This window comes from Anoplophora glabripennis, unplaced genomic scaffold (genome assembly GCF_000390285.2).
Source record: "Anoplophora glabripennis isolate ALB-LARVAE unplaced genomic scaffold, Agla_2.0 scaffold1169, whole genome shotgun sequence".
NCBI classification, from domain to species: Eukaryota; Metazoa; Arthropoda; class Insecta; order Coleoptera; family Cerambycidae; genus Anoplophora; species Anoplophora glabripennis.
The window spans coordinates 1-108,394 of NW_019417242.1; the positions used below are offsets into that span (position 1 = coordinate 1).

Sequence of the window (108,394 nt, forward strand, 5' to 3'; positions counted from 1 at the left end):
AGGGTGTTTCCACCTTTGAGTAAGGGATAGAGCCTAGCCCTGGTGCTCCTCGCTCGCGCCAGCGTCTCCACGATATGCGGTTTCCACGTGAGACACTGGTCCATTGTCACACCCAGGTATCATGTTTGTCGATTCCAGGAGATGGGTTCCTGGGATAGTGTCAGTCTGTCGAGGTAATTAAATTATGGTTTTAAGACGCCGATTTTATTCAAAAGCTCACAGTCTACCTGTCTACTAATCTAAATTTTCCTAAGTCTGTGCTCTGTGGTTGTAGGTTATGTTTATTATTGTTTGGAATTTCTCCATATAAAAAAGAAACAAAATGCAACCAGGAAACTCCAAAGAAATATTTTGTAGACTGTGTCTTAGGATTATAACCAATAGAAATTGCGAAATAACAGGAGAAGCCATAAGAAAGGTTCTGGAAGTAGTTTTGCCGAATCTGGTAAGATTAAGTTAATATTTTCACTTGTATAGGGTAGCTCATTATGCTATTTTTAATTACGAAAATATTGCAGAACTTGTAGGATAGCGATAAACATGTGATGTGTAAAGCGTGCTCTGTAAAATTATGGGCAGCCTTTAATTTTAAATCGACATGTATGATTACGGAGGGTATTACTGTTCCTTATGTTAATGCCAATAAAACTTCAAAGGTTGACTTAAAGGAAGTTTATCTAAGGGAGAAAGGAAATATTCATTTAATCGATATATCGAAAAATCACAGAATTTGTCGATTATGTATTCAGTTGGTGACATATGGATTTGTGTCACTAAATAAAGTGGATGTTGACATAATCAAAACATGTATACCACAAGTTGGAAGTATTTTTTAAAATGCGTCAGAAAAGCCATAAATGACTTCTATGTAAAATCTTATAAAATTATAAATTCATTGAAGTGGAAAATGATTTGAGGTTCAAGCTACATTAGGTTGTTTTTACAACAGTATTAAACTGTTTTTAAATTATCAGATGTACTTGGCCCCTTAAAATGTCATATAGGCACTTTGTCCACAACAAATGGATAAATCGGATAACCTCGCTATTTTTGTCGGTAATTCTGAATTTCATAAAGAAATTCATGAATATTGGAACATATTCACAATGTAAGACAATATTTTATGGAATTCTTTATGAAGTTCAGAATTTTGTACAAAATTAGTGAGGTTAAGTTGTATGTTCGTATTTTTATTTCAGCTTGTTCTTATAAAGAGTGATACTTTAACTGGCAAAGCAGGATTTTTTTTTCATGTTATCTAATTAAAAAAATAATTCTCAACTTATTGAAGGAAATGTGTTCATTTTCAATTTGTTTTTTTTACCATAACCGGTTTGCAAAATTGATAGTAGCTTTTTCGTATCAGAGTTTCACAAAGTTTAGGACAGTGTAAAATGGAACCCATTATGAATAAATTGATGGGTATTTAATATTATCTTATTTTAAATTTAAGGCAAATTTGAAAGTTTGACATGATCCCAAGAGTATTTTTTTGTGTGTTTGAAATTTATGTTTCAGTCATTTTTCTTCTCTTAAAAAACAATATTTTGTAGAACATCACTGCTATCAAGGATCCTATTATATGCAGTTCGTGCTTTGATTCGCTGCGTACTCATGGTGGATTTTTAAAGAACTCCCTTAATGCTAACGAAAATTATAACAATACAGATGAGCAGTTTTGTATAAAAACTGAAAAGACTGAAATAAAACTGGAAGAAGAAAGCCAGGATGCACAAGAGAAATATGAATGTGATGAAAACCAGTCTTATATTAAATGTGAAGATATTGAGATAAAAGTAGATGAAGAGGCTCAAAATAGGTAAATTTTGAAATTTAGTTTTTTTACGTAAAGGAAGCAATCAACTTGAAAAGAAAAGTTTTCTATTCTCTTTATTCAATTTGTCAAATCACGTTGATTTATTTTTATTCCATTTGAAACGTTTAATTTTTTAGTGACTCTTATGTCTTATACGATGAATCAGTTGAGGGAGAAAAGAAGTGCACCTCAGAAGACTTGGGAAAAACAATGACTAAATGTGTACTTAAATATGAGACAGGATTAAATGAAAACTGTACAACATCGATGTTTGGTCACAACATCGAAGTATCCAAAAGTATCCAATATGACCCTTTACTAGACAAGCGAATCTACCAATGTGATAAATGTAAATTTAAAACTAAATTTAAAGCTAATCTAAAAAGACATCGGTTAATGCACAAAAATACTTCAGTGCAAATTTACAGGTGTGATACGTGCTACTATGAAACTAAACTGAAGTATCGTTTAAAAATGCATCAGTTATCACACAAGGACCCTTCAGAAATCCAAATGTACAAGTGTGATACTTGCGATTTTGAAACCAAATATAAGGGGCATCTAAAAGTGCATCAGATAACGCACAAAAAACCTTCGGAAATCCAAATGTACGAGTGTGATACATGTAGTTATAAAGCTAAATATAAAAGTAATTTAAACAGTCATCAGTTGATTCATAAAGACCCTTCAGAAATACAAATGTGGAAGTGTGATATTTGCGGTTTTGAAAATAAACTCAAGAGTCAATTGAAAAGACATCAGTTATCACACAAAGACCCTTCGGAAATCCAAATGCACAATTGTGATACATGTAGTTATGAAGCTAAACATAAGAGTCTTCTGAAAAGGCATCAGTTATTGCACAAAGACCCTTCAGATATACAAATGTGGAAGTGTGATAAGTGTAGTTTTGCAACTAAATACAAATGTCGATTGAGAAGCCATCAGTTATCACACAAAAACCCTTTAGAAATCCAAATGTACAAATGTGACACTTGCACTTATAAAACTAAGTATAAGTATATTTTAGACAGGCATCAGCTAATGCACACAAGTATTTCAAACATCCAAATGTACAAATGTGATACTTGTGTCTATGAAACTAAATATCAGCATCGCATAAAATATCATGAGTTAATGCACAAACGCACTTTGGAAGTCCAGATTTACAAGTGTGATATATGTAGTTATGAATCTAAATATAAGAAAGCTCTAAAAGTGCATCAGACAACACACCAGAACACTACAGAAATCAAAGTACAAGTGTAATGTATGCAGTTGAAAACCCTTTATTTTCCTTCCTTGGACTACGGTGATGAACTGAACAATTTGAAGAATTAATGTATCTTTCAGCATTTAAATGTCTTAAGACAGAGTATAACTAAGGCAATTATACTGTTTGTTCTGTCTTATTCGCCTAAAAAAAATAATTATTTTTTTATATTAGAAAATAATTTATGTTAATCAGATTCATATTTTCATTTATTTCTTGTTAATTTTTTAAAACATCAAACATTTTTTAATTTGAAACATAAATTAGCTTTATTTGCAATTAGTAAGGTATCTACACACCAACATTGGATAATACGTAATAAACCACGTGAAAATTTTTAATTTTTTTAAAACAATATATAAAATATGATGACATTAAAATAACACATCGTCATACAAATGCAATTTGTATTATTCATTAAATTATTTTTCATTAGTTTGACAGTCTACTTGATTAAAAAAAATTATTTACAGTTACAAACATATCTACATACCAATATTAGTTGATATTTAATAAATGAAAGTTGGTTTAAATACACATCATTTATATTTGTTTTGTGCATAGATACTCAACAAATTGTTGACACTCCACCTAACTTTTTATTCGGTTTTAAATAAAAAAAACAAACCTGTGAATATAATGATTGTTGAAGAGTTAGATTAAGAAATATTTATTTTTTTGTGTAGATATATTTCTTTATTCGATATTTATTTAAAAAATCTAATATTTCTATTTTTTTGTTACATTGTTACTGAAATATATTTTTTCTACTTGCTAAAACAGACTTTTAGTACACTTACCTGTCCAATACTGGTTCGATTCAAAATTTATTAAAAAAAAAAAAAATTCTAATCTTCGAGTCAATTTCATTATTTAAAATTTGATGTAAAAAAGCTTCAGTCTAACTTTTTTCAAAAAATTAGTAGTTTTCTTGGCAAGAAATAAAATATACACATCCATTTCCAAATAAATTATCTGAGGGGTTATTAGGTGAAACAGTCAAGTAGGCTGTTGTCAAAGACATGATGTGACATGACAAATGTCATTGTTTTCCCTCAAGACTTATAAGATATTTAATGTTTTTAACTAAATGCGAAATGTTTATATTTTAATGATTTATTAAAGAGATAAATTTATCAATATCTTGATGTATTTCATCTCATTTAATAAGTAAAAAATTTTAATAAAAAAAAAGTAATTTTTAAGGTTATCGTCAACCGTATAACTGGTGAAGTCAAATTGCAGTAGATCATTTGCATCTCTGTAACTAGAGTCCAGTTAGTAATCACTGCATTGGCTTTATTTAAGAGAGTGGCGACAGTACTGTACCCACTTTTTAAATGGTTGTGATCACGTGGTACACGCCGCCATTAGCTGTTGAAACTTTCCAACTGTGTCTATTATAGCAGGCAAGGGTAACTTTTAAAATTTTTCTTATGAAAATTATATTTCTGCATTTTGCAGTGATACATCATCTGAAGATCCCAGCGCTCTACTCAATAAGTTAATGAAAAATGTATGGAAAATTACTTAAAATAAACTTTTTATATAAAAAATATGCTGCTTAACAAAAAAAGGATACAAATTTCTCTTAACTGCACGATTGTCCCACAACTGTCTAGAAAATGTTTTTTATATTTCCAAAAGACAAAAAGATAACCACCAATGCTATACCGTTAAAATATCAGAATCACTTCTGTGAATTTATTGATATGATTAAAATCGGTCCTAGGCATCAATATCATACAGTAGAATTACCAGACAGTTTATAAAAAAGTGTCATTTAATCATTAAATTCGCGTGTTAAACTAGTATAATATTGCTGGATATATAATAAAAAGTATAAAAAAATTAAAAAGCCATTTGAAATTATATTTACAAAATTTTCTTATAGGTATTCAGCGTTTTAAATCAAAAACATTGTTTTTATCATGAGTGTTTATTTTTTTATAGAATTATAGAAAATATATTCGGAAAATGTCTAAAGTACGGGAACAAAATATAGATCTAAAACAGTTTTTTATTGACTATATGACAAAAATTTAAGCTCCTATTGTTAATAATTGTAACATATTAAAAAACAAGAAAAATAGCAAGTAAGAAATTTCAGGAGAAAACGGTAGTATATTGTGTACCTAATAGTAAAAGCAATACCTGAAGGACAATGCAAATTGTTGGCCCAGGCGTTAGCTAAGGACAACAATCATCGAGTCCCTAAATGCGCTTTTACTACGAAGTATACATCCTACTATTTTTTCTGAAATCGCGAACAATATTAATTAAATAATATGACCTAAGAAATTTGTTTGAAATTGTTTTTTTGATAATAATAATTGTTTATTTATTGTTGGAATAAAAGTCAAATTCGTTTTAATACCTATAAATGCTAAAATATATTAAAAATGGACAGTGGTGGTGATGTTCGCGAATTTCACCTGCCTTTCGAAAATTCTCCCGCCACGATGACGAAGAAGCCCTGATTTCCACCAATGCGAGAGAAAATAAGACAAAAATTTTCGCCGATCTTTCCAAAAATGGCCAAAATGAGAACGTCACAGGACTTCCAAAGTCGCACGCGTTAGAGACATTCCATACGACAGCCGTACCATGGCCCGTTCCATAGAGTACGCGTGCCATGGCACGGGGTCGTGTGAAATTTTAACAAAAATGCCTATCTATGACATAGCAAATCGTCGGTTTGCAAAAGACAGTTTGACTTTCGGACGAAAACCACAAAATTACACCAAAAACTCGTCAAACAAATGACAGACAATACACCCCGGACACGCGCGCAGACACACACTACATATACGCACAGAGAAGCGTAAAAATACATGGCGGAATCCTCCAGACAAAAAATCTGACCAAACAAACTATAAAAACAATCACAAACACCAAACATGCGCCCCCCGACACCCAAACCCTCCACAAGCGCCCTACAAAACACTCCATAAAACACACAAAAACAAACAGACAAAACCAAACAAGTCTCCCCCGGTAATCTTGCGAAAGCAAGAACGGTGGACACAAGTACAGAAACTACTCACGACAAGTTAACTACACAAAAGCCAAACTAAACTAAAGACGGTATAGCCAATACCCAAACACTCCATACTAATTAAAATGATTTTCAGCCCTTCAACCTCTAAGCGACGTCCCTGTAGTTTCAAAACTCCAAAAATTAGGTGCATCAGGGTCAAAGCGGGAGCAATCTTTGGGGGGGGGAGCTTTCGTTTTGGCAAATAGTACCTATTAGCAACTAATGTCAGTTCAGAGTAGCTCTAAGTTGCTATTAGCGCTACTATTGTTGCCAAATCGAAAGACCCTGAGTGACAGTTATATTTTTATCAAATCGAACACAACACAGGGTTTTATACTCTGAATTGTCAATAGATGCTAATCTAATACCAAAAGCACCTATGGTTTCTGCCTATTTCTGCGTGGGCTACTGGGTTAACCATAAAAGAAGAAGAAGAGAATATTAAATGAGGACAATGAGGTTATAGAATAGATTTATGGAATAATTCTCTAGAGAATGTTAGGTTTAGAAAATTCGGTATTGCTAATCAAAAGAAAAAATGCAATCTGAAAATATGACAAAATCATGCAGATTATGTCTAAATACTGTATATGACACAAACCTCCAGGTAATAGGAGGACTCATAACAGACGTTCTAGAATTTGTTTTGCCGAATGTGGTAAGATCAAGTTAGATTACCCACTTTTGTGCGTGGATTTAGTCAAATTGTTTTAGTAATAAGTGTAAACAACAATAAGCGTAAATATATAAATAATTATTATAAATCATAACGAAGTGACATATTTGGATACTGATTCTGTGTAAATTATTAATAACCACACTTTTATTCAAGCTTATAATCACTATTAAAAATCTGTATAATTATCACGAGTAAATGTTACATCAGTGTTAGAACCATTGCAAACAGTCATACGCGCTGGTTTAAAAAGTATTGTTAGACAATGTGAAACATTTTTAACATTTCATTGTAATCTGAAGTTTTGTAACAGGTACCCAGCTTTACAATAATACATGAAAAAAAAAACAAAAACGAATATCATAAATAAAAATATGTTTTGAAATCAATGTTTTCTGTTATTAAACATTTTTCCTTTGTATTTTAGAAACACTTCATAAAGTATGGCAAATTATCTACATTAGTTTTAAAGTTTGAAAATGTACAAAAATTTCATCGTTACAGGAATTCCAAGCTTTTGGTGCCATCTGCACGAACTGGCAATCCTGGTATTTATGCTTATTACTAAAACAAGCTGACCAACCCCACTTAATCTGTAGTGTTATTCGCATGCCTATATATGTATGCAATTATGAACCCTGTTTCAGAATTTGGAGGAAGAGTATAAATATTTCATATGTAAAGCATGTACCGTAAAATTATTGGCTGCCTTTAATTTTAAGTCGTCGTGTATGGATACTGAGGATATTATTTTTTCCCATATTAATGCCAGTAAAGGGTCATCGGTTGACATAAAGGATGTTTATTTAAAAGAGAAGGGGAATATTAAGTTAATCGATATATCAGAAAATCAAAGAATTTGTCGATTATGTTTACAATTGGTAACTTACGGATTTGTGTCATTACAAGAAGTTGACGTAATCGATATTTATATACCACAACTTGTAAGAATGAATGTCAAAGTCAAATTGTTTTTTTTTTCTTAGAAGAGAACAATAGGTATTCTGACAGAAATTAACACCAACATTTTTTTTTTATTGTAGAACATCAGCGCTACCAGGGATCCTGTTATATGTGGATCATGTTTTCATTCGGTTCATATGCATGGCAGTTTTTTAAAGAACTGCCTTGATGCGCAGGAAAAATATAAGTATGCTGATAGGAAGACTTATGTTAATTCTGAGGAGATTGAAATAAAACTGGAAGATGATCTGGTTGCACGGGAAAAATATGAAAATGTTGATAAACAGTCTTACGTTAAAACTGAAGAACTTGAAGTAAAACAAGAAGGTGGACCGGGTGCGCAAGAGAAATATAGGAATATCAATAGGCAGTCTCGTATTGAATCTGAAGAGATTGAGATAAAAATAGAGAAAGATAATCGGGATGGGTAGGGAAATATTAGCATTACTCTCATCTCTTTTAAGAAATAATTACCAATTTTTTAATTAACTCTTAAGTTTTAAAATTGAAATTTCAGTTTGTCTAACAATGTAGTACAATATTTACATAATTAATTTAATTTTATTAGCACTTCCATGATTTGATTAAAAATGCAAGATTTTTACTGGTATCATAATCAGATTTGTTAAAGAATTGTATAGGTTTAGAAATGTATACAAATCTCTCATAAATGATAACAAGCCACATGACCACCGAGCTTAGGCAACCAACACTTCACCACTGGTATTATCAACTAAAAATTCCTAAATCTTAGCGTCACCAATATTAATGGTTCGTTTACAATGAACAATAACAAACTGCTGCGTTTACACTCGAGATAATGCGATCGCTGATTGATTGTATAGAATCTCGTGAAAAATTACACCAATCTCAGAATGTTATGTTTTAATATTATCTTGATCTTATTGTTTTAATCTTTCTGAAATTTAACTGCATGAAGGAAATAAAATTACTCTTCCAAATAAAAGGTCATGTGGCTTATTATCATTTATCTCTGTATAAGAATATATAACCAACAGTTTTAATTTTTTCAGCAATTTGTCATACTACTTACATGATGAAACAATTGAAAACATAAAGAGTTCAGAAGACATAAAAGAAGTAATGAGTGAAGATATGTATAAATATGAAACAGAATTTAATGAAAATTATAAAGTTCAAATACCCTCAAGCGAAAACTCTGGCTTTCAAAATCCAGAAACTTCATCAACAAACATGTGTGATGTCCATTGTCTTGATACAAGCTGCAGGAAAAATTTATATAGACAACAGTCAATAATAGATCTCTCAAAATTGAGAACATACACAAACGATATGTGTAGTTTTGAATATAAATTTAACAGTCATCCGAATATGCATCAGTTAATACACAATTCTTTAGAAATCCAAAGGTACAAGTGTGATATGTGCAGTTTCGAAACTAAGTTTAAGAATAATGTAAAATCGCATCAATTGGTACACAAAGATTCTTCAGAAATCCAAATGTACAAGTGTGATACTTGTACGTATGAAACTAAATACAAGAGTTACCTAAAAGTGCACCAGTTAACACACAAAAAGCCGTCGGAAATCCGAATGTACATGTGTGATATGTGTAATTATGGAGCTAAACGTAAAAGTCATCTAAAAGCGCATCAATTAATGTACAAAAATATTTCAGAAATCCATATGTACAAATGCGATATTTGCAGTTTTGAAACTAAACATAAAAGTTACCTGAAGGTGCATCAGTTAACGCACAAAGACCCTTCAGAACTCAAAATGTACAAATGTGATACATGCAGTTATGAAACGAAATGGAACAGTAACCTGAAAATGCACCAGTTAACGCACAAAGACCCTTCGGAGATCCAAATGTACAAGTGTGATATGTGTAGTTATGAAGCTAAATGTAAGAGTAAACTGAAAAAACATCAGTTATCACACAAAGACGCCTCAGAAACCCAAATGTACAAATGTGATATGTGTAGTTTTGAAACTAAATATAAGCGTGATGTAAAAAGGCACCAGTTAAAGCATAAAAATACTTCAGAAATCGAAATGTTCAAATGTGATTCTTGTACCTACAAAACTAAACATAAGAGATATCTAAAAGCACATCAGTTAACGCACAAAAAGTCCTCAGAAAACCAAATGTACAAGTGTGATACTTGCGATTTTGAAACCAAATATAAGGGTCATCTAAAAGTGCATCAGATAACGCACAAAAAACTTTTGTAAATTCAAATGTACTAGTGAGGTATGCGTAAATTACGAAATTAAATATAAGGATTTGAAAAATCACCATCATCAGGATTGTGGGATTGTGATACTTCCTTAAAGGGAACCGTTGAACTAGAAAAATTAGTTTCAATTAATATTAAAACATGGCAACAACTATATCATTTTATAAAATAAACAGAAAATAAACGAGGGAAGCTAGTTTTTTTGTTTTGTTTTATTTTATAATGATAAGATAACGCAACTTATTAAACTTATGGTTCCAGAGAAAGTAGTAAAGATTTATTTGTTTTACTTGAAATTAAATTGTATAAATTTCACTCAATAAAAAATCAAATTTTAATTCAAAAATATAAATATCCATTGGCATACATAAAAAAGTGATATGATAAAACAATTTTATTTCCTAAATTTGTATTTTGAATTTTATTTAAAATCATCTTTCTCTTACTGTCTTTTTTTCCAATTAAATATTCAATATCGACTTGCTCACAGTATATTCTGACTCGGTGTTAAGTGGACAGACAATATTTTGCAGGTGATATTTTTATTATATATCCCTTGTAGCAGTACGGGGTGTCTTGTGTTTGTTTCTGTCGACCAATATTGTGATATTGTACACAAATAAACAAAACATAGAGTAATAAAGTGTAGTTAAGTTGGTCTGTGTTATAGATTAATGCCTGTGAGGTATGTGTATGTGCTTGAAAAGACGGAGAATAATGATTTTATTATCCAATTCTTCACTAGTTTTTATATTTTGTGAGTTAAAACTATAAAAGAAGAAGAAGACAAACATTAATGAAAATTGGAGGAATGTGGTTATGGAATAATTGTTTACGTTCTTTTTCTTATCTGTGTAAACGTCGTTGTTTAGAACGTTTAGAATCCTGATCAAAAGAAAAAATGCAACCAGAAAAGTTGAAAGAAACATTTTGCAGGCTGTGTCTAAATACTATACGGGATATAAATTGCCAAGTAATAGAGGACGACATCATTGGCGTTCTAGAAAGTGTTTTGCTGAAACTGGTAAGATTCTTAGATAATTGATACTGGATAAATTTATTAAGATTGCTTTGATGTGTACACAGTGTGTTCGCGAATTGTATTAATTATATCTGTAAAATTTTTTATTTTTCAGTGTTTCTAAACATTTTTGCTTGTATTTAAACTTTGAAAATTTTTTGAACATCCTGTACAAATTTTTCGATTTATTTTTTGCTTCAAGACAAGCAGAAATTTTTACAAAGAATGACAAAAAAATAAAAATAAAAATTTTCGAGTATAATTTATACAATCTGGGAAATGCAGTATATCTTTAATTATGAATCTATTTCAGAACTTGGAGGAAAGATGTAGTCATTTCATGTGTAAGGAGTGTTCCGTAAAACTATTTGCTGCTTTTAATTTTAAGTCGACATTTATGAATACTGAGGATATTATTTTTTCTTATATTAATGCCAGTGAAGCGTCAGTAATTGATTTAAAAGAAGTTTATCGCAAGGAAAAAGGAAATATTAAGTTAATCGATATGTCCGAAGATCAAAAAATTTGCCGATTATGTTTTCAGATGACAAACGGATTTGTACCACTAAATGAAGTGGAGATTGACATAATTCGAACACATATACCAAAAGTAGTAAGTATACATAGATCAAAATATTTCTCAGGAAAATGTATACATATATAGTCAGCCCCATAAAAAAATTTTAATAATTTGTAAATGTCGCACTATTTTATTTATCTTGTTTCAATAGGTTTGTTCATTAGTGTGGCTCGAATCAGAGCTGCTGATAATAATTGACAAATTTACAAGTTAGAAGTTTGTTAAGTTTTAAACAGTAGTTAAATAAATTGAGGTTATGTTTATAGGTAGAATCTCAGACTAACAAATAAAGGGGACGCCGTTATTTACATTCGATAGTAAAGTGTTGATATATGTGTACATATTTACAAATATTGGTACTTGTGACGTCCTTGACGTTGCTACCAATGTTACATTTTTATCTTTATAGCTAGGTACAGTGTTCATTTTAATTGATTAACATACAAGGATATACCTCATTCTTGACCTCGACTTACAAATTAATTACTTTGTAATATGTATAAGACTACGACACTATTTTCTAGCAACTTGTTTTATAATTATAGATTCTCAGTATCCAAAAAAAAAATACATTATTGAAATTCCTAGCAATACAAACGCCGTAAGTGGCATCATTGCCATGTATTAAACGGTACTATAACGAACGCCATTTTTATAGTCTATTATTATGAAATTGATATTAGCCGAGTTCAGTGTTTTGTGTCTGTTTAAACTGTTTTTTTATTTAATTTCAATAAAAATGCCAAAGCGGTGTATAATATGCCAACAATTACAGGAAAGAGCCAAATATGTGCTACTTCTTTTCACAAGTAAGTTTGACATTGTTTCCATGGGCGTTCTTACAAGGGTGTAAGGTGTNGAATGCGGCCTCCCCTTTATTTATTACTCTGAGGGAAGAATTTTATTTTCAGTTTGAACATTAAAAACATATTATTTTCATTTCATTTAAATCATTTCCCTGTTTTCAACAAAATTATTTTCTTTATATAATTTAAGTAGTTTCTCTGCAAACATTTTAAATTCTTTCCAAAATCCTGACAAAAAATGCAGTAAAACCACAAAATAAAGTTCTTTTTATACTCAGTACTGAAGGCACTGATGTTATGATTCCTGCTCTATTGTGAAATATACCCCATTCTTATGTTTTTTTTATGATCTATAATAAGCTCTTAGGTACAAATGAATAAAATCAGGTCATTACTCTAACTTTTAATAAAGGAAATATGTGTTTTCAAATATTTTTTATTGTAGAACATCAATGCTACTAGGGATCCTGTTATATGCGGGTCATGTTTTGATTCGCTTCATACTTATCGCGGTTTTTTAAAAAACTGCCTTGAGGCACATGAAAAATATAAAAACGATAAACAGTCTTACATAAAAACTGAAGAGATTGAAATAAAACTGGAAGATGGTCAAGATGCTCAGGAGAAATATAATAACACTAATAAGCAATTTTATTTTAAATCTGAAGATATAGAAGTAAAGGTAGAAGATAATCAGGAAGGGTAAGGAAATATTTGGTCAATGCTTGAAATTTTTTGTTTTTGTTTTTGCTGTCGTGCTGACAGGTCGGGTACGAGTTAGATCAGTATGAAAAGGTCGGTGGTGGGAGAAATTGCGCCACCTGCTTGTTGATTATCTTTCTTCTGGCGCTCAAGTGTGGAAACTCTGACACTTGTATTCTTTCCAGCTTTTTGTTTTGTTTTGTGTACTTGATAGTGCCTTTATTTTTTACACAAGTTTATCCAATATTTGTCCAATCCGGCCCGAAGGACCAACTTTGTAGGGTTAATGAAACCCCTTTTGTTTGTGGACTGTATTTTTGGAATCAGATATAAATTCTGTTAAACTATATATATTTGGAGTGTATTTATTTAACAGGTCTGCAGGAGGTGTAGTGACTCCCATCGCGGACCTTTTCATACTGATCTGACCCGTCCTGACCTGTCAGTACAACAAAAACAAAAACAAGAAACATCAAACATTGACCAATATTAATAAATGTTGTACTTTTCAAATTTATTGTTTATTTCTTGTTTTTCAATAGTGAAGTATTTCCTAAACAGTGGTACGTAGGTTGCCACCATTTTTATTTTGGAAGGACAGTCATATTTGAGCTTCCATGTTTTTAAATTAGATGACAGATGAAATTTAATTTAATTTTTAGGAAAGTCACAATTATGAAAAAAATTACTTCACCCATTCCCTCACTAACCCCCCTCCCTCCTCCCCCCTCAGATTGGCAATGTAAACCAGGTTTAGTTTCTGTTTCTCTTAATGATTTTCTAAAACTTACTTTGATTTGTATTTGTGTGACTAAAAAAAATATAATTTATTTCAGTGATTTAAATTCCTGGGACTTAGGTGACGAAACAAATGAAAATAAAAAGATGTACGCTTCTCAAGATATAGAAGAAATAAAAAATGAATATATGCTTAAGTGCGAGACAGGGTTTGTTAATCATTTAAAAGGTCATCAATTAACACAGAAAGATCCTTTGAAAATCCAAATGCACAAGTGTGATGAATGTACTTACGAAACTAAACATAAGAGCCATTTGAAGAGACACCAGTTATTGCATAAAGACTCTTCAGAAATCCAAACATACAAGTGTGATATGTGTAATTTTGAAACTAAATATAAAGATGCCTTGAACAGGCATCATATAAAGCATAGAAATATTTCAAAAATTCAAATGTACACATGTGGTACATGCGGTTATGAAACTAAGCATAAGAGTTATCTGAAAAGTCATGAGCTAAAGCACAAAGACCCTTTGGATGTCCAAATGTACAAGTGTGATGAATGTAGTTATGAAACTAAACATAGGAGTCCCTGGACAAGACATATGTTAATACATAAAGATTCTTCAGAAATCCAAATGTACAAATGTGACACTTGTGCTTATGAAACTAAATATAAGAGTACTCTAAATGTACATCATTTAATACACAAAGACCCTTCTGAAATCCAAATGCACACATGTGATAAATGCAATTTTGAAACTAAATATAAGCGTGCTCTGGACAGGCATCACATAATGCACAGAAATATTTCAAAAATTCAAATATACAAGTGTGACACATGTAGTTATGAAACTAAGCAAAAGGGTAATCTGAAAAATCACTTAAAGCACCATTCGGAAATCCAAATGTTCAAGTGTGATGAATGTAGTTATGAAACTAAACAAAAGAGTCATTTGAAGAGGCATCAGTTACTGCACAAAAACTCTTCAGAAATCCAAATATATAAATGTGGTATGTGTAGTTTTGAATCTAAATATAAGGAAGCCCTGAGCAGGCATCAAATAGTGCATGGGAAAACTTCAGAAATCCAAATGTACATGTGTGATTCATGTGGTTATGAAACTAAACGTAAGGGTGATCTGAAAAGTCATCAGTTAAGGCATAGCGACCCTTCAGAAATCCAAATGTACAAGTGTGATCAATGTAGTTATGAAACTAAACATAAGAGTCATTTGAAAAGACATCAGTTATTGCACAAAGATTCTGAAAATGCAAATATGCAAGTGTGACGTGTAGTTACTAAATATAAAGATGCTCTAAACACACAACATAATTCACAGAAATATGTAAAAAAATACAAATGTACACATGTGATGTATGTAATTATAAAACCAAACATAAGATCTGTAAATATATCAGTTAAGGGACAAAGGTCCTTTGGAAATTCAATTGTACAAGTGGGACATACACAGTTAAATGCCAAATGAAGGAGTAGTTTGAAGAGGCATTTTTCAACACAAAGAGGAAACTCAAAATGTACACGTCTGATGTGTGTACTTACAAAACTAAATATAAATATGATGCAAATAGATATCAGTTAATGAACAAATATATACTGCAAGGTTAAACATAAGAAATATAAAAAAATCATCAGTAAATGCATGTAAAGTTTTCAGAAGTCCGAATGTACTGTCAGTAGAAGGCACAAATAACTTAAGCATTTTTATTCTTAACTTCATATATAGTATCAATATTTAAAAAAATAAAATAAACAAAAATTTAAAAATAAAGGAAATTTAAAAGTAAAACTTATTTTGACTCATCCTATCAAAGCATAAATAAATTATGAACTCTACAAAAAACCTTTCTATAAATGTTGCACAATTTTTCATATTCAGAACGGCCTTTGTGGAACCACACACATCACGTAAACACTCAATCCAGTTATCTTTCTTTAGAAGTGCTCAGATAAAATTGCATCCTGAACACTATACATCAGAGTGTCACTTTGAATGGAGGTCATATTTAACTGAAGGCTACTTTTGAACTTTAGAAACATGCAACAGAAGTTTGTTTTCTGAAATTCCCTTGTGAAAACATTTTTTTTAAACCTTTTTTTCGTAATTTTCATATCCCGTAAATAAGTAAATTTCCTCTGTTGCTGTCCAAACATGCAGTTGAGTTGTCTTCTTTGCATTTTCCCCTGTACCATTCACAGAATTCTACAGGTGATAAATCTAATTTCAACGCTTGTATTTTCTGAACAAGTTACAGCTATAATTCATGAAACTGCAATATTCGCCCTACAAGCATATAACATACTTGAAATCTTGTAGCTAATCTTCGTATATTAGCACTGGATCTTCCACGTCGTTTAAAATTTATAGTTCCAAGTTTCTCACTAAAAGTTTGCTCCCATCCAATATTTCTTAATTTTGTATGTTTTTTATAATATCACACAGAACCTCGAAAATAAAACAAAAATGTACCAGTGGTATCAAGGTCGTGAAAGGCTGGTGTTAATATTTAAAGTACCCAACGTACTTTTTTTCGGGTTATGAGCTGACTTATTTATCTGGACAGATACGGAATTAGTTTTCACTTAGCTAGCAATCTGACCTGCCTTTGTTGTTCTTGAGCTAGGTTCTATGGGGGCGGACACGTCAGAACCCTTAGGCCCGCCCTAATTATAACGGTTTTTGTTGGTTCTAAGGAGTGGGGTAGAAGGTCTTACTTGTGATGCCGTTGACTATTCGGCCCACCAAAATAAGTTTTTCCTTGCTGCTATTAATATGTTAGTAGTTTGATACATGGAGTAAAATAAATTAGTAAGTTAAACCTCTGCATATTTTATTAAAATGTTTGAATTTTCCTACTTTTTTTAATCTGTATTCTAAAATTCCCAATCTTATAACTGTAATAAAATAAACAAACAGGACCTTGATTTTTATTTCTGTTTATGGGTAAAGCTTGTTTTTCGTTTCAGAGTACATTTTATTTTATTTATTGGCTATATAACTTTTTTTTGTCAAGTGTGAAGAATATGTTCAGTGAAAAAATTTCATATAGCAACACACTTTCAGCGATGTTTTATAGTTCAGTCAATATGTATGCCAAGCCAAAAAAAGACTTTAAAGTAGGTACATGTGTTCCTAATTATAAAGTAATTTTTCAATTTTAATTGATAGATTTCATTTTATTATTTTTTTAGTAACTCATTTTTCGATTTAAAAAGAGAGCATATTTGAAAACTGAAACCTTCCCAAAATTACTATTTTTTTGCCTGCTAATTTTTGAAAAATTGTTTTAGCAATTTAACTAATATCTAATTAGGTATATCATGTTTTTGCCAAAAAATGACAAAAACGTAACAATTTTTGCTGTATTTCCATTTACATAAATTTTTATGTTTTATTCTTTTATTTTCTTAATTAAGTAATCGGTCATTTACTTTTTACACTTTCTTTGCAAGATTTTTAATATTAAAAAAATTGAAAATTTAATCCTAGTGTAAAGTGTGTAGAATAACGTATGGTTACTGAATTCCATATAGAAAAACAATTTATAATTTGTTTTTTACTTTTTGTTTTCATAACATACATCTACAAACCGGAACAGCCTGTATATTTAAACCAAAATTAATAACATGGATTTTAAAATTCACAACGAGCGCAGTTCGTTCCCTTATAGTACGCGAACGCGTCAAAAGAGGCACTAATGTAATGCGAATTGTCAGGTAAAGAAGAAGAAGAATTTTATAAATGCTGACTATGGCAAATAGATGTTTGTGTTATTGATTGTAGGTTATGAATGTTTTTATCTTTATGTGGAACATTTATAATAATTCCTGATCAAAATAGTAAAAAAATTCAACCAGGAAACATGGAAAAGACATTGTGCAGATTGTGTTTAAATACTATAAGCGATCCAATCTGCCAAGTAATAGATGAAGTCATAAGAGATGTTCTAGAAATTGTTTTGCCGAATTTGGTAAGATCAAATTATTAATATTACTTTTGTGTTTATATCATTTTGATATCTTTAATTTGTTCCAGAATTTGGAGGAAGAAGATAAACATTTCATGTGTAAAGCATGTTCTGTGAAATTATTTGCTGCTTTTAATTTTAAGTCAACATGTACGGATACCGAGAAGATTATTTGTTCTCATATTGATACCAATAAAGGATCAGTAGTTGATTTAAAAGAAGTTTATCTAAAGGAGGAGGGAAACATTATTATATCGGAAGATCAAAGGATTTGTCGATTATGTATACAATTGATAACAAACGGATTTGTGTCATTAAATGAAAAGAATGTTGATATAATTGATACATATATACTAAAATTTGTAAGTATATCTCTCAAAGTACTTGGATTATAACTGGAAGAAATATATTTCAAACACTCCTCGTCTTCTATAAAACTAAAAAATTCAATCAATGATGTCTTTTACATAACGTGAGTTCAAGAATTGTAAAGAAGTTTATAAAATATCAGTTTCAAACTTGACCAATATTTGTATATCATTATTTCACGTAATTTAAAAAAATTTAAAAGAAACGAATTTGGCAAACAGTTGTGACTTGCTAAACTATAAATAAATTATTATATTATTATTAACTATTAACAGAAATAGAACTAAGATCTTATACCTCCATCTTTCTCTTTTCCTTAATAATAGAGAGACGGAGACGAGTTATTTAAATAAGAAGTTTTCTGTAATAATATTTTCATGGTCTATTACGTCACAAGTTTGTTGACATGGTGTATGATTCGAATATAAATTTTTTAAATCAAATAAAAATTTGTATAGGCTGTTATTAAAAAAATTGCTTGTACAATTCGCAGGTATTTACTTATTGGGACATTGAACAATTTCTCGCTGTTTTCCAACAGATGGCATTACCAGAACTGCAAGCGTGCAGTTTAATACAGTAACGCACCTATAAAGAAGCGATATTAAGCAAGCTTGAAATTCATTGTATTATTTCCCCGAAGTATAAACTACTTTATTTTCATGTCCATATCGTAGAAGCCTTCAAATTCTTCTTACCTTCAAAATATGCCAATAGTACTTTCTCATTGACGTGTTTTACTTTCTTCTGTTCACCCCATTTCTCAAATTTTTCATAAGCCAAGTCATATACCGCTTTAGATTTTTAAACAATTTCTGCATTACTTTATTCAGAAGAAATCTGCAGTTGAAGGACACAGAATTCTTATTGAGAGTTACGGCGACTACAAAAAACAGCTAGGACTTATTCAACATCTCATTCCTTCCTTCATAAACCTGAAATTCTGTACATCTACTCCTGGAATCATACAATTGTGTAAATGTAAATGTCTTTTGTATTTTGTGAGAACTGAGAAATTATCAATATTTTTTTTCGTAGAACTTCAGCGCTACCGTGGATCCTGTTATATGCGGAACATGTTTTAACTCTATTCATACTCATGCTGGTTTTTTAAAGAACTGTATCGAAACACAGAAAAGATGTAAAAACATTGATAGACAGTATTGCGTTAAAATTGAAGATATTGAAATAAAACCGGAAAATGGTCGATGTACACAGGAGCAGTATGAAAGTATTGACATGCAGTCTGATATAAAACCCGAAGAAATTGAAATAAAAATAGAGGAAGATGATCAGGATTGGTAAGAAAATGCCCATAAAATTTTTAAATTTAAAATGTATTGCACAACTGCTTTTCAAATCTGCAGAAATCTGTTTTAATTTTTCAGTGATTCAACTTCATACTTGGGTAACAAAGCGACTCAAAACAAAAATATGTATACTTTTGAAGATATTACAGAAATAAAGAGTGAGTATATGTTCAAAAGTGAGACAGGATTTAATGAAGACTTTGCAACATCGACATCGGTTCAAAATGTTCAAACCACCAAAAGCGAAACGGCTGGATTTCACAAATACGATATAAATAAATCTGATAATGAGCTTGAAACGAATCTGATAAGGCATCAGTTAATACATGAAAATTCTTCAGAAGATAGTACATACGAGTGCCATATATATAAACATAAAAATCATTTGAAAGCGAGCGAGTTATTGCACAAAGACCTCTCGGAAATCCAAATGTGGGAGTGTGATGAGGGTAGTTTTGCAGCCAAACATAATGGTTACTTAACACACAGAAATATTTCTAAAATGCAAATGTACAAATGTGAAATGTGTACTTATGAAACCAAGATTAAATGGAATCTGAAATCGCATAAATTAAAACACAAAGACCCTTCAGAAATCCAGATGTGGAAGTGCGATAAGTGTAGTTTTCAAACTAAACAAAAGGCTTCATTGAAAACACATCAGTTAGTGCACGAAAATGTTTCTAATGTCCAAATGTTCAAATGTGATATTTGTACTTACAAAACTAAATATAAAAGTGATTTAAATAAGCATCAGTTTAAACATAAAGATTCTTCAGAAATACAGACGTACAAATGTGATACTTGTACCTACAGTACTAGGTATAAGAGACTTCTAAGAGATCATCAGTTAATGCACAAAAACCCTTCAGAAATCCAAATGTACAAGTGTGACACGTGCAGTTATGAAACTAAATATAAGTATCATCTAAAAGTGCATCAGGTAATACACAAAGACCCTTCAGAAATCCAAATGTACAAATGTGATGCTTGCACCTATGAAACCAAATATAAAAAAGGTCTGAGAGCTCATCAATTAACTCATAAAGATTCTTCAGAACTCCAAATGTGGAAGTGTGATATGTGCAGTTATGAAACTAAATATAAGCGTCGCCTAAAGGTGCATCAGGTAACTCACAAAGACGCTTCGGAAATCCAAATGTGGAAGTGTGATACTTGCAGTTTTGAAACTAAATATAAAAAAGGTCTAACAGATCACATGTTAAAGCACAAAGATCCTTCGGAAATCCAAATGTACAAATGTGATCTTTGTACATATGAAACTAAATACAAGAATTCTCTAAAATATCATCAATTAATACATAAAGATCCTTCAGAAATCAAAATGTACAAGTGTGAATCGTGTACTTATGAAGCTAAATACAAGGAGAATTTAAAAAAACACCAATTAAATCATTGTACAGGACGAAAGTGGGAAAGTTCTTCAAAAATCGTAGTGTTCAAATGTAAGGAATGTGTCTTCGAGGCCAAATATAAACAGCACATGAAAGTTCATATGTTAAAACACCAAGATGCCTCGTGTGTGCAAATGTACAAGTGCAATAAATGTGTTTTTCAGACAAGGTATAAATGCAGTTTGGTTAAGCACCAGTTAACACACAAAGACTGTTAGTTTCTTCTAACCCATTTAATGGGTCAATTCCGCTGTAAGGTATTCTCAGAATAGTAAATTATGCAGTCCTCAAAATGTCTCTGTAATGATCCTATTTACAAAAATGCAAATAAACTGCTGGAACTTCACCGAACACTGAATTGACTCTCAATCTAAAAAGTTTTTTGTTTACCTGCATATACAGGCTGTTACAAATTTGCTTCTTACTACAGGGATCTTGAAAACGGTAAGAGATACAAAGTAGCTTAAATGGGGGCAAAGTTGCATAATCAGGGGACCAACATAACACCTCTAAAAAATGAAGGCTAACGTGATTAGTTTTCGAATTGCATAATAAATTTTATATGTAATGTTTCATCTCTCCAGGACCATCATCAACTTCATTTTTTTAAATAAGACCTTGAAAATTTTATTATATTTGCAAATCTTCATGACACCCAATACTGTACTGCTCCAGCCCGAACCAGATTCAGTCGTTTTGTCTTGAGAAATGCATCTTCAATGTATTTGTTCCAAATTTATCTATTTTTTTTTCTAGATTTCTATGTTTATTGAAGTATCGTATTATAGTGTCGTTAGACCCTGTGAAATCCACCTAGTTATTTAAACTATTGCCATCACACGTTACAATAAAACATTATTAGAGTTTTAATCCCATGCTCATATATCGTTATTTCTAGGGTTCTCGAGTGCTCAAAATTCAAACAAATTTCAACCTAATTTTTTTCAGGATATTCATACAAATACATTGACATGCACTTTCACACGCGGTTACAGGTATAATAAATTCCGATCATATTAAACTTATCTTCATTTTCAACATTTGACAAAACAGAAACGTTTTTGAACATTTACTGTAATTTGTTAAAGTATAATATTCATTTGGCTTTTGGTTTTTCATATGCGTTTTTCAGAATTAATTTGTCATAATGAAATTAAAATTGTAATAATGTTTTAATTTTGAAACTTATCAAATTATGTATGACCAGGTGATGTGGATTAAAACTCTAATAATGTTTTATTGTAACGTGTGATGATAATAGTTTAAATAACTAGGTAGATTTCACAGGGTCTAACGACACTTAGAGTGTACGATAATTCAATAAACATAGAAATCTAAATAAAAAAATTGAGATATTTGGAACGAACAAATTTAAGATTAATTTTTCGAGACGAAACGTCTGAATCTGGTTCGGACTGATGCAGTACAGTATTGGGAGTCATGAAGGCCTGCAAAAAATGTAATTAAATTTTCAAGGTCATATTTAAAAAACGAAGTTGATGATGGTCCTAGAGAAACAAAACGTTACATGTAAAAATTGATTATGCCGTTCAATAGAGGGCAAGTAGTTGCCTTGAGAATGTTCTTCTTTTTTCAATATCACCTCAAACAAGGCTAAAATGAAACAAAAATGCATTTTCAAAATTTCGGTTTTTTTCAAATATTTCAAAAACTAATCATGTTAGCCTTGATTTTTTAGATGCATAATGTTGATCTGCCGATTACGAAACTTTGCCCCCATTTAAGCTACTTCGTATCTCTTACCGTTTCCGAGATCCCTGTAGTGAGAAGCGAATTTGTAGCAGCCTGTACTGTTTTGTATATAAAATTAGTTAATGTACATCAATAAAAGATAGTTTTTTTTTTTATATTTATTAATCATAAATATATAAACTTATTGGTAAATGCACTGCCTATTTATTTCTATAGTAGTGGTAAGTAAGCAGTCTGAACAAAAATTTTACAAAATTATTAGAAATAGACTTATAACTAGGTGCAAGATAGCACTGCGATAGATACATTTCTGTTGTTCTTTAAACTTCCGTTAGTTACAAGTAAATATAACAAAATTTATTTACATATTTGATGAGTGAATTAATCATTTCCTATAGGAAACCTTATCAGAATGTGTGCTAGAGACTATCTCATACATTTAAAATAGCTAACATCTTTTGGAACAACTTTAAATAATTTTAATACTAGTCATTTAATGGTGAGTTTTGATGTGGTTAGCCTATTCACTAATGTATCAGTAGCTAAGACATCAATTATTATCAAAAAATAAATTAGAAAATGATAACAATTTGGCAATTATTTTCTTATGGTGAAAGATGCGTCAAATTATTCTGTGAACTTGAATCTTTGCTGACTGCAAATTCTAAAAGATGAAGTAAGTATGTAATAATAGAATAAACATCATATGATATCCCTAGAAACAGACAGAAATAAAGAAATTTAAACTGTAAAAGCTATTAAAACAAAAAGTAAAAAATTTCAGAAGGCGAAAACAGTGAATTTTCGGAACGTTAATGGCCTTTTCAAAGTATATTATAATTATATATAAGTATATTTATATTAAGTGATGTGTTTTTGTATTTTGCATTTGTCAGCTTTTTCATTGTGAAATTTTTCGGTTGGGCAAAACTATTTTCATAAAAATAACCTGACCTATTTGGTGTAAGAGTTTATTATATTAATTTAAAAATTTTTCAGAAGTAGCAAATACCATAAAAAACTGTAATTTTAATATAAACAATTTTTAAATCCTATTTCACGTGTCATCTCTTTATTCTTTGTGCTTAATGATATTTTAATTATAAACGTGAAATATTTTGACTTGATTTGAGGTAGAGGCGACTTGAGCCCGTCAACCCCCCGCAGTCGACACCTATGGTGGATTAATTTTTGATAACGTGATGCCTCAAGTGAAATTAGTAACGAGAAAAAATGTATGCCTGGCTAAGTATACAATCGAGAGAGGTCATATTTATAGAAGAAGAAGAAGATTTTTTATTGTAGGATTTGTAGGTTATGTAATGATTGATTTTGAATTCCTCCTTACCACCTTGTTGGAAAACAAATAAGATAAAAAATGCATCCAAGCTACTTTAAAGAAATATTTTGTAGGCTGTGTCTTAACATATTAAGCGATAGAAAATGTGACATAATAGGAAAAGCCATAAGGAAACTTCTGGAAGTAGTTTTGCCAAACCTAGTAATATAAAAATACTAATATTTATAAAACCAATTTTTATGTCTTTAATTGCAAATATATTTCAGAATTTGGAAGAAGGAGATGAACACGTAATTTGTAAAGCATGCTCTGTAAAATTGTTCGCTGCCTTTAATTTTAAATCGACGTGTATAAATACCGAAGATATTATTTTTCGTTGTCTTAATTCCAATAAAGTGTCAGCGGTCGACTTAAAAGAAATTTATCTAAAGGAGAAGGGAAATGTTCACTTAACCGATATACCAGAAAATCTGAGAATTTGTCGATTGTGTATTCAGTTGGTGACGGATGGATTTGTGTCACTAAATGAAATAGACATTGGCATAATCAATACATATATACCCGAAGTTGTAAGTATATTTCAAAATACTACTTAGGAATTTTTCTCTTTGTCGGAATAGAGCTGCTTCCATAATTGTACAGGGTTCTTCACTAGTGACATATTAAATGTTTCAGAGAAACCAAAGACAATACGACCCTGAAATTTTTTTTACGTGGGTTATCAGATATGTTCTCTTCAATAAAAATAATGTTATCAACGTAGCACTTCCGGTTATACCGGAAGTAGCTGTCAACTTCGTTATTTTAAATAGAGCTCCCTATATATTATTGCATTATCAACAAGATAAATTAAAAATAAGTCAAAAATGTTAAAGCTTCCCTGTACCTAAATCTAATCGTTTTCGGGATAATAATCGACATTTTATAAAAAATTTTGACAGATGTAAACGTTTCGAAAATTCCTTATATCTTTCTTTGGTCTGGAAGCTTTCAGTTGCTTTTTCAAATACACAAAGAACAGCACTACCTTCTGCTATCCCATTTTTTATGTTACGTTTTGAAAACGTAAAACCGACAAAACTTTTTAAATTCAAATAGAACACAGTATTTTTTGCATCGTATTATAGAAAACCAAATTCTCTTTTCAGCGATATTGGCATTGTAGGGGTTACAGTTTCCATTTTCTCAGATATTTGCGATTTACTTACATTCTCGAGAATATTACGTTTAAAATACCATCAAATTAGCCTTGAAAGGCAAATATTGGTACCGTCATTCAGTATTCTATAAAAAATATAACCCCTATATCGCTGAAAAGAGAATTTGATTTTCTGTAATATTGTGCAAAAAAATAGAAGGTATTCCATTTGAATTTAAAAAGTTTTGTTGGTTTAAAGTTTTCAAAATGTAACGAAAAAAATGGGACACTTAATATAATTTTCTTCGGGTAATTTTGATAGCAGAAGGTAGTGCATCTTATATCCATTGTGAATACCGAAAAGCAAGTGAAAGCTTCCAGAACGAAGAAAGATATAAGGAATTTTCGAAACGGTTGCATCTGTCAAAATTTGTATAAAATAACGATTATCTCGAAAATACTTAGATTCAAGTACAGGAAAGCTTTGACATGTTTAACTTATTTTTAGTTTATTGTCGATAATGTAGTAATATATAGGGTGTTCCATTTAAATTAACGAAGATGACAGTTAGTTCCAGTATAACTGGAAGTGCTACATTGATGGCATTATTTTCATTGAAGAGAAAATTTCATATTGCCTTTGGTTCCTCTTAAACATTTAATAGGCTACTTACCGTGAAGAACCCTATATATAAAATGTTATATAGGGAAGCATAAAATATTTAAGAATATACATTTTCTCAAAAAAGTATCTGGAATTTGTCAAAAAACAATAAATTCACGTAATCATCAAAATTTATTTTGTCGCCTTTAAGATAGGCTTTTGAAGCAATACACTTCTGCCAATGAACAACCCAGTCATCAAAACATTGTTTAAATGCATATTCCGGTATGGACTTCTACTCCTTCAGCTATTTTTGTTTTATGGCCTTTATGAACACGAATCATTTTCCACGAAGTAGGGAATCCAGAAACATATATTGGATGTTCATTCTGCAGATCAGCAGATGGTGACACGGACATCGCTAATTTGAACTGTTTTGGAGATTGAAAATCGACAAAGAATTTCAAGGGTACATCGAAGATTCTCTTCAACAAAAAAACAAGATCGGGAAGAAAATTTTGCACGACAACAATGCTGACACCTCTACTACTTGTGTTAGGGTTACTACTGATGCTACTTTTACAGTTACAGTAGCAAATATTTATGGAATCGTGTCTCACAAAGAAAATGAGCCCCTCACGTTAGTTTTGATAGCGGAATCCAATTTCGTAATACAACTTTACATTTTAATATAAATACCACTAATGCAAACAATTAAAGGGTCAAAAGAATTTCCGAAATTTTTCTGTGATATTTAACAATGTATTTAGCTGAAAAATTGTCGTATCGGGAATTAAAAAAAAGCATTTTGAAGAAAAAATTTTTTTTTTCATCTTTTACACGAATTTTAAAAAACAGGGAAAAAGAAGGGTATTAATTTATGTTTTTTTAGGCTTTCTCACATTTTTACCGCAAATAACGTTAAAATTGATGAAAAAAAAAAATTCTAAAAAATTTGAAATTTTTCAAAGGTTTGTCTTGTTTTTTGGAAAACCTTCCAGACATTGAAGAAAAAAAAATCCAATTGTTTTCAACACGATTCGACTTTTTTGTCCTATGCTTCTGTTCATCAACTTTTAATTATATTAAAATTAAAGTTGATGATCCAAACCAGATTTCGACCCCGATTCATACTGTTTTTTGAGACAAATTTCTAATTAATTTTTGTGCAGTCTGTATACTAATCACTTAAAAAACAGTTCTTTTCAAAACTACCCTTTTTCTTCTGATTTTTTTTCCATTTTAATCATGATTATGAAGTGTTTAAGCTCAAAAAAGTAACCTTTAATTTTTTTCAAAAGTTTGACTGCATGAAATAAAGAAACGGTTCGCTATATCGAGATGAAACTTCATAGGGTTCTTCTGGGTATATGGAACTGTAAAACTCATGCTTAACATTAGTCATTTCGTGAATATTTCTAATTTAGCCATCAATTTTCTAAAAAACCATAAATTACCCTTTTTTCCTGTTTTTAAAAATTCGTGATGTAATGAACCGGTATTAATTTCCAGTTTTATGCAAGGCCGTGGGCCAGTTATTTATTTAATTAGTTTAATTAGGTGAGAGCAATTAACCGCGAGTCGAGCCGAAACCGTCCGCTGCCCCACTGTCGAGGGCCGCGCGCATAGTCCCACCACGACTCCTGCCTAGTCAAGGGGGGATTGAGACAATAAAACCAACGATTCCAGACTAAAATCCTCAGTTCGCTGCCAGAACTCGAAGAACTCCAACGCCAACCTGAGGACCACCCCGAGGACCTGAACACCGACCAGAGACCGCCACCCGATCCAAGGAGTTCGCTGCCAGAACTCGAAGAGCTCCAGTTCCAACACCAGCCCGAGGACCACCCCGAAGACCTGAAGACCGACCAGAGACCGCCACCCGACCCAAGGAGTTAGCCGCCAGAAGCAACCGTCCGGAATAAGTAAGCAAATTGTATTTTCCTATTCTCACTTGTCCTGCTATGGTACAAGTCTGGCCGTTTTGAACTCTGGCAAGACAGTACGACCACGGCGTTGTCGGCGAAGGTTTGGCTGGGTCACCCACCGCCCTCGTTCGACGAACGTTGTTAGTCACATCGACCGAACTGCTGGTTTGGCTGGGCCACCCACCGCCAGTGGAAGACGTTGAGTGCAGGTCCGTACGGCAGCAGCGTTATCGGCGACGGTTTGGCTGGGTCACCCACCGCCCTCGTTCGACAAACGTTGTGAGCCCCTTTACTGACACTGCTGGTTTGGCTGGGCCACCCACCGCCAGTAGAAGACGTGAAGGTGTCGAAGTGTACAGCAGCAGCGTTGTCGGCGAAGGTTTGGCTGGGCCACCCACCGCCCAAGCTAGATAAACGCTGTAGGGCACAATAACCGAAACTGCTGGTTTGGCTGGGCCACCCACCGCCAGTAGAAGACGTTGTGTGTCGGCTGTGCAACGACGGATAGACCCCCGAAGTTTGGCTGGGCCACCCACCGCTTCCGGGAGAAGTCTGTCGGCCGCCCCGCATTTGAACTCGCACCTCGTCCAGACTTTGCCTCCTGTTTACCAACAACATCATTTTCCTGATTACCGTTTGCTTATTTGTGCCTGATCTAAACCGCTTTGCTTGGCTTTTTCTCCTGGCTGGTCGCATTTCCGCTTAATTTCCGTCGCTTTGCTAGAAACTGCCGCCGATATTTATTTGTAGAATTAGAGTCACCCGTAATTATTTTTCTGTTTCAGAACCATTGGGAACAATTTATTTATTGCTCTAATTTATTAATCTTATTTTTCCCTTTCTAGCACCGACCGAAATTTAAAACCGAATATTATTCTGGCGTACCGTTTCGTAAAGTCTTAGATTGTTTATTAAATAAACCAAACGCCAAAGACTCCGTTTTCTACCGTACCGATTTTGTGTCCTGATCTTTTGACTAATTTGTATTTATTTACAGCTCCGAAAAACCGTATCGGCATTTTAAATCCGTCGTACAAATAATAATTGCTCTAACCAATTTTGTTATTCTTACACCGCTTGTAAAGTATTTTTACATTCCTGAATTTTAGTTAGTTATTTATTAATTGTAATTAGAATCTATTTTACTTTTGTTTGTTTGTTTCAATAGGCCTTGTTAATATAAAATAAACCTAGTAAATATAATTCCCGTTTGTATTCATTCTTAACGCCGACAAAGTTGATAAAATTCCGATCAGTAAAAAAGAGGTCCGCTTATCTTTTTGTGACCTACACTGATAAGACCGTTTATTTTGAAAGGAAAATAACACTACACTCAGAGAACTACTTTGCTTGAAATTAAGAGAAATATAACAGACCCCTGGAATTAAACTTTCTTCACTGCAGCTATCCCGAGTACTTACTCTAAACCGAGGGTAGGTTTCACGTGGAGTTTCCCCCACGTAACAGATTGGGAAACTGGCGCCCGAGACAAAAACCGAACAAAAAGATTCAATCCGGAGTACGTTCCTGTGACGTCACTCACCACCGCCGGCTGCCAACCACCGCTGCCGATAAACTAGTAGTCAAGGGTCGTCATAAAATTAGACGTCCAAATAGGGACGTCAGTGACGTCAATAAATCTAGTAAATTAGAATTCGCAATTGTGAATTAAGATTCCGTTTAGAGTTGGTAGTATACCGGGGGCAGCCACAAGTAACGTCTGAACCGAACCGTCACCACCGCAACATCAAAACCAAGTAAAGTATATAAAGTGTGTTACAAGAATTTGGCAACCGAGTAAAGTACGTTACAGTATACAAGAATGTTATAGAAAATTTATTCCAGTTTTCAAAACTGCCCTTCAATTCTCTGTACGACCATTTGTCGCTGAGATATCGATGATTGAAGACAAACGGATCCTTTTCCATTAAAAGTCTGATATTTCTATGAAAAATAGTCATATCGAAATTTTAAAAAAAGGAAATTGAAGGTAAATAAACAAGCTATCTGGTCCATCCAACGGCTTGGCTGAAAAAGAATCTTCCAAGTCCGTGGACTCAGAAAAAAAAAAACTATTTCCTAAAAAATTTTGACCAAAAGATCTAATTAGAATCTTGGAGCTTCAAAATGCTTTTTTTTAATTCCCGATACGACCATTTTTCACTTAAATACAGTCTGTCAAAAATGACGGAAAAATTTTGGAAATTCTTTTGACTCTTTTTTGCGTTAGTTAATTGTTTAATATTGTTTTCTTTAGTTAAATTATAATTAAATTTGATTTTCAGAAAAATTACTGTAACTTTCGTATTTCCCATTTTTTTAAAGAATTAATAACCGAGATAACAAATTCTTTTAGTTGTTACAATTTTTGATACTCTTTCTGTATATTTAATAATCTTAATTTCCCTAGATGCCTGTTATTTTTTTATTGTAGAATATCAGTGCGACCAAGGACCCTGTTATATGCAGGCCGTGTTTTGACTCGCTTCGCACTCATAGTGATTTTGTAAACAATTGCCTTGATGCACAGGAGAAATATAAAAGTGCGGATAAGCAGTTTGATATTAAATTTGAAAAGATTGATATAAAACTGGAAAAAGATTGTCAAGATGCGGAGGAGAAACATGAAAATATCGACATTCAGTCTTATATTAAGTCTGAGGAGATTGAAATAAAGATAGAGGAAGACGATCAGAATGGGTAAGGAAATAAGTTTAATTTTTTTTTAATTTATTTTTCCATGCGATTAATTTAATTTTGAGCAATTCGGATTTTTTTCAGATATTCCCTTTCGAACGACTCAGACCATGAGACAGTTGAACACGAAAAGAGATATACTTCTGAAGATACAGGAGAAGTAAATATTGAACGTACGCTTAAATGTGACTCGGGATTTATTGAATATCGCACAACATCAATGTTAGTTCAGAAGGTCCAGACGCCCAAAAGGGAAAACCTTAGATTTAAGAAACGAGAACCTTTAGAGGCACGATTATGCCGCTGTAATAAATGTAGTTATGAAACTAAGCTAGAAGTGAATCTCAGAAGGCATCAGTTAGCCCACAAAACTATACGTGTTGCAAACAGACGTAAGTTAAGGCATAAAAATATTCCGAAATTCCAAATGTACACGTGTGATACTTGTACCTACGAAACTAAATATAACGGACATCTAAGAAGGCATCAGTTGATGCACAAAGACCCTTTGAAATTCCACATGTACAAGTGCGATACTTGTACCTATGACACTAAATATAAAAGCGATTTAAATAAGCATCAATTTCAGAATCATAAAGATTCTTTAGAAACACAAACGTACAAGTGTGATACTTGCACCTACAAAACTAGGTTTAAGAGACTTCTGAGCGATCATCAGTTAATGCACAGAGACCCTTTGACGATCCAGATGTACAAGTGTGACACCTGCAGCTTTGAAACTAAACATATGGGACATTTAAGAAGGCATCGGTTAAGGCACAGGGATCCTCCGAAATCCAAACGTCCAAAGGTTGTTAAGAAACCAAATACAAGCGACGCGTAAAGTCCGAAACTGCCGACGAATGATCCTAGTTGTATTGTTGGTGTAATTTAATGCTAGCCGAGACATGTAACCCGTAATTATTGTTTCTGGCAATATCATCACTTAATACTGTTTTTTTAAGAACTATTTACAGTATTATCGTTTTTCGGGTGATTAGAAATCCTTGACTTGCGTTTGCCGTTCTCGGGCAAAGATCTGTGGGGGCGGACACGCTATTGGAACTCCTGGTGTTAATTTCGGTTCTTATTAGGTTTAAGGCTGCTCTAATTTTATCGCATTTAAAAAAAAACGGGTACTTTGTACAATATTAATTTATTTTTTATAAAACTAGTTCTGCAATAAAATAAATAAATTATCAACACACATAAACAAGTAAAATGTACCATTTTAAACTAATTCAATAAAAAAATAGCAGTTTTAGTTGGAAATATTTGCTAATGATAATTGTTCCTCCAAGTATTCCACTCTTTCTTTCAACTGCAGGTTCTCGGACGTCAACTTTTTGTTTTTATCTTGCTCTTCCTGTATCTCTGACTGTAACTCGGAATATGCCTCCTTGGCTTCTATTAGTGTTACTTTTAAATTGCTCTGGTCTTCCGTTAAATTCTTAATATTCTCTCTCAATTTCGGCACGACTTGGACCTCTTTTTCTAACCTTTCCATTTCAAATCTCACGTCGCGGAGCTCGCCCCGTAGGTTATTTATTTCACTATTTTGTTCCGATATAATTTTTTCGAGGTCCTCTTTCTCTTTCTTGAAAAGTTTCGATGGTGAATCCTCATCTTCGCTGGAACTGTCCACACTTATAACGTCCTCCTGGTCTAGGATATTGGAGTAATAGTTGACGAGTTTATTCGCTTCCTCCAGTTCTTTTTTCACTTCATTAATGGCCCTATCTTTGTCCTGAGTTAATCTGTCGATGAATTCTTTGTAAGAAGATATTATGTAGTCTCTTTCCATTTTTTGTTCGATTTTGAATTCCCTTCGCATGTTTTCGATTTCCGTGTACAAATCCGATATAATCTCTTTCAGTCTGTTCATTTCGATGTCCTTTTCGTCCTCCTCCTGGACTTCCTCTATGGCACCACCTTCCATGTATAGAGAAAATCGATTCTTCTTCTTTGGCTTTGTCAATTTGGGTTGATCTACCGATATTTCCTTCGCTATAGCTGAGAAATTCAATACGTGCTGTGATTCGTCGAACATGTCACGTGACGGGTTGATATTCACGATCATCATGATATTCTCCAGACCCATCAACGCTTTTTGAAATAATTGTGTGAGCTTCGATTCACGAAATGGTATTAATCGGTTGTCTTTTAGCTGTTGGGCAGATCTGATGTTGCTGATACATCGTCCTGTAGAAAAAAAACAAGATTAAAGTAGATGTACTGGTAATATCGGGTTAAATAGAGAAGGGCTTTATTTTTATTACCGTCTCCTACAAACTGCAAATTTATTAGTATTCCTACTTGTATATAATAAATATACATCTGTAAATCAATAAGTAAAAATTAAATATGCTGGTACATTTATTTTTTCAGCAAAATTTTTTGACAAAGTCCAAATTTTATGGCAGTTATGCACTTGATATTACATATTAGAAAAAAGTAAACAAAATCAGAACTCATTTTAGAATCAATCCTCAAAGGTCGCACTAGTGCGAATTCGCGTCACCGTTTCTTTTGAACAGCTGGCATTTCTCAGGTAGCATCTGCCGAGGGTTTCCCCCAGCATGATAATTCCTTCTACAGCCCAAACAGTCGAGCCGTACCACAGCTGGCCTCGGTCTGTTATTGTCGGCCAAACTAGAGTCTGAAAGGTGCGATCACTGCGAATTCACCTCATTTTACGTTTCGAATAGACTAGAATATTGTTCATTTAGCTATTGTTAATAATGTGAAACATTTTTTTTTTTTCATTAATTTAATTGTAACATGAATTTGTCAATATTTACGGATAATATTTTTATACAAAAGAGTGAAAAATAAACATGAATTTACAGAAAAAGAGCCAAAAATCACAACTTCAAAAAATGCTACCGGAAAAAATTTATAATATTTTATCAATATGGGGTATTTTTTTCTTAAAAATATACACTTTGAACTTCAAAATCCTTTTATTACTTTTTCTGTAGCCATTATTTATAAAAAGAAATACGAATTTAAAAAAGTTATTTTTCGAAAAAGATTTTTTTTTCAATCGCATTTTTTATTAACAAATTAATTTTTATTTCAAAAGTAATTACATCATTCGTTTTCTTGGAACCCCAGTTTTGATATAAATGCGTTGTTTTCCTTAACAAATAAAGAAGACCTAAAGGTTCAAAATTGACAAAATCCCAATTCGCATTAGGTGACCTTTAATTACGTTAAAAAAGCTCTACTAAATCGTAAAATGGTACAAGTAAAACTGGGCGTAAATTTTGCTGAATTAATTCACTTCGAATATTTTCCCAGAGAAAAGAATTAGATTCCACATGTCATAAAACCCCTGTATACCAACTTTAGTGATTCTCGTACAACAGGGTTCTGAGATATAAAAAAAGATTATTTTTTGGGGCAGATTTCAGGGGGCTGTAACTCCGAAAGAGGGGGCCAGTTGGCAAAAAGAAAAAATACGGGTCTCCTAAATTTGTCTTAAGAATCTATGACCAAATTTTGTTGCATGAATTTCGGGACACCCCGTATGTACAGGTATTTGTTTAAATATAAAATATTTTACAATTAACATTTTTAGTAATTTCCTATTTGCACCTCCAATTTCTATAAAAATCCCATATTCCTGGCTGAGAAATAGTCAAATTTCTGGCGTTTTTAGGTACTGAAGTCTTGAAAAGTAAAACGTGTAGAACAAAAGTAAGCACAAAAATAAAATCCTTGATGTTCTGTTTATTCATTGTTCAAATTTACTCAAATAAAAAAATAACTTAAAAAAAGCGTTTGTAAAACATGCGTTTGCTGTTATCCTAACCCCACATTTTAAGAATTATTTTCGCGTACTTATAAATAAAAGTAAACAAATTTTATATGTAGGACTAAGTAAGTAAATATTATAAGAATATTTACATATGAAGTTATATATAAAAAAGTTAGTATTTTCGTAGATTTCGGTATCTAAAACCTTGTTGGTATGACATAACATTCCTATTATTTGATAAGCTTTACATTATTCAGTTATTAAATGTTTGAAATTATTTGTATTTGTAAAAAAACACTATTTAAAGAATATGTCGCCTTTAATTATTCCTTAATTGTAATTAAATAAAATTTCCCTTATAAATATTTGTTAAATGAACAGAAATAGAAGTCAATTCAGTTTGCATCCTCAACTTTTGCCCACACTAATTTATATTGGCACAATACAGTTCAGGCTAGTCCAGTAGTTTATGGGTCTATGATTTGGACACACTTCAAAGAGTGACCCAAAAAAACCCAATTTTTCGCCCGTTTCCTGGACCTCAAGAATTCAATTCAAAAGTGGTCTAAATGATAGTTTAAAGCGATAGGGTGACCTCTTGTGTTATCTTAAGATTCTCAACAAATACAATCGGTAACATTTATAATGTAAAATGTTCCGTTCTTTTCGAATCTTCATTATATTTTTCCAAAAATATAGTACAAAAAAGTTATAAATGATTTTTGTAAACAATAATTTGCATTTTTGCTAAATATCTTTGATTTAACGATATTTTTATACTGAAAACAGCAAATCTTGATGGATTTATATATCCACTTAAAAGATATAGCAAACACTTAAAGAAGTCACTCGGTTTGGCAAGCAATCAGTTTTTTCAGCGTAAACCCTCACAACATGATGTTTTCTTAAAGAATATCTAATCTTGCATGCATGCAATAGAATCAATTTTAAAAAATCGTTAATATACATTTTGATTACTCAATTATTTTTTTCTTTCGTTATTAATCTTACATCCAAATTATCCTAGTTCAAAGTCCTTCGGATACAAGGTTTAGAGTATCTATTGAGATTTTGTAAGTCTCCAGAATAAAAATAGCAATTAATTGAATATTTTCAGCAAAAATCCTGATTTTTTTTGTAAAATCGGCAGTACCTCATTAAAACAAAGTGTTTGGTAAAATCTAATGGTAGATTCATAAAGAATGAAAGATTTTACATAGGAAATGGTACACTTTGCATATTTGAGAATCTTGAACACAATGAACAAGTGCGCCGAGAATGTTGGATTCATCTTGGCGTGATAAAGCCAATTAAGGGCGCCATATTCTTTAAATGGTGTTTTCCACAAAGACAAGTAATTTCAAACATTTAATAACTGAATAATTTAAAGCTTATCAAATAATAGGAATGTTATGTCATGCATCTGAGTATTTTCAAAGACGCTGCAGTAAAACGAATAAACAAGTGCAAAAAACGATCAAACCATCAAGGTTTTAGGTACTGAAATCTACGAAAATACTAACTTTTTTGGGTCACTGCGGATATAGTGTGATGCTGATTCTGAAAAAAATGGAAAGAACTAGACTAATTATTGTTATTTTGAAAATAAGGTTTTTAAAATAAAAAACAACATGGCTGATTTGTAATTTCATAAAAAACAATATTCTTATTTAACCCTTTTATAACATCCATTTTATATTTTAATTTTTTTCTCCCCTTTTTTCTAATGAGGCAAAAATTCAATGTGGCGTCCATAAAATAAACAAAAGTTAACGACTGCTGAGCGCCACATTTTTAGATATACGTTAATATTGACAACAAAAATTGATTCTTCACATCATTCCATATCAGACTACACATTTGTATCCTAAAATTTTGAAAAACAAGTGAAACACGATTAAAAAAAAATAGCATAAAAATCGGTTTCCTTCGAATATCTCCGGAACTATTCGGAATTTTCTAAATTGCACGTTCTTGCTCATTTAACCATTTATGTAAGTATCTCTTAAAATAAAAAGAATACCTGTATTGGACAATTAAAAAGTTGTATGCCTGTATATAATACAAAATATGTACTTGTCTCATTTAACATGACTAAAAACATATACCTTAAATTTAATTTCATCGGCATTATACAGTCTGTCCCATTTTTCAGGTTAACACCTCTGGAAATGTGGACTTTCCGCAAGCCAATTTTTTTACAGATAGTACCCTGAAAGTAAGTTATATTCTACTAATCATTTTATTGATGTAACAAAAGCCTGGCCTACTATGATTTTTTAAAAGGGTTGTTTTTCCAGAAAGTAGTATAAGGCATTTTTTTATCAAAAAGATAATATTACCAGGCTATTCAACACCCATCAAAATACCCATATAGCAAATTTGAACAACAAATGTCTATGGAGTGTTTTTTTATGTATTACCAAACATTATACAACTAAAAATTATAATAAGCAGGTCTAAGATTGCCATGAAAGTGAAAACAAGTACCAATCTGTATTTTTTCTTTATCCGATTGGTATTTGTTTTCACTTTCAGGGCAATCTTTGACCTGCTTATTATAATTTTTAGTTGTCTGTTTTTTCGAAGTTTGGCATCACAAAAAAACTGTCAACAGACATTTGTCGTTCCAATTTGATATATGAGTATTTTAATGGGTGTTGAATAACCTGGTAATATTATCTTTTTAATAAAAAAATGCCTAATACTACTTTCTAGAAAGACGACGCTTTTAAAAAATCGTAGTAGGCTTTTGTCACATCAATAAAACGTTTAGTAGAATATAACCTCCAACAGGGTTCTATTTGTAAAAAAATTGGCTTGCGGAAAGTCCACAGCATTCTCACATTTCCAGAGGTGTTAACCTGAAAAACGGGACACACTGGTTGTACCAGAATCACAACTGATTAATGACAACTATCAAAAAATAAATTTGTTAATTGCCAACGCCAGCTACCTACGATTAACACGTAGAATTTCATACGAGTCACGATATGCATTCGATCACATTTTGCCATTTTTCTCGAAAACATTGCGTTTTACGAAAAAAAATATCAAGATAAAAAAAAGTTTCTAAATTCAATAGATTTCTAGCGGACTTATAATTTTTAAGAAATTCAAATATTCCACCAAATTTTTTTGGATCCAAAGACAATACCATGAAAGTGTCTTAAGGGGGTTCCCCGCCGAAAAGCATAGCACTATCAGATTCCACATATCATAATACCCCTGTGCACCAAATTTAGTGATTCGCGTACAACACGGTTCCGAGATATAAACAAAAGACTATTCTTAAGGGTGGATGTCAGGGATTGCAACTCTGAAAGAGGGGGCCACTTGGCAAAAATAAAAAATACGGGTCCCCTAAATTTGTCTTAAGAATCTGCGACCAAATTTTGTTGCATTAATTTCGGGACACCCGGTATAGGAAAAACATCTAGGAAAAATTGAAGATCTATGAGTGAGTGGTGATATAAGACCCTATAACGTAAATTAAGTGTATGGACATCTGTGCGATAAGTTATTTTATTTATCAAATAGGAGGCCACTTGTAAGATAATAAAGCGTGAAATAATGCAACAGAGTTAGTACAGTCAGTCATTGAAGCTTTTCACCTCCGAATTCTTTGAAACTGAACCGATCAACTTGAAGTTTGGCAGATAGTTAGAGAAAAGGCCAATGAACATTAGTGACATGGCGCCGATTGACGCTTCTACCCTGTTGGGGGTTGACACCCTTTCTCGGGGGTGGAAAATTTTTTCAAAAATAACGCTGGAAATCGATAATCAAATTTTGAGCAAAAAAAGTTTTCGAAGAATTTTTTCGAAAAATCAATAGTTCTTTAGTTATTCACGATTGAAAACTTGGAATTTTGAGTGAAAAAAAAACACTTTTTCAAAGTATTTTTCGCGAATAACTCAAAAACTACGCATTTTATTAAAAAAAGTGTAATGAACAATAATGTAGCTTATAAATAAACAAAGAAAATCGTTTTTTAAAAAGTGTTGTACGTCTTATACAAAGTGAAATATGGTTAGTGGAAGGGGACTTGTTTTGGGGGAATACTCGAATCGATGTATTCAACGTCAAATAACGGAAAAAGGATTAATTTTACGTGTATAACGCTCCGGGAGTTTTTTGTAGTACTCAAAAAGGCCTTCAAAATGAGCACTTATAAAAGTTAATTAGAGCAACATTAAAGGAGTTATCGTCAAAAACAGATGGGTTGTTCATATTTTTTAAGGAAAAATGAGTAGTGAACGCTGTACCATTTCCATCAGAATTAAAATTAATCGTAGACGACCCTTTACAATTAGTTTTGCTTTAGTGTTTTTCATACGGTCCTGAAGTTAGACCGGTTTATAATGCGTATTTTTTGAATAATGTACGGTAAAAGTTGAAAACGTACTTTTTCATTACTAAAAAAAAATTGTCTTATTTATATAATAACTCTGAAACTACGAAAGATACGTAAAAAATGATAGACAACAAAAATGTAGCTATTTTTCAACAAATATTTTGCTTTTTTTATTCCTACATCATAAAAAATAAAGGAGATATTGCCGCTTGAAGTATCCATTTTAATGGAAAAACGACCTGTCTCGAGCCCTTCGATACTATCCCTTTAAAAAACAAAGGAGTTAAAAGGTTTTATATTTTTTGTAGGATACTATAGCTTCAAAATTAATCGAGTTATAGTAAAAAAATCAATGACATTTTTTCGGACCAAAATAGGCTTTCTCATTTTTGGAGCAAAATGTTAGGATTCAATAAAAATATTTTACATTAGTATTGGTAAAAGGGTAGTTTATAAGAGTTGAAAATGGCAAAAGTAAAATATTCTTTCATAAACAATATAAGGGCATTTTTATTTTAAATTATTGCACAATTATAGCATTCCAAGATTTAAAACGTAATTTTTTATCATTTTTTTAGCACAGGGATGTTTTTTAGGGGTTGAAAAGGAAAAATTCTTTTTAATTGCACGATTTAATCATTCCAAATCTTTAAAAAGTAATTTTTTATCATTATTTTTTCCATAGGGGTAGTTTTTAAGGGTTAAATAAAGGATCGAAAAAATCAAATATACTATAAAACATGTTCGAAATCATGGAACATTATTTAATCTTTGTGCTTGAACAAGATTTTTATCAATGAAATGCTTAAAACTTAATTTTTTCAATGATTTTTCACTTAGGGGTAGTTTTTAACCCTAAAAAACAAAAAGCGTCAATCGGTCTTATGTCACTTTTGAACTTGAGCCTAAGATTAGCCTTATTCTAAATTGTCGTGCAAATCCATGCAGTTTCAAAGAATTCGGAAGTTACAGCAGATTTTCAGCTTCAATGAATGTAGATTCCTTCTTTTCTGCATAGTTATCGTTTAGCGTCAATTAATTTATAAGAAGTAGACTTAAATTTCCTAATGCAATAAACAAACAAAAATAAGGGGGATCATATTTATGCGTAATTTTCGGTGAATTTATACAGTTTACAAGCGGATGAAACGTTCAGAAAAAGGAAAAAAAAGGGATATTTTTACTTCTTACATCTTTCATTACAATTCCTGAACTTTACAGGCCTGTGGAATATACAGAAATTCGCGGAGGGTATTATAAACACAATCACACCTAGCAGAATGCTTTTATGAAACTATTAACACATGAATTAATCATAATTATTGAGTATATCTACCCTTTCTCTCTCTGTATTAAAATTAATACAATTTTTTTAGATTATAGCAAGAATTCACTTTATTCATTCTGGACGTATCGTCAAAATAAATAGAACTGATTTCATAACAAACCAACTTCACGAAAACTGACTTGAGTCCAGCGTAACTAAATCAAAATAGTAGACTCGCTAAAGACGAAAATTTTAATACGTTTAAAATTAACAGGAAAGTCAGAATTGCTCTCCCATAAAACCATTTAAAACAAACATACAAGTATATCTTACCTAAAACTAGCAGAGAGGTATTTATGTTATTGGATTCCTTCAGTCTATCGCCGACGTTCATAGTCTTTTTCACACGCTCCGATCCGGCCAGGTCGCAAAAATTAAAGGTGCTGATATACATTCCTTTGTCCGTCTCGGAGACCTGGATTAATTTGATTGTAAATATGCAGTGCGACCTACTGGAATGGGAATTCACCGAAGTGGCGGCATATTTGAGGTTATGAAGACCGAACTGGAGAATCTGGTACGCCTCGATCCCGGACGTTACGTGGACGCTGGTAAGGTCTTTTATGAAGCAGCCATCTTTCGAGTTGCCGAGACGTAGCCTAGGACGTTGTTTCCCTCTCGGTGGAGGCGTTTTTAGTAGGTCGTAGATGTTCTCGTTGTATATTTCCGCGAAGCTCACCCATATGCTGACGGATACGTCGGCGAGATCGTCGATTTCCGCCACGACTTCCGAACTGAGCCTTTGTTGCATCTGCCTAAAAAAACATTAAAATTGGAGAGATGCCAATGATAACTTATTCATTTATTTTCAACAGATAAAATAATTTTTGAAAATGTAGGTATATATTTTTTTTAACTGTTGACATTGCAGGACCAAATACCGTGCGATTTCCAAAAGAAAACCAGCCGATAGGATGCTACTTCTAGTTTTATTTAAATCAAACACAATAATGTTCTATAGATATCGATTCATTTATGAACGTCAATTTTCAATCCCATCCCCAAGCTGATATGTAAAAAATATCCTACAGGTTGGTTTTCTTTTAACAATCAGACTATTCTTTATGGGATACTATAAAAAATATAAACTAAAAATGATATTTAAATATTATTAACAAAAACAAATACATAGTGAAATTATTAAACAGGGGTCAAAAGTAATACAGAATTCCCGGACATTTCCAGGTTTTCCTGACTTACAAAAAAAATCTAGGTCACTTGTAGTTCATTTTTACATACTAATTGTTGTTTACGCGTTAAACTTTCTAGACTGGACTCCATAATATTTTTATACCCAAAGAACCTCTTATAAAGGTTCCAAAACCACAAATAGTTATCTCTTTCAAGATCGCAGGGCCTACTTTCACAAAATTTCCAGCAGCCAACGTCAAATTCTCTGACATTCATGAATACTTTTAAAATTCCCTGACAATTTCTGTTGTGGTGTATACGTTGTCCACCAAAATAATTATCACACCAGTTAGAACTCTAATTCTTGATTAAATAACTGATTGACATACAAAAATTTAAATAATAAAGGTGCTGGGTTACAACTAGGGTTTCTGATTTCTCGGCCTACTTTTTTCTCGGGTCTCGAGAATTCTCGACTAGGAATTCCCGGGAATTCTTGAATTCTCGAGAAATTTCTAAAACTTAAAAAAGTCATAATTTTGATATTGCAATGCGAAATATAAACATGCTATTATACTTAACAATCATAATTAACATTTATTATTTATTCAGTATTTTTATTAANTGGCCGCAATTAAAAGTGTTAAATTTATAGTATCTGTATTTTTTCTTTGTCCGATTGGTATTTGTTTTCACTTTCATGGCAATCTTTGACCTGCTTATTATAATTTTTAGTTGTCTGTTTTTTCGAAGTTTGGCACCACATAAAAAAAACAATCAATAGATATTTGTCGTTCCAATTTGGTATATGGGTATTTTATTGGGTGTTGAATACCCTGGTAATATTGTCTTTTTAATATAAAAATACCGAATACGACTTTTTGGAAAAACGACCCTTTTAAAAAATCATAGTAGGCCAGGCTTTTGTCACATCAATAAAACGATTAGTAGAATATAACCTCCAACCAGGGTACTATTTGTAAAAAAATTGGCTTGCGGAAAGTCCACAGCTTTCTCACATTTCCAGAGGTGTTAACCTGAAAAACGGTGGTACCAGAATCACAACTGATTAATGACAACTATCAAAAAATAAATTTGTCTGTTAATTGCCAACGCCAGCCACCTACGAAAAACGTAGAATTTCATACGAATCACGATATGCATTCAATCACATTTTGCCATTTTTCTCGAAAACATTGCGTTTTACGAAAAAAAATATCGAGACAAAAAACTTTATAAATTTGATAGATTTCTAGCAGACTTATAATTTTTAAGAAATTTAAATATGCCACCAAATTTTTTTGGATCTAAAGACAATAAGGGGTACCACGGAAGTGTCTTAAGGGGGTTCCCCACCGAAAAGTATGGCACTATCAGATTCCACATATATTACTCCTGTGCACCAAATTAGTGATTTGCGTACAACACGGTTCCGATATAAAAAATATTATTCTTAAGGGCGGATGCCAGGGGACTGTAGCTCTGAAAGAGGGAGCCACTTGGTAAAAATAAAAAATACAGGTCCCCTAAATTTGTCTTAAGAATCTGTGACCAAATTTTGTTGCATTAATTTCGGGACACCCGGTATGGAAAAACATCTAGGAAAAATTGAGTGGTGATATAAGACCCTATAACGTAAATTAAGTGTATGGACATCTGTGAGATAAGTTGTTTTATTTATCAAATAAGAGGATCCTTGTACGATAATGAACCGTTAAATAATGCAACAGAGTTAGTACAGTCATTGAAGCTTTTCACCTCCAAATTCTTTGAAACTGAACCGATCTACTTGAAATTTGGCAGATAGTTAGAGAAAAGGTCAATGAACATTAGTGACATAGCGCCGATTCACGCTTCCACCCTGTTGGGGGTTGACGCCCCTTCTCGGGGATGGAAATTTTTTTTTTAAATCACGCTGGAGATCGATAGAGAATCAAATTTTGAGCAAAAAAATATTCGAAAAACTTTTTCGAGAAATCAATAGTTTTTTAGTTATTCACGATTGAAAACTTGGAATTTTGAGTGAAAAAAAAACACTTTTTCAAAGTATTTTTCGCGAATAACTCAAAAACTACGCATTTTATTAAAAAAAAGTGTAATGAACAATAATGTAACTTATAAATAAACGAAAGAAAATCATTTTTTAAAGTGTTGTACGTCCTATACAAAGCGAAATATGGTTAGTGGAAGGGGAATTATTTTGGGCGAATACTCGAATTGATGTATTCAACGTCAAATAACGAAAAAAGGAATAATTTTACGTGTATAACGCCCCAGGAGTTTTTTTGTAGTACTCAAAAAGACCTTCAAAATGAGCACTTATAAAAGTTAATTAGAGCAAAATTGAAGGAGTTATCGTCAAAAACAGACGGGTTGTTCATATTTTTTTTTTAGGAAAAATGAGCAGTAAACGCTGTACCATTTCCATCAGAATTAAAATTAATCGGAGACCCTTTACAATTAGTTTTGTTTTAGTGTTTTTCATACGATCCTGAAGTTAGACCGGTTTATAATACGTATTTTTTTTTTAATAATGTTCGATAAAAGTTGAAAATGTATTTTTCATTATTCAAAAAAATTGCCTTATTTATATAATAACTCTGAAACTATGAAAGATACGTAAAAAATGATAGACAACAAAAATGTAGCTATTTTTCAACAAATATTTTGCTTTTTTTATTCCTATAGCATAAAAAATAAAGGAGATATTGCCGCTTGAAGTATCCATTTTAATGGAAAAACGACCTGTCTCGAGCCCTTCAATACTATCCCTTTAAAAAACAAAGGAGTTAAAAGGTTTTATATTTTTTGTAGGATACTATAGCTTCAAAATTAATCGAGTTATAGTAAAAAAACCAATGACATTTTTTCGGACCAAAATAGGCTTTCTCATTTTTGGAGCTAAATGTTAGGATTCAATAAAAATATTTTACATTAGTATTGGTAAAAGGGTAGTTTATAAGAGTTGAAAATGGCAAAAGTAAAATATTCTTTCATAAACACTATAAGGAAATTTTTATTTTAAATTATTGCACAATTATAGCATTCCAAGATTTAAAACGTAATTTTTTATCATTTTTTTAGCACAGGGATGTTTTTTAGGGGTTGAAAAGGAAAAATTCTTTTTAATTGCACGATTTAATCATTCCAAATCTTTAAAAAGTAATTTTTTATCATTATTTTTTCCATAGGGGTAGTTTTTAAGGGTTAAATAAAGGATCGAAAAAATCAAATATACTATAAAACATGTTCGAAATCATGGAACATTATTTAATCTTTGTGCTTGAACAAGATTTTTATCAATGAAATGCTTAAAACTTAATTTTTTCAATGATTTTTCACTTAGGGGTAGTTTTTAACCCTAAAAAACAAAAAGCGTCAATCGGTCTTATGTCACTTTTGAACTTGAGCGTAAGATGAGCCTTATTCTAAATTTTGATGCAAATCCATGCAGTTTCAAAGAATTCGGAAGTTACAGCAGATTTTCAGCTTCAATTAATGTAGATTCCTTCTTTTCTGCATAGTTATCGTTTAGCGTCAATTAATTTATAAGAAGTAGGCTTAAATTTCCTAATGCAATAAACAAACAAAAATAAGGGGGATCATATTTATGCGTAATTTTCGGTGAATTTATACAGTTTACAAGCGGATGAAACGTTCAGAAAAAGGAAAAAAAAGGGATATTTTTACTTCTTACATCTTTCATTACAATTCCTGAACTTTACAGGCCTGTGGAATATACAGAAATTCGCGGAGGGTATTATAAACACAATCACACCTAGCAGAATGCTTTTATGAAACTATTAACACATGAATTAATCATAATTATTGAGTATATCTACCCTTTCTCTCTCTGTATTAAAATTAATACAATTTTTTTAGATTATAGCAAGAATTCACTTTATTCATTCTGGACGTATCGTCAAAATAAATAGAACTGATTTCATAACAAACCAACTTCACGAAAACTGACTTGAGTCCAGCGTAACTAAATCAAAATAGTAGACTCGCTAAAGACGAAAATTTTAATACGTTTAAAATTAACAGGAAAGTCAGAATTGCTCTCCCATAAAACCATTTAAAACAAACATACAAGTATATCTTACCTAAAACTAGCAGAGAGGTATTTATGTTATTGGATTCCTTCAGTCTATCGCCGACGTTCATAGTCTTTTTCACACGCTCCGATCCGGCCAGGTCGCAAAAATTAAAGGTGCTGATATACATTCCTTTGTCCGTCTCGGAGACCTGGATTAATTTGATTGTAAATATGCAGTGCGACCTACTGGAATGGGAATTCACCGAAGTGGCGGCATATTTGAGGTTATGAAGACCGAACTGGAGAATCTGGTACGCCTCGATCCCGGACGTTACGTGGACGCTGGTAAGGTCTTTTATGAAGCAGCCATCTTTCGAGTTGCCGAGACGTAGCCTAGGACGTTGTTTCCCTCTCGGTGGAGGCGTTTTTAGTAGGTCGTAGATGTTCTCGTTGTATATTTCCGCGAAGCTCACCCATATGCTGACGGATACGTCGGCGAGATCGTCGATTTCCGCCACGACTTCCGAACTGAGCCTTTGTTGCATCTGCCTAAAAAAATATTAAAATTGGAGAGATGCCAATGATAACTTATTCATTTATTTTCAACAGATAAAATAATTTTTGAAAATTTAGGTATATATTTTTTTTAACTGTTGACATTGCAGGACCAAATACCGTGCGATTTCCAAAAGAAAACCAGCCGATAGGATGCTACTTCTAGTTTTATTTAAATCAAACACAATAATGTTCTATAGATATCGATTCATTTATGAACGTCAATTTTCAATCCCATCCCCAAGCTGATATGTAAAAAATATCCTACAGGTTGGTTTTCTTTTAACAATCAGACTATTCTTTATGGGATACTATAAAAAATATAAACTAAAAATGATATTTAAATATTATTAACAAAAACAAATACATAGTGAAATTATTAAACAGGGGTCAAAAGTAATACAGAATTCCCGGACATTTCCAGGTTTTCCTGACTTACAAAAAAAATCTAGGTCACTTGTAGTTCATTTTTACATACTAATTGTTGTTTACGCGTTAAACTTTCTAGACTGGACTCCATAATATTTTTATACCCAAAGAACCTCTTATAAAGGTTCCAAAACCACAAATAGTTATCTCTTTCAAGATCGCAGGGCCTACTTTCACAAAATTTCCAGCAGCCAACGTCAAATTCTCTGACATTCATGAATACTTTTAAAATTCCCTGACAATTTCTGTTGTGGTGTATACGTTGTCCACCAAAATAATTATCACCCCAGTTAGAACTCTAATTCTTTATTAAATAACTGATTGACACACAAAAATTTAAATGATAAAGGTGCTGCGTTACAACTACTAGGATTTCTGATTTCTCGGCCTACTTTTTTCTCGGGTCTCGAGAATTCTCGACTAGGAATTCCCGGGAATTCTTGAATTCTCGAGAAATTTCTAAAACTTAAAAAAGTCATAATTTTGGTATTGCAATGCGAAATATAAACATGCTATTATACTTAACAATCATCATTAACATTTATTATTTATTCAGTATTTTTATTAATTACTTATGTTTCTACTTCTACTAACAAAACTAAATTAAACTTTGAGTTTCTTCTTAAAAACCTTTAACTTGTTTTTTTATTAAACACTTTCAATATACTTATGTTTATTTCAATGTTTTTGAATCGTAGTTTTCTTCCAATAATAATTATTAATAATCATTAATCATGCAGTCTTTTAATTAAATAAATAGTAAATAAGGAATTTAACCGAAGAAATCTTAAAAAAAAAAAAGCTTTAATTTAAAGATACAGAAGCGTTCTTCCTATTAATTTATCACTTCAACATTAGGTATCTGCTTATAATAAAATTTCTACACAGACTTATAACTAGGTACAGGGTGATTCACTATATTTTGACCCCCCTTTAACTTTTTTGTTTTAAGAGTTATAAAAAAATGTGAAATACAAAAGTTGCACGATTTTTTATGAAATTTTCGAATATGATAGTAGAAAAACAAATGAAGTTCAAACAAAATGGCCGCGGATGTTAACTTTGTTAATTTAAATGGAACACCCTGTATATTTTTACACATTTGGATAGAACGTTCCCTGTCGAGCACAGTCATATATGGTTTGTTGGGTCCATCTCTAACAATAAGCGAGATAATATTAAAAAACGAAAAGAACGTTTTTTATTAAGAAAATAAAATATTTTGTAATTGTTGGACGTTTTTCGGGCATTTCTGCCTTTTTTCCAATTACGTAAGGATTTAGATTTATTTGCAATATATTTTGACATATCGAACATTGATATAGTCCAAAATGGGTATAAGTATTTTAACTAAATCGCACTAATTAGTCCGTGAGGGGCTTATTTACTCATGGACAATGTTATATGGTAGGCCGTGACAGTGACAGGTAATATTATGACAACATTGTTATTGTTTGACAGTTTGTATTATTATTTATTTAAAATGGGTTACACAGAAGTAGAAAATTTAAATATTATAGGAATTAAGATAGAGTAGTTAAGATATTCTCCATAGTTTATTTTAATTCCTAATAATATTTCAATTTTCTACTTCTGTGTAACCCATTTTAATTAAATACTAATACAAACTGTCAAACAATAACAATGTTATCATGACATTACTACCTGTCACTGTCACGACCTACCATATATAAGATTGTCCATGAGTAATTGGCCTCACACGGTCTAATTAGTGAGATTTACTTAAAATACCTATACGCATTTTGGACTATATCAATGTCCGATATGTCAAAATATATTACAACTAAATCTAAATCCTTACGTAATTGGAAAAAAGGCAGAAATGCCTGAAAGAGGTCTAACAATTACAAGATGTCTTATTTTCTTAATAAAAAAACATCATTTCGTTTTTTAATATTATCTCGCCTATTATTAGAGATGGACCCAACAAACCCTATATGACTATGCTCGACAAGGAACGTTCTATCCAAATATGTAAAAATATACAGGGTGTTCCATTTAAATTAACAAAGTTAACATCCGCGGCCATTTTGTTTGAACTTCACTTGTTTTTCTACTATCATTTTCGAAAACTTCATAAAAAATCGTGCAACTTTTGTATTTCACATTTTTTTATAACTCTTAAAACAAAAAAGTTAAAGGGGGGGGGGTCAAAATATAGTGAATCACCCTGTACATTAAAAAAATAAGAATCACCAAAGTAAACTAAAGCCTTAAAAACTTAAAATAAATAAATCATAAGCTGGTAAAGAAACCACTTTAACCGTTCAGTTATTTGTTGAGAAACGAATTGAACGAATGAACGAAACGAACTCCAGTCAAGAACTTAAGACGCGCGTGATTTTTAAATTTCTCGATTTCTCAACACTTTTTTCTCGTCACGAGTAAGGCCAGATTTCCTGGGAATTCTCGCTTCGAGAAGTCTCGACCAGAAACCCTAGTTACAACCACTTGACGTGCCGGTCAACTAGAGAGTGTCACAGATTGCCCGCCTAAGGGAACGGTCAGCTACTAAGAAGGGTCGTTATTATTTAAGATTTATGGCACGACAAGTGCTCCTGAGACAGGTAAATCTGCTTCAATACAATTTCTTATTTATAAATATTTTCTATGAACGCAGAGGCGTACCAGGGAACGTGTGTCCCCACACTGTTCTTTATGAAAAATAATGAATTCCCTGACATTCCCCGGTATTCTCTGTTTTCCAGTCCACTACGAACCCTATTAAATAGTGCAATCTTTCAAAGATATTATATTATACCTTTGTTTTTCTAGAATCGCCCTTGACGAAGTCACGTGAAAATATCTACTATAAAAAGATCCTACCATGTCAAGATTTTTTTGAGATTGTTTCTTAAGACAACCAACTTAATTTAAATAACTTACACCTTTAATTTTAATAACTAGATACTGACATACTAAATTAAATAACAAATGTATCCTTCCAAGCACCTCAAAAAGAAAGGGATAGCCACCCAAGGAGCACATATAATACACGTTTTACGACTAATGCTATTTGAAATATTGAAACTAAAACGTTAACGATGATTGTATCAAACTATCAAAAGATCATAGTTGAGTAAAATAAGATTTTGACTTTGGAAAAATTTGCATATCGGATAACTTTTGAGGACACACTTGTGAGGGTGTCAGGAACAACATATAAAAAGTTAGCAACCGTAGAGTGTAGGCTTAATTATTTATTTAACAAATTAGTTGCAAAATTCCATTGTTTATTGTATATCTTAACAAATTCAATTTTTTTTAAACTAATTGCGCCAATCGAAAGAACGGGAAATTTTACATGAAAAATGTATATAAAGTTATTTTCTAAAATCAAAACTGTAGGTTGTAGAATTTTTTATAAATCGTATGAAAATATAAAGCAGGACTCGAGGCGCGTGCGGCCTAGCGCGCTATCCACTAAATTTGTTATAACTTTTGATCCATCTGATCAAATTAAGTCCACAAAAATTTAAATGAAAGAGCAATCTTGTAGCTAACAAGTTATCACGATAGAGGAATAGTGTGTAAATAAAGTTACGTAACGGTAGAATTTTCTACAAAATTAATTAAAGATCTGCCATTTTTAATTTTTAAGAAAAAAATCTAAAACTTTCAGAGATTACTCTTGAAATAGTATTTAAAATAGTGAGTGATATTTAAAAAATCTTAAAATTTTAATTCGAATAATACAATGCTCGAATTATTCAATAATTAAAAAAAAGGCAAATTTGATGTTTTAGGTCACGTTTCAAAGTCCAATAACTTTAGTTCAAAATATGATATTGCAACTTTACAGGAGCATTTTTTGAAGCTTGAAAACTGTACTTTAAAATGGTCCATTTTTTTTTATTTAAAACGTATAATAAAATTTAAGGAAAAAGAAAAAAAAATTTTATTCTAAAACGATGAAATTTGTTGTTAAATAAACTTTAATAAGGTTAAAGAAATATTTTTTTTGCTTGCTTAACCAATATATTTTCAAACTATAATCTTAAAAAAAGTATAATCAACGAAAAAAAAAATTATTACTATAATATTGTATAAAATACGAAAAAATAGGGTTTTTCAATAAATTGTCGCGAAATTCAGTTTTACCTATATTTTTTCATGATGAAATTATGTAGTAGAAGTTTATCTGGTAATGTAATTCACTTTTTCATTTAATAAATTTGTTAATTATTAAGAATCCCATATATCGTTTTTTGCACAACCCTAAACATCATACCCAAATTTCTTTGAAATTTAATAAGTTGTTCATTTTATATTTGTTCAATGATCTTAAAAATCCTAAAAATATCAATGAGAATAAAATTGCTCTGAAAATGTAATTTTTAAATAAATTGTTTAAAAAAGTCGGCCATATTGGATCAGCCACTTTGAATTTTCATTTTCTGATATAATATTCTTGTTCAGAGACCACAAAAACCCCTATAATGTCAATTTAACTAAATTTACTTTGAAATTTGTAATTTTTAAATAATGTTTTTTTTTAAAGTCGGCCATATTGGATCAGCCATTTTGAATTTTTATTTTCTGATATAATATTCTTGTTCAGCGACTTCGAAAACCCCATAGTATCAATTTGATTAAAACGGGTTTGACATTTTTTTGATATATTTAAAATAATCTTTGAAAAGCCATTTTTTATTGTTTAAACAATTAAATAATAATTAGCCTACAAATATAAGTGTATAACTTTTTTCTATAAGCCATTTCAAGGGGATTGAAAAAGGTTTTATGAAAATCCAAGGCCCTGCTAATTATTCCAAAATAACGCATATTTTTAAGCTACCTTTACTCCACTATAAGTTTTTACGAGTATTTTTTGGTTTTAGTTGTATTAAACTCTGTATAACGTTGTAAAGGTGAATTGTCTTTTAGTAATTTTAGAGACCTAATAGAGTTTTATTAAAGTTTACAGTATGAATTAAAGTTGTACTGAATTGTAAAGTTTGAAATGTTTATGTGTATATCATAATAAATACGTTATTGTGTAGTTTTATTTGGAGTTTTATTATAATTTCATTAGTGAACAAAAAGACCAGGTGTCATCATAACAGGGGGTGTTAATAGTGTAGTATAGATAAAATTGCCTCATATACACAAGAAAAGTGATTCTAAATCTTATAGAAATACTGCAAATTATTATAAAAAAGAAAAATGTTATTTACATCTTCAGAGCAAAGTGGAAAACAATGTAATTAAATTAGCCTCCAATGGGCATTGCATACAAACTGCAGAAAATCAAAATAGAGTTCAGCTTCATCCTATGAATTGAAAAAAATATAAAAATATATTCACAAATTTTTTACCAAAAATTTATTTTTGAAATTTTTTTACAATATTCACAATGCTGCACAACCATAAAAAAAAGGCCCTTTTTTTTCAACAGCAGTTTCCACCTTGTCGCTCTATTTCCTTACGCAAATCTCGAATACTTACTGAGTTCTCTGGCGCACAAATTGTTTTCACGAGATTTAATTAGATGACAGTTTATTAAAAACTGCCTGTTATGGAACCTAATTACTTCAGATTTTATCGGGATTGAGATAGAGATTACTGGACTTATACCAAGCCCCCACCGACTTTAATAAAGCATTAGTTGTTGTTTCCAAAGACTCGTCTGTGTTATCAGATACTAACAAGGATGTATCATCATACACAACAAAAGAGGTGTCAGAAAGTACGTTACCTAATTCATAGGTATTGTGTAGCATTGTGAATAAATTTTCAAAATAAACATTTTTTTTTAATTTTAATTTATTTTTTTATTTTCTTTGTTAAATATATAATTTCCTGACCATATAATTAATTTTTGAAAGTTATTAATCTTCTGGGTTATTGGTCAAAGTAAATAATTTGTTTATAAAATTATTTTTCCTTTTAACAATTGTTTATTACTATCGTTTTGGGTTTTATCCCATCTTCAGATAACATCACAAAGACGAATAAAAATTTTTTCTTATGCAATTATTAAAATCTAAAAATATTTTTTTCATCTAGTTAAAACAAAAACATTATTAAAAACAATTTAAAAACAATACTGTTTAAAGTCATTCTTTTCATATCTTTAAACATATTATGCAGAACATTATTATTATATTAGTGATTATACTTCTATAAATCAAAAAAATGTTATTGATGCCCTAAATTTATGTCTAAATTCTACATATTTTACATATAATAAATTTTATTCTGAGACAATTGCTCATTGATGGGTTATCACATATTTATTTCGACCTAATGAAGTAATTAAATAATATTGCAAATTTTTACATTTTCTATTACTTTAAATTAAATTTAATATCTACTGCCTTGTATACAATCTATGAAACTTAAAAACACACAATGTAATAGAAATATTTTAATAGTATTATGTTCTGCATAACATGTTAAATATAAAGATTTTAAACAAAATTGTTGACCAATGTGTTTTTAAATTGTTTTTAATGTTTTTGTTTTAATTAGATGTAAAAACTATTTTTAGATTTTAATAATTACAGAAGAAAAATTTTGTATCCATGTTTTGCCTGAAGATGGGATAAAACCCGAAACGATCGTAATAAACAACTGTTAAAAGGAAAAACAATTTTATAAACAAATTATTTACTTTGACCAATAACCCAGAAAATTAATAACTTTCAAGAATTTCTATTCTTTGTAAAAAAAAATAATTTTTATCAAAAATATCATTTTCAATTTAAAAATGAATAAAAGACACAAAAGTGACAATCAATCGGATCAAAATGAAAGAAAAATCAGAGCGGTTTGAATTCTTGGGGGTTTCTTTGGGATATTTTGAAGTTAAAAAGAAACAAAAATATCCTTAGTTCATTCATTATATGTAAAGTTATCTCCAGTTCTCCAGGTTAGCGAAAATCCATAATAATTTTTTACCTTTGAATCAAGAAAATATTTTTTATCATTTTGTTTTGCTTTATCTATGTCGTTTTGCATGTTGCTCTTGTTATTGTTATGTAAACAAAGATTGCTGTGTTAAAAAGTATTAAAAATAAGAAATATTAAACTAAATTATAGAAAAAAATTAAATGTTTCACATTAAAACTACAATTATATTCAATATCTTATTTATGAAAACTCCATAAATTATATATTGTTTAGAGAATTTCCCTTTTCTTCTAACGAAGCAAAAATTTAATATGGCGTCCATAACAAAAACAAAAGTTAACTAGCGCTCGACGCACATTTTGGAGGTATGTTAATTATGACAGCAAAAATCGATTTTTCATATCATTCTATTTCAGACGAAAATTTTAAAAAACAAGTTAAGTACAAAACTAAAAAAAAATAGCATAAAATCAATTTCCTTTGAATATCTTCCAAACATCTTCTGAACCATTCAGAATTTTCTAAATTAAAAAACAAATCTGTGATAGACAACAAATTCTGCACATTTTTGCCCATTTAAGCATTTCTGCATCTCTTAAAATAAGAAAGATACATTTATTGAATAATTCAAAATTTTTTATCCTGTATAATATTCAACGAATACGAACAAATAAATATGTAAACATATTTTAGAAAAACTTATTTCTCTTTATTTGGATACAAGCTAGGCCAATTCGATTATTTGTATTTAAATTTCATTAAAAAAATTTGTATCCATTATTACAAAGCGATTATTTCAATTTCAAATCATAGTAACTGTTTTATTTTTATGTACATGGAAATAAATTAAAAGTGATTTTCATAAAAAATGTCAAGTCGCTGCTTTCGTTCCCAATTTTTTTTTTTAATATTATTAAACCGTCGTATCGGCCAATATAGAACATTTATTTATAAGGAGGAATTTTAAAACAGAGGATTATTTGACGAATTGTTTTGTTCTGGCGATAAGTTCTGGTTAAATTTTTTTACACCTATGTATTCCCTTTCATATTATTGATCTAAATGTTTCTGTTTATTTAACGAGTTTGGTCCCTGTCGTTTTACTACTTTTACTGACAGCTGTAAAAATGTATAACGAGAAAATCTACGAGACACTTCCTGAATAAACGCCGAGCTGAACTAACGTCTAGCCCTAACCCACGAGTATTAGTGAGAAGATATCCAAATATAATTATTCTATAAAATCATAATCTTACCTGTAAGTTTTAATGTGCGTCGTTCGGTCAATAAGGGTGGCATTGAGGATTGCAGACTTCTGCAATCTTTCCATTTGGACCATCTGTTCGTCTATATACTTCACATCTCCGTTGGGCATGGGAATAACTTTTGGTGCCTCTTGTAACTGAGGTATCGTCCTGAATACGTATTCCAGCGCTCTCGGTATTACACCTGGTTCCTCAGCGGTGCCCACAATAGTAAACGTTTTACCTAAAAATATTGCCAATAGCATTTTTATACATAAAAAGAACATTTGTGTTACCAGAACCGGAAGCGCCGTATGCGAGAAGAGTGGAATTTCTTCCATTAATGAAACCTAACATTTTAGCTCTTACGATACTGTTAAATATTTCGATCTGTTTTATTTGAGGGTTGAAGATTTTTGTGAAAGAATACATTTTGGTCATCGACTCGCCTTCCTTTATGTTTCTGAGTGCGCGGGACCCATCCGGCACATTACAAATTAAGTTGTCTCCATCGATGCTGTACAGGTTTTCAAAGGGAATGCCATCTTTTATCCTTAAAAATACTTGAAGGTTGTGTTCTTCTGGTTTTTGCTGTGGAATGAATCGCGATAAGAATTTTACATTACAACATATTTACAATTGCAGTTTGAAGATTTACTTATTAGTCGTTTGTGCTGAATACTGACTGAATGACATTATGTAACATTTTAGTATTATGTTTAAAAAGTAAGTACATAACAGTTTTATGATAGGAAAAAAATACACATTAATTTAGGACACCTACCAGTCTTGAACCAACATCAGAATAATCTAATGAATTTTGATTTTCGTCAGTATCTGTATCACTGTCACTACTAATAATTATTTCAGAACTAGACATTTCTTTAACACAGGAACAAGTACACAGCAAACAAACTGATAGCTTTTATTCTGCTGTACAACATGTACAGCCACAAAAAAAAGTGTAAAAAATGAGGGAAAAAAGTTAAAAAACGCTATACATTCAACTTCTAAGTAAAATGATTTTACTATGAACGTTTCATTAAGTTTTTATTTAGGTACTTACATCTCCAGAGTTTTCTCTAGTATTATCATTTAATAATTCATCGGCCAAGTTTATCCTAACCTCATCCAAGCAGTGTCTATTCCAAGCCAAAATACTAGGATCCCTTGCATGGAGGTAAGAAATATTTTTTAAAACAATACTTTCAATGTCCAGCATTGTGATTCTGTTTACACTAAATTAAATACCACTTAAACATTCACATCCAAATGAACAAATTTCCGTTAAATTTAAACTTTCAAGCTTTCAAATCAATGACGTTTGAATTTACAAACACCATAGAGGAAGGAAAATAAAGGAGAGTGATTAAACATTAAACCCATTGAATACAGGCCGCGTTCAGCAAATGGTCGGACCACTTACTGGATGGAGCGTCCCAGTGCCCGAGAGTGTAGCGAAGGTTTAAAGAGAGAGATATAGGAGAGTGTGCTCTAGCAGTACGCGATTATATGTTGCTAGAGAGAGATAGCACATGCACTCCTACAGCCCTCTGTCTTTCTAAACCTCCGCCACTGAAACACTGCCTCCAGGAGTATATATATTCCAGTAGCCTCTTTCCTGATTTTCTTAGTAAAAATAAATTAAATTAATAAGTTACGATATTTTTCTCTATGCAAAACGTACGAAAAAGAGTTAAGAATTATTAAATTTTGGTTATCTCTGTCCTACATCACATAAACGAGCATGCATGGAACCTCGCAGTAAAGCGGAAGTGGATGGATTGGCTGTCTCTAGAATGTAGTCAGAATCAGAATATCTAATAATGTTATTCTGTGATTATAGGTTATGTAATTATAAACAATATAAATATTATAAACATAGATTTATTAGTATACTATATTAGATCTATAAACGATTACAAAATGCAACCAAGAAACTTTGAACAAATATTTTGCAGACTGTGTCTTACTATTATAAACGATAGAAATTGCGAAATAATAGGAGAAGCCTTAAGGGAAGTTCTGGCAGTAGTTTTGCCGAATCTGGTGAGATCAAATTTTAACTCATTTTGATACATTTAATCACAAATACAGGATTTCAGGATCTTAAGGACATAGATAAACATGTAATGTGTAAAACGTGTTCCATAAAGCTATTCGCGGCCTTTAATTTTAAATCGACATGTAAGGATACAGAGGGTATTATTTTTCCATACATTAATTCGAATTCAGGGTCAGTAGTGGATTTAAAAGAAGTATATTTAAAGGAAAAAGGAAATATTCACCCTATTGATATATCCGAAAACCAAAGAATTTGTCGATTATGTATTCAGTTGGTAACATATGGGTTTGCCGCACTAAATGAAGTGGATATTGACATAATCAATGCATACATACCGCAAGTTGTAAGTATCTTTTCAGTAAAATATTTCTATATGCCGGAAAAAGAGTTTCCATAACACAACTTCTAGGCTGTACCACGTTTAGGGCATTCGTCAATAGATATTTGATGAACTTCTACGAAAAATATTGAACCTCTACATTTGGACTATTTTTATAAGACTCGGTCAATATTTAAGTGTACTATAAGTAAACGTAGCATGAAGTTTTCCAAGGTGGTCGGAAGTTAGTTTGGTGTTTCATTCTGTAATTTAATTTTCACTTTAACCTTAAACTTTCAATGTTTATAAATACGTTTAAGTGAAGATATTTGTTTGCTATTTCAAAGTCATCGTTTCATGAATGTCGTGTTTTCAAAATATCTTGTTAAAATTGTACATTTTTGGAAACTCGGAGGTTTTGACAAACCGTAAATATTTTTGGTATGTTTTGTTCTTCCATGTCGTGGATGGCTTATTTTTTTGTGCTTAGGTGAGATTGTCATTAATTTTTTGCTGTAGTTCCTCATATGATATTTGTTTTTCTCTCTGATCTTGGATCGGATTAGGTTGCCTTGTGTTAAGTTAGGTTGGGTTAGGTGAGGTGAGGTGTAATATGTATTTTTAATTATAATTTTTTATTTAAGTGTCTTTCGGGTCTATTCTGTAACGTTTTTGGTTAAATTTTAACGTCAAGGCCACAGTTAAATTTTTAACCTCCCCTTTTTAACCGATAGGTACTGTATTCTGTAAAAATTTTAATGGGTTTATTTTAACCAAATATGTTAAAATTTAGCGGAACAAAAAGAGATGCTTTTAAAATTCAACCTGGGTTGACAAATAGTATAATTGATCTTTATTTATAAAAATTATTCAAATTAAATCATTCTAAGCTTTATTTGTAACCACAATTTAAATGTGGCTGTAATGTGTTGTTTAGCAAAATATTGTTGACTTCCAAAAAGTCAATAATTAACTGGATGTTTTTTTTTTCATGCATGGGGCACGTTTCTTTTTTTCATCCCGCACAACTTGGCTAAATCACAAGAATCTTATAAATTGTTTACTAAAAGATAAACAAATTTGTACTAATCCAGCAATTGACGTTATGTTATCAGAAATCAATGTCTTTTACCCATAGAATAATATAAATATGTTCTAAGCTTTTACCTTACTTCACTAACACTGAAAAATTAGCATACCATACGGTTTACAAAATTATTTTAACTGAACCGTTAAGGAGCGGTAGTGTTTAGCGGTAGGATTAAAATTAATATTTTAACGGGATGGTTAATTTTAACCTATAAGATACAGAATACATCTGTATGAACCCTTTCTTTTTATTTTTTCTTTCTGTTTCTATAAAATGTTTACTTTATTTGTTTTTCTTCAAGAATAGAGATTTAGCCCGATATTAGTACTAATATTTTTTGTGTTGTCTATAGAACATCAGTGCTAGCAAAGACCCTGTAATATGTGCATCCTGTTTGGATTCGCTTCGTACTCATGGAGGTTTCTTAAAGAACTGCCTTGACTCCCAGGAAAAATATAAAAGTGCAGATGAGCATTATCATATCAAAACTGAAGAGATTGGAATAAAACTGGAAGATAATCAGCATGCGATGGACGAATATAAAAACATTCTTGATATGCCCTCTTATATTGAACCTGAAGATATTAAAATAAAACTGGAAAGTGGTGAGGATACGGAGGAAATGTATAGAAACATTTACAAGCAGCCTTATCTTAAATCTGACATTGAAATAAAAATCGAAGATGTCGACAATGTTCAGGAGAAATACCAAAATGTTGATAAACAGGCTTATATTAAATACGAAGAGATTGAAATGAAGTTGGAGGATGATCATGGGAGGTAAGAAAATGTTAATGAAATTTTAAAATTTATCGCATTATTTACTGTCCGGTTTTTTTTTTGATACAGAAAATAAAATTCAAAATCGATTGGTTTAAACTAGTTTAATTTTTTTTAAACAGTCAACCTTTGATGATGTAATCTTCAATGTAACTTTCATATATCTGTTTCATATTTCAACTTCATCATGAAAACACTTTTTAATAATCAGAAATTGCGAAAACCATTTGTTAACAATATCAACAGAAGTAAAAGTAATTGTAAAGGGATGTGGGAAAGAATTTATAGTTTAATTTTAATTGAGACTTTTATATGAAAGCACAATTATACTAAGGTAACTTGTTCTAAATTGGCTTAGTTTCATCCAAGGAAGCTAACTTTTAGTTATGACCGAATCGTTTCTGGAAACCCTCCATATAAAAAAATAGAAGCTAATTGAGTTTTGTATGACATTTCTCTTAAAAATGGAATGACTTAATTTCAACAGAAGAATGTTTTATGCAGGCTGTTACAAATTTGCTTGTCATTACAGAGATCTCGGAAACAGTAAGAGATACGAACTTAGCCTAATTGGAGGCAAAGTTACATAATGAGTGGACCAACATTATGCCTCTAAAAAATCAAGGCTAACATTATTGGTTTGCAAAATATTTGAAAGAAACTGAAAATTTCAGCCTTGTTTGAGATGATATTGAAAGAAGAAGAATACTTTCTCATGGCAATTTTTACCCTGTCTTAATCAATTTTTATATGTAACGTATCGTCTTTCCAGGACCGTCATCAACTTCATTTTTTTTAAATACGACCGTTGAAATTTTATTATATTTTGTTTTCAAGCGTTCATGACTCCCAATACTGGACTGCCTCAACTCGAACCAGATTCAGACTAATTGTCGCTCCAAATTTATCTAAAATTTTTATCTAGATTTCTATGTTTATTGAATTATCACACTCTTAAGTGTCGTTAGACCCTGTGAGATCCACCTAGTTATTTAAACTATTACCATCACACATTACAATGAAACGTTAAGAGTTTGAATCCCATTAATTAATAGTTATTTCTACTCGTAGGTTTCACGAATGCTCACAATTTTCCAGGATATTCATACAAATACATCTGGCATGCTCTTTGATAGTTGCGGTTACAGGTATAATAAATTCCGATCATATTATGCTTATCCTCATTTTCAACATTTGCCAAAACGGAAACGTTTTTCAACATTTACTGTAATTTTTTAAATTATAATAGTCATTTGGAGTTTTGGTTGTTCATATGCATTTTTAAGAATTAATTTGTCATAATAAAATTAAAATTGTAGGCGATGATGTTTTAATTTTGACACAACAACTTATCGAGTTATGTATGGCAGGTAATGGTAACAGTTTAAAGAACTAGGTGGATTTCACAGGGTCTAACGACACTTAGAGTGTATGATAATTCAATAAACATAGAAATCTAAATAAAAATTTAGATAAATTTGGAACGAATACCTTGAAGATACATTTTTCGAGACAAAATGTCTCAATCTGGATCGGGCTGAGGCAGTGCAGTATTAGGGGTCATGAAGGCTTGCAAAAAATGTAATAAAATCGCCAGGGCCCTATTTAAAAAAATGAAGTTGATGATGGTCCTAGAGTGACGAAGCGTTAAATATAAAAATTTATTATGCCACTCGATAGAGGGCAAAAAGTTGCGATGAGGAAGTGTTCTCCTTTTTTCAATATCCCCTCAAACAAGGCTGAAATGAAACAAAATCGGATTTCCAAAATTTAGTTTTTTTTCAAATATTTCGACAACTAATCATGTTAGCCATGATTTTTTAGAGGCATAATGTTGGTCCCCTGATTATACAACTTTGTCCCCATTTAAGCTACTTCATATCTCTTACCATTTCCGAGATCCCTGTAGTGAGAAGCGAATTTGTAACAGCCTGTATAAAATAAAATTTTATATAAAAAATTACATAAACTGTAACGAACCTAACCTCAAAAAAATTTTGTTATAAAATGTCACAGACTACCAACATTGATGTTAGCGCCTTCAAAAACGTGTCTGTATCAAATTTCAAAACATATCATTGTTTTTCAGTAAAGTTATGGACAAAATTATATTTTTAAAAGCCATCTTTAACGTTCTCTATCTCAAAAACAAAACACAATAGAACCATGGTCCATAGGAAAGTATATTATTTTGAATTGAATATATCTCTTTCGAAAACATCCTGTATGTTAATAATAGAAATGTTCTATTATATAAATTTTTCAAAACACAATTTATAATATTTATCCCATTGTAAACAATTTCAATTTTTTTAGTAATTCTTTTTCGTATGGCTTAGTTGATGAAACAATGGAAGACGAAGTGAAATGGAGTTCAGAAGATGTAGGAGAAATAAAGACGGGACTTAACGAAATATATGCAACTCCGCTGTTGGGTCACGATGTCCAAGTACCCAAAAACGAAAACTCTAGGTTTCAAAAGTGTAAACCTTCATTAAGTAAACGATTCTATCAGTGTAATATATGCAAGTATGAAACCAAATTTAAAACGAATCTGAACAGTCATCAGCTACTGCACAAAGACCTTTCAGACATCGAACTGTTCAAGTGCGATACGTGCAGTTTTGAAACTAAGTATAAGCGTTCTCTAAACAGACATCAGATAATGCACAGAAACGTTTCAGAAATTCAAATGTACAAACGCGATACTTGTACATATGAAACTAATCATAAGGGACAACCAAATGTGCATCAGTTATTGGACAAAGACCCGTCAGAAATCCAAATGTATAAGTGCAATGCTTGTACCTATGAGACTAAGTTTAGAAGCAATCTAAAATCACATCAATTAATACACAAAGATTCTTCAGAAATCCAAATGTACAAGTGTGATACATGCGGTTTCCAAACTAAGCATAAGAGACATCTAAAATCGCATCAGTTAATACACAAAGATTCCTCAGAAACTCGAATGTACAGATGCGATACTTGTACTTTTGAAACTAAATACAAGAGTGGCCTAAATAAGCACCAGTTGATGCACAAAGACCTTTCAGAAATCCCAATGTACACGTGTGACGCCTGTAGTTATGAAACTAAACGTAAGAGCGATTTGAGCAGACATCAATTAAAGCACAATAACATATCAGAAATCGAAATGTACAAGTGTGATACGTGTACCTATGAAACTAAATTTAAAAAGGATCTAAAATCGCATCAACTAATACACAAAGATTCTTCCCAAGTCCAATTATACACATGTGGTTCTTGTACCTATGAAACTAAGTTTAAGAGGAATCTAAAATCGCACCAATTAATACACAAGGATCCTTCAGAAATTTGGATGTACAAATGTGATACCTGCAATTTTGAAAGTAAATATAAGCATTGTCTAAAACATCATCAGTTAACCCACGAAGACCCATCAGAAATCCACATGTACAAATGTGACACTTGCACTTTCGAAACAAAATTTAAGCGTCACCTAAAGCGTCATCAGTTAACACACAAACATATTTCTGAAATCCAAATGAATAAATGAGACGCTTGTACTTATGAACAAATTAAAGGGTGTCCCAAAATTCATGTAAGAAGTAATTTTGATAGAAAATGCAGGTTTTTAATTAAACATTGTAAATTTTTTATTGATTTATAAAATATACAGTATAGGGTATGTATGGAATAGTATATCGGGCATATGGCCTCCACAGCTTTGCTGGCACATGCACACTCCTTTGTTGAAATTTTCCATGACCTTTAAGGTGTAGATGGTCGTGGGTTTGTTAACATAAACCTTATACTTCAAAAAAAAACCCAAAGAAAAAAGTCCAACGATGTTAAATCACTTGATCTGGGCGGCCAATGCTGATCATCAAAATGGGAAATTACACGACCGGGAAATGACTCTTGCAGTAATTGAATTGTTTCTCGGTCTGTATGGCATGGGCACCGTCTTGTTGAAGCCACGCGTCGTTTATACCCATATCCTGCAATTTACACACTAAAACTAGATTATCATTGATTGAGCTAACTGCTATTGCCTGACCAGTTGCATTTTCGATGAAAGTTCCGATTATGCTCCCAACCCAAAATCTTCACCAAACAGTAACACTTCCTTGCATTTGTTTACCAACAATCACTAGTGGATTTTCTGAACCCAAATGTGACAATTTTGTCGATTAACGAAGCCGTCAAGATGAAAACGAGCCAAATCGCTGAGAATGATTTTGTTTGAAAAATCAGCCTTCGTTTGTTCCATAAACCATTTAATGAATTCTCTTCGTTCTGTGTGGTCAGTAGGCTTCAGTTCCTCAGTCCATTCGACTTTGTAAGCATGAAGATGCAAAACTTTCCTGAGAATACGCTATAGAGACCTTCTTGAAATGTCCAACTCTTGACCAGAGCCGAATTGATGTTCCTAGATTCTCAGCAACACTCACAAACTGCTTCGATGTTTTGTGTTGAACGACTTGTTGAAGGACTTCCTTCAGTCTTCCTGAATGTTTCAATTAATCTTTTCACAGTTGATGACTGTTCTGCCATATTTTCTATGAAAATTGCCATCAACAGTAGCTGCCAAACCTTCATTACTTTTAAGATATTGCTCAACAATGAAAACGCATTGTTCTTTCGTGTAGTGCTCAATTTCTGAACTGTCAGCTGTCACGCTGTCTGTTTTTTTAGTTGCCAACAATTTACGGCACAAATAGCGCAAAATTCAAAACTTGAACAGATTTTGGTACACTCATTATAAGGAAGATACACTTAGACACTTTACCAGTTCAGATCATCAAATGTAATATGAGAGGCATCTGGAAGAGACAAGAGTTTTTTATAAATCTAAATGTACAAGATATGTTTTCCTGATTTAAATATAATGATCCGAAAAGACATTACATTGCCTTTATCAGCAAATCCCTTGAGTCCACATTTTGTTACTTATTAGAGAGAGAGGTCTTTCACAGCTATTCCATAAAAAACAGTAGCTCCTATGTATTAGGCGACAGAAACTCTTGAAAAACTGTGCAAATTACTGAATATTTGGAATTCAGTAAGTACCGAAAGTATTATAGTTTTTTATTTCATGTTGAATTTGAGGCATTTTGCGTGCTGATGCAAATTTGAATGGAAAAAACAAAAAATTTCTACATGAGAGTAGGGTTAGAGAAATACGTAGTGGATTTTGAAAACATTAATTTTTGTGCGATTGGCGAGCATTGAAAAAGTTCAATTTTTGACAAAAAAAGGGTAATCATTTGTCAATATACAGGGTGTCACTAAGGATGGACAACGCTTGACCACAGGTTCCTTGGATGAAAATAAGACTATTTAGCCTAACTTACCTATATACAAAAGTGCACGCCTACTGAGATATAGCCTTCTAAATATAGAATAGATAACCTAGTTTTTTTTCAAATAATTTGAAAACTATTTTTCTCAAAAACTTGAAAGATACACATATTTTTTATATAAGGGCAACGTAAATAAAAAATTTGGTGGTAATACATATACAGGATGCTCTCTTTCTAGTGCCTGTGCACCACTGGCTATCCCGTAATTTTTTTGTGCGTACGCCAGTGAGGTCAAAATTTATATTTTAAAAAATAAGCACTATTTTAGAAAATTTTTTTGCTCTTACAAAATTTTGATATCGTTTATGGATTTCGAGTAAAATTGGCATTTTTATACATTAAATACATAGATAAAAATTCCGNTACAGGATGCTCTCTTTCTAGTGCCTGTGCACCACTGGCTATCCCGTAATTTTTTTGTGTGTACGCCAGTGAGGTCAAAATTTATATTTAAAAAAATAAGCACTATTTTAGAAAATTTTTTTGCTCTTACAAAATTTTGATATCGTTTATGGATTTCGAGTAAAATTGGCATTTTTATACATTAAATACATAGATAAAAATTCCGATTTGTAAAAAATAATTTATTACTATAGCCTCAAAGCAGGGAATAATAATGAAAAAACGTCACATTAAAAAAAGTAACCACATATTTTTAATATTAGTTTTATCAATGAATAAAATAAAAAATTAACACTAGTATTTTAAATAAACAATATCAACTAATAATGTAAGAAAGTTAACATTAACATTTTAAATAAAACTAAATTGATATTTGTAATTACATTAAAATAATGTTACAGTAAATGCTCAAAGTGACTTCCTTTGTTTTTAAATGCAAGTATTAATTCTTAGAAAATTAAAATGAATTTTATCCAATAATTGTGCATTACCTCTCATAACATTAATTTCATTTTGTATTCTTTCCCATAATTAGTTTTCTGTATTTACTAAAAAGTTATACACTGTGGTCCTCAACGCTCCCCAAAAGAAACAATTAAATGGGTTTAGGTCCGGGGATCAAGGTGGCCATTAGGATAGTAACCTGCAATAACTGATCTTTTAATACTCCATTAACGGAACTTTTTGAAAGCCAACCTCTGCCGCTAAACGCTTAGTATTTACTTGTTCGCAATTTAATGTTACAGGTAAAAAATATCCTGTTTCCTGAAGGCGTCTCTTTGCATTAGAAATGTTTTGCGGTTTAGAATTCCTCGATCTGGAAATCTTTCAGCATATTATGTTCGAACAGTAACACGACAATTTCCTTCAAACCCAAAACTAATAACATATCAGTTTGTTCAGCACAAGTATAAATTGCAATAAAAAACAAAGTAAGCTAAAATTAAATCACACCTAGCTTGACACTGAACCTTTTAAGTATTGTTATGAATTTGTTTCTTTGTTATATGGCCCCTGGTACTAAACTGTTATCTAAATTATCTTAAACTGATTTTATATTTAATGTGTAAAAAATGCAAATTTTACTCGAAATCCATAAACGATATCAAAATTTTGTAAAAAATCTTCTAAAATAGTGTTTATTTTTAAAAATATAAATTCTGTCGTCATTGGTATACACATAAAAAAGTTACGAGATAACCAGTGGCGTACAGGCACTAGAAAGAGAGCATCCTGTATATGTATTCGCGTAAAATTCTATATTTACATTACCCTTATCTAAAAAAATTTGTGTACCAAATTTGAAGTTTCTAAGAAAAAGTTTTCAAATTATTTGAAAAAAATAGGTTATCTGTTCTATATATAGAAGACTACATCTCAGTAGGCGTGCACTTTTGTATGTAGGTAAGTTAGGCTAAATAATCTTCTTTTCATCCAAGGAACCGGTGGTCAAGCGTTGTCCATCCTTTTCAGGGACTACCCTGTATAATGTAAAAGTCAACTTATCGAAAATCCCCGTATGTACTTCTATTTTAAATAATTGGTCAAAATTTGGAGTGAAGAGAAAGAAAATTGTTGTTTAAAAAATCGTGTTTCGAAAAAACATTTAAAGTTTTGAGATATACGCTATATTGATGTACTTTCGTTTGAAAATGCTGGTAATTGAATACAAACTCTTTCTAACACCATCTGTTAGTAGTATTAGAGAAGTTAGATGTAAAAGGTAAGTCGTTAAGCTGTACCCTTCCTGCAAGTATCTATGTATGTGCCGCAAGTAGTCATTTCGGAGCAGTCCGACGCGCTCGGTACAGCTCGGAATTTTAAAGAAAAAAATTTGCCCAGGCATAAAATTTCTCTCCCCATATTCTAGAAGATTCGAAGCATCTGTTAAATCAATAAAAAAAAATAGATTTTCCGAAAATTATTATATGACATCTCATACCTATGGAAGGAAAAAACAGTGGGGAATATTTAAAGTTATTATATTGCATTTTAAAATCAACTATTTGGCTGGTCTGGTTGGCACAAGAGATTTTATATTTAATTTTTTTTAATACTCAAAACATAAAACCTAAAAATGAAATATGTTAAATATTTTTTAAACTTCATAACAACCGAAGTTGACAAATTTGACCTATAATAAAGTATAAACAAACAATACCGTAGTTTAGAAACTAGTGTTTGGACTGTTTGGTTCTGTTGTAGAATATATTCTGAACCATTGGCTTTATAATCTAAGCCAACAGATAAGTCAAAATAAGGGCAGACACCCCCACAAATTTTGACGAATAACAAATGTACAAAGGTGATACCTGCACTTACGAAACTAAACATAAGAGCAATGGTAGAAGTGGAAACAGCTTTCAGAAATTCAGTGTATAAATGTGATGAAAATCCAGTTAATAAATGAATCATTCTGCAATACGATTCCGGTAATACTAAAATACACCGGTTAACGGTTATGATTCTTCTATGTATCCTTGTGATTCTTTGGTCACATTTTCTTGAAAGTATTACAAATTATAGTATGTAAAATATTTAATTTATGTTAAATTAATATTGTTTTTTATTAAAAATTAAAAAAAAATGAAATGTATTTCCTTGTCTTTAATAGGAAGCGCCACTTGCAGGGCCCGAGAACTTATACTTGAAAATGTGGGGAAACTGGGAACAACGTGACTTGAGATGGATATACAAGTTGGGGAAAGAGTCTATAGATGTCGCAACAAAGATTTTGTAGAATAAATTTTGACAATAAGACAATTGCAATTTGCAATTATGAATCATTTCATGTTGTTCGTGTTTATTGTTGGTTAGGTTTGGCGAGTGTTGTTGTGTGTTTTATTTGTGTTTTTAGTGTGTTTTATTAGATATTTCATTTACATTTATTTATATAACATAATAATATGTCTGATCATCATATAATCACATTTTTTAATTAATAATAAAATGTTGTTTTTTGTTTTTTTTTAATAAAAAATGTGATCAAAGGTAGGTAGTTTTTTTATGGATATCAACACAACGAAAAATTTAAAGTTGCATAATAAATCTCTATTACAAGAATTAATCAAGTATTGGTTTAGTAAAATTATTTACTTGTAATATTTTTTTATTCACCGTGAAAGCTAATACAATAGAAAGCACTGAAACTCGATAATCATTTCCACTCCATTTGCCACCCTTCTTTGAGAATGTAACTCAAAAACTATGCAATAGATGTCGCTGCCTAATATACTTTATTACGCAGCTGTTGGCGGTAAATTCAAATATACCATAATATTCAGACTTCAGTGTAACTTATACATACATATATGGAATAAAATTCATAATCATTGACTACAAAGTTTTGTAAAAAAAACATATCAGTTCTAATGTAAAAATTGACCAGATTTTTTTTTACAAAATTATGTAGTCAATGATTTATGAATTTCATTTCATGTAAGTTACTCACAATAAAATAAAAGAATAAATTTTTAGTAGGTATATCTATTAAGAGGCATTGGTTTCACATTTTAAGCAAAGACTAAAAAATTCAAAAGCAGTAGTTGTTTTTTAAATGCATATGTACTTAAATTTATTGTTATAACTAGGAAAATTACTAGTAATTAACTGTGATTACTATGATAAAAAATACACATATATGTATATACCTACCTTTCCTCTCTTTAAACATAGATATTTGTCATAAAAATGGAATAAATACGAATGGGATTAATAAATATGCCAAGTAATGCAGATTTTAATGATACTACGACTAAGATCAAAACGATGGTCATGTAACTTTCGTAGACCATGGAACCGTTTCGATTCGTCCATTTCGTAAAATTGAACTATATGAGTAAATTTAGCCGGTTTATTCTGTGAAAATTGTATGTTATATTTGTATAAAGCATTTCTTGTATTCTTCAATAAGTGAGGAACATCAAAAATAGGAATAATTTCTTGATCATTAACGTTATTAAAAGTAGATTTATTTAGTGACACTAAAACTAACTGATGATCCATTAGTGGAGCCCTGATCACAAACTGTACAAATTACTGTCAAAAAAACTTTTAAATCATGTGTTTTTACCACATCCTTAGTAAAATAATATGAAAAAGGTCGCTTCCAGTGCTTACTAATACCTTGCACCAAAAACACTAAAGCGTGATTTGCTACCACATTTTGTCTACCCAAGGAACCAAGAAAATTAGCAGACAATGCTGTTTCATCGAATACTAAACGACAAACCCGATCTCTTGAGTACATTTTCTTTACACGTTACAATTTATTTAGTCATATGGATTTACCCCTTGTATAAAGATCTTGGGATTTACCTTCAAGAGTGCTGTAGCGGCGACAGAGCAAAATGTAGCGAATTTTCATTTTTTTAATGCATATTAGTACAACATCTAAAACGGATTTATCATTAACAGTTTTCATTATTAGAAATAGACCCACCCTTTAACTAATATCATTGATTAACATCCTACATTTAAACAATGCCAATATTAAATTGAATTTGGCAAAACTAGCGACATCTTTAGAATAACAGTTTAAACTGCCTGCTCTTGATTAGCGGACACTGACTACAAATGAAGGCAAGTCCACACTACGCTGGCTGAATTGACTGTATTGTCGGTATTACGATTAGAATAAATACGGTATCGGTATAGATTAAGTAATTTCTCGGTGGTTCCCCAATTCCTTTACTTGCAAATAATCACGTATTAATTATTGCACTTTGTACCGTTTAGATTTTGTTTGTTAGAGATAAATGTTTCCTCTTGTGATATATTTTATTTTTATTAGAGATTAAGCTTATCTTTGTGGTTTGTTTATTGTTTACGTTTATGTTTTGTTTTACCAGAATAAACTGTTTACTTTACTTTAAGTTTTCTCGCTTTTATGTACCTATAAGAAAAAATAAAATTTAGATTACAAAAATAGCCCAAAATAGAGTGGAATTAGAAAAGGTTCGGCTGTAGCGGACAGTAGCGGAATTTTGTAGTGACGTAACGATATTTGTAATTTTCTAGCTGGCAACAGTATATATGCCTCCGGCAGGGCAGCAGTGGCAACACTGGTTTTAATTGTAAAACAAGCAACGCAAATTCACAAAATATCCCCCCTTTTTGTGCATTTACGATTTACGTTTCAGAGAAATACTGTGGAAATGGCAAGTGTTCAAGAAACTTTGTGTAGGTTTTGCCTTAAAACTATAACCGATAAACGTTTCAAAGTGATAGACAACGACATTAAAGATATTCAAAATTTTCTTTTGCTGAAACTGGTAAGTTGGTGGAAAATCAGTTTTTACTGTCTCAATTCGTACACCTCTCAACAATCCCAACACGCGTGTAACTACAATAGTTATTTTCTGCCAGTTATTTTCCGATTTTGTTAAGAGTTGCATATATTTCAGAAATTAGATGATGAGAGCGAGGTTATATGTCTTGCTTGCAAAAGAAAATTATATGCAGCACTGCAATTCAAGGCAATATGTCTGAATGCCGATTACAGCATTATTCCATATTTGAATTGCAACAAAGCGCTGCAGCTTGACGTAAGGTAAGTGTATATGATGAAGGAAAAGAGCAGTAAGTTAATGGATATTTCTTCCAGTCAGGAAATATGTCGATTGTGTATGATCCCAGTAGAAAATGAGTTTAGGTGCATACGTGAAGATGAACTCGAAGCTATTCAGAAATTGATTCCTGAGATGGTATAAATAATATTTAATACTTATATCACAATTTCAAAATATTACTTTGCAGAATATATATATATTCAAAGATCCTGTTCTATGTAAGGAATGTTTTGATTCTCTGTGCACCCACAACAGTTTTCTAAGAGAAGTAGAAGAAAAATGTGAAGGCCTTTTTGAGAGTCAAGCCACAGAAAGCCAAATAGATACGACACCATCTGATTTATGCGTGAAGTCTGTAAACCCCGATGAAGAATTTGATATTAACGAGATGGAAATGTCGATTCAATCTGAAAGTGTGGACACAAAATCTGAAGATAAGGAAAGAAGGTAAGGGAAGACTATTTTAACATTAAATTAAAAACGTAGCTTGGTGCCTGGTCGTGGTACTGTCACGATTTATATAATTAAAGGGGTGCATAAATATATCGTTAAATTTTGAATGCATAATATTAGTATGGTACCAAAAAGTAGAATTATATTTGCAGGAATTGGAAAAATATCCACTCTCCTAAGTACCTAAATATACATATATTTTTTGCAGATAACCTTATAATTTCAGTTCTTATTTTATTTTTTCAATTTTTTTTCTTATATTCTTGAAATTCTAAAGTTTTCACTTAATTATTTTCATAATCATTATTAACATATTTATTTCATCATAAAATTGGAATAATGCCATGTTTTGACACCTATAAATGCATTTGACATTAAATATAACCCCTTGAAACTAAAACCTTGCTTTTGGAAAATACCCTGTATATGCAATTTTTTTAGGTTACTGCAGAACTCCGATAATGAACCATTCGAGAAGAGTGACTGTAGAGATGCAAAAGAAGATGGATATAAACACGAGAATAGATCAGGGATCAAATATAAGATCAAAACCAAGCAGAAACGCAATGTACTGTACAAATGTGATAAATGTATTTACGAAACTGGAAGTGAGATCCATTTTAAAGCACACTATGTGAGACACGTGAAAGATTTGAAAGTGTACAAGTGCGAAAGGTGCAAGTATGAAACTGAAAATAAGAAATTACTTCAAAACCATCAGTTGAAGCATAAAGATACTTCCCAGGTCCGGATCTACTGGTGTAACGACTGCAATTTTGAAACTAAATACAGCAGTGATATCAAACGACACCGACGGGAACATGAAGATCCTTCATGGATTCAAATGTACAAATGTATCGACTGCAATTATAAAGCTAAATATAAAAGAGCTATCAAACAGCACCAACTGAAACATAAAGTTCCTTCACAGGTTCTAATGTACAAGTGTAACGACTGCGATTACGAAGCTAAATATAAAATAGCTATCGAACGGCACCAACTGAAACATAAAGTTCCTTCACGGGTTCAAATGTACAAATGTAACGACTGTGGTTACGAAGCTAAATATAAAATAGCTATCAAACGGCACCAACTGAAACATAGAGATCCTTCAGGGGCTCAAATGTACAAGTGTAATGACTGCGATTACGAAGCTAAATATAAAATAGCTATCAAACGGCACCAACTGAAACATAAAGATCCTTCACGGGTTCAAATGTACAAATGTAACGACTGTGATTACGAAGCTAAATATAAAATAGCTATCAAACGGCACCAACTGAAACATAAAGATCCTTCACGGGTTCAAATGTACAAATGTAACGACTGTGATTACGAAGCTAAATATAAAATAGCTATCAAACACCACCAACTGAAACATAAAGATCCTTCAGGGGTTCAAATGTACAAGTGTAACGACTGCGATTACGAAGCTAAATATAAAATAGCTATCGAACGGCACCAACTGAAACATAGAGATCCATCACGGATTCAAATGTACAAATGTAACGACTGTGATTACGAAGCTAAATATAAAATAGCTATCAAACGACACCAACTGAAACATAAAGATTCTTCACGGGTTCAAATGTACAAGTGTAATGACTGCGATTACGAAGCTAAATATAAAATAGCTATCAAACACCACCAACTGAAACATAAAGATCCTCCAGGGGTTCAAATGTACAAGTGTAACGACTGCGATTACGAAGCTAAATATAAAATAGCTATTAAACGGCACCAACTGAAACATACAGATCCTTCACGAGTTCAAATGTACAAGTGTAACGACTGCAACTATGAAACTAAATATAAAAAAGCTATTAAACTGCATCAACTGAAGCATAACCATCATTCGCAGGTTCAAATGTGCAGGTGTAACGACTAAATACTAGAGGAATATCAAACGACACCAACTGAAACATAAAGATCCTTCACAAGTTCAAATGTACAGCGATTGTGCTTAGAAATATATATTTTTTTAAACCAATATTAAGAGAGCATTTTAAATGTGTATATGTGTATTTTAAATAGGAATAAAGTTTATGTAGAACATGTAATTAATTTTTTTTGTAATTTTTAACACCCTGTATATTACTAAATTTATAGTTTTTGTTCAATTTATACATTTTCTAAAAATTTTTAACATTTTGGACTTGCTAAAAAAATATTTTCCCATGATAATTCAGGATTACCTTTAAAAATCATGCAACAATCTCCAACGTGGTATTGAAATGTCTAGGAAGTTGCCAATATTCCACTGGCAAAATACAAGTGACTCTTTGAATAAAAATAGGGAAAAGTTAATATGTCTGCTATAAGGTTCAAAATTTATTGTTTCAAATTAAATGCAATTGTGTCTAATACACTACGAACAAAGCTATTATAGTTTTAGTTAACTCATTCAATTTGCTACATCCAATATTTCTTTGAAGACTGACAGAATATACCAACTACCATTCAAAATAGTCTGGAAAGTGATATTTTTTAAAACCCTCTTGAGTGTTTTTATTTTAAAAACACTTGTTTTAATACACAAATTCTTTCTTTGTGCTATAACTTGTGATTTTTTTATGTATTTAACTGTTTGGGTGGTATTTATCAACACACTGAAATGGCAAAAAAAATAACATAATCGTTAGTTGAACATTCTTAGTGACAGGGTAAGTAGTAACAATATTATGACATATCGAATGAATGAAAAGCAATTTACACTATTATTTAGCTTTTATCAAAATTTTTTTTTAGATTTCGGAACAACCGAAGTTGACCAGTTTTGTCTACAATTCGAAATTTTGACATAACAACTAATTCGAAACATTTTTCTCTACAGCATTTTTATCGAGAAAAATAAGAGCACCTTTCTCTTTCGTTAATTTTCATTCGAACTTTAATAATCTTTTGACATGAAGATAAGTACCTACCCACTTATACAGGATGTTGACGAAGTAAGTGCACAATATTTAGTTGGTGATAAAACAAAGAAATAAGACGATTTTTTCCTACGGACCCTGGGCCTATCGTTTTTTACTTTTTAAGATGCAAGATGTCAAAGAGTAATAATATAAGACAAACATTATGAACAACATAAATTCAAACAAGTTGTCATAAAATGTCACTGAAAGAGACAATCAATCTGATGGTGAAAATCTACGCTCAAAAACTTTTCTGTACAAAATTTCAGTAAAATACACCTTTTTTTGGAAAAGATAACTAAAATTTGATTTTTTGCACTCATTTCTGCAACACCCTGTATACTACAAGCTTCAGACAACAAAATGTTATATTTAAAAAAATTTGAACAATATGAAACATGAATCAAGACATTTTTGGCAACTTTTTTAATAAAAAGCCTAATTGGTCAATTTATAAATGTTCCCAGTTACTGCTTTTACAAAAAGTTGAACCAAGAATAACTTTTCATTATAGCTCCTTTCTTTTATTCATGATTTCAGAATCATGACGCGTTACGATCCGAAATCAAGCAACCTGATTGGTTTCCATCGGATTGTAATGCGTTATGATTCCGAAATCATGAATAAAAAAAAGGGCTAATATGTATCACCCAGCAGAATAGAAAACTACCAGCAGCGAAAGCTAACGGCGGCATCTTTGATGTCGAATTGTCAGAAATATTTGACCTTGAATTCAAAACTTGACGTTTATAAAACTTATTACACTGAGAGAAAGTTACATATTATATTTACACGAAGAAACAAATTGACACAAATTACGAAATTATAAAATATGGGAAAAATAATTTAATGAGTTGCGTAAAAAATTGTAAAAACTTTTGTTATTCCCTTACAAAGATATTTAAAAAACATTAATTCTGTTACAAAAAGATAAGCGTAACTCTTTCTGACAATATTTCATTTAAATGTTTGTCTAATTATTTGTGCATTGCAAAAATTTCATAAGGCAATGATTGTTATAAATAGTAGTCAGCATACTTTAATTCTTTGAATTGTCGAAACAATTTTCGTTAAACGTAAGCTGATCATACATTTTAAAATGAATGAAAGCAATTTATTTTTCAATTCTTAACAGGATAAGGAGGATGACTAAAATAAAATACAAATATAGTTAATGAAATATACATATTTATACAATAATTATTTTTAATCGAATAAACAATTTTTAGAAAACATTTATTCTAATTTATTTTCTTCTGCGATAGATCGCTTTGAACTCAAAAAAATGGTGGGTACTGCTTGAGCCAACAAAGTTTTTCGTTTTCCTCCTTTCGAAATATACTTTTCATCGAAATGCAATTGACAGTCTATAATTCTGCAAATTTTTGGTAAGCAAATCTTTTCTATTGCAGGCTTTTAACCAAATTTCCGCACTAAAATGTAACATAAAATATGTATTTTTTTCTGATGAACAGAAATATATATGTACGTACTTACTGCGATCTTTTGGCAGGGTAAATAAGCTTATCCCTTGCCGCGCTTTAGACATCCAACCACGACAAATACATGCGTATCCTCCTTTTGTAGCCATCATATTTAAAGGGCAAAACCTAGGATTAGTTGAAAAAATGTATTAAGGAACACGCACACCTGTGATACAAGATTGAATAATATTACCTTCTTCTATAACACCAAGTTTAATAATTTTAAACACTAAAAGGTCTATCTATAAAAATGCAGAACACCACCAAACCACTTTACAAAACTCACAACGCCAAACCAACATACACAAACAAGAAAGGAAAGTGAGGTTGATTAATAAACAACTTGTAAAATGGCGGCGCAAGACATGCGCACTAGAATTGAGATTCGGCGGTAACCTTCGCCTTCGCTTCTGGAATATCCTGTGGTATCAGTTTAAGCAAAGTTCATATATACCTAGCTATTTACTCCTTATGTAAACTTGTACGCCTTGGTACGATTGAGCACAAGCCCGCCATCTGTCTGTAATAAGCTAAAGTTTAGGCCGCCTCATAATTTCTAGATGATCCATTCATAATTTAGGACCGTGTGTATAGCAAGAATGATTTGGTTCATTTAGCACTTCGCGCCTACAGTTTCCATTTTACCAACGCGCATTCCCGTGCTACCTAACACAAAAATGTTGTTACTTATCTACAGGGTGGAAACGCAAAAACCGCTCGTCACCTCCGTGATTTTATTTGATACGAGAAACACCGGTAATGTAAAACTTACAGTGGTTTAAAAATATTCCTTATATTTGTGGGAGTTGATGCGCCGGGGGACGGTGAATTTGGTTCAAATTAAAGTCTCGTTGATCTTCAAACACTTTTATTCTGCAAAACTTCTTAAGCGCCCTAACAAACTTACAAAAACGTGACCATCACCAATTGAAATCAGTCGCTACGCATGCGCTTCACCGTTCTAGTGTCTAAAGCCACCACCAGGCCCGATCAGGCGGCAGTTTCAAACCCGGTTACTACATATTATAAGACGACGACAATTCAATGTCGCATTTCACGAGTCAGAGAAACCTATAATTTATCATTGCGTATCTCTAAAAATCTATTTTGAAGACATTTTCTTTTCAGTGTAGTAAAGTAAACTACAAAGAATGTTCCATTTAGTTAATTCGGTCTATATCTCGGAAATGCAATATAGAATTAATTCGCTTCGTGCTTCATGTAGTATTTTTATTAGGTCTGTTCCAACAAGAGTCAGAGATTGGTTCCGAACCGTTCGAAATGTTTGGCCAGCTAAGTTCTAAATGTGTCTTCAGTGAATATATCGCAAGAATTAGTTGGATACACATTTCTGACGGTTCGGAACCAATCCCTGACTCTTGTTGGAACAGACTTATTATCAACATAATTTTCAGTATCATCCTCGTATGTCGCGTTAAAAACAATTATTTCTTGCAGGTAAATATAGTTTTATATGAGTGTAAACATTTAGTGTAATATATAGTATTATTATTTTCAGTTGCATTTTCTTAAGTATTTTGATAAAACTATAATGAGTATACAGGGTGTCCCAGAACTATTTTGACAAGCGCTATCTGGGATGTTATCCTGCATATTCTGTTGCAAAATAATTAGTTACAGGAATAATTCTTAATTACTTTCAGTTTTCCTTGTCATTATATAATTCCTGGTTAGACATTTTATTATTTTTATTAAAACAACTTGAAGATTATCACATAATATTTTTTAATAAAGCACAAAACAGCACATTATTTTGTATACAATTTTATGATTTCTGCATATCAAAAATAGGTATTTAAAAATAAAATACCTACCTCTACTACGATCTAAATTCAGTTTTTAATAAAATGTAATAATATGTACAGAGTGGATATCTACCTTATTTTAATATAATCATTATAAAATAAGGTATCCACTCAGTAGTCAGATACCTGTAATTACCTAAGTATTTTGCGATTGTGTAAATATAGATATATACAAATTTCAAATTAGAACGAGTTATTTGGGAAAAAAATCTGGAAATGTCGATTTATTCCTATATATTACGCATATTTTCTGTTTATAAATTAAATCTTCCAAATAAAAGTGATAATGTTTCTAACCCACACTGAAAAAAAACTGTATGCATATTTATTGAATAATTGTTATATTTTTATATATAAATTATGTTTGAAACAGTACCGGAATTTTATACTATTTTTATACAGTCAATTGTGTACTTATTGTGTATATTGTATTCAGTATTTCCTCGGTAACTCATTTCATTGTAAACTATATTATTTTATTATTTATATTTGTATGTACTGCGGTACTGCACTCTCCCGTTTTCAAATCGAACGGTGTCACGATATCGCTGTGTGTTGGTTGCGTCTAGACAAACACAATCTGTGCGCGAACTCACAAATCCAGTCAGAATCAGTGTTGCCAGATGGGAGGACATTACACTATAGGAAGGTTTTTTAACATAAAAGGGTACAAGGGTTTTTTGTGTTAAACAGATGGAATTTTTATCATCCCACAGACTCTCGCACGGCTTTACGTAAATGTTGATATAATTGAACAGAAAAAAAGAAAACAGTTTTTAAATTTTTGAACAAAATATTCTTAAGTTTTTAAATTTTAGCGGGAAATATTATTAGGACGTCTGTAACTTGTACATATACAGGGTGATTCAGAACTTATCCAAAAAAAAAATTCTGGATGTACAGGGGACCCTTACAAATACAATTTTGTAAAGAAAAAATCAAAAAGGTCAGTTCGAAATTGATTTAAAAATACACTTCTGCACGGCACTGGAAACTGGTCCACTGTAAAACCTGACCTCGCACAATGCGACCGGTATGGCGGCGTGATAAAAACGGACAAAAACTTTCGCAAGGAAAGAAATATGTAAATAGAATTTTATCGCACCTATTTTATATCGGCAAATTCAAATGCTTTTGCCTTTATTAATTATTAATAAAATTAATTTGTGTTTTTAAATAATAAAATCATTTGACATACCCGATGCTGCAACAGCAATTGTTCAAAATTTTATCCACTCACGTGTAAACACATTTGGGTCCGTCTTACTCACTTTCTACGAACTAACACAAATGATGTCTTGCTTCACCATAACACAAATACTTCACCATAATACAAATGTTGTCTTGCTTCACCATAAATTAAAACGATATCCATCAACTCTGAGTTGCTATACACGCAAACCATTTTTGACACTAACTACTAAAAAACTGTTGTAAACACCACAGATAACAGGTAAAAACTACCGCAACGACGGATTTCAGTATTAGGAGTCACATGGCTCTCCACACGTATTGCTAATGACGCTAGAGACTACAGTTGTCCAGCTATTTAGTGGTTGAATGTACTATAACTTCAATAATTTTTTTCTCGGAAACTATAAGGATTTTACAAAAAATTTTGTCTACGTTATTAACTCCATTTCTCATGCCGCATTTATTCCCAAATTTTTTTGGATAAGTTGTGAATCACCCTGTATATAACACTGGTTGCATAGATTGTGATATTAATATGATTTTGATATTACAGATATTTTATTTTTTTATATAATGGGAAATTGCAACATTAATATTATCAGAAATATGCAACAGATAACAATATTATAATTTTTTAAGGGATATTTTTCTATATATAGCCAGAGGGCAAATGAGGTCCCGCAAAGCGCCTACACCGGCCATGACGATGGACGGGACCCGCCTTAACGAGGATGTCCAGGCCTACAGAGATAGGGCAGGACAAAGAGGGATAGTCCCCCTCGGTCCCAAACAGGCCCGGATTGGGCCGGCGAGTTACCGAGTAAAACTCGGTGGGCCGGTCACTCCGGGGGCCGGTTAGCTCTAGTGTATACCACTCTTTAAGTTTTTAGTATAATCAAATAATATAATAATAATCAAGGTCAAAATTCAAAAATTGAAAGCACGAGAACTTGCCAAAACTGCGTTATTTGCTGTTTTTCGGTGCTGACAAAGTATAGGCTATATACGTTGGCATACTCCAACTTATATTGGGTATATAAGTATCTGTTGACACTTTCATGTACCCAAGTCAGATGCGAGACAACGTTCTCCAAATTAAAATATATTTTAAATAGATTAAGAAATTGCTTGTCGCAAGAGCACTTAGAGGCGTTTCTATTTATGTCTGTAGAAAAGGATATTCTTATAGATTTAGAAAATAATGAAATTATTGATGAGGTTGCTCAGAGAAGTTCCAGCCTTAAAAATTTATTATTATTTTAGTTAGGTACTAGGCATTTTTGTATTGAATCAACTTTATTTAGTATTTAGGTTGTTTCTTTTAGTTTAGTCTTTGTTTGTTTCTTGAAATTTTTATGGCATAACTGCTTATTAACACGTTAATAATTTCTTTAAGTGTTTTTTTTTTCGTTTTTATTTGCTATTAGTGGGCAGGGTTTACTTAAAAATCCGCTTTTATCCGATAAATGATCTCTCTCTAATGCTTTTTCCAAAAATTATCCTTGTGTAAGTCTATATATTTGTACAAATGGACTTTTTATTGAAATTCTAAGGTGCCAGGAGAAAGCGTGANCGGGGTTTACACAGACGAGCCGGCGAAGCAAGAAGAGCGCCAGAAGAAAGGGCCCTAGCCGGCGGGGCCCAGCCAGGACAAAAGGAGGTCCCACAAAGCGCCTACACCGGCCGCATTTGCGGTCGGGGTAGACGACGGATGGGGCCCACCTACGAAGGCTGTCCAGTCCTACACGAGATGAGGCAGGATAAAAAGGGATAATCCCCCTCAATCCCAAATCATTGAGGCCAATTTCTGGCCATGGAATAATGGCGCGCGGTATTGATATAGATTAAGTATTTTCAATTTCTCGGGAGTTCTTTTACTTAATAAACTGTTTACTTTACTTCAAGTTTTCTTGTTTTTATGTACCTATAAAAAAAAATAAAATTTAGATCATAAAAATTCTAGTTGATAGCCCAAAATAGAGCGGAATTAGAAAAGGCTCGGCTGTAGCGGAGAATAGCAGAATTTTGTAGTGACGTAACGATATTTGTAATTTCCTAGCTGGCAACAGTGCATATGCCTCCGGAAGGACAGCAGTGGCAACACTGGTTTTAATTGTGGTAAAATAAGCAACGCAAATTACGTTTTACACCTAGGTTTTACATATTTTCATTGTTTTATAGTTTTATATTTATGTTTGAGATACTGTGGAAATGGAAGGTGTTCAAGAAACATTGTGTAGATTTTGCCTTAAAACTATAACCGATGGACATTTCAAAGTGATAGACAACGATATTGAAGATATTCAAAGTTTTCTTTTGCTGAAACTGGTAAGTCAGTGGAAAATCAGTTTTTACTATCTCAATTCGTACACCTCTCAACAATCCCAACACGCGTATAACCACAAAAGTTATTTTCTATCATTTATTTTCTTCCTGTTTTGTTAGAGTTGCATATATTTCAGAAATTAGATGGTGAAAGCGTGGAGGTTATATGCCTTGCTTGCAAAAGAAAATTATATGCAGCATTGAAATTCAAGACAACATGTCTGGACACCGATTACACAATTATTCCATATTTGGATTGCAAGAAAGTGCTGCAGCTTGACATAAGGTTAGTGTATATGATGAAGGAAAAGAGCAGTAAGTTAATGGATATTTCTTACAGTCGGGAAATATGTCGATTGTGTATGCACCCAGTAGAAAATGAGTTTAGGTGCATACGTGAAGAGGAGCTCGAAGCTATTCAGAAATTGATTCCTGAGATGGTATAAATAATATTTAATACTTATATCACAATTTCAAAATATTACTTTGCAGAATATAAATATCATCAAAGATCCTGTTGTATGTAAGGAATGTTTTGATTCTCTGTGCACCCACAACAGTTTTCTAAGAGAAGTAGAAGAAAAAAGTGAAGGCATTTTTTACAGTCAAGCCACAGAAAGCCAAATAGATACGACATCATCTGATTTATGCGTGAAGTCTGAAAACCCCCGATGAAGAATTTGATATTAACGAGATGGAAATGTCGATTAAATCTGAAAGTGTGGACACAAAATCTGAAGATGAGGAAAGAAGGTAAGGGAAGACTATTTTAACATTAAATTAAAACGTAGCTTGGTGCCTGGTCGTGGTACTGTCACGATTTATACAATTAAATGGGTGCATAAATATATCGTTAAATTTTTAATGCATAATATTGGTATGTTATCAAAAAATAGAATTATATTTGCACGAATTGGAAAAATACCCACTCTCCTAAGTAAAGAATACTTATATATATTTTTGCAGATAACCATATAATTTCAGTTCTTATTTTATTTTTTCAAGTTTTTTCTTGTATTCTTGAAATTCTAAAGTTTTCACTTAATTATTTTCATTTTAATCATCATTAACATATTTATTTCATCATAAAATTGGAATAATGCCATGTTTTGACACCTATAAATGCATTTGACATTAAATATAACCCCTTAAAACTAAAACCTTGCTTTGGAAAATACCCTGTATATGCAATTTTTCAGTGACAGGCTACTGCAGAGCTCTGATAATGAACCATTCGAGAAGAGTGACTGTAGAGATGCAGAAGAAGATGGATGTAAACACGAGAACAAATCTGGGATCAAATATAAGATGAAAACCAAGCAGGAGCGCAATGTACTATACAGATGTGATAAATGTATTTACGAAACTGGGAGTGAGATCCATTTTAAAGCACACTATGTGAGACACGTGAAAGATTTGAAAGTGTACAAGTGCGAAAGGTGCGAGTATGAAACTAAAAATAAGAAATTACTTCCAAAGCATCAGTTGAGGCATAAAGATACTTCACAGGTCCCGATCTACAGGTGTAACGACTGCAATTTTAAAACTAAATGCCTCGGTGATATCAAACGACACCAACTGAAACATAAAGATTCACCGCAGGTTCTAATGTACAGGTGTAACAACTGCGATTACAAAGCTAAATACAAAATAGCTATCAAACAGCACCAACTGAAACATAAAGATCCTTCACGGGTTCAAATGCACAAGTGTAACAATTGCGATTACGAAGCTAAATATAAAATAGCTATTAAACGGCACCAATTGAAACATAAAGATCCTTCACACATTCAAATGTATAAGTGTAACGTCTGCGATTACAAAGCTAAATATAAAATAGCTATTAAACGGCACCAACTGAAACATAAAGATCCTTCACAGGTTCAAATGTACAAGTGTAACGACTGCGATTACGAAGCTAAATATAAAATAGCTATTAAACGGCACCAACTTAAACATAAACATCATTCACAGGTTCAAATGTACAAGTGTAACGACTGCGATTACGAAGCTAAATATAAAATAGCTATTAAACGGCACCAACTGAAACATAAACATCATTCACAGGTTCAAATGTATAGGCGTAACCACTGCGATCACAAAACTAAATACAAGAAGACTATCAAACGACACCAACTGAAATATAAAGATCCTTCACGGGTTTACATGTATAGGTGTAATGACTGTAGTTACAAAACTTTATACAGTAGTTATATGAAAAAGCACCAGCTGAAACATAAAGATCCTTCGCATGTTCAAATGTACAGGTGTAACGGCGGCAATTGTGCTTAGAAAAATATTTTTTTAAATACAAATATTCAGAGCATCTTAAATGTGTATATGTGTATTTTAAATATCAATACAGTTTATGTAGAACATGTAATTAGTTTTTTTTTTGGAAAAATTAGGAACAAAAAGTTGAATCTAAAATAGATATGCTCCCTTCCCGCTCTACTTTAAATAGTTGCAGTAATGTTTTAGTAGTGAAAATGAGTTCTAAGGAAGAGGTGTTTTTATTGGCGGAAAAACATATTTAAGGGGTGAAATACTCTCAAACTTTGCCCCCAAAAACAGTTTTTTCTAAATATCTGGGGTTCTAATCAATATTTTGGAAAAAAAGGAAATTACTACTTATAAAAAACAAATGTTTCACATGTGATTCCGTGTTTGGGGGTTGCTACCCTTTTTTATTTTAGAAAAACTTTAATTTTCAAACATTTTTTATATACAAAATTTATATATGCTCAAAAAGAATTAAAAATATAATTTATGTAAACAAATTGATAAAACTAAATTGACCTGTTTCGGGGTTTTTGTTAAAATCTCTTAAGGGGGTGAACAATCCTCTAGTACAAGAAATGTCTGTACGATTAGAATTACCATTATAAAATAAAGTTTTTACTTTTTCTTTAATCATTCGAATAATTTTTTCCATTAGCCTTAAAACGGATGCAAACTACCCCTCATGTTCACCCCCCAGGAACAGTATTTCCGTGATATCTCGCGTTCTAATCAATATTTTGGAATTAAACAAAAGTGGAAACTACTTCTTATAAAAAAAAACAGATGTTTCACCAGTGATTCCGCGATTGGGGGCTGCAAGCCTTATTTTGGAAAAAATGTATTTTTCAAACAAAATGAAAATTATTTCTATTGAACAAAAGGAATGATTCACAAGCAATCTTGTCTGTAATTTGTATTTTTAGTGAAAATTTATGAAAATAATAAGTATAATTTTACCATCTACAAACCGGGGGATGCAATCCCTAATGTTCAATGGACTGTGAATCGTCCTTTAGTAGAGGCCGTTTTTCATTTTGCTTAATCAAAAAAAATTTGATAGGGCCAATAGAGGACAGTGTCAACTTAACTTCGTTTTTATTTGAATGCTCGTTATTTTAATCTTTAAACATTATTAGGAAATCGTTGGGTATTGTCTGTTTTTTTAAATAGTTTTTAAAACAGAGTGACTAAAATACAGGGTGTCCCGAAATAAATGCAACAAAATTTGGTCAGAAATTCTTAAGAGAAATTTAAGGGACCCGTATTTTTTATTTTTGATAAGTGCGGCCCCCTTTCGGAGATATAGCCCCCTGAAACAAGCCCCTAAAAATTTAATTTTTTTTATATCTCAGAGCTCTATCGCACAAGAACCACCAAATTTGGTACACAGGGATTTTATGACATGTAGAATGCGATGCTGATAAGCTTTTTGGCAAGGGGCCCCCACAAGACACTTTTTCGGGGGCCCCCTTGCTTTTGGGGCCACCGAACTTTAGTTGCATATTTAATTTTTAAAAAAATTAGTAGCCCCTTAGAAACTCCAGGGAATTTAAAAACTTTTTTGTCTCTTAAAATTTTTTCGAAAAAAGCAGCGTTTTTCGAAAAAATGGCTAAATGTGATTGGATGCATATCGAGGTTCATATGAAATTTTAAAGTGTTAATCGTAGGTGGCTGGCATTCGCAATAAACAATCAATTTTATTCTGTGACAGTTGTCATTAACCATCATCGGGAGCTTATGGATACAGGATCAGTAGTTGTAAAAAATCACAATTTAAAGAAATTTAATTTTAATTTAAAGAAATCACAATTTAAACATTAACAATTAATAAGAAAATGTGAATATCAAAATAAGATACAATAAACTTGGAAATTAATAACAAAATTAATGGTACTTCATGATTAAATAATTTAATTCTAAAAAGTTTGTTAAAATCACACTGGTCAGTTCCGTAAAACGTGTTCAAAGTGAGAACCGTTTTGTTCAACACAAGCCTGCAAACGTGACACGAAATTTTGACGTATTTTCGTGTGAATGTTGGGAATCTGTCTAATTTCTTCAGCCGCAGCAAGGATTCGTTCATGTAATTGTTCCCGGGTTCTAATTGGTACGGCATAGACGCGATCCTTCATGGCCCCCCAGAAAAAAAAGTCCATGGCATTTAGATCGGGAGAACGGGGGGGAAAATTTCATATAAATCCCGGATTTAAGTTGTAACGTTGAAGAGCCCATAAGCTAAAATTTCTTCTTCGTGGCAAATCTTCTACTTTAAGTTCCTGGGCCTTTTGAAAGTGAAAAGGTTTCAACAGTTGTCGTTTGATAAAGCGGTGTATTCTTGTTCTGGGAATCTCAAGTTGAGATGACGCGCGTCTTATGCTTATTTCGGGATTTTCTTCAATTAAATTTAAGATAATTTCTTCCTGTTCGGGAGTTAATAAATAACTTCTCCCTGAATTAGGTTTTTTCACAACTACGGATCCTGTCTCCATTAGCTGCCGATGTACTCGTGCAAACATTGAATGGTATGGGAGTATGCGTGCAGGAAATCGCTCGGCGTACAATCTGCATGCGAGACGTGAATTTCCACGAGCCTCCCCGTAAATTAGGTGCATTTGTACCCTTTCTTGGACAGAAAATCTCACCATTTTTTCGGGAACAATGATTACTGACAACTAATGGTAACACTTTGACACTGGTTAATGACAACTGTCACAGAATAAAGTTGATTGTTTATTGGGAATGCCAGCCACCTACGATTAACACTTTAAAATTTCATATGAGCCTCGATATGCATCCAATTACATTTAACCATTTTTTCGAAAAACGCTGCTTTTTTCGAAAAAATTTTAAGAGACAAAACAGTTTTTAAATTCTCTGGAGTTTCTAAGGGGCTACTAATTTTTTTAAAAATTAAATATCCAACTAAAGTTCGGTGGCCCCAAAAGCAAGGGGACCCCGAAAAAGTATCTTGTGGGGGCCCCTTGCCAAAAAGCTTATCAGCATTGCATTCTACATGTCATAAAATCCATGTGTACCAAATTTAGTGGTTCTTGTGCGATAGAGCTCTGAGATATAAAAAAAAATAAATTTTTAGGGGCTTGTTTCAGGGGGCTATGTCTCCGAAAGGGGGCCGCACTTATCAAAAATAAAAAATACGGGTCCCTTAAATTTCTCTTAAGAATTTCTGACCAAATTTTGTTGCATTTATTTCGGGACACCCTGTATATGGATTTTCATTTTCATATCAATAACCAGTCCTATGTGTATAGTAATACCTATTTGTTTGAATCAATCATCAATCATTGAATTTTACTGTTTATTCAGCATCTACTTTTTTAGAAGATCGTTATTTGAAAATATTTGAATATTTGAAAATATTGTTTTAATAGTTAAGAAAATGAGTTTTATGGAAGAGGTATTTTTATTGGCTCTTCTATTTAAAGAGGAAGACAAGCGCCAAAGAAAAAAGCATGAAAGATTTTGGATTTATCCAATTAACAGAAGCAGAAAGTAGAGGGTGAATTTCAAACTTTATTAAAAAAAATTGTTATTGGACGAACAGTGATTTTTTCAGTACCTCCGCATGTCATCTGGAAAGTGCAATGAGCTACTAGAGATTATTCACAAAGACATTCAGTTGCAAAATAGAAGACGGTAAGACGATAGAAGAAGGTAATTTCTTTTAAATTCCGTGTAGTTACGTTGCCGATTTACTTTGATTTTAAATGATTCATAGAATTAGCATGGTACGTGATCATCAAAAACATTCGCACTAGACATTCTTGAGCTCGTCTTAATCGCATCGCTGTCTCCCGTGCAAGGGCGTTTACTTAAACTTTAATTTTGAAAATTCATACACCTTTTTTTTAAAAACAATTGTAATAAATTAATATATTTGTTTATAAAAGAAATTAAAAATATAAAATTTTATGTTAAAAGGTAGTACATTTCTATATCTTAAAAATTTTGCTCTGGAATTTTAAATTTAAAAAAAAATAAATTTTTGTCTATCGAAATCAGAATAAAAGTTTACAGTGCAACTAAAGCTATATAATGTAACATACCAATTTTATATAGGGGGAATGAAAGAAAGAACGGAAGAATAAAAACCTGGCTGAAAAATGTATTATGGTACAAAATCGTCTCAATGGCTTAACTAATGAGTATACACAGAGAGCTTAATTTTGACCACCATGAAGATTTTATTAATAAAGTGGTCGACAAATTTTCAAAGAATCCTAAGATTGTTTTACCTAATTTTCGTTGAATTTCTTTTTTTTATTATTCATATATCTTTTTATGTTTTTCTTGTTGGGGTTGATCTATTTTCACAATAATTTGTAAAATAGAGAGGATCATGGGCCTATGGTTTTTTGCTTTTTAAAATACCTACAAGCCGTCAAATAGTATTAATATAAGACACACTATGAATGAACAGCCTAAACTGAAACAAGTTGTCATAAAATGTCACTGTAAGAGATAGTAGCCAACACTTTCAGGCAGATGGTGAAAAATTACACTAAAAAACTTGCGTGTAGAAAATTTCAGTAAAATACACCTTTTTTGGAAAAGATTACAAAAATTACATTTTTTGCACTCATTTCTGCAACACCCTGTATACTTCAAGCTTCTGACAACAAAATATATTATCGAGACAAAATTTGAACAATGTCAAATCTGTATTAAGACAAACTTATCGAATGGAGAAAGTACATTTTTGTCAACTTTTTTTAGTAGAAACTAGAAAGCCTAGTCAATTCATTAATATTTCCGGTTACTTTTACAAAAAGTTTAAATGTGAATAACTGCATTATATCAGTTTAAGCAACGAATTGTCTTTTTGGGGCACATTTCTTCCGATTTGTTGACGTTGATCCTGCCCCCTGAACACTTCTCTTAAAACTATAGGCACCGTCAACATTTAGACGGACCCTATATACAAAGGACCCCTATATTAAGGACAACATTTATATATAGTGTTTTGAACATTTATCTAACTTAAGTTACGGAATTAAAATTATTGTTATTTGTGGCATTAAATAGATTGCTCTGAAATGCTCTGAATGTAGAGTAGAACGAGTATTACTTCTGCACATGAACACAGATGGAAAAAGTGAACATGTGAGGTCACAGTTTAGAAATCACAGAAACTTTTTTACTAGTCTCTTTGATTTTAAGATAATTCAATTATAATTTGAACGTCAAAGTATTTGTCGTATTAGTCAAATTTGATATGCCAACTTATTTTTTCGGAAAAATGGGCGGGGCATGTGTCTACTGATGCGATTCAGCTGTTTTCAGAAATAGCAAAACAGCACCATCTCTCGGTCGTTTACGTTCGAGAAAATAAATAACAAATTTTCATATTTTTCTCAAAACTTTTTACTGGGTTTTTATTTTCGAGTAAAATATAAATATTTATGAAATTTATGTAAAAATGTTTGTTACACATGTCTAGAAATCAGTTTGTAATACTATGTAATTATGTATATTTCAATAGTGATACATATACTTATTTAGTCCATAAATAGTCAAATAATATACAATGGTAACTCTGACAAAACAAACTGTATTTAATTTAACTTTTGTGATTGACATTTGCCAACTGTAGTTTCAATGAATGTAAACCTTTAAATTTAAGAACGCCTGCCACAAAAAGATGTAATTTGTTACTGAAACTGTTGTAATAAGTTCCGATCAAGGTTCTGATAGCGTAGCTTATAGAGTCAGTGCTCCTAAACCCAATTTTTTTCGTTAATTGCGAAAATAAGCTGTCAAAACCAGGAAGAAAATTGTAACAGTCTGCCCCATGACGTCACCAAATGTATTTCATAGTCTGTGGTAATACCAACGAACAAACCTATATTGTATGGCCGTGTTCTTTTATTCCTCGTTTTAATGTGATGAATTCCATCGATGTATTACGATTGGTCTGTTTAAAAAATTCTAATCTCTTATTGGCTCTACGGAATCCATCACATCGAAATGATGAATAAAAGAACACGGCCTATGTTTGGGTCACAGCATAATAAATATTTATTTATGCTGTGTTTAGGTTATGTAACAATTGGAATTGGAATTATTTTGTAAACACAGTGTCATAGATTACACAGCGGTTAAAGATGCAACCAAGAAGTTTTAACGACATAATTTGCAGTCTGTGTCTTAATGTTGTAAGTGAAAGAAATTGTGAAATAACTGAAGATGTAAGGAAAGTTCTAGAAGTAGTTTTGCCAAATCTGATATTGGTAAGATGAAGTTATTAATATTACTCTCATGTGTATGGGGTAATTCTGTAGCTAATTTTGATATCTTTAGTTACGAATATATTTCAGAATTTGGAGGGAGTAGATAAGTTTGGAATGTGCACAGCATGTTCTGTAAAATTAATCTCCGCCTTTAATTTTAAATCGACATGTATGGATACCGAGGGAATTATTGTGCCTTATGTTAATTCTAGTGATAAGTCAGTGGTTGATTTGAAGGAAATTTATAAAAAGGAGAAAGAAAATATTCAGCTAACCGATATACAAGAAAATCAGAAAATATGTCGATTGTGTATTCAATTGGTGACAGATGGCTTTGTATCGCTAAATACAGTGGATGTTGACATAATTAATACATATATACCACAAGTCGTAAGTAAATTTCAAATTACAACATCTCGCGCAAATTACGTTACGTTATTGCAACATTTAATTCTCTCTACATATTTAAAATTTCATTTACTTGTTTTTCTTCACTTTCTTAAAAAAACAATAAATATTTCACCAAAGATTAACATCCTTTCATTGCAGAACATCAGTGCTACCAAGAATCCTGTTATATGCGGACCATGTTTTGAATCGCTTCGTACTCATGGTGATTTTTTAAAAAATTGCCTTGGTGCACATGAAAAATATAAAAGTACAAATAAACAATCTTATATTAAAATAGAAGAAATTGAAGTAAAACTGGAAGATGGTCAAGATGTTCAGGAGAAATACAGAGACATTAAATTGGAAGAGTTTGAAATAAAACTGGAAGATGACGGGGATATGCTCGAGAAATATAAAAGCGTTAATACGCAGGCTCATATTAAATCTGAAGAAATTGACATAAAGATAGAAGATGATCGGGAGAGGTAAGAAAATTTCGATGAAATCTTAGAAATTTCAAATTCATTCCAGTAGCGTTTCTATTTTTTATAGAGGTATCTTCTTAAAAATGATATATAAAATAGAATTAAAAACACAGTTGTTTTAGTTGAAATAGAAAAAGCAAAGTTATTGTAATGTGATCTGCAATTGAAGTTTTATGGTTAATAAAGAGATCTTGTTTTATAAAAGTGAAATAATGCTTTGTGGAATTCGGAAACCTTATTGAAAATGATCTCTACTTTTAACAGCGCACAATTCTGTCAAAAAGAAAAATAATAGATCAGGCTTGTAATTTGCTTGAATTTAAATTATTCTTGACCATTGAATTGAATTAATTCAGTCAGAAACCTCAAATTAGTGCAAAAATTTTTGTAAAAAAACATTCTTTATCAATTGTTTCTGAATTCCGCGAAGCTTATTATCAAATAAATCAAATTTCTAATAACACGTTATATTTGTATTGCAAATGACTAAAAAAAAAATTTATTACGCAAAAACCGTTAGAAATACGAGCAATTTACAACATTGAATAAACTCAAGAATAACCTTTCCTTTCATGATAAAATCAAAGCAAATGCTGTAAAGTTACCTGTAAAAAAATATGAGCACGTTTATTTAGGGGTGGACATGAATCGTATGAAATTGTGCCATCTAGTGGTTTTCATCAATATTTCTAGGACTGTGAATTCATTTTGAGGGAACTTTTTTGTAAATTCAAGGCTTTATTGTGAAATATTGTGTACATTATTATTTTCCAAAATATTGTCCATCACTAGCCTCTACTTATTCCCATCTTTCTGGCAGCATACAGATTCCCTATCAAAAGAACAACTCATTTGATATTATCCACCAATCAATCCAATTTTTCATATCTTTGTAAGATTGGAAGCGCTGCTTAACCAGGCCGTGTTCTATGGATTGGAACAAGTAGTAATCAATGGAGCAATATCTGGTGAATATAGCGGGTGGGGTAAATAAAACATCTCATTTCAGCGTTTCTTTTTTTATTTATTTTCCATTAAGACAGTATACATGTATACGATTCGTCAAGCACTTAATCTAACAAAAAAAAAAATAGAAACTTCAATTTAAAAATCTAAAAACTGACACACTGGAAAAACATTTATCGAGCAAATATAGATTTAACTTTCGTTTAAAAATATTTACAGATAAACAGTATTTAACATTGTTTGATAAACGATTAAAACATTTTGGACCCAAGCAGCAAGGAGCAATCAGGGCTAGTTTTAGTTTGGCAAACTGTATTGAAGTCGCCACTTCTAAAACGTCGAAACCGATACTCACATGTTTTTATTAATAGAGTATGTTTACCGTAAATTTCCAGCAGCACTTGATGACTTACAGCATTACTTTTCTTTGAATTAAACAGGAAAAGTAAAACTTCCCACAAATGGTGTTTTGTTATCTCGTAATTGGACATCTTCGGAGCTGAGAAAAAAAATGTTGCTACACTTCAGCAAAATGACTAATAATAAAAAGTAAATCCTAATGACAGAGCATTGACATGAATGTAGTTACAAAAGTGTCCGATGCGATATACAGGGTGTTAAAAAAAGAGTGTAAAATATTTAAGGAGGTAATAGTATGAACCAAAATAAGCAGAAAAGTCTCAATAAATTTGGTCCGCAAAGTAACGGCTGCGGAGATATATATGGAATGTTTTATGTTTTTTAGCCCCTTTTTTTATTTTGCAAAAACGTTGTGTATTTTCTTATAATAGTTGGTTGATGTTTAGCGAAATAAACAGTACGTATTTGACAGTTGTTCTCAGTGCACAAGTTTTCTTTCGCTATGGCTGGTTACTCTAACGCAAAATTAACAGACATGCATTTCATGTATGGTCGTGCTAATGGAAACGCCACCGAAGCGCGACGTCTTTATGTTAACGTTTATCCAAATCGCCAGATTCCTTCACAACGCATGTTTGGAAGAATTCACCAAAGATTGCGTGATACTGGTTCCTTGAGCAAACAGTGCCATTTATCCAGAAGACCAAGGTCGGTATCCACTCCTAGAGCAGAAGAAGAAATTCTAGCACTGGTAGAGCAGAATCCAGGTACGAGTGTGCGGAGAATATCAGCCGAGGTAGGAATTAGTGGTCCTCTTGTTTGGAGAATCCTTCACGAGCAACTGCTTTATCCATACCATGTGCAACGAGTACATGCCTTAAATCCAATAAATGATCATCAAGCACGTTTGGTTTTTCGCCGCTGGTTTCTACGTCATGATGCTGAAGACCCTTGTTTTCTTGCAAACATTCTTTTTACTGATGAGGCCGGGTTCACAAGAAATGGAGTGTTTAATTTTCACAATACGCATATTTGGGCCGACGAAAATCCTCATGCTCTAATAGAATCTGGACATCAGGCACGTTTTTCATTAAACGTTTGGATGGGTATTGTTGGTGACAGGTTTCTAGGTCCTGGTTTTACCAAACCGATTAACAGGCGCTGCTTACCTCAACTTTCTGCAGAACACACTGTATGAGTTTTTGGAAGACATTCCTTTGAATCAGAGGCAACAAATGTGGTTCCAGCATGATGGTGCTCCAGCTCATTTTTCCATGGCCGTTAGAGAGCATTTACACCAAACTTTTCCACATAGATGGGTAGGAAGTGCCGGACCTGTTTTATGGCCTCCAAGATCGCCTGATCTGAACCCTCTAGATTTCTTTGTTTGGGGATATGTGAAGACATTAGTGTATGGTACTCTTGTAAATGGCCTGGAAGAGCTGCAGCTACGGATTAATCAAAAGTGTCAAGAAATCCAAACCAAGGAGGGTGTTTTCGAAAGAGTTCGAATATCGTTGAGACGAAGATGTCGTGCCTGCTTGGAAATGGACGGAGGGCACTTTGAACATCTTCTGTAACTTTGTTTTTTGTTTGTTAAAAGCTTCCTTTGTCGGTTTATTCCTAATAAAATAAAATGTTTGAAAAACGAATAGTGGTCCATATCTCCGCAACCGTTACTTTGCGGACTCATGTTTATTAAGACTTTTCTGCTTATTTTGGTTCATACTATTACCTCCTGAAATATTTTACACTCTTTTTTTAACACCCTGTAGTATAAGTTACGCCATCTATTGTAAATCCCTCAAAATTTATTCACAGTGTTAGTACGTATATGTGTGCTGTTGTAGATATCTATGGGATATTCATTAAGTTCACGAAATTTAAAATTTTGGTGCTTACAGTTTAGGGTAAAAAATAGTGAAAAAAGTTGTTGGTTTGAAAATAATTATTATGAATTAGTAGGAAATGTTGCTCTAGTTAAAGCGTATTTGTACAAAATCAAAATGTATATTGCTTAATTCAAATTTACCAAGTGTTATTTGTGTACTACAAGCTATTTGCTCTATGAAAACATAAGTTTCAATCTACTCTTAAAAATTTGAATAATTTCACAAAGCAAACGTGATTTTTTATCTTTGTCGTAAAATAAAATTTCAAAAGCAACATTTCATTATTTTAAATAATCAATCGAATGGCATAGAAAAAAATTGTTTTAGTGTTAAATCATAAAAATTAACGAAAAAATTGAAATTGTTATAACTTTTTTATTAAAAATTAAAAAATATATATTTTTCTCTGAAAAGAAAGATTACATTATTTAGAGTAGATTGAAAGAAAAATTATAAAAGTCATTCATTTTTCTGCTTATAATTTTTTTAAATTTCTGAAATCATTCCTTAACTTCTAGCTATCCTAACTCTGTTAATTTTAATACTACAAGAAAAAGTCATTTTTATGTAGAATTTTATGCTCTACAACTTTTATAAGAATTTTTTTTCTAGCTCTTACCCCTTTTGAGTTATCTTGAAACACCCCTTCATTTTATTTGTTTTCACATGTGTTAAATGGTCCTTTAAATCGCAATTTGGTCAACTTGCCTGAATTTTTGATATAAGTATTAGTATACATAGTGTTATTGATAAGTTTTGCCAAACTTTAATGGTATATTCTGCCGATGAAATGAATCAACTTTCGCCCTATACAAATTTTTGATAGGACACTTCCCTTCCTAGATACAGGGTGTTAAAAGTTTTAAATATTTATATTATTTTTCCTGTAACTTCACTGGCATAAAAGATTGAGTGATAAAGTTTGGGGGATGACATTTTTTTAGTAGGGACTATATTTTCATGTACAACTTATTCTAAAATACACTCCAGTGGCATAGTTATTAGGNAAAATTAACGATTAAAAAATTGAAATTGTTATAACTTTTTTATTAAAAATAAAAAAATATATATCTTTCTCTGAAAAGAAAGATTACATTATTTAGAGTAGATTGAAAGAAAAATTATAAAAGTCATTCATTTTTCTGCTTATGATTTTTTTAAATTTCTGAAATCATTCCTTAACTTCTAGCCATCCTAACTCTGTTAATTTTAATACTACAAGAAAAAGTCATTTTTATGTAGAATTTTATGCTCTACAACATTTATAAGAATTTTTTTTTCTACCCCTTTTGAGTTATCTTGAAAAACCCCTTCATTTTATTTGTTTTCACATGTGTTAAATGGTCCTTTAAATCGCAATTTGGTCAACTTGCCTGAATTTTTGATTTAAGTTAGTATACATGGTGTTATTGATAAGTTTTGCCAAACTTTAATGGTATATTCTGCCGATGAAATGAATCAACTTTCGCCCTATAGAAATTTTTGATAGGACACTTCCCTTCCTAGATACAGGGTGTTAAAAGTTTTAAATATTTATATTATTTTTCCTGTAACTTCACTGGCATAAAAGATTGAGTGATAAAGTTTGGGGGATGACATTTTTTTAGTAGGGACTATATTTTCATGTACAACTTATTCTAAAATACACTCCAGTGGCATAGTTATTGGGGGAGTAAGGGACCTTTTTTGAAAAAAAAAATCGTACGCCACTAGTTTTTTAAATAATTTTAAATGTTTTTAAAATATACAATCAATTTGTGGCAATAAAGTATTCTTGTAAAGTATTCGTAAAATTTACTGGTCTTCAGATAATTGGAAAATCAAATAAGTATTTTCTTATTTGATTTACCAATTGATTGTACATTTTAAAAACATTTAAAATTATTTAAAAAACCATTTTTAACCAAATTTTGAGCATTATTAAAACTCCTATTATAACCGTTCAGGAATGCATTTTACAGAAAAAAGTGCAGGAACTACTCTATTAACACTTCTGTGTATTTTAATTTCAAAACCTTAACTATTTTAACAAAAAAATCGAGATATCCACTGATTTTTTGAGCTTAGGGAAAAATCCTAACATGATGGAGCATTTCTTATGGCTCCCTTGTTTTCAGCCTGTCAAAATACAGATATCTAAATTTTTGTTTGCAGGGCATTTAACACTAACTTGTATGTACATCTTCGTATGACTGAACTAGTTTCAGCAAGACCTAATATATTTGTAAGCTTTGATTTTATACATGTCTTGCGGGAATGGAAAACCCCTAGAGAAGAGAGAATCCATTTCTTTAAATTTTTCACTTCATCATGATCATTTTTAAATTTTTCAGGGAGTCTTCTTCATATGAGTTAGATGTTGAAAACGTTAAAAAGGAAAATCGGCGCACTTCGGAGAGCACAGATATACTTAAATCTGAGACTGGATTTAACGAAAACTGTATGACCTCGATGTTATTCCACACTGTCCAAACATCAAACAGTGAAGTAACCAAGTTTCAGAAGTGTGAACCTTTGTTATGTACACGATTGTACCAATGTGATAAATGTGACTACAAATCTAAGCTTAAATCGAATCTGAAAAGGCATCAATTAATACACAAAAACCCTTCAACAGTGCAAACATACAAGTGTGATATATGTACCTATGAAACTAAACAAAAGTGTCATCTCAAAGTGCACGAGTTAACACACAAAGATTCTTCGGATGTCCAAATCTACACATGTGGTATATGTAGTTATAAAACTAAACAAAGGAGTCATTTGAAGAGGCATGAGTTAACTCATAAGGATCCTTCAGAAATCCAAATGCATGAATGTGATGTGTGTAATTTTGAAACTAAACTTAAAAGTGCTTTGAAAAGACATCAGTTATTGCACAAAGACCCTTTGGGAATTCAAATGTACAAATGTGATAATTGTGGTTTTGAAACTAAATATAAGGGAGCTCTGAAAGAGCATCAAATAGTACACAAAAATATTTCAAAAATCCAAATGTACAAATGTGATACTTGTGTCTATGAAACTAAACACAAAAAATATCTAAAAATTCATCAGTTAACTCACAAAGACCCTTCAAAAATACAAATGTACAAGTGTGACACCTGTAGTTTTGAAACTAAATATAAACGTGTTGTAAAAAGGCATCAGTTAACGCACAAAAAATCTTCAGATATCCGAATGTACAAATGTGATATTTGTATCTATCAAGCTAAATACAAGAAATATGTAAAAGATCATCAGTTAATGCACAAAGATCCTTCAGAGATCCAAATGTACAAATGTGATACTTGTATTTTTGAAACTAAGTTTAGAAGCAGTCTAAGATTGCATCAATTAACACACAAAGATTCTTCAGAAGCCCAAATGTACAAATGCGATAATTGTATTTATGAAACTAAATATAAGCAAGTTCTAGAAAGGCATCAGATAATGCATAAAAATTCTTCAGATATCCAAATGTACAAATGTGATATTTGTATCTATGAAACTAAACACAAAAAATACCTAAAAGATCATTAGTTAACACACAAAGACCCTTCAGAAGTCCAAATGTACAAGTGTGATAAGTGTACTTTTGAAACTAAGTTTCGAAGCAGTCTAAGATCGCATCAAATAGTACACAAAAACCCTTTGGAAATCCAAATGTTCAAGTGTGGTACATGTTATTATAGAACTAAACGTAAGAGTCATCTAAAAGTGCATCAGTTAAAGCATAAGAACTCTTAAGAAATTCAAGTACCTACAACTGTGATGTATGTCATTACAAAATTAATTTAAACAAACAGTCGATCTACAAAGATTTCTGAGAAACTCGAATGGACAAATGTGATAATTGTGCGATCCATATGATTGAACGATGGCAAGCGGCAGCTTGGGTTGTTTCACACAAAGCCAGTCAGTCACATTTGAAATTGCTGGATTTGATAGAACAGATTTCCGTTGACATAAAGCAGAGATGAGAAAATTGTCGAGTCCAGAACTAATTCATCGTGAATGTTGATATCCCTTCTTGTGAAATAACACTTCTGTAATTTGTATTTTGTTTCCGACTTTCCAAAATGTAGAATTTTCAAATTAAAAAATTTGGGCTCAACCGAAAGGTGTACCACTTTTTCATCTTCAACACAGGGTGAATTTAATTAGGAAATTATAAAATTTCTTCCTTTTTATTCGAAAATAAGTCATTTACGAGTTTTTATCTTTTTAATCTAAAATAAGCTTATCATAAAGTTGCGTAAATTGGAAATTACTTTAAAACTGTACTTTTTTCCCCTATTGTCAATGAATTGCCGTTTTTATTGCAACAACTCAAAATTTGTGACAATAATGACATTTTAAATATAAAATTGGAGATATTGATCATTTCTATTTTAAATACGAAACTACATTTTAGTTAATTTAATTTCATAGAAAAAAATTTGTATTCCCAATTTTATTTTTAAAATGTCTTAATAAACTTTTACAATTTTTGATTATACAAACCCGACACATAAATACCTACAAGTGAAAAATTGTTAAAAGATAACTACACTGCTCAAAATAATTAGAGGAACACTTATTTAAATCTGATTTTATTTCTTGTAGCTTTTTTGAATTGGCGCTGTTGTCTCAAGAGTGATTATGTAAATATGTTTTATTATCATAAATTTATTCGAACAAAATGTTAGTCTTTAAGATATGCATTATTAGATTTATACAGTATTACAAATAAAAAAGTTATTGAGATTTAAATAAGTGTTCCTCTAATTATTTTGAGCAGTGTAGTTTGTGTTTATTTGAACCAATAGTATAACTTGTTAGAATCTTTATATAATAAAACAGAAATTATAATAAAAAAAATTACATATGAGAATTATTTTTATACAGGGTGATTTACAAACCGTGCCAAAAGTGAAACCTCGTATTCTTTGGTGAATTTTAAGGGAAGTATTTCATTAAAGTTTTTATCCAGAACGCTTCGTTAAAGAGATACAGGATGTTAAACTTAAAAAAATGTTTTTAATTTTTTTTAAATAATTTAAAAACTAGTAAATGAAATAATTTGAAATGGGGCACATGTATGTATGTAAACATTTTCCAAAATCTGAGGCCTTTTCCTAAAATTTAGATGCTCCAGTGGTATACAGTGTATGAGATACAGGGTATCGGTGGCATATTTTTCTAAATAAAATAGTATGTATTCCACTGCTTTGCGGTAACAATCATGATATTTTCGTATTCGTCTTTCAATTTTCCACAAATTACTACTCACTTATGTTTTTTTGCAAAAAGCCTGATTTTTGGGTAAAACAACTAACAAACTGGAAATACACTTCGATATTCAAATATAATGTTTTTTAAAATTACATAGTGAGCTGCGATAGCAATTTTAACATTCTGAGCAGTTAGAAGAAAGAATAAATAATGCTTTTCATAAGATTCAAGCAACAATAAATTGCGAACAAATTACACTTTCATTATTAAAAAGATGTTGGGCCTGTGTTCTCGGAAATGGAGTTTTTTTTGAGCATTTACTTTGTTAAGTACGGTGTCATACTTTATCTTATTCTTATTTAAAAGAATTAAATTTAAATATGAGTTTTGACAACTGTGCCAGTGCCCAATTGTGCATGCGCTGTGATTAAAGCGCGCCGTTGCATGACATCACACTATTCCAGAGGCGGGGTATAAAAATTACTAAAAAAAAAAAAGGTTAAACAAAATAAAGTTTTCACAATAGAATTTGGAAGTTTAAACTATTGATACGTGTTTGTGAAGGTTAAAGGTAGTTCACTTAAAGTTACACCCTGTATATGTTAGTTTAAATTGGTGGATACATTATTCTACATTTTTTATGGTGTATGATTATTTCCAACTTGTACTCCATTGTTTTGTTTAGTTGTTTAATGTTGCCCTGTTATTTGGATTATTAATCTTGTTGTGTTTCCGGTTTCTTAAGTAAGTAATTGTAATTCTGTTAAAATATAAAATTTAAAAAAAAATAAAAAATATATAAACTAATTTTCAAATGTGCTTAAATTTATTATTTATTCCCTGAACATAAGAACAGATACTATACAGAAAATGGACAGAAGTAGAAAAATATTTTTAAAAGTCATAAAAGAAACCGAGAAAAGTGAAATACCATTTAACAATGTTTTTCATAGAAACACTATAAAAATGTGGTTTGGCTTTAATCTGCAGAATGAGCGTTGCCCAAAATGTTATTTTAAATAGTTATTAATTACTGTTTTTTAATAGATATTACTGGGGCATTTAGTACATAGAGAGTTATTTCCCGCAATATCAGTTAAGAATTTTTGTTATCAAAGAACATTGACTTCATTTGAAGGTATTTGAGGAAAAGTTTTTGAATTTACTCGAGTTAGCTTAATACCTTTTAAAAGAGGAAAGGTGTGAGAGCTTATAATAAAGAATATATTTTAAAAGTATATCTTTTTTATGTAGAGTTGCCCACTGAATCTAAAAATGAATCTCAAATTATTATTAGGTCATTGGTGTAGAAGTTCGGGTAAAAAAGTCCCTCTTTACTACCCATTCCTACCCCGCTGACCTACAAAAAGTTGTAAATTATGCAGATGTGTAAATGTTTTAACACTACACCAAATTTGAATCAATTTGTTATAAGCATACCAACAATTTCATAAAAGACATGATTTTAAAAACCGACCAATACGGCTCTGTATAGTGAAAACGGTGAGACTTAGACCCTTGCTTTATAAGGCAATTCTGAATTACTTATTGAGTTCTATTTGGGGTTAAAGTTTGATTCACTTGAACTGAAACACCCTGTAGACTGACTGATGAATTAGCGATAACTCATCGATTCTGTCAACTAAATCTAGCCATTTTGCTGGAAGTAGGTAATGGATTGTCTCTGGGTAATGGTAGATATAATCCCAAAAAAATGTAACGTTTCTACACCACTGATTTTTTTCTAACTTTCTGGACTATGAAATTTCTGTTATATTTGTTTTATAATTAAATTAAAACAAAGTAAAAGAAAATATTAAATGAGTAAAAGGAAGACCAAGGTATCCTGTTATAGACATGTTAGATCGTTATATCAAATGTCATATCACTTGATCATCCTAAAGTGTACTCTACGATCAAAAGATAGTTGTTGCTTTGAAAGATTTTAATTTTATGGCTGAGGACAATACCTAATTATTTTTTATAATTTCAACACTCCGTGGGTGAACGATATAAAAAAAAAACAGGAGTTTTAATTTCGTCGTTGAATCTATATCCCTGTGAATTTTTATATATGTACGCCATTAAAATATGTATAACACTTTCATAATAAAGTCTGGATAATAAGAAAGAACAATATAATGTAGGTGATGTAAAATGGCTCTACACAAATTTCTTCACTTTTTAATTTTTAATTACTTTATCAAAATGAACTAGTTTAGAGCAGTGTATATTTAGTGGTAACCATGGACCAACCGCAATATTTCCAGTCCATTTCGATATACTCTATGGGCCAAAGCTATGAAAGAAGAAGAAAATACTATGTGAGGATTGTGAGGTTATGGAATGATTATTTCTTTGTTTAAACTTTAGAATTTTAGATAAGAAAAGAAATGCACTCAGGAAACTTGAAAGAAACGTTTTGCCAGCTTTGCCTAAATATTATAAACGATAGAAGTTACCAATTAACAGAACAAGACATAAGAGAAGTCCTAAAAATTCTTTTACCAACTCTGGTAACGTCACCTTATTAATGTTATTATGACTATTTTTTTTTTGCCTATTATATAGTTTATTAATATATCTTTAATTACGAATCTGTTTCAGAATTTGGAGGAAACAGCTGAACATTTCATGTGTGAAGAATGTTCCATAAAATTACATGCCGCTTTTAATTTTAAATTGACGTGTATGGATACTGAAGATGTTATTTTTTCTCATATTAATGCCAGTAAAATGTCGGTGGTTGATTTAGAAGAAGTTTATTTAAAGGAGAAGGGAAATATTCAGTTGGCTGAAATATTGGAAAATCAAAGAATTTGTCGATTATGTATACATTTGATAACTTACGGATTTGCATCATTAAATGAAATTGATATTGACATAATTGGAATATATATACCACAAGTTGTAAGTATCTCGGAGTGTATAGTTCCTATGTACTTTTAATGTTTTTAATATTAAGTAAAACTTTAAACATGAGCGTTGACTGAACATTCTTGATCTGTGGAACTGATTTTATAAATCAGCAAATTGAGCAGTTCTGCCAATGTGCAGGTATTTATATATGCCTGAAGGTAAAAAAAAGTATGGGGATAAAAGTGGGAAATTTATATTTCAAATATTTAATCCACAATCCATCCAAAATCATCTTGCATTTTGCGTAACAGTCCTTGAAAACTGCAGTTATAAGATTGCAATGTTAACTAGTCGATGGTGGTGAACATTAGCCAAATTCCACTATTTTAAATTTTGACCATTCAACAAGGTGTGTTTTGTATTTATCTAGTCCTAAGATCTTAATCATTATTACAGTATCAGAACGGGAGAAGTTAAAATGTATTTACTTTATAATTACATATCATTTGATTGTCAGTCATAATGTCCCAATATAACCACAATAGAATACAAATCAGTAAGTGCATACACTTTTGTAAATAGATTTTAAGAAGGTGACCTTGAGCAAATTCATTGTACTATAAATTTTCTATATTTCAAATCCATTTACTTTTGCCAGATTTTGAGTCAATTTATATACTTATTTTTCTGATAATATTTTAGTATACTTTGCTGGTAATAAAATAAGTAAAAAATTCTGTAAGATACGAAATCCGCTAACTAAATTGATATTTATAAGAATAATTTTTCAACTAATTTTTTATTTTCTACATACAGGGTGTTAGTAAATAAGTGCTACAAATTTCAGGGTGTTATTCTACATGAGAAAATAATGGCAGTTTGCTTATAAACGTATGTCCGCAAATGATTCGTTTTCCGAGATACGGGGTGTCAAAGTTTTTCTTAAAAACTGACGATTTAATTTATTGCTCTGAAACCGGTCGAGATGTGCAAATGAAATTTGGTGGGTTTTAAGAGGTAGTTATTGCGCATTTTTTGACACGCAATTAAGAATTTTATGTTCATCATTGGCGCGCGTACGGGTAATAATCTCAATTTTTTTAAAGAAAAAAATGGTACGCCACTGAGATATTACAAATTAAAAATCATTTTTGAATTCCTCGTTCAATTTGTGACAAAAAATCTCTCTTGCCTTTTCTTCGTATGGGGCGCCGTTTTGATGCAAAAAAATAAAACATCTTAACGCGTATTTTTTATTTCTTTAATACATTACCTAGTAGGCTACTGTCAACATTTGTCTGTTAAATACGAATATTTTTAAGAAATGTCAAATTAGCGTTTCGTCATTATTAATTTATTAAGCTTTTAGTTTGCTATAACATTAGTGTTAATAAGTAATTAATTTTTCTTTTATCGAAAAGAATGGAAAATTTTACAAATGCGGAATTGTCAGACATGCATTTTGTCTATGGTCGAAGTAATGGAAATGGTCGGCAAGCTCGACGATTGTATGCTGAGTTGTATCCAGGACGTAGGGTACCTCATCACACAATATTTGCTCGTCTTCATCAACGTTTGCGCGAAAATGGTTCATTTAAGAAACAAACGGTTGACTGTGGGCGCCCTCGAGAAGTACGAACTGTGCAACTAGAAGAAGCAGTTCTCGAGTTAATTGCGGAGTCACCTGAAACAAGTACTCGAAAAATTGCCAACATATTGAATGTAAGCAACTTCACTGTATTTAAAATTCTTAAAGAACAGCAATTGTATCCGTTTCATATTGAACGTGTGCAAGCTCTACTACCTAGAGACTTTTTTCCGCGCCTATTTTTTTGCCAATGGATTAATCATCAAATCGCTCAAATTCCTAATTTTTTAAATGCCGTTTTGTTTACTGACGAGGCTACTTTTGGACGACAGTGTATACGAAATTTCCATAACAATCACTTATGGGCTGAGGAAAACCCCCATGGAATCTTTGAAGCTCATTTTCAGCATCAGTTTTCCGTAAATGTATGGCTTGGGGTAATTGATGATCATTTAATCGGTCCATATTTCCTCCCACAACGACTAACAGGCGAATCTTATCTTAACTTCCTACAAAAAGAGTTACCTGTTCTTCTTGAAGAAATTCCTCTACAGCTGAGACAACACCTATGGTACATGCATGATGATGCACCAGCCCATTTTAGCATTAATGTACGTAATCACTTAGACACTGTATATCCGAATCGTTGGATAGGTAGGGGAGGTACGGAACATTGGCCTGCTCGATCGTCGGATTTAAATCCTCTTGATTTTTGCATTTGGGGTTTTCTTAAGCCATTAGTTTATTCCACTCCCGTTGAAAATGTTGATGACCTGAGGAATCGAATTATAGTCGGCTGTGAGACAATAAGAAATATTCCAGGAATATTTGCGCGAATACGACAATCAATGAGGCAAAAAGTTGAATTTTGTGTCACGTCTGAGAGAGGTCATTTTGAACATTTGTTGTAGCTTTTGCGCCTTTTCAAAATTTTATTAGTGTTATTTTCTGTTATTGTTCTGGTTTAATGTTATTGTATTAGATAGTTCTTGATAATGTATTAAAGAAATAAAAAATACGCGTTAAGATGTTTTATTTTTTTGCATCAAAACGGCGCCCCATACGAAGAAAAGGCAAGAGAGATTTTTTGTCACAAATTGAACGAGGAATTCAAAAATGATTTTTAATTTGTAATATCTCAGTGGCGTACCATTTTTTTCTTTAAAAAAATTGAGATTATTACCCGTACGCGCGCCAATGATGAACATAAAATTCTTAATTGCGTGTCAAAAAATGCGCAATAACTACCTCTTAAAACCCACCAAATTTCATTTGCACATCTCGACCGGTTTCAGAGCAATAAATTAAATCGTCAGTTTTTAAGAAAAACTTTGACACCCCGTATCTCGGAAAACGAATCATTTGCGGACATACGTTTATAAGCAAACTGCCATTATTTTCTCATGTAGAATCACCCCCTGAAATTTGTCGCACTTATTTACTAACACCCTGCATAATGTCATCAGCAAGTGTTAATAATCTCAAGAAATTGACACAACTCATTTTTATTGTAGAACCTCAATCTTACCAATAACCCTGTTATATGCGGGTCATGTTTTGATTCACTTTATACACATGGCAATTTTTTAAAGAAATGCCTTGATGCACAGGAAAAATACAAAAGTGCTGATAAAAAATGTAATATTAAATCTGAAGAGACTGAAATAAAACTGGAAGAAGGTAGTCAAGATGGGCAAGAGAAATTTAAAAGTATTGATAAACTGTTTTATGTTAAATCTGAAGATATTGAAATAAAGTTAGAGGAAGACGATAGGTAAGAATGGTGTCTTTTTTTAATAAATTTCTCAAAACAAATATTTTTCAGTAATTCTTCATATAACTTGGACGATGGAATAATTGAAATCAAAAAGAGGCACATTTCAGAAGATGTAGAAGAAATAAGGGAGGAATATAAATGTGAGACAGGATTTAACGATGACTGCACAGTGTCGATGTTAGTTCACAATGTTGAAATACCCAAAGGCCACATGTCTAGATTGCAGCAACCTGAACTTTCATTAGATACACAATTATACCATGATTACAAGTTTAAACAGAATCTGGAAGAGCATATGTCGGTACACAAAAGTATTTTAGACGTGGGAAAGTACAAGTGTGATACGTGTAGTTTTGAGACTAAACGTAACGAAAATTTGAAAAGGCATCAGCTATTACACAAAGACCCTTTGGAGATTGAAATGTACAATTGTGATATGTGCAGTTTTGAAACTAGACACAAGGGCTGCCTGAAGACGCATCAATTAATGCATGAAGCTTCTTCACAAATCCAAATGTACAAGTGTGATACTTGTACTTACAAAACTAAATATAACAGCAACCTACATAAGCACCAGTTGATACACAAAGATTCTACAGAAATCCAAATGTATACGTGTGATACATGTAGTTTTAAAACTAAATATAAGTGTGCTCTAAACAAGCATCTGGTAACGCACAAGGACCCCTCAGAAATGCAAATGTACAAGTGTGATATGTGTAGTTATGAAACTAAACTTAAAGGTCATTTGAAAGCACATCAGTTAGTGCACAAAAATTCTACAGAGGTCCGAGTGTACAAGTGTGATACGTGTAGTTTTGAAACTAGATATAAGGGCTCTCTGAAGACGCATCAATTAACACACAAAAATTCTCCAAAGATCCGAATGTACAAGTGTCATCTCTGCAGTTTTCAAAGTAGATATAAAAACTGTCTGAATGCGCATCTATATCTGCATATGAAATCTTCAGAAACCCAAATGTACAAATGCGACTCTTGTATTTATGAAACTAAAGAAAAGAATGATCTGAACGCGCATAAGTTAATGCATAAAGACTCTTCGGAAATGCAAATGTACAATAGTGATTCTTGTACCTATGAAACTGAACATCAGCATCATCTAAAACGTGATCAAGTAATACACAAAGATCCTTCAGAAATCCAAGTGTATAAATGTGAGTTATGAAAAGAATTTGAAAATCCTCAATTAATTCATGGGAACCCTTCTGCAACATGACTGATGATAAACACTATGGTATATGTCGTCTGTCAATACATAAGAAAGCGTCCTGATAATTGACACCTTTCATAATTTTATAACTATACAGGGTGTATCATAATTAATATCGCAAATTAAAACAGCTGTAAGTATGAAAGTTGTAAAGCATACAATTCTACATAAAAATGCCCTCTTTACTTTTTCTTGTATTATTAAAATTAACAGAGTTATAGAGGCTAGAAGTTAAGGGAAGATTTCAGAAATTTAAAAAAATCATAAGTAGAAAAATTAATGAATTTTGTAATTTTATTTCAATCTAAAAAATGTAAACTTTCTTTTCAGAGAAATAGATGTATTTTTTAATTTTTAATAAAAAAATTATAACAATTTCAAATTTGTTGTTCACCCCCCTAAACAGAGATTTTCATGAAAACCTCGAAACAGGTCAATTTAATTTTGGCAATTTGTTTACATAAATCATATTTTTAATTCTTTTTCAGTAAATATGATTTTTTTATAAATAAAAAATATAGTTTTTCTGAAATAAAAAATAAGGGTAGCGACCCCCAAACATGGAGTAACTTGAGAAATATTTGTTTTTTATCATAAGTAATTTCCATTTTGTTTCATTTCAAAATATTGATTAGAACCCCAGAAATTTTGAAAAAACTGTTTTGGGGAGCGGACTTTTAGGGTGTATTTCACGTTTTTCCGCCGATAAAAAAAATACGTCTACATTTTTTAGAGTAGATTGGAAAAAAATTACAAAATTCATTCGTTTTTCTGCTTATGATTTTATAAAATTTCTGAAATTTTCCCTTAACTTCTAGCCTCCCTAACTCTGTTAATTTTAATAGTTCAAAAAAAAGTCAAGATGCCATTTTTATGTAGAATTGTATGCTTTACAACTTTTATAAGAAACTTTTTTTTCTAGCCCTTGCCCCTTTTGAGTTATCTTAAAAAGCTCCTTTGTTTTATCTCTTTTCCCCCTTGGCCGGGGGTTGAACAAAAAATTAGTGTCACTTATTGTTATAATATAGCTCAAACTAACTCATATCAAAAATTCGACAAGTTGACCAAAATTTCAATTTAAAGGTTTATTTAATTGGACTAATAATGGACATTGTTTCTTTGCTTAGCGATTAGGGAATCTTGTCTGGTAAATGAGAGGATTAGATAAGATTATGTAAAAGTAATTATGTAATATAAGCAAACATTTTTCCAATTGTTATAAACTAAACATGTTTTAAGTAATACTTAAGTAGAACGATAAAATTAAAATTTCTCACAAAAATAAAAATTTCTGTTTCATTTTGCATTGAGCATTTTTACTTTTTAGCCCACACATTTGAATTATTAAATTATTAATATAAATTATGAATATCATGAAATTGAATTACAAGACATGTAACCAATCANAATATGATTTTTTTATAAATAAAAAATATAGTTTTTCTAAAATAAAAAATAAGAGTAGCAACCCCCAAACACGGATTCACTTGAGAAATATTTGTTTTTTATCATAAGTAATTTCCATTTTGTTTCATTTCAAAATATTGATTAGAACTCCAGAAATTTTGAAAAAACTGTTTTGGGGAGCGGATTTTGAGGGTGTATTTCACCCCGTAAATATGTTTTTCCGCGAAAAAAAAAATACGTTTCTCTTTACATTTTTTAGAGTAGATTGGAAAAAAAATTACAAAATTCATTCGTTTTTCTGCTTGCTATAATTTTTTAAAATTTCTGAAATCTTCCCTAAACTTCTAGCCTTCCTAACTCTGTTAATTTTAATAGTTCAAAAAAAAGTCAAGATGCCATTTTTATGTAGAATTGTAACTTTACAACTTTTATAAGAAACTTTTTTTTCTAACCCTTGCCCCTTTTGAGTTATCTTGAAAAGTTCCTTTGTTTTATCTCTTTTCACCCTTGGCCGGGGGTTGAACAAAAAATTAGTGTCACTTATTGTTATAATATACCTCAAACTAACTCATATAAAAAATTCAGGCAAGTTGACCAAAATTTCGATTTAAAGGCTTATTTAATTGGACTAATAATGGACATTGTTTCTTTGCTTAGCGATTAGGGAATCTTGTCTGGTAAATGAGTGGATTAGATAAGATTATGTAAAAGTAATTATGTAATATAAGCAAACATTTTTCCAATTGTTATAAACTAAACATGTTTTAAGTAATACTTAAGTAGAACGATAAAATTAAAATTTCTCACAAAAATAAAAATTCTGTTTCATTTTGCATTGAGCATTTTTACTTTTTAGCCCACACATTTGAATTATTAAATTATTAATATAAATTATGAATATCATGAAATTGAATTACAAGACATGTAACCAATCATACAGTTCATTGTTTAAATAATAATTTTTGTAAATTTGTAAGAAAAATGATGCTGATATTATGATTGACTAACATTTTGATACTTTGATTATTTAAAATAAACCAATAAAGTATGTCTTTCGTGCTGTTTGAGTAGTTAACTTTAACGGAAGAAATTATAGAAAAATGCACCTATTCACCCTATGGTGTCCTCTTCTAGTACAGCATCGATTTAAGGTAGTAAAATCAAAATAATTTTTCAGCTTGACATATGATATTATAACACTAATAAGAAATATAATATAGATTATCTTGACAAAACTTTCTTATTGGTCCATTTCCCTGATATGAGTGTAACCTTGTAACGATTTTGATTTAGGTACACTTTTGCACGGAGTCCACACTGAACACAACTTTCGTGTTTGATTTTCATTTTGAATGCACACCGTGCTAGTTGAATGTGTGCACTGAATTCGGTAGGAATGCAAATTTTCTTGTATTAAGAAAAATAGTTGAATCGTGGAGTGCAAGTCTTAACTTGCATTCTTAAATGGCCATAGCAGAGGATTTTTTAAATGTTATCTTTAAAACATAATTTTTATTTACCCGTTAAAAACGTGCGTCATTTATTAACTATTAAATTTATTTATAATTATGGTAATCAATTTAGAAGGGGAACTTTTTGTATGATTTTCTAATAACTAATATGAAACTGTTTGTTTTTCAAAAACTATTTCGATTTTTTTTTAATAATATGTATTTAGGTATAATCTTTCCGATTTCAGTTGAAGAACCAAGAACTTGACAGTATGTACCAGGCTCGGTCACTACGCAACAACTCGGCATTGAAATATTTGAAAAACTTGTTCCCAATTCCCATATTTATTTAGCCGTACCCATATACAGGTCTGGTTTGGTACATTTTGAATTGGAACAAAACGAAATTTACCATAAATATAATAAAATTGTTTGAGGACATAAATAATTAAAATATGTT

General features: G+C 31.5%; 11 protein-coding genes across 11 annotated transcripts; 10 read left to right on the top strand and 1 right to left on the bottom strand.

Moving 5' to 3' along the window:
* The first annotated feature begins 322 nt into the window (after positions 1-322).
* LOC108914258 (zinc finger protein 62 homolog) lies at positions 323-3,276 on the top strand. The gene is made up of 3 exons (XM_018720030.1): positions 323-445; positions 1,554-1,819; positions 1,954-3,276. Exons 1-3 carry the CDS (start codon positions 323-325, stop codon positions 3,083-3,085), a joined length of 1,521 nt encoding a protein of 506 aa, XP_018575546.1. The 3' UTR covers positions 3,086-3,276.
* Positions 3,277-6,597: 3,321 nt separating this feature from the next.
* Positions 6,598-10,175, top strand: LOC108914263 (zinc finger protein 431-like). The gene is made up of 4 exons (XM_018720036.1): positions 6,598-6,787; positions 7,453-7,749; positions 7,849-8,195; positions 8,803-10,175. The coding sequence occupies exons 1-4, from the start codon at positions 6,668-6,670 to the stop codon at positions 9,986-9,988; spliced, it is 1,950 nt and encodes a 649-aa protein (XP_018575552.1). The 5' UTR covers positions 6,598-6,667; the 3' UTR covers positions 9,989-10,175.
* A 659-nt stretch (positions 10,176-10,834) lies between these two features.
* Positions 10,835-15,652, top strand: LOC108914262 (zinc finger protein 729-like). Its single transcript, XM_018720035.1, has 4 exons — positions 10,835-11,017; positions 11,328-11,627; positions 12,846-13,102; positions 13,939-15,652. Exons 1-4 carry the CDS (start codon positions 10,895-10,897, stop codon positions 15,131-15,133), a joined length of 1,875 nt encoding a protein of 624 aa, XP_018575551.1. The 5' UTR covers positions 10,835-10,894; the 3' UTR covers positions 15,134-15,652.
* Positions 15,653-23,964: 8,312 nt separating this feature from the next.
* On the top strand, positions 23,965-31,171 carry LOC108914269 (zinc finger protein 99-like). Its single transcript, XM_018720041.1, has 4 exons — positions 23,965-24,139; positions 24,205-24,507; positions 30,043-30,308; positions 30,390-31,171. Exons 1-4 carry the CDS (start codon positions 24,017-24,019, stop codon positions 31,147-31,149), a joined length of 1,452 nt encoding a protein of 483 aa, XP_018575557.1. The 5' UTR covers positions 23,965-24,016; the 3' UTR covers positions 31,150-31,171.
* A 374-nt stretch (positions 31,172-31,545) lies between these two features.
* Positions 31,546-55,318, bottom strand: LOC108914259 (kinesin-like protein subito). Its single transcript, XM_018720032.1, has 6 exons — positions 55,093-55,318; positions 54,323-54,617; positions 54,039-54,270; positions 44,895-45,471; positions 40,026-40,503; positions 31,546-32,507 (listed from the first exon to the last, which is right to left on the bottom strand). Exons 1-6 carry the CDS (start codon positions 55,246-55,248, stop codon positions 31,567-31,569), a joined length of 2,679 nt encoding a protein of 892 aa, XP_018575548.1. The 5' UTR covers positions 55,249-55,318; the 3' UTR covers positions 31,546-31,566.
* A 628-nt stretch (positions 55,319-55,946) lies between these two features.
* LOC108914268 (zinc finger protein 626-like) lies at positions 55,947-61,824 on the top strand. Its single transcript, XM_018720040.1, has 4 exons — positions 55,947-56,075; positions 56,132-56,434; positions 57,853-58,280; positions 60,597-61,824. Exons 1-4 carry the CDS (start codon positions 55,953-55,955, stop codon positions 61,819-61,821), a joined length of 2,079 nt encoding a protein of 692 aa, XP_018575556.1. The 5' UTR covers positions 55,947-55,952; the 3' UTR covers positions 61,822-61,824.
* A 7,365-nt stretch (positions 61,825-69,189) lies between these two features.
* Positions 69,190-73,580, top strand: LOC108914260 (zinc finger protein 91-like). Its single transcript, XM_018720033.1, has 6 exons — positions 69,190-69,306; positions 69,439-69,584; positions 69,639-69,738; positions 69,791-70,050; positions 70,498-70,987; positions 73,512-73,580. The coding sequence occupies exons 1-6, from the start codon at positions 69,190-69,192 to the stop codon at positions 73,578-73,580; spliced, it is 1,182 nt and encodes a 393-aa protein (XP_018575549.1).
* Positions 73,581-79,630: 6,050 nt separating this feature from the next.
* On the top strand, positions 79,631-80,496 carry LOC108914265. The gene is made up of 4 exons (XM_018720038.1): positions 79,631-79,803; positions 79,938-80,086; positions 80,141-80,240; positions 80,293-80,496. The coding sequence occupies exons 1-4, from the start codon at positions 79,687-79,689 to the stop codon at positions 80,473-80,475; spliced, it is 549 nt and encodes a 182-aa protein (XP_018575554.1). The 5' UTR covers positions 79,631-79,686; the 3' UTR covers positions 80,476-80,496.
* Positions 80,485-82,104, top strand: LOC108914264 (zinc finger Y-chromosomal protein 1-like). The gene is made up of 2 exons (XM_018720037.1): positions 80,485-80,553; positions 81,000-82,104. The coding sequence occupies exons 1-2, from the start codon at positions 80,495-80,497 to the stop codon at positions 82,090-82,092; spliced, it is 1,152 nt and encodes a 383-aa protein (XP_018575553.1). The 5' UTR covers positions 80,485-80,494; the 3' UTR covers positions 82,093-82,104.
* A 5,937-nt stretch (positions 82,105-88,041) lies between these two features.
* On the top strand, positions 88,042-96,036 carry LOC108914261 (zinc finger protein 99-like). Its single transcript, XM_018720034.2, has 4 exons — positions 88,042-88,332; positions 88,420-88,722; positions 88,882-89,207; positions 94,759-96,036. The coding sequence occupies exons 1-4, from the start codon at positions 88,207-88,209 to the stop codon at positions 95,945-95,947; spliced, it is 1,944 nt and encodes a 647-aa protein (XP_018575550.1). The 5' UTR covers positions 88,042-88,206; the 3' UTR covers positions 95,948-96,036.
* A 3,933-nt stretch (positions 96,037-99,969) lies between these two features.
* On the top strand, positions 99,970-105,255 carry LOC108914267 (zinc finger protein 493-like). The gene is made up of 4 exons (XM_018720039.2): positions 99,970-100,137; positions 100,229-100,531; positions 103,583-103,842; positions 103,894-105,255. The coding sequence occupies exons 1-4, from the start codon at positions 100,015-100,017 to the stop codon at positions 105,029-105,031; spliced, it is 1,824 nt and encodes a 607-aa protein (XP_018575555.1). The 5' UTR covers positions 99,970-100,014; the 3' UTR covers positions 105,032-105,255.
* The last annotated feature ends 3,139 nt before the right edge of the window (positions 105,256-108,394 follow it).

Coding starts and splice junctions, on each gene's coding strand:
- LOC108914258 (XM_018720030.1), top strand. CDS start 323: ATGCAACCAGGAAACTCCAAAGAAATATTTTGTAGACTGTGTCTTAGG. Junction 446..1,553: donor AAGTAGTTTTGCCGAATCTG/GTAAGATTAAGT, acceptor AATATTTTGTAG/AACATCACTGCTATCAAGGA. Junction 1,820..1,953: donor GATGAAGAGGCTCAAAATAG/GTAAATTTTGAA, acceptor TTAATTTTTTAG/TGACTCTTATGTCTTATACG.
- LOC108914263 (XM_018720036.1), top strand. CDS start 6,668: ATGCAATCTGAAAATATGACAAAATCATGCAGATTATGTCTAAATACT. Junction 6,788..7,452: donor AATTTGTTTTGCCGAATGTG/GTAAGATCAAGT, acceptor ACCCTGTTTCAG/AATTTGGAGGAAGAGTATAA. Junction 7,750..7,848: donor ATATTTATATACCACAACTT/GTAAGAATGAAT, acceptor TTTTTATTGTAG/AACATCAGCGCTACCAGGGA.
- LOC108914262 (XM_018720035.1), top strand. CDS start 10,895: ATGCAACCAGAAAAGTTGAAAGAAACATTTTGCAGGCTGTGTCTAAAT. Junction 11,018..11,327: donor AAAGTGTTTTGCTGAAACTG/GTAAGATTCTTA, acceptor AATCTATTTCAG/AACTTGGAGGAAAGATGTAG. Junction 11,628..12,845: donor GAACACATATACCAAAAGTA/GTAAGTATACAT, acceptor TTTTTATTGTAG/AACATCAATGCTACTAGGGA.
- LOC108914269 (XM_018720041.1), top strand. CDS start 24,017: ATGCATCCAAGCTACTTTAAAGAAATATTTTGTAGGCTGTGTCTTAAC. Junction 24,508..30,042: donor ATACATATATACCCGAAGTT/GTAAGTATATTT, acceptor TTTTTATTGTAG/AATATCAGTGCGACCAAGGA. Junction 30,309..30,389: donor GAGGAAGACGATCAGAATGG/GTAAGGAAATAA, acceptor GATTTTTTTCAG/ATATTCCCTTTCGAACGACT.
- LOC108914259 (XM_018720032.1), bottom strand. CDS start 55,248: ATGCTGGACATTGAAAGTATTGTTTTAAAAAATATTTCTTACCTCCAT. Junction 45,472..54,038: donor ACGCACATTAAAACTTACAG/GTAAGATTATGA, acceptor ATATTTTTTTAG/GCAGATGCAACAAAGGCTCA. Junction 32,508..40,025: donor TACCTCTCTGCTAGTTTTAG/GTAAGATATACT, acceptor TTTTTTCTACAG/GACGATGTATCAGCAACATC.
- LOC108914268 (XM_018720040.1), top strand. CDS start 55,953: ATGCAACCAAGAAACTTTGAACAAATATTTTGCAGACTGTGTCTTACT. Junction 56,076..56,131: donor CAGTAGTTTTGCCGAATCTG/GTGAGATCAAAT, acceptor ACAGGATTTCAG/GATCTTAAGGACATAGATAA. Junction 58,281..60,596: donor TTGGAGGATGATCATGGGAG/GTAAGAAAATGT, acceptor CAATTTTTTTAG/TAATTCTTTTTCGTATGGCT.
- LOC108914260 (XM_018720033.1), top strand. CDS start 69,190: ATGGCAAGTGTTCAAGAAACTTTGTGTAGGTTTTGCCTTAAAACTATA. Junction 69,739..69,790: donor AGAAATTGATTCCTGAGATG/GTATAAATAATA, acceptor ATTACTTTGCAG/AATATATATATATTCAAAGA. Junction 70,988..73,511: donor AACATAAAGTTCCTTCACAG/GTTCTAATGTAC, acceptor TCATGATTTCAG/AATCATGACGCGTTACGATC.
- LOC108914265 (XM_018720038.1), top strand. CDS start 79,687: ATGGAAGGTGTTCAAGAAACATTGTGTAGATTTTGCCTTAAAACTATA. Junction 79,804..79,937: donor GTTTTCTTTTGCTGAAACTG/GTAAGTCAGTGG, acceptor CATATATTTCAG/AAATTAGATGGTGAAAGCGT. Junction 80,241..80,292: donor AGAAATTGATTCCTGAGATG/GTATAAATAATA, acceptor ATTACTTTGCAG/AATATAAATATCATCAAAGA.
- LOC108914264 (XM_018720037.1), top strand. CDS start 80,495: ATGGAAATGTCGATTAAATCTGAAAGTGTGGACACAAAATCTGAAGAT. Junction 80,554..80,999: donor TCTGAAGATGAGGAAAGAAG/GTAAGGGAAGAC, acceptor GCAATTTTTCAG/TGACAGGCTACTGCAGAGCT.
- LOC108914261 (XM_018720034.2), top strand. CDS start 88,207: ATGCAACCAAGAAGTTTTAACGACATAATTTGCAGTCTGTGTCTTAAT. Junction 88,333..88,419: donor TTTTGCCAAATCTGATATTG/GTAAGATGAAGT, acceptor AATATATTTCAG/AATTTGGAGGGAGTAGATAA. Junction 89,208..94,758: donor ATAGAAGATGATCGGGAGAG/GTAAGAAAATTT, acceptor TAAATTTTTCAG/GGAGTCTTCTTCATATGAGT.
- LOC108914267 (XM_018720039.2), top strand. CDS start 100,015: ATGCACTCAGGAAACTTGAAAGAAACGTTTTGCCAGCTTTGCCTAAAT. Junction 100,138..100,228: donor AAATTCTTTTACCAACTCTG/GTAACGTCACCT, acceptor AATCTGTTTCAG/AATTTGGAGGAAACAGCTGA. Junction 100,532..103,582: donor GAATATATATACCACAAGTT/GTAAGTATCTCG, acceptor TTTTTATTGTAG/AACCTCAATCTTACCAATAA.